At 45.3% G+C, this 142,199-nt stretch overlaps 5 protein-coding genes and 1 non-coding gene across 22 annotated transcripts in view; 4 read left to right on the forward strand and 2 right to left on the reverse strand.

Annotated features, from left to right (window-relative positions):
* Positions 1-8,521: 8,521 nt before the first annotated feature.
* Positions 8,522-8,630, reverse strand: LOC118661182. Its single transcript, XR_004969185.1, has one exon. It is a non-coding gene; the product is annotated as a U6 spliceosomal RNA (small nuclear RNA).
* A 19,077-nt stretch (positions 8,631-27,707) lies between these two features.
* Positions 27,708-78,454, forward strand: SLC7A8 (solute carrier family 7 member 8). Of its 3 annotated transcripts, XM_036355523.1 has the most exons (12): positions 27,708-28,183; positions 28,424-28,602; positions 43,315-43,519; positions 44,782-44,933; positions 63,522-63,647; positions 65,145-65,298; positions 65,917-66,040; positions 67,469-67,572; positions 72,034-72,130; positions 73,801-73,950; positions 75,767-75,944; positions 76,425-78,454. In XM_036355523.1, the coding sequence occupies exons 2-12, from the start codon at positions 28,464-28,466 to the stop codon at positions 76,577-76,579; spliced, it is 1,584 nt and encodes a 527-aa protein (XP_036211416.1). In that variant the 5' UTR covers positions 27,708-28,183; positions 28,424-28,463; the 3' UTR covers positions 76,580-78,454. The 3 variants fall into 3 exon arrangements, with proteins under 3 accessions (XP_036211416.1, XP_036211423.1, XP_036211429.1); XM_036355530.1 differs by lacking the exons at positions 27,708-28,183; positions 28,424-28,602; positions 43,315-43,519; positions 44,782-44,933 and adding an exon at positions 56,644-56,776; XM_036355536.1 differs by lacking the exons at positions 27,708-28,183; positions 28,424-28,602; positions 43,315-43,519; positions 44,782-44,933; positions 65,145-65,298 and having other exon boundaries at positions 63,532-63,647.
* Positions 78,455-89,982: 11,528 nt separating this feature from the next.
* CEBPE (CCAAT enhancer binding protein epsilon) lies at positions 89,983-92,349 on the forward strand. The gene is made up of 2 exons (XM_036323930.1): positions 89,983-91,216; positions 91,808-92,349. The coding sequence occupies exons 1-2, from the start codon at positions 90,707-90,709 to the stop codon at positions 92,141-92,143; spliced, it is 846 nt and encodes a 281-aa protein (XP_036179823.1). The 5' UTR covers positions 89,983-90,706; the 3' UTR covers positions 92,144-92,349.
* A 10,838-nt stretch (positions 92,350-103,187) lies between these two features.
* On the forward strand, positions 103,188-108,073 carry LMLN2 (leishmanolysin like peptidase 2). Its single transcript, XM_036341978.1, has 14 exons — positions 103,188-103,482; positions 103,606-103,699; positions 103,790-103,841; positions 104,165-104,308; positions 104,574-104,699; positions 105,092-105,176; positions 105,309-105,454; positions 105,531-105,702; positions 105,885-105,954; positions 106,031-106,127; positions 106,229-106,501; positions 106,703-106,929; positions 107,111-107,290; positions 107,811-108,073. Exons 1-14 carry the CDS (start codon positions 103,188-103,190, stop codon positions 108,016-108,018), a joined length of 2,169 nt encoding a protein of 722 aa, XP_036197871.1. The 3' UTR covers positions 108,019-108,073.
* Positions 108,074-108,170: 97 nt separating this feature from the next.
* CUNH14orf119 (chromosome unknown C14orf119 homolog) lies at positions 108,171-112,968 on the reverse strand. Of its 4 annotated transcripts, none has more exons than XM_036355661.1 (3): positions 112,833-112,968; positions 110,886-110,962; positions 108,171-109,328 (listed from the first exon to the last, which is right to left on the reverse strand). In XM_036355661.1, the coding sequence occupies exon 3, from the start codon at positions 109,325-109,327 to the stop codon at positions 108,902-108,904; it is 426 nt and encodes a 141-aa protein (XP_036211554.1). In that variant the 5' UTR covers position 109,328; positions 110,886-110,962; positions 112,833-112,968; the 3' UTR covers positions 108,171-108,901. The 4 variants fall into 4 exon arrangements, with proteins under 4 accessions (XP_036211554.1, XP_036211545.1, XP_036211563.1 ...); XM_036355652.1 differs by lacking the exon at positions 112,833-112,968 and adding an exon at positions 112,370-112,806; XM_036355670.1 differs by lacking the exon at positions 110,886-110,962.
* The window catches only part of ACIN1 (apoptotic chromatin condensation inducer 1), a 36,169-nt gene continuing 6,654 nt past the window's right edge, over positions 112,685-142,199 (forward strand). For 4 of the 12 annotated variants that reach the window (XM_036355540.1, XM_036355543.1, XM_036355559.1 and 1 more), the window contains exons 1-9: positions 112,685-113,017; positions 114,432-114,497; positions 116,592-116,703; positions 117,113-117,232; positions 127,586-127,674; positions 129,094-130,332; positions 130,860-131,075; positions 131,556-131,671; positions 139,709-139,850. In XM_036355540.1, coding sequence (XP_036211433.1) covers positions 112,706-113,017; positions 114,432-114,497; positions 116,592-116,703; positions 117,113-117,232; positions 127,586-127,674; positions 129,094-130,332; positions 130,860-131,075; positions 131,556-131,671; positions 139,709-139,850 — 2,412 coding nt within the window. In that variant the 5' untranslated portion in view covers positions 112,685-112,705. The other 8 variants (XM_036355584.1, XM_036355578.1, XM_036355569.1 and 5 more) reach the window with 8 other exon arrangements.

The raw sequence follows: 142,199 nt of genomic DNA on the forward strand, positions 1-142,199 counted from the left end.
CCTTTAGACCACTTCACCACCAGACATTCCCTTTTGCTTAGACCGCATTTCACTTACTAAGACTACACTCTACTAGGGGAGGCCTGGGGAATGTCAAGGTTGGGGGGGGGGGGGGCGGGAAGGAGACATATGTAATACTCTTTGTAATACTTTAAGCAATAAAACAAAATTAAAAAAAAAAAAAGACCACACTCTACTAGCTAAAATCATTATCTTTCCCCTCAGGACTCGCCCAGAGAATTCTCTGCTCAGAAAAAGCCTGCCTAGAGTCCTTTAAAATCTCTGACTCCCTGTTCCTAAGTGCTGGCGCCATTTTGGGGGTTTTCCAGATGACCTAATAAATTCATAATCCTTTATCCCTTTTGGTCTCGTGCATTCCTCCTTCGGTGACCCTAACAGAACCCAAATACCGAGGTTGCTGAACCCAGGTTTGGTCTGACCCCATGGGTCATACACCTAGCGCTGTCCCTGCTGCCTACAAAAAACGCAGTTATGGTGGGTAGTCACGTCCTAGGCTGGTATCTTCCCTGACACAGGCCAATCTTTACCTTAATTAAGCCTATCTACAGTCTTTTGCATCTACGATAACATTCCCTTGGAAAGTCAGGGTAACTCCCCTTTTTCCAGACCCTACAAGGCACAACCAGGGCAGAGATCATAAATCCTCTCATTGTTTTATCATGTTAATTCTTGACTGTTAACTATCCTGTATCCACCTTCGTAAAAGATATATGATTTTATCATTTTACTTTTTATCCAATCCCAAAGGTTTCCTTGCTTTGCTTTCTCCTGCCTCTCTAATGAGTTTCATGTAACCCACTTACATCTCCTTTTTTTTATTATAATGTATAAAATAAGGTGCAAAAAAACTGACATTTTCTGGAGCATTATCTCAGTCCATTGAGATTCTGCTTCCCGGCACTTGTCAACAGTTTGGCTCAAACTCACAAAAATTCTCTACAGGTTTGAATGTTTCTTACATTAACAAAAGTAACAGGACAATGATGTGATTTTAAGTGTGTGTGTGTGTGTGTGTGATCCTCGCCCCGCCCGCTCTGCCCCCCAAGTCCTGATAGATTCTGCGGTGGGTTTTCCTGTAAGTGATCATGGGCTGGCACCAGGACGGGTCCTTCCAGAGACCCAGTCGTCATAGGCGCTTCTGCATAATTAATGTGTGTGTGTTCTCTTTACACTTTCTTATTTTTCAAGTTTTCTGGATTAATTCATAATTAATCTTTTAATTTAAAAACCCTATCAATTTCTTTCCTAATAGTTTCCTATGACATTGTAAGATGGAACCAAATAAAAATCACAAAGTGGCCACTTGGGACACATTTTAACTAAGGGAAACACGGTTTATGAGTGATGTTTTCTCAGCTTGTACTTGTTAGTTCTGATCAAATAATCAAATTTATACACACATACCCAGGAAACTGACCTTTAGACCATTTTCCCTTTTGTTTAGACCAAATTTGCTAAGACCATTAACTTTCCCCTCCAGACTTGCCTAGAATCTGGACCCGCCAAGATGATTTATGGACAAAAAAGCCCGCCTAGAGTCCTTTAAAATCTCTAACTCCCTGGTCCCTGGGTGCCGATGCCGCTTTGGGGCTCAGCCCATCTGGCTTCCAGATAAACTAATCTATAATAATAAAAGCAGAATATGCTAATTAGACAGGACAGCAGAATGCCCTTCCGGAGTCATTCGGGACGTCCTTCTGGACGAAGCCGTGGCGGCAGGGGCTGAGGCAGAAGTGGGTAGGGGTGATCAGGCAGGCAGGCAGTAGTTAGGAGCCAGCAGTCCCAGATTGCGAGAGGGGTCCCGGATTGCAAGAGGGGTCCCAGATTGCGAGATGTGCAGGCCAGGCTGAGGGACGCCTCCATTCCCCCCCCCCCCATGCACAAATTTCATGCACCGGGTCTCTAGTAAATTCATAATTCTTTATCTCTTTTGGCCTCCTGCATACCTCCTTTGGCGATCCTCACAGTACTCTTTCCCTTCTACTCTACAGAAACTCAGAATCATAGATCTGAGTGAATATTTAGAGTGAATAGATATGAGAAAATATTTACATTTTGTCTAATTCCATCATCTTTCTTTTTTAAAAAAAATATATATTTATTGATTTCAGAGAGGAAGAGAGAGGGAGAGAGCGATAGAAACATCAATGTTGAGAGAGAATCATTGATTGACTGCCTCCTGCACACCCCACACTGGGGATCGAGCCCGCAACCCAGGCATGTGCCCTTGACTGGAATCGATCCTGGGACCCTTCAGTCCGCAGGCCGATGCTCTATCCACCAAGCCAAACCAGCTAGGTCCATCATCTTTCTTTTTAAACAAATATATTTTTATTTATTTCAGAGAGGAAGGGAGAGGGAGACAGAAACATCAATGATGAGAATCATTGATCTGCTGCCCCCTGCACGCCCCCTACGGGGGATGCGGCCTGCAACCCTGGCATGTACCCTGGAGGGCAATCAAACCCGGACCTTTTAGTCTGCAGGTGGACACTCTATTCACTGAGCCAGACTGGCTAGGGCCAATTCCATCATTTTTCAAAAGCTGTAGCTGATAGTCACTAAAATTCAATGACTTGTCCAAAGTTCCATTTTATTTAGTGGCAGCTCTGGGATTAGAACCCAAGTCTTCTTATTCCCTGTGTCAAGCTTTTGCTATCACATTAAGTCTCTGTGTTTCTGTGTTAGAAATGCAACCATATTTTCTGTCAATACTAATTCCATATAATTAGCTAAGTATGTAACTATGTAAATGTGACTTTGTAAGATTTTTATTTTTATTTATTTTTAAAAATATGTTTTTATTGATTTCAGAGAGGAAGGGAGAGGGAGAGAGAGATAGAAACATCAATGATGAGAGAGAATCATTGCTCGGCTGTCTCCTGCACGCCCACGACGAGGGATCGAGCCTGCAACCCCGGCATGTGCCCTTGACCGGAATCGAACCCAGGACCCTTCAGTCCGCAGGCCCATGCTCTATCTATTGAGCCAAACTGGGTAGGGCTGTAAGATTTTTAAATTTAGAAATTGACATGTCAAAAATACAGGACTGTGCTAATACATACTCAGCTGTAATTACTTTATATGTTTAATGAATTCATACACTTAATTTCATGAATATGCTATTTAAGAATATAATATCGGCCCACGTAGCCCGCAAGTCCTCCCAGCCCAGGCCGCCCTGCCCCGCCCCGCCCTGGGGTGTCGACCCCGTAGCCGTAGCTGCAGCGCCGCCCAGCGGCTGCGACCAGCACCACCTGCGGTGCGCTCTCCAGCCCCGTGGGGCCCAGCCCGCCCAGGCGCCAGAAAGACCTGCGCCTGCCACGCCGTCTGCGGAGAATTCCACAAGAATGGGTCAGTGTGTCTTCAGAGGCACGGAAGAAAACAAGAAAAGGCCTAAATGACAGCAACAAAACAACTTGCCCACGTGTCCGTCTCCTGGCGCCTGGCATTTCAGAGGGCGGAAACGGAAGCGGAGCGCCCACGATGAAGATGCTGTTAGCTTTTGTAGGCTGGATGTACGTGGAGGACGGACGGCAAGGAGCCAGGATGCTGACCAACTTGGCCCTCAGCTCTGAATTTTATAATTATCATGAATCTTCAAAAGCAGTATGATCTGTAAGATCTGGTAATTCTATACCTGCCTGTAAATGGTTCAAAGGCCTAGCTTTTAAGCAAATCTGGGTTTGAATCATAGGTCCTGCCATTGCGACTTCAAAGAAGTTGTGGAGCCTGTCGGAGCCTCAGGTTGCTCGGCTATAAAGGGCGTCATGAGTAGATCTGAGCTCACAGGGCTATCATGAGGATTAAAGGAGATGATGCTTAAAACAAAAAAAAAATTTTTTAAAATAGATCTACTAGTTTGATTTCCTTTGAAATAAAATTGGGAAAATAATAATAATAAAAAAAAGGTTTCGTTCCCGCCTACCGAAGTCTTTTCTCTAAAAAAAGTTTTAAAATAGTTCATGGAGAGCTTTGCCAAAAGAATGACGGCTAGTTTGCACCACACTAGATTTGTTTCACATAAGGTAAAGTTCACGATAAAACCTTACTGAGTCAGTGCCACGGGGTGGCAGCCGAAGCCGTGAGCGTCAGGTTTCCAGGTGTCGCTCAGGGTACGCGAACTCCTCTCAGGGAGTGCGTCCACAGAGCCCCTGAAAAAGGCCCCGCCACATATGCCCTGGTTTGTTTCGAGGCAGTCACAACAATTTCAGTCAAGGAAGTTGAACCAGATGAACCCCTATAGGAAGGCCGGTTAACAGGGTTTGTGAGGGCAAGGCCTGCCTGGCTTCTGGGGGTGACAGGAACTTGGCAGAGTCTTCCATTTACCAGTAGTTCTTTCACAGCTACCTACGTACCCAACCGGCCGAGGCCGCCGTGTCCCCGAAGACTGCGGATCTCACCGAAACGCCGTCCAGCTCTCTTCACAAAGTGCAGCAAATGGCGGGAAATTTTACACCGAGCTTCTTCACACCAGGCACGAGGCTGAGCCGGGAGGGGGCGGGGCGGGGGGGGGGGCGGACGCGATGGCGTGCGCGGCGGGGGCGGGGCCGTGTGCTCAGTGAGTGGGCGGGGCCTGGGAGTGTGCACAATGAGTGGGCGGGGCCCAAGGCAGTGTGCTCTATGGGCAGGGCCTCGGGGAGTAGTGAGAGCGAGGGCGGAGCTCCCCGTGGCTGGCCAGAGGCAGGGCTGCTTTTCATTGCCCCTGAAAATCTGCATTTAAGGTTGGTAACAAATAAGGAATATGAACTAATCCCATACATATTACTGTGGAAACAATGAGGTAAAAATATCGTGAACCTTATAATGTTCCAGAGACAATAACACACTAGAAAGTTGTAGTTACAAAGCAGATGAAAACTTCAACCTAATATTTTTATATATTTACTTTTTTTCAGGCCTGTTAATATTTTTTAAAAAAATATATTTTAATTGATTTTATAGGAAGAGGTTGGATGAGAGAGCGAAACATCCATGAGAGAATATCATGGAGCCCTGCAACCCGGGTGGGAATCCAAATGACGACCTCTTGGTGCATGAGACTATGCTCAACCAACTGAGTCACACTGGTGGGCTGGGGCTGCTAATTTTTTTGGAAGAAAGCGCTTAGGCCCCACAGGTTCAATATAATATTTTTAGATGAAATAAAATAATAGATGTTTTGAAAGAGCAGCATAACTCAGAATTAGAAAAGCTAAAAAGTGATATGGATAGAAAACAGTCAGGTATTAAATGAGAACTAAGAAATCTCAGGAAAAAAATTTAAACTTTTTTTCAGAAATAAAAAATGAAGATAAAAGCACAATTAAGGGCTGAAAGAATTTTTTAAAAATTTTGTTTTATTGCTTAAAGTATTACAAAGAGTATTATATATGTCTCCTTTTTTTTTCTCCCCTTGACCTTCCCCTGGCCTCCCATACCCTCCAGTGTCTTGTGTCCATTGGTTATGCTTATATGCATGCGTACAAGTCCTTCGGTTGATCTCTTACTGCCCCCCTACCCCAACCCTCCCTGGCCTTCCCGTTGTAGTTTGACAGTCTGTTCGATGTTGCTCTGCCTCTGTATCTATTTTTGTTCATCAGTTTATAATGGTCTTAATTATCCATAAATGAGTGAGATTATGTGGTATTTTTCTTTCATTGACTGGCTTATTTCATTTAGCATAATGCTCTCCAGTTCCATCCATGCTGTTGCAAATGGTAAGAATTCCTTCTTTTACAGCAGCATAGTATTCCATCGTGTATGTACCACAGTTTTCTAATCCATTCATCTGCTGATGGGCACTTAGGCTGTTTCCAGGTCTTAGCTATTGTAAATTGTGCTGCTATGAACATAGGGGTGCATATATCCTTTCTGATTGGTGTTTCTGTTTTCTTGGGATATATTCCCAGAAGTGGGATCACTGGGTCAAATGGGAGTTCCATTTTTAACTTTTTGAGGAAGGGCTGAAAGAATTTTTTAAAAGAAAAGGTTTTAAGAGAAAGTGATAAAGAAAACAACCAAGAGATTTTACAAACACACATGCAAACATATTTATTCCCCCAAGGAAAACCAGAGTGATATATCAGAACAAATATTTAAAACAAATTTTTGAGCCCTAACCAGTTTGGCTCAGTGGATGGAGCATTGGCCTGCAGACTGAAGAGTCCCAGGTTCGATTCCGGTCAAGGGCATGTACCTTGGTTGTGGGCACATCCCCAGTAGGGGGTGTGCAGGAGGCAGCTGATCGATGTTTCTCTCTCATCGATGTTTCTAACTCTCTATACCTCTCCCTTCCTCTCTGTAAAAAAATCAATAAAATATATTAAAAAACAAACAAACAAACAAAAATTTTGAGAAATTTTTCCTGAAATAAAATAAGACATAAATTGAAAGGACATATTGTATAATAGGAGAAAACTGATCCAGGATAGTTAAAACAATAACAACAACAAAAAACTTCTTTGAGCATCCAGGCAAAAGGTACTAGTCACTTATAAGGAAAAGAAAATTAGATTGGCCCTAGCCCAGTGGTCGGCAAACTCATTAGTCAACAGAGCCAAATATCAGCAGTACAACGATTGAAATTTCTCTTGAGAGCCAAAGTTTTTAAACTTAAACTATATAGGTAGGTACATTGTTATTAACTTAATTAGGGTACTCCTAAGCTGACCTTTGCTAAAAACGTCCTCAATCTGATTGAGGTACGTTCGCTGAGGTCGACCACTTCCAACTCTCCCATCCACATGCGTCTTGTATACTTGTTTCAGATAGAGAGTGTGGATGGGAGAGTTGGAAGGGGTCGACCTCAGCAACGTACCTCAAAACAACGTACCTCCCCCACGCTGCGCATCCTGCGGCCTGCCTGCACCTCATCTCCTGTCACCCGACCGACATCCCCCACTTTTTCTAACTCCACTTCTTCAAAATATACTCGCTCAGGCCAAAAACCGACTTCTGCGCATGGGCCACGAAGTTTCAATTGCACTGTACGTGCGCGCCCGCATGTGGTATTTTGTGGAAGAACTACACTCAAGGGGCCAAAGAGCCGCATGTGGCTTGCGAGCCGAGGTTTGCCGACCACTGCCCTAGCCGGTTTGGCTCAGTGGATAGAGTGTTGGCCTGCGGACTGAAGTACTTGGGTTCCATTCCAGGCAAGGGCATGAACCTCGGTTTTAGGCTCCTGGCCCTGGTCAGGGGCATATGGGAGGCAATCAATCGATGTGTCTCTCTCACATTCGTGTTTCTGTTTGTCTCTCCCTCTCCCTTTCACTCTCTCTAAAAATCAATGGGAAAAATATCCTCAGGTGAGGATTAAAATATAAAAGAAAAAGAAAGAGAGAGAGAGAGAGAGAGAGAGAGAGAGAGAGGAAGAGAGGGAGGGAGGAAGGAAGGAAGAAAATTAGATTGGCATCAGACTTCCCTACAGCAGCATTTTATGCTAGAAACAATGAAACAGCATTTTTAAGATTTTAAAAAAGAAAATATGATTCAGGAATTTTATATCTCCTTACATTGTTTTTAGGTATAAAGGCCACTTAAAAATGTCAACATGGCCCAGCCGGTGTGGCTCCATGGTTGAGTGGCTACCTATGAACCAGGAGGTCACGGTTTTGATTCCTGGTCAGGGCACATGTCCGGGGTTGTGGACTCAATCCCCAGTGTGGGCATGCAGGAGGCAACCACTCAATGATTCTCTCTCATCATTGATGTTTCTATCCCTCTCTCCTTCTCCCTTCCTCTCTAAAGTCAATAAAAGTATCTTTTTTTAAAATCCCAATTAGATACCATTTCCCATCTATTAGGATGGCTATAATTTTTTTAAAGGAAATCTACAAGTGTTGGGAAAGATGTGAGGAAATTGAAACTCTTATATATTGCTGGTGGGAATGTACAGTGGTGCCTTTGATGGATAACAGTTTGGTGGTGCCTCAGAAAGTTAAACAGAGAACTACACTACCATAGGACCCAACAATTCCACTGCTAGTTCTCTATCCAGAAGTATTGAAACAGGACTCAAGCAGATACTTGTATACCAAAACTCACAATATTGATGCAACACTACTCACAATAGCCAATAGGTGGCAACAACCCAAGTGCCCATCAATAGATAAATGGATAAACAATGGATACACACATGGAGTATTATTCAGCCATTAAAAGGAATGAAGTTCTGATACATGCCACAGAGAACTAAGCCAGACACAAAGCAACAAATATTGTATGATTCCACTTATGTGAAGTCTCTAGAGTAGTCAAATTCTTAGAGACAGAATGTAGATTAGAAGTTAGCAGGGACTGGGAGAAGGAGAGAATGGGGAGTTATTGCTTAATGGGTACCGAGTTTCTGTGAGGTGATAAAAAAAAAATGTTGGAACTAGAGGTGATGGTTGAACAACATTGTGATGCCACAATTTAAAAAAATATACCACAGAGGTAAAATGCCCTTCTTATCACATCACATCAGGAGGTTTATGATATCCACATGACAACCTGGTGAGGTTAATCTTTTTTAAAAAAAAAATATATGGAACGCTTCACGAATTTGCCTGTCATCCTTGCGCAGGGGCCATGCTAATCTTCTCTGTATCGTTCCAATTTTTTAGTATATGTGCTGCCGAAGCGAGCACGTGAGGTTAATCTTGATCACTTGGTTAAGGTAGTGTTTGCTAGCTTTCTCCATTTTATTTTTTAAAAAATATTTTTATTGATTTCAGAGAGAGGGAGAGAGAGATAGATACATCAATGATGAGAGAGAATCATTGATAAGCTGCTTCCTGCATGCCCCCCACTAGGGATCCAGCCCACAACCTGGGCATGTACCCTGACTGGAAATCGAACCATGACCTCCTGGTTCATAAGTCGATGTTCAACTGCTGAGCCACGCTGCCCGGCTCTATTTTAAAGTTAATGTTTTCTTCTTTCTTTATTCTTTGGAAGCAGAATTACAAATCCAGCCCTTCCTCAAAGTAAGGAAGAAGTGTTTAAGCACCATCTCCTATAAGGAAGAGTATATACATACATTTGGAATTTTTCTGTTAAGAAGATTTGTTTCTACTCCACCATTCAGTTTATTTATTCAATCATTTATTTATATCAGTATGGATGCATGCATATTTATTTTATACTTTGGATTATAATTTAATACTACAATATTTATTTTGTTGCTCAGATTTTGTTTCTTTGTTTCATTTTGTTAATCTTCACTCGAGAATATTTTTCCATTGAATTTTTAGAAAAAATGGAAAGGAAGGGGGGAGACACAAAGAGGAAAACTTTTTTTTGCAGTTTTATAATTTAATTCATAGTCATGTTAGCTACAATGGTTAACATGCTTAAGAGAGACAATATTTTCCTGGTACTGCACAAGAACAGGCATATAGATCAATGGAACAGAACAGAGACCCCAGAAATCGACCCAAGCCATTATGCTCAATTAATATTTGACAAAGGAGGCCAGAACATACAATGGAGTCAAGACAGTCTCCTCAATAAATGGTGTTGGGAAAATTGGGCAGATACATGCAAAAAAATAAAACTAGACCACCAACTTACACCATATATAAGAATAAACTCAAAACGGATAAGAGACAATATTCTGAATATTTCTTAATAAGATTGGCATTTTAAATAAGGTTATTTTGGTTGAAATAAAACATATACCAACATCTTTCTAAGTTACTAATTCAGGGTGGGGGGGGCGGGGCTGCAAACGAAATGCTTTGTATACAAATACCTTAGGGCACTTGAAGAGAATAATTTCCTCACTAGTTGTCTTTGGATGGCCCTTTCTTTGGAGGCATTTATGTTGTCATCACGGCTGAGGAAGCAGCTTGGAAACAGGTGCGTTGCAGGTGATGCTGCTCCTGAACTTGCTCAGCAGCTCTTCCAGTAACTTTTTATTTCCTCTGTTGGAAAGCTGGGGCAGCACTTCCACAGCCGCTTAACACTGGACCGGCAATGCCCCATTTTTGCTGAAAGATGACACACACTGCATGAGTCGACCGAGCAAGAGAGAAACATTAATGTGAGAGGGACACATTGGTTGGTTGCCTTTCATATGCCACACCAGGGCGGGGCGAGAATAGAGCCTGCTACCAAGGTATGTGCCTGTAATTGAACCTGGGAGCTTCAGTCCACGGGCCAACACTCTATCCACTGACTCAAACCTGCTAGGTTTTGTTGCTCAAATCAATCCGTTTGACTATTGGGAAATTCTTTCAGGTTGATGCCTCCTTCCCTTTGAAATTTTAAACACTCCCTTTCTGCTATTTCAAGATGCCCCAGACTTAGTTTATATTTTCTTTGCCCCAGCTCTAAAATCAGGCATTTCTCCAAGGATCCTTGGTTGCTTTTACTAGAGAATGCTATTTTAAAACTAAAATCTGGGCACAAGGTGTGCTCAATGCTACAGAGACATCATTGTTTCTAGGCCCTCTCAGTGGACAACACTAGGTAATATATGTATGTATAATAATTTATGCGAATACACATATCTACCATTGTTTCTGTCTCTTTATCTGTATATATATTAAGCTAATTGAGCTCATATTGATGTCTCCAACTCTATTCTAGAATCTCAGGATGCATTCTAGGCTTCCTTTCTTGCTTCCTTACCTTCTTCTCTTTCTGACAGTGAGAATTCTAACTCCCAGTATTTACTATACATTTCCTCAGTATACATGTAAAGCAGTTTCAGAATTGTTAACTCGTACCCCCATGAGAAATAAATTTACCAGCTAGAGTGCAGTGCTCATATACTGGTATAGTATGTGGACCTTTTTTGACACTTGAAGGAATTTGATTTTGTATTGAACATCAGTTGATACCAAAGAATTATTGTTAATTTTATTAGGTATGATAATCACCCTTTTGTTATATAAGAAAACATCCATATTTTAAAGAAGTGCTTACTAAATATGTAAATTTGTAGGGATAAATGATGTCAGGAATTTTCTTTAAAATACTTCAACAAAGAAAACAAAAGAAATGGGGTATAAAGCAATGTGGCAAAATCTTGATAATTGTAGGCTCTGGATAAAGATTCTGGGATGTGAGTTCATTGTACATTTTCTCTGCTTTTGAGTATGTTTGACATTCTTCATTATACAGAATGTTTTATTGCTTTAAATTATATCTACATTTTAAATATATATTTTTATTGACTTTAGAGAGGAAGGGAGAGGCAGAGAGAGATAGAAACATCAATGATAGAGAATCATTGATTGGATGCCTCCTGCATGCCCCCTACTGGGAATTAAGCCCGAAACCCAGGCATGTGCCCTTGACCGGAATCAAACCCCATACCCTTCAGTCTGCAGGCTTAGTGAAAATTAAAAGGTATCAAAGGACATACAATGAAAAATTTGTCTTCCTTTTTCCTGTTTCCAGCCACCAAATTCTCATTTCCAAAGGCTATTAATAGTGCTAGTCCTTGTGTGTCTTTTCACAGATCATTTGTATATTTACAAATATATGCACATATATCTATGTACACACACACTTATATTCCATTGCCACACACACACACAAATGGCAGCATACTTTATATTTTGTTCTATGCCTTTAAAAAAACATTTAATTTTGCCCTGGCTGGTGTGACTCATTTGGTTGAGTGTCATCCCATGCATTGAAGGGTCACTGGTTTTATTCTTGGTCAGGGCATATGCCCAGGTTGTAGGTTTGATCCTCATCGATGTTTCTCTCCCATCCCCTCACTCTAAATAAAAAAAAAAATACATTTAAAAAAATACTTAATTCTATAATTTCAGACTTACAGAAAAGTGCAAAGGTAGAATAATTCCTGCTTATTTTACACTGGATTCCCCAAATGTTAACATTTTACTACATTTGCTTTGTTATTCTCAATTATTTTTTTCTGTTCCATTTGAGAATGTCTCAGATATAATGCCACATTACTCCTCAATATCCACTGTGTATTTCCCATAAAAAGTACCTTCTCTTGCATAAGCTTAGTACCATTATCAAAATTAAAAAAGTATCATTGATATGATACTATTATCTAATCTAGAAACCTTATTCAAATTTCATCAATTGTCCCACAAATGACCTTTATAGAAAGAGAGAAAACATGTTTTTCTACCTAGGATTACTTGTTGCATTTAGTTATTTTTAAAAAATTAAAATACAAGTTTATAATTTGGAAAGTGAAAGCCCATTACTCTTGATCTTATTCCCCAAAGACAAGCATGGTTGACTGTATTTATATAAATTTTTTCCAGAATTTTTCCTTCAATCCATACACCAACAAACAACACAAATATATGTTATACACATTTAAACAAAAATGTGATATTATTCACAATTCTACAATTTGTTTTTGTTAATATTTCTTTGTTAACTTTATACATGATTCTTGTAAAAGATGATTTAATCATAATTAAATTATACTTAATTTATTTATACATTAATTAAATTGTTAATAGATCCCATATTGATGGATGTATAGTGTTTTCAATTTTTAACTATTGCAAAAATATGCTGTAATAAACATCTTTATCCATTTACCTTTGAGCAGCCATGCAATTATTTCTAAAAGTAATTTTTAGACATACAAGTGTTCATCGATTGTATACATTTTATAAATATATCTTAAGTCCATCATGTTTTCATTTTTATCATTCTTGCTTTCTTTTTGTCCTTTTTTTTTTAAATCCTCACCCGAAGATATGTTTTTCATTGATTTTAGAGAGAAGCACTGATGTGAGAGAAAATACCCGGACCAGGGATCCAATCTCTCTTTATTCCTTACTTGGAGTACTCTAATTGCTTCCTAACTGCTCCCTAACTCTAAATTTGCTCAACTCTATTGCATCCTACCCCTGCTACCAGATCCAATCACTGTTCTGTCTAAAACTGCCCAACACTTTCAAGACAATTTACTGAGCATGGTACTCAAAATCTTCATGACCTACATTCTCTTTTGCATTTCTCAATGTTTAGTCAAAAGCACCGTGCACTTCAGTCACATTGAATTTAAATCATGCTCTTTCACCTGTGTGCCTTTGTGCAAACTGTTTCCTTTGCTTGGCATATCATCCTGATTAACTTTTATTTGTCCTTCCACACTCAGCTCAGAAATCACTTTCTCCATATGCCTACTCTGCCCTGCCCACTAAGGGCGCTCCCAGGACATACATCCTTTGCATATCTCTATCCAGGTCTTTGTCCCACCGAGTTATGATTGTTCACTTCTCTCTCTCTCTAACCAGATGGGAACTGTATCTTCATTTTTGGATTACAGTCCTTCCACAGTGTTTGATATGCAGTGGGTGCTCAGTAAGTATTTGATAAATGATGGAGTAATAAAAGAAATAATGGAATAGCAAAGTAACAGAGGATCTGACTTGCTTCCACACCCACGTTGGCACACTCAAACAGGAAATTCATCTCAATGGGAAAAGATAAATTTCAGGATAAAATGAAGATTGGTGGTTCTATAAAGTTGCCAACACTGCCCTAGCCGGTTTGGCTCAATGGATAGAGCATCAGCCTGCTGACTGAAGGGTCCTAGGTTCGATTCTGGTCAAGGGTACATGCCCAGGTTGCAAGCTCGATCCCCAGTAAGGGGCATGCAGGAGGCAGCTGATCAATGATACTCTCTCATCATTGATGTTTCTATCTCTCTCCCTTACTCTCTGCAATCAATAAAAATATTTTTAAAAATATATTTTATTGATTTTTTACAGAGAAGAAGGGAGAGGGACAGAGTTAGAAACATCGATGAGAGAGATCGATCAGCTGCCTCCTGCACACCCCCGACTGGGGATGTGCCTGCAATCGAGGTACATGCCCTTGACCGGAATCGAACCTGGGACCCTTGAGTCCGCAGGCCGACGCTCTATCCACTGAGCCAAACCGGTCAGGGCGGCAACTTTATTTTTTTTTAAATATTTTTATTGCCGAACCGGTTTGGCTCAGTGGATAGAGCGTCGGCCTGCGGACTCAAGAGTCCCAGGTTCAATTCCGGTCAAGGGCATGTACCTTGGTTGCAGGCACATCCCCAGTGGGGGGTGTGCAGGAGGCCACTGATCGATCTCTCTCATCGATGTTTCTAACTCCGTCCTCTCCCTTCCTCTCTGTAAAAAATCAATAAAATATATTTTAAAAATAAATAAATAAATAAAGTTGCCAACACTAAGTACTATAGGAAAAGGATCAATCTGGCAATTAAATAATTCATTCAACAGACATTTTCTGAAAAAAAAAGTCACAGATCAAGCACTATTGTAGCAAGGAAGAAGAAAAAGTCTTGGCTCTCATGGCTGTATTGGGGCAATTTTATCTGAGCTCCTACTATCTCCCAGGCACCGAGTTAGGTGGAAATAAGGGTGAGGTACAAAGACATAAGAAATATCTATCCCTCCAAAAAACCTGTGACCTAACAGGGAATTCAAATGTATAACACAATTTCACACACTACAAAGCAGAATATGTGCTCATTTCAGAAACATTAATTCACCTAGTCAATAAATAGTATTGAGCTGCTATATTATGTAGCAACTGTACATGGTAACCAATATGGCTATTGCCTCCAACGCACTTGAGTGTAGGAGAAAAAATACACTTCTTTAAAAATCTCACAAATAAATATATAACCATTGATTACATTAAGCACTGTCATATAAGACAAAAAGACCAGGTGCTATGAGAGCATATAACTTGGGAAGGCTTCCCCGAGGAAGCATGAAATGCTGCGAGAACACAGAGAAAAGAGATCAGGTTAATCTAGGCAGGTTTCCTAGAGGAATGGGTATTTGGATGAGCCTTAAACAATGCAGAGGTGAAAGGGAGGGACATTCCAGACAGAGGAAGAGCATCAGTAAAAGGAAAGTACAGCGCGGTCCAGTGTGACTGAATGAGACATCAAGAGGAATGGTGAGGAAAAGATGTTATGGGTGAAAGCAGAGAGATGGATTAAAGCCTCTATGCATGAGTGTAGACTTTATTTTCTAAGCTGGTTTCCCCAAGCAATATGCAGATCCACTGAATGAATTAGAAATTTTGTGGGTAAAATGAAGATGGGCCATTACTTGAAGTTGCCACCAGAGGGTACCATAAGGGAAGATCAACCTGCGAAATTACTAAGCACTTCCCCTGTGCCAAGCAGATATTTTAAAAATTCCCCAGGTCATTGTGATTCTCACTCAGCCAGCCTTAGGGACCACTGCTCTATACAATGGAGAACCATCCGAGGCTTTTGAGTAGGATAGAAACATGACCAACCCCATATGTTATTTTATGTTTTTATTTTTTGTTAATCCTCACCCGAGTATATTTTTTCCATTGATTTTTAGGGAGAGTGGAAGAGAGAAGGAAAGACATCGAGAAACATCGATGTGAGAGAAACACATTGATTGATTGCCTCTTGCATGAGCCCCAACCAGGGCCTGGGCCGGCGAAGAGCCTGCAACCAAGGTACATGCCCTTGACCAGAATTGAACCTGGGTCCTTTTGGTCCGCAGGCCGACGCTCTATCCACTGAGCCAAACTGGCTAGGGAAATCCCATATTTTATAAAACATAACTCTGAGGACAGAATGAAGAGATGGAAGGTCACATGCAGACAGGGAGATTAGTTGGTAGTCTATTGCAATAGGAGAGATATGGGTAGTTCTAGAATAGGGTAGCAGTTATGGGATAAGAAGACAGCTGTGAGACAATTTTCAGAACAGAGCTCATAGGACTTGGTGACCTATGGATATGGGGCTACAAAGGGAAAGGGAGGGAAAATGGTGAAGTTCTCAGGCCTGGGTGGCTAATAGCGTGGCTTGGAATGGGGAACAGAAAAAAGAACAACCTTTTCTGGAGAACTGAGAGGGATTTGGTTTAGAACCCAATGATTGGTATGACCTAATGGGGCTAATACCAGGACTCAGAGCTGGGTTCTGTATTGTTCTTATCCTAAGCATCCTTTCTGTATATGAATTGTAATTTCTTCTTGCATCATCTCTGTTTGTTATTGTCTATGGCTTTCATGTTGGAGTTCTCCTCAAAGGTCCAAGGGTCATTTGTTGGGCAGTCCAGGTAACTAAGCTGAATCTGGACTTTAGGAGGAGAGAGAGGCAGAGACAAAGACTGATTTATTGTGACAAATTGGGTCATGCAATTATGGAGGCTGAGAAGTCCTGCAATCTGCCATCTGCAAGCTAAAGACTCAGGCAAGCTGGTGGTACAATTCAGTCCCAGTCTAAAGGCCTGAGAACCAGGGGAACCAATAGTTTAAATCCTAATCCCAGGGCTAGAGAAGAGAAGCTGAAATGTCCCAACTCAAGCAGGCATACAGGAAGCAAAAAATTGCTTCTTCCTTCTTCCTCTGCCTTTTGTCCCATTCAGGCCCTCAACAGATTGGATGATGCCCACTTACAATGGGGAAGGCAATTGAGTTCCCCAAATCAAATGCTAACTCATCCAGAAACAACTTCACAGACACACCCAGAAATAATGTTTAATCAGGGCATCTTGTGGCCAGTCAAGTTGACACATAAAATTAATCACCAAGCTCTGAGGCCTTGAGGTCCTTGAAAGCAGATAGACTTGGTTCACCATTATATTCCCAGTATCTAGCACAGCAAACAATTGGTCAATATTAGCTGAACATGTTAATAAAGTTAACTGAGCACACCCAGTTATAAATAATTCAATTTCTATTAGAAATTCTCTGTTAATCTAATAAATTGTGTAGTATTGGGAATTTCCTTAAAGACTACATTCTCTTACTGTGGGTTTTATTTTTTAATATATTTTTATTGATTTTCAGAGAGGGAGAGATAGAAACATCAATGATGAAAGAGAATCATTGATCAGCTGCCTCCTGCATGCCTCACACTGGAGATCGAGCCCCCACAATCTGGGTATATGCCCTGACTGGGAATCAAACTGTGACCTCCTGGTTCATAGGTTGATGCCCAATCACTGAGCCACGCTGGCTGGGCTTACTATGGGTTTTATACTCTACTAGAGGCCTGGTGCACGGATTCGTGTACTGGCAGGGTCTCTCAGCCTGGCCTGCAGGGACCAGGCTGAAACTGGCTCTCCAATGTCCCCTGAGAGGTCCTGGATTGCAAGAGGGCACAGGCCAGGCCTAGGGACACCACTGGTGCACGATCAGGGTTGGGGAGGGACCGCAGATGGGCTCCAGGGCATGTCCCATCAACCTATGAACCATCTCCCCCAGTCCCAATTGGCTGGACCCCAGCAGCAAGCTAACCTACCCGTCAGAGTGTCTGCCCCTGGTGGTCAGTGCACATCATAGTGACTAGTTGAATGGTTGAATGAATGGTTGGACACTTAGCATATTAGGCTTTTATTATATTGGATTTCAGTGAGCTCTATACTACAGCCTGGCAAAAGTTTCAAGTGATTGGGTCCACACATTTTCACGTAATTAGACTTTTGTATTTCCTTCCCAATTTAACTACATATTTCTGGTATAGAAGATACCAGTTAATAATGATTTGATGAGAAAGAGGTAAGAAGAAATAAATATGTCTTTATTAAAAATTGGCCTTAAGAAGACAATTAAAGGCATAGCTTTCACCAAATTAGTCACTCTAGTTTTCAGCATTCCTATAATTAAGACATTCTCGGACACAAGGCCTGGAAAGAGATATTCTTTGAAAAATCCTCCTTTGAAATTCAGAGTCTAGATTTTCAATAATTGGCAGTAAATGATTAAAATTTATCTTGAAAATATCGCTTTACTTTTCTAATTCAATACTCAATAATTATTGACTAAATATGTATTTATTTATTTATTTTTATATCTATATTTTATTGATTCTTCACAGAGAGGAAGGGAGAGGGACAGAGAGTCAGAAACATCGATGAGAGAGAAACATTGATCAGCTGCCTCCTGCACACCCCCCAACCGGGGATGTGCCCACAACCAAGGTACATGCCCTTGACTGGAATCGAACCTGGGACCCTTGAGTCTGCACGCTGACACTCCATCCACTGAGCCAAACTGGTTAGGGCTAAATATGTATTTATTAAATTCCTTATATATGCCAAGCCCTGATATAAGCATTAAGGGGATAACAGTGGCCCTAACTGGTTTGGCTCAGTGGATAGAGCATCGGCCTGTGGACTCAAGGGTCCTGGGTTCGATTCCAGTCAAGGGCATGTACCTTGGTTGCGGACACATCCCCAGTGGGGAGTGTGCAGGAGGCAGCTGATCGATGTTTCTCTCTCATCGATGTTTCTAACTCTCTATCCCTCTCCCTTCCTCTCTGTAAAAAATCAATAAAATATATTTTTTTTAAAAAAGGGATAACAGTGAAGAAACAAGCCAAGGTTTTGTTTGTTTGTTTGTATGGAAAATTTTAATACATACAAAACTAGATGCCCTAACCGATTTGGCACAGTGGATAGAGCGTTGGCCTACAGACTGAAAGGTCCTAGGTTCGATTCCGGTCAAGGGCATGTACCTTGGTTGCAGGCACATGCCCAGTAGGGGGTGTGCAAGAGGCAGCTGATCAATGTTTCTCTCTCATCGATGTTCCTAACTCTCCCTCTCCCTTCCTCTCTGTAAAAAATCAATTAAAAAAAACAAAACTAGAGAAGGTAGTGTAAGGGACTTCTATCATCATCCAGTTTATTTATTTATTTATTTTAAATATATTTTTATTGATTTCAGAGAGGAAGGGAGAGGGAGAGTGAGAGAGAGATAGAAACATCAATGATGAGAGAGAACCACCGAACAGCTGCCTCCTGCACATCCCCCACTGGGGACCGAGCCTGTAACCTGGGCATGTGCCCTTGACTGGAATCGAACCCGGGACCCTTCAGTCCACAGGCCGATGCTCTATCCACTGAGCCAAACTGGCTAGGGTTTCACCATCCAGTTTAAACATTATCAACTCATAGTTGGTATTCTTTCATTAATAATCTATTTCTCCATCCCTCTTCCTATATTATTTTGAAATAAACCCAAGATATATTATTTCATCCATAAATATATTGGAAAATATCTCTAAAATATAAGTACTCTTTAACCATAGCCATAATATCATTACACCACCTTAACAACACAACAACAAAAAGTCAAATAATCTGGAGCTTACATGCTAATAGGAGAAACATGTAAACAAACAAATAATATTAGGTAATGATAATAAAAAAAAAAACCAACCAAGTCCAATTGATGAAACAGAGATTGATTTTCTATTGGGTGGTCAAATAAATTCTCTGAGTAGAGATATTTGCTGAGGGACATGTATAAAATGAGAGAGGCCCTAGCTGGTTTGGCTCAGTGAATAGAGCGTCCACCTGCAGACTAAAAGGTCCGGTTTAGATTGCCCTCAAGGGCACATGCCCGGGTTGCAGGCTCAATCCCCAGTAGGAGGCATGCAGGAGGCAGCTGATCAATGATACTCTCTCATCACTGATGTTTCTATCTCTCTCTCACTCTCCCTCTCCCTCTCCCTTCCTCTCTGAAATCAATAAAAATATTTTTTTTTAAATATATTTTATTGATTTTTTACAGAGAGGAAGGGAGAGGGATAGAGAGTTAGAAACATTGATGAGAAAGAAACATCGACCAGCTGCCTCCTGCACACCCCCTACTGGCGATGTGCCTGCAACCAAGGTACATGCCCTTGACCGGAATCGAACCCGGGACTCTTCAGTCCGCAGGCTGACGCTCTATCCACTGAGCCAAACCGGCCTGGGCAATAAAAATATTTTTTAAAAAATAAAAAATATAATGAGAGAGAAGCCCAGCTGACGTGGCTCAGTGGTTGAGCATCAACTTATGAACCAGGAGGTCACGGTTTGATTCTTGGTCAGGGCACATGTCCAGGTTGCGGGCTTGATCCCCAGTGTGGGACATGCGTGAGGTAGCCAATCAATGATTCTCTCTCATCACTGATGTTTCTCTCTTTCTCCCTCTCCCTTCCTCTCTGAAATCAAAAATAAATAAATAAATAAATAAATAAATAAATAAATAAAACGAGAGAGCGAGGCATGTGACTGGAGAAAGAATGTTCCTGACAGAGGCTCCAGCTAGTGCAAAGTCCTGAGGCAGAGCTCAGTGTTCAAAGAATAGTAAGGACTCCTATGAGTCCAGGGGGACTAAGTGGAAGGGAGAGCAGCAGGATATGATTTGGGAATGGTCACTGGGGCCATGATAGAGATGCTTTTAGATTCAACTCTAATTAGGTGTGATGGGCATCCATGGGAGGTTTTTGAGCAGAGGAGTAACATGACCTGATTTACGATTATAAAAGGTTATTCTGGCTGCTGTGTTGACAATAGTGTATAGGAGGCCATTTGTAGGAGAATAAGTATGGAAACAGGAAGACCAATTAGCAGGCTATTGAAATAGTCTTTATTTCAATAAATAAAGATGGTGAGGTGGTGATGAACTAAGGTGGCAGCAGTAGTGATGGTAAGAAGTGATTCATTTCTAGATAAATTTAAATATACAGCTAATAGGACTGGTTGACAACCCAAATGTAAGGTTTATGACAGGTAAGTTCAAGGCCGACTTCAAGATATTTAGCCTGACCACTTAGTGCCATTTACTAAAGTGGGGAATACTGGAGGAAGAGCAGGTTTGGAGGGGTTTGCAAGCACTGGACATGTTAAGTTTGAAATGTCTAGTAAATATCCAAACAGAGATCAAATAGACAGATAGATAGCTGACTCTAGAATTTATGAGAAATATGAGAGTTGGATCTATGTATCTGGGATATATCAGTGTACAGATGCTACTGGAAGTCATAGGACTGGGTGAGACCACCCAGTTAGTGAGGGAGGACAGAGAAGGGGAGAGGTGGGGCAGAGAAAAGGGTCCAGCTGACGAGTCTAAGGAAAGACCAGTGAGAAAGGGGAAAGTCAGGAGAGTGGATGCCCAGGAATCATGCTGCTGTGAGATCAGTAAGATGAAGACTGACAAATGCCCACAGATTGTGTTGAGTGTTTCCTTCCACGTCCTGCGTGGAGTAGGGTTCGGTATCTGAAAGAGGAGCCGCACACAAATGAGAGAAAAATAACACGAGATAATTTTGAAATATTGGGGGACCAGGCGGGCAAGTCCAGAAGGACCTCCACTGATGCTCAGGCCGATTCAACTTTTTATTGATCTGGAGTAGCCTTTAGGGTAAGGAGGTTTCAATGACACACATACTAGGTCATAGCATGACCCTTAGGCAGGCAAATTCCAGTAACAGGCAGAATATCTAATCAACAATAATCAACAAGGATTTACATAAGTATTTAAGGAATTAAGTGAACTAAGGTGGGGATGATGCTTCAGCTACCATTACCTAAATTAACTGGGTGGTTCCTAGATTAACTGGGTGGTATACAGCCCTGACCTTTGCTAGGACTTCAAAGGGTACTAGCTTTTGGGGGTCTCTGTCTATACTCAGCTAGTGAAGACAATGAATGGACTCCGGCAGATTGGACTATGTGGTGGCTATTGGTGACTTTGGCAAGAATTGGTTCAGCGGAGTGATGGGGATGAAAGCTTAAATGTCATGGATTCAGGCATGAATGGAGGTGAAGGAGTGAAAACAGGGGAGCAAAGAAGCTGGATGGCAACTGAAAAGAAATATTGAGTCAAGGCAAGTTCTGTTAGGGTTTTTGTTGTCGTTTAATGGGAACTATTGATGGGCTGACAGGAATAATCCCCTAAAGAGTGAAAAGCGGATAATGCAGGAGAGAGAGGGATAACTAAAGTCCCTAAGTAGGTGAGAGAGGACAAGGAAGCTCTGGTACAAGTCAGGGAGATACACAGGAGCACAGACAGCACATCCATTTTTATGGGAGGGAAATCAGAGTATGTGGGTAAAGCTACAGGCAGATTGGCAGAATCTGTGGTTGGAGGATATGGAAATTATCTTTCTGCTATTTCCATTTTCTCCATGAAACAACAGGCAAGGGGGTCAAGAGGAAGTGAGGATTTGGGAGATGGTGTTTGTTTGCAGAGAGGAGAATGTAAATGGAAAGTCGGTTACAGGACAATGGTAGTGTGGAAAGCCTGCTTGAGGTTTGCACTCTACATGAAAATAATCTTCAAGGTCAAGCCTTTGACCATGTTTTTCTCCTCTTTCCACAACCCAGTCTCTCTTCAGGCCCTGAGAACTATATCTCACTATAATTAGTTAGCACATCAGCCAATTCATTATTATTTATTTATTTATTATGCATTAATGCAATCACCATTCATTCATTCAGTCATTTATTCATATTTATTGAGTGCCAGGACCATTTTAGTTACTGGGGTTACAGAAGTGAATCTCTGACCTCAGGGAACTTATCTTCCATTATCCTAAAAGATATGAACCCTCCTGTTGCATCAAGCTTTGTTAAGAAACAAAATTCCGCCGAAGCCGGTTTGGCTCAGTGGATGGAGCGTCGGCCTGCGGACTGGAGGGTCCCAGGTTCGATTCCGGTCAAGGGCATGTGCCTGGGTTGCGGGCACATCCCTGGTGGGGGATGTGTGGGAAGCGGCTAATCGATGTTTCTCTCTCATCGATGTTTCTGACTCTCTATCTCTCTCCCTTCCTCTCTGTAAAAAATCAATAAAATATATTTTTTAAAAAAAAGAAACAAAGAAACAAAATTCCATGGAGATTTAGATATATTATTATTTTGTAGACCCCCAAAGCAAAAAGGTTTCATTAACTATAGGGACAATTTATTATTTTTTAGTATATTAGCCACAGTCCAGAGGAGAAAGGCATATATCTTTACAATGTTTATTTTTGTAGTTGATTACTATAAAAAAGCATTTGTTGTGTGCCTAGCTGCTTTTGAATTGTGTTAGATTTAAAAGCAGCTGTGGCCCTAACTGGTTTGGCTCAGTGGATAGAGCATCGGCCTGCAGACTCAAGGGTCCCAGGTTCGATTCCAGTCAAGGGCATGTACCTTGGTTGCGGGCACATCCCCAGTGGGGAGTGTGCAGGAGGCAGCTGATCAATGTTTCTCTCTCATCGATGTTTCTAACTCTCTATCCTTCTCCCTTCCTCTCTGTAAAAAATCAATAAAGTATATTTTTTTAAAAAGGGAATTAATTAGCAGAGATATTTAAAAAAAATAAAAATAAAATAAAAGCAGCTGTGCTTTCTCAATATGTATTGCAATGTCAGAAGCATCAGCATATTATTTTTTGAGCTATAAATAAGGTTTTTCATTTTGCACTTTCTACTATAAGTTTTTGAAATTAAATAAATAAATAAATAGATAAATAGATATGAGCCCTTCTTTAGACTTCCAATGGGCAGATGGAAGGGTAAGTCACATTGTGTCATGATGCCCAATATTTTCATTAGATAGCTAGGAGCCCTCATTGTTTTTAAAAAATGTTTTTATTGATTTAGAGAGAGGAAGGGAGAGGGAGGGAGGGGTAGAAACATCAATGATGACAGAGAATCATTGATCAGCTGCCTCCTGCACGTCCCCTACTGGGGATGGAGCCCAACCCAAGTATGTGCCCTGACCAAGAATGGAATCGTGATCTCTGGGTTCATGGGTCAATGCTCAACCACTGAGCCACACCAGCCGGCTGGGTTGAGCACTTATCTTTGAGAGAGAGTAATCCTCAGTGAAAACCAATTAAGCCCTGGCTGGTTTGGCTCAGTGATTAGAGCATCAGCCCTCAGACTAAAGGGTCTTGGGTTCAATTCCAAGTCAAGGGCATGTACCTGGGTTGCAGGTTCAATCCCCAACCCCATCAGGGCGTGTGCAGGAGGCAACCAATTGATGTGTCTCTCACATCAATGTTTCTCTCTCTGTCTCCTGCTCCCTCCCTTTCACTGTCTCTAAAAAACAATGGGGAAAATATCCTGGAGTGAGGATTAAAAAGGAAGAAAGAGAGAGAGAGAGAGAGAGAGAGAGAAATGAAGGAAAGAAAACCAATTAAGACATAGAAGTTTCCATAGTCGAACACTCAGAACTGGAGTCACCTAAATCCTTAGAATACCAAGACCCCGTGACAGATTGGGTCCAGCCAAGGAGTTAAGGATGTGCAGCCTGCCTCAGAGAATGCATCTTTATTTCTTTCCCACTAGTGCTTGGAATCCAGCCAAGGGCAGCAAACAGAAGAGTAATTTGCTGGAATTTTTATTTCTAGTGTAAGAGCAAGGATTCATCATTATCTCCAGAAGAGCACGAATTAAATAACCATCATAACAAAACAGGGTCACTTCATCCAGATTCTCAGGACTGCATAAACCCTAGAAGATGCAACGTCCTTTGCCCTTAGAAATATGTCTGACAGGCAGACAGAGCACACACTAAAAAAGGATTATTAACTGATTGCATCGCCACATTTTCTCTTCTTTTCTTTCTTTCTGACCTGTACTGGCATTTTCTTTTTTCTATTTCCTTCTTCTTTGCTCACTAATTTTCATCTGCTTTCCATTTTTAATGAAATAAAGGCTCCTAGAACTACTAGCTCAGGAAGCCACTGTCTGACCATAGGCAGTGGTCACTGGACTTTAGGAAGAAAGCTGGCTTTAACTGAAATCAGGGTTTCCTTCTGACTCTGGGCATGTAGATGCAAGAAGAGAGTGGAGTGGGAGCATGGACTGTGAGTTTCCTCCAGGAAGAGATTTGGATCCTCCTTTAGTGACCTCAGACTTCACAGCTCTGTTACAAAGAATAAGAATAGGATAATTATGTATTGGGTCCAGGAAAAATAACATTAAGAATGGAGTGAATGAGCTTTGTGCTCTATTTCTTTGGAATAACAGATATTTCTTACCTGTTATTTCAAAAAGGGAATATTTTGGAACATGACAGTGTTTCTGTTTAACTGTTATGCAAGTAGCATGTCCCCATGCCATGTTCCTCTTTGCACAGCAGGTGTCAGCCTCACACAGCCTTTCTCTTCGTAAATCCATATTCATAAGAAAAATGGCCCTCTTACTTACCCTTTCCTTGGTTAAAAGAATCAATTTCTTTCCTTTTTAAGCCTGCAAAAACAACAGGAAACAGTCACCCAGATATTGGAAACAGAGTCGTGCTAAAGTACTTGAAAAATGGCCAAACCAAGGACCATGTGAAGGAGTGACAAATGTTGAGGTGGGAGAGTGGGGAGAGCAGCTTAAGTCCTGTGGGTCACACTAAATAGATGTTAAGTGTTGGATTCAAGTTGGGTCTCTAAAAGACACAGTTATGACACCAACTCAGGAAGCGGTGGACGTGGCCCTCTCAAAGGGTCTTTTCTTTCCTCCAGGCAAAGGAAGTTGAGGCATCAGCAAGCAGCTATAGTGTCCTGGGAAAAGTTCTCAATGTAAACCACTGATATCCACCTTGTCCACTAATAGGTTAAGTGTCTTGTTTTTTACCTCAGGAAAGACACTTCTCTGAGCCTTGGCTTTCTCATTTTTTTTTTTAAATATATTTTATTGAGTTTTTACAGAGAGGAAAGGAGAGAGATAGAGAGTTAGAAACATCAATGAGAGAGAAACATCAATCAGCTGCCTCCTGCACATCTCCCCACTGCGGATGTGCCCGCACCCAAGGTACATGCCCTTGACCGGAATCGAACCTGGGACCTTTCAGTCCACAGGCCGACGCTCTATCCACTGAGCCAAACCGGTTTTGGCGGCTTTCTCATTTTTATGATAGAAAAAAATAACCGCCTTGTCTACCCAAAGTATTCAATGAGGACGAAAAAATTATGTTGTACATAAAACAGTTTGTAGACAGTAAAGCACTATTTAAATGTAGACTGTAGAATAAAATACATAAAGGCAAATGTAGAATAGAGTTATAAATAAAAAAGAATCCAGTGCTCAAAATTTAAGAAACTTCAATGAATCATTTCTATAGATTTTTCTCAATATACTACACCAAGGTTTTTTTCTCTCCTGTGTTCAATGTTAGTCATGTGGAATAGTAACACACTTAGGGTTTATTTCACAAAAACTTCCCAACCTGAAGAGAGAACCATATAATAAGGTCCTGTTGAAGGAGGGGGAGAGAGTCCTTTCCTAGCTTTTACATTGTACCATTAGTAGACAGATATAAGCCACTTGCAAGCTCCAGGTGCTAAACAAATAGACATATTAATCTTCAACCACCCTTCCTGTCCAATTTAGTGTGCTTAGTACCACTATGTCCCAAGAATGTATTTGATTCCATAACCTCGCCCCTTCTTTAGCCTCTTAGTTCATAAATTGAGATGGCTAAAGCTTACCATGTTGTGGACAGTTTGCACTGGTTTGGGCCAGACACATAAAATTCATTGCATTTATGTTTTATCTCATACTAAATTTACATAATTTAAATTAGAAATGCAAACATTACTGCAAGAACTTATGTTTGAAAAGCAGAAAGATTATTTTATATCTTGATGTTGAAATTTGATCAGAAGTCTTCAAATACGATTGTTTAAGAATAAATCCATTCATTTTTCCCTCTGTGCTTTCTAATATCAGGAAAGACCAGAGGTATTCAACATTTTTATTTTTCCATGACTCATCCCCACCCGTGGAGTTTTGTGCTATATATTCCCTGCCTTGTCTGTTCTTTTTGTTAAAAATTCTCATCACCCCCTACATTTTTTTCGCTGAGGCTTTCAATTTGCAATATCTTAAACTGGCAGAGAAGTAGAAGGGGTTGAACTCTCAACCTTTGAAATCTTTTGATACTTGCTGAGTAGTCAAGGAGCAAAGTAGAAAAGACTGCTGATTGAACTTTACCCCATTTGGAAAAGCCTTTGCTACTATAGCTCAAACATCCATGTTTTAAAGAAGTATTTATTTTCCTAAAAAGTAAAAAATATTTTGGAACATATTCCAAAAAAGTGAGGCCAAATTTCTATACTTAGTGGTTAGCTTGGGGAACTTTTTAGACCTGTTTTAAAATCAAGTACTTTTGCATAATGTATTTAATACAGATGAAAAATAATTTTATTTTAGATTTATTGTGTTGTCTATTGTATTGCTTCTTGCTGTTTTTCAAAGTACTTTACAGTTATAAATAGACATCATTGCTCTCACTCTTAAGGCAGCAATTTCTGGGTGAAATTATTCAGGGAAGCCAAGACACAATCTTAATTTGGTCATAAATTAGTCATCCCTTAAGATCAACAATCTGTTCATGAACAGAGAGGTGCTGATAACTCCCCACAACCTTCCGGGTCTGCCTTTCAAATAATTTATAGATGCAAAAAAATATTGGGAGCTGTGAAAGGCCCCATTCTACCAGATTTTGTGTCATTCTTTCCTGGGACCAAAGTGGGAGTCATTTTATTCCTGTCTTGTCTAACGTTAAATAAAAACTGTGAACAGTGAGGCCATTACCTCTTCTTGGTGAGCTTGTTTCCACTGTACTCTTCACAGTTCGCAATCATACTAAATGAACTCCTTTTCCATTATTTTTAATTCTTTCCATTTCCCACCCCCACTGGTGGATTTCCTCCTACTTGCAGAAACTTGAAGATGATGTCCTTACAACCTTCTCTCCAGTATCCTCAAATGATCCAGATATAAATATTTTAGTGCCTTCGCCAGTGACTTTCAGAGGGCATGAAAGTGTCTGCACTAGTCCCTTATTTATAAAGCTGTCTGATCTATAGCGCAATACTAGCTCGTGGACTCTCCCATAACAGTTGACACGGAGAAAAAGAGACGATTACAAAGAGAACTATTTAAATTGAAAAGGAGGGAGGAGACGGAGGATGGAGAGGAATGGAAGGGCGAGGGCGGAGCTAGCTCGGCACATAAAATCGCACTAGAGGAGGAAGCACGTTTGTGTGTGCCTGAGCCACTCTCCTGCGACCAAGAGAGATGGGGCCGTCTGTGCCGTGAGCACGGAGATCAGAAGAGGGAAAACAAGGACAAGAAGACAAGCGAGACAGGAGAGGACATCTGGGCAGATCGGAAAGCAGAAGCCCAGGAGAGGAAAAGAAACCCACAGCAGGTGGAAACAAGATCCAGAGCAAACCAGTCGGATCCACAGTTGTTTTCCTTCAAGAGAAGTGGCGGAGGATCGCCCTTTTCCCCTTCAGTTAATGAAAAGTACTTTTATCCTCCTAAAAGAAAAGGCTAGGGGAGGCAGGAATCTGTTTTCTTGAGGGGAGAGCTGAGGGAAATCCAGACTGTCTCTTTTTGAAGCGTCTGAAATAAGCCTGGTACACATTGCAGAACCATCCTGTTTTCCGAAGAGCTACATCCCTCCCAGGAGCATTCCAGCCGGAGTCGCTGGTACAGTTTTACGTTTGTATTTAAATATCTATGTCTCTTCTTTCTCCTCCCTTTTAACACTTTCCTTGTTCATAAGCACGAGTGACAAGAAAGTGTCAGTGTAGAGTAGAAATATTTTCAATTTTCTCTTTTATCTGCCTGTGTCTTTTTAAGAGGGAAGGGGTGGTTCTTATACTGGAAAGGGACACTTTAATTTGAAAGGCTCGCTCTATAAATATATTTACACCCATTCGCATTTAGAAAGAGATATCTTTCGGAGGTTGAAATCCTACTGAGAAAGATGGAAAAAGGAGCCAGGCACCGAACCAACGCCGAAAAGAACCACCCAGCGGGGAGCGAGTCTAAGACTGGGTCCGGAGAGGGCGGAGTATCCCTGAAGAAGGAGATTGGATTGGTCAGTGCTTGCGGTATCATTGTAGGTGAGTGCAATTCCCGCTCCCACCACCCGCCTCCCTCCCCGTCCAGGTGGTCCTCCTGCGGAAACTTAACCCCTCTAAAATACTATTTACGCTTCCTGTTCTCTTAAAAAATGATTGTCAGTCACCTGTGCTGTAACCTACCCCTTGCTAGTCAAGGTTTGTCCAAACCAAGCTGAATAGTTTTGTCCAGTGCTCATAGAATAGGCAGATAGGGATCACACACCTGGCCGATGGTCAGCATTGCCTGGGAGCGTTTTTTTTTTAAAAAAAACACAGGCTTTTGGGCTCCCCACCTGAAGGTTCTCATTCAGTAGGCTTCAGGTAGGGATAGGGCACCTGAATTTTAACAAGCTTTATGCAGCCATCTCCTCAGCAGACTCTGGACTCGCTTTTGAGGCATGTTAGTAGATATTTGGTTATTTTATGTTATATGAAACTATGGGTCTATGGGATGTGTAATAATAAAGATAGTTACAAAGACCATGATAATACTTTGCCTTTCTATAGCTTTTCCACTTTACGCACTTTGCGAAGTAAATGTGACAGGGCTCTTATTCCCATTTCACAGATGAGGAAATAAATTATGCAGGAAGAGACAGCTCATGTCTTTTTGTAAATGTATAGTTTACACTTTCTCTAGTTGCCTAGTGAAGTCCCCTGTCTCCTAACCCTGTGGGTTCTTGAATTGGGAGGAACTAGAACAGTGGTTCTCAACCTTCCTAATGCCTCGACCCTTTAATATAGTTCCTCATGTTGTGGTGACCCCGAATTTCATTGTTACAAATTGAACATAATTAAAGCGTAGTGATTAATCACAAAAACAATATGTAATTATATATGTGTTTTCCGATGGTGTTAGGCGACCCCTGTGAAAGGGTCGTTCGACCCCCAAAGGGGTCGCGACCCACAGGTTGAGAACCGCTGAACTAGAATGTGGAGTCAGGGAGGAACTGATGGATAAAATGCACCCCAGCTTAGAGGCTTTGAAGATGGAGAGCCTGGGTGCCCCAGAGAGTGCAGTGCAGGCCACTTCAACCCCCTAACTGTACTCAGCAGGGGGTTCCAAGTACAGCTTCATTTCTAGAAAACACATCCTTCTCTTTCCAGAGAGGCTCTGGATTTGGATGGGCAATGGCACATTACTGTCGTCACTTCAGAGGGTGAGAGTTCCTCCTGCTGTCTTTGGCAGAGGGCTTCACCTTCTCCCCATGGGAAGGGGTGCGAGACAGACAAGCTGGGTATATTGCATCATCTTGTTGTTAATCCCCGCTCCCATTTAGAGAGAGTAGAAGGGAGGGAGGGGGAGAAAGAGAGAAACATCAATGTGTTTCCCACCCCCCCACACCCCAACAAGTACGTGCCCTCCACTGGGATTCAAACCTGAGACCATTTGGTGCACGGGACCCATGCTCCAACCACTGGGCAACCTGCCAGGGCTCTCCAGAGTTCTTTTTGATGCCTCATTGTGTCATGGTGCCCACGAACCAATTCCTCTGGATGACCCAATGGTCCATTTATTAGCACAGAGACATTTTTGGCACCTGTGCAATAGTGACACTGGAGAACACCCTTGAAATAAAATAAAATCAGTGCAGTATTCAGATAATCCTCTTCACTTCTACACCCAGACTTCAGTGATACTGTTATTATCACCCTGCTTTTAAAATAGAATTCCACTTTATCTAATTCTCTGTCTCTGGGAGGTACAGTGTAAGAAAAGCAATGTTATTTAAAAAATTATAGTCATGATCTGAATCTCTCATTACCCTTTCTTTGCCTCTCCTTAATCCCAATTGCTCTAAAAAATGAGATCAGCAAAGTACTCCATTTGTACAGCACATGCCAATTTATGTTATATAAATAGCAGAGCCTGTTACCTCTTTCACCAGCTTGACTGATAGGATTAAGCATTTTCCTCCCTTTGGGAAGGTTCTGATTCATAGACAGATGTGCACACCCACACGCACACAAGCACAACTGCCTTCTTGCTGCCTCAGCTTTGCTCACCCACACCTACGTATGTGGAGATTTTCAAGGGCAGAGGATATTTTCCTGTAGACTCAGATTGGTTTATCTCTTTAACATTTTTCTAAGACTATGAAGAAATGTGAGTGTTCAGGTTAGAAAGTACAACTTGAGTGAACGTTACTACTGACTTATCCACAACCTCATGGATGGCAGTATGGTGAAAAGAGATGCCAGATATGTGATTTCAGAGAAAACTGGATAGTTTTCCAAAGTGAGAGAATCCTTTTAGTTACTAGGCACTATTCTACATCTAAGCTAGGATAAGATGCAAATTTTCCTTTTAGGATGATATGGGGGAAAAATCCTTTCGGTTGTTGAGCTATTAGTACAAGTGTGCTGAACAGCTGCCTTATCCTTTTCTAGAGGAGTTTCTGAGTGGATGATAGTTATTCAAGTTTTATCAAGACCAAATGCAAAAAATAAATGCATTTTCTACACAGAATTCAGTGTTCAACATCAACACTATGGAAGAAATAGAATTAGAAGGCAAAAAGAGAAAGGAAATTTCCTAAGTGAATCAGATAAAGCGGTATGTGAAAGTAGCAATTTGGCCTCAAGTCTATCTATCTCAATTGACTTAGAGGGATAAGTGAAAGTATATTTCATACAAGCTCATAAAACTTCATTCACAATCATCACTGATGATCTAAAGTACAGGGTGCCCCCCCCCCAAATGTATACACACTTTGAGTGATTATATAAAGTCAGTGTTTATTAACATACAGTTCATTTTCAAAATTGAGTTATCAATTGTTAAAATGTGTATATATTTTTGGGACACCCTATAGAAATAACAGAATGGCAGATGCTATAGGAATATATAATGAACTAATAGAAGACTCATGCCCTAGAGTCTCTTAGGGAGATGAAATTCATATGCATTAAACAGAGAACATTGAACATGCATTATATGATAGAGTTGTGTAAGAGATGAAGGAAGGCAAAGTTAGGTGAATGGTGGAAGCACAAAGAGAGAGAGAGAGAGGTTCTCACCTAGAACTAGATTAAAAAGCATCTTGAAGGATGTGAAAAGATGGAGTAGAGAAGATGATTTGGGAAGATTTTGTAGGCAAAGGGGCAATAACTAAACTGTTGTTTTCTGGAGAGAAAAAACAACTAAACTGTTATTTCTTATTCATCTCTGAGTCTTTAGTGTTTAGCAGAGTGCTTGACATAGAACAATTACTTAAATAGTTATTGAATTTAATTGACTTGGACAAAAGTCTGAAGACAGTAGTAATAAAAAGTATTTATCTGAGGGACTTTTATTTATTTTTTTTTTATTGATTTTTTTATTGATTTTTTACAGAGAGAAAGGGAGAGGGACAGAGAGTCAGAAACATCGATGAGAGAGAAACATCGATCAGCTGCCTCCTGCACACCTCCCACCGGGGATGCGCCCGCAACCAAGGCACATGCCCCTAACCGGAATCGAACCCGGGACCCTTCAGTCTGCAGGCCGACGGTCTATCCACTGAGCCAAACCGGTTTGGCCTGAGGGGCTTTTAAGATAGGAATGATTTCATCAACCTGGACAATTAGGTTGTCCCATTTTCTTTCTTTTTAATTCTCACCTGAGGCGATTCCCCCCCCCCCCCCCCCCCCCCCGCATTGATTCTGGAGAGAGAGGAAAGGAAGAAACATCTATGTGAGAGAAACATACGCACCTTGACTGGGTATGTGCTCTGACCTGGAATCAAACTCACAACCTTTTGTTGCACTGGATGATGCTCTAACCAGGGCAGGTTGTACCATTTTCATTCTTTAACATCACTTTTACCCTAAGCTAAACAAGCAATTGCTCTCCATGTAGGTTAAGAAAACCTGTTGGCAATAGATGAACTTAGATTTCTCCATGAATGTAAAGAGCATGTGAAGGAGCCGCAAAATCCATTTATTAATTGTACCAAAGCTACTGTTAATAGCTTCCATTATGAAACACTTATTATATGCCAGGTACTCATCCAATTACCTAACATACATTATCTTATTTATCCCTCACAATAACCCTGAGGTAGACACTTATTAACCCTTCTTCCCGATAAGAGAATAGAGGTTCAGAGGGAGAAAGTCACAAGGTGGTGAAGGTCACACAGCTGAAAAGTATGGAAGCCAAGGTTCAAACCTAAAGCTTGTCTGAATCCTGAATCAAGCTCTTAAGCATTATTCTCTGCTATTTCTGTTTTTATGTCCTGAAAAGTGTGTTTTCCTTTAGACTCTGGGCAGAAGTCCTTATCATTTTTATAGATGAAGCAGTTAGTGTTGTATTCCCTGTGAGGAAGTGTCCCAGTGTAAAGGGATGTTGGGCAATCAGCTGGGGTGGAAGAAGGTAAGATTCCTGGTGCAATCACAGGAAGACTTGGAGGGAGGTGTGTCGCTCAGCTACTACAGGATCTGGCCGGCACAGAACACATTCCGTGAACTCTCCCACAGGCTCATCATTCCTCTCAGAACCAGCAGTCTTCCCAACCATCAAAGAGGGGCCCAGAGTTCCTGGCTGTTTACATCATTTTATCCCAGTTACATATTTAGGTACATGCCTAGAATCTAGGTCTCAAGGCCACCAGGCCAGTTGCAGAGCCTAAAGAAAAATATTCATACTATGTTCGACCGTTTTGTTTTTAGTACAGTGTGTGTTTATGGGGGAACTTGATCCATTTGCTGCAGAGCAATACTGGATGTGGTTCTAGCTACTAGACGGCTGTCTCCCAACTAACAAGATGTTTAAAAACAGTATTTATTGAGCTCTAACTAAATGCTGCTTCCTGTGCTTTAAACTCTGTATGTATATTACCTTATTTAATCCTGACCACAATCTACTTCCATGGATATTACAACTATCTCTATTTTAAATATGGGGAAGAGCTGGTAATTTGCCCAAGATCACACAACTGATTACTGTGATGGCCTAACTCCATGGCCAAAGCTCTTAGCCATTCCCCATTTCTCACTGGTAACCAAGAGGGGAGGGAGAGAGGCTGCTGTGTATTGTGTGGTGGAAGAATGGACAATGGAGGACCATCACCTAGAGGTTGGAGTCTGGAAAGAGCATGGATCTTTCTGATACTGAAAAATTGGGGGGAAAAACTTTTTTTAGGGCTATTTGTCAACAAAAAAAGTTTGGCTAAAATTATAACCATACTGCAATGGCACTGGGCTAATTTGGAAAATTTTCAAGCCCAAAAGATTTTCAGACTCATGTGTTTTACACCACTTTAGAAGATTTTACATTTTAGAGCCTAATATGCTATATTAGCTTTCTAATCCCCAAAATGTCTATTGGATGTTAACGAGGGGGATGGAGTGTGAAAACTGCTTCTTGAGTTTTTACTCCAATTATTTTTTTACACATGGAGACATTAGGATTTGGTTCATTCAGGATGAAAACATGTTTAAAAATCTGATTGTTCTTAAGGGAAAGTCTGAGACAGAAGCCAAGGAGGAGGCTTGTTAAAACAAACACATCTTGGCGGATAGAGAAAGGCTACACCCAACAGCGTATAATAAGTAGCTACCATTCGCTGAGCACTACCATGCATCAGACATGTAGTACCTGACCAGTGCTTTAAGCGAGTCTCATCTAATTCCATGAAATAAGTAGTGTTATTAAAAGGAAGGGTTTGAGTGAATAAGTAATTGGGCGAAGGCAGAATCAGGATTCTCACCCAGGTCATTGAACTCTGAGGCTACTGGGCTTAATCAAAATGCTTCACAACATGGAACTCAGGGTGGCTGGAGCCAGGAATCCTGTTACATGCTTCTTGCCCCCAGCAACCAGGGCACTCAAGATCAGTCTGTGGCCTACTACTGGCAGCACCACAATATGTTCTCTCAGAAAGCAGAGTTATACAGATGAGTGACTAGCAGGAGATGATAAGGGTTGGGAAAGAAAGTAGGAATCCAGCAGATAAAAAATTGTGTCTACCTTCATCCTGCTAAAAGCAAGATATAAATCTGCCATGTGAAAGGCTACTTCCCTGCAGCAGAGGGGGGAAAGACATTCTACTCAGCAGAGACAAGGAATTTGGGGCTGAGAAATTTGTGCAAACCAACCCTTATCTTCCTAGTCACCTCTTTAGCATTTACTATGCCTAGCCCATACCCCTAGGTCTGGTCAGTTCTTCACAAATTTATTGTCCAAAAGGTATACAAGCTCCCTGCTCTGGTCATTTCTTCAGGTCATTATTCTCTTGTCAAGGCTACCACGTACATATAAAAATTAATACAATTTGTGTGTTTTTCTCCTGTTTTAAAAAAAATGTGTCTAAGAAGCAGAACTAAACAACCCATTTTATTTAGAAAAACAACAAAAACACCCATACTCAGATCAGATGACCTTCTTGGAGAGGCTGGCCTCGTATAGCATATTACTTTTCTGAATGGGCTCCTTGAAGCAGCATAGAGGTATAGGGAGGCTAGTTGGGGCTGCTCGGGTTGCCTGGCTACTAAGGTTTTCTGCTTTCCTCTGAGGGTTAATCCACAACATGGCTGCCTACTAAGAAATGCCTCAGGAATTTCTGTTATTTTGTTGTTATTGTTTGGAGTGGTGATGGGGTGTTTAAAAAAAAAAATAGGCAGGCATGAGCAAATAATCCAAAGAATATATTCTGAGCTACTTAAAACAACAATGACTCAGGAGCAGGGCCCTAGAAACTGTTCCATTCCAATTTTTTAAAAAATATATTTTATTGATTTTTTTACAGAGAGGAAGGGAGAGGGATAGAGAGTTAGAAACATCAATGAGAAAGAAACATCGATCTGCTGCCTCCTGCACACCCCCCACTGGGGATGTGCCCGCAACCAAGGTTAATGCCCCTGACCGGAATCAAACCCGGGACCCTTCAGTCCGCAGGCTGACGCTCTATCCACTGAGCCAAACTGATTAGGGCCCATTCCAATTTTTAACTCCTGGTTGAGCATACAGAGCAAGAAGGACCATCCTTGTTCCTCTCCCAGAACGTACCTATAGAGAAGTCACCCCCACCCTCTGGTGATCTGGAAATGGCTAGTTGCAGCCTGTTCCCTGGCACAGGGATGGGAGCTTCTGGTCATAGGATTCAAGATCTGTCCATAGTTTCACATTCAACAAACCCTTATTGAGCACATTATATGCAAGGCTCTGGGCTGCTAGGTTCAATTCCTGGTCAGGGCACTGCCCAGTGTAGGGGCTCAATTCCCAGTGCAGGGTGTGCTGGGAAGCAGCCTATCAATGATTCTGATCGATGTTTCTATCTCTTCCTCTCCCTCTCTGAAATCAATAATATATATATGTAACTTATGCTCTAACCTGGTGTTGTGTACATGTCTTCACTTCTCCACACAATTCCTTGATGACAGGGACTGAGTCTTACTCACTTTCACATCCCCACATATTCAGCCTGGCACAGGGTAAGTGCTTAGGAAGTATTTGTTGAATAATAGCAGTCAGTCAAAAACAAATCACCCACTGGGATATGTTTCCCAACAATGTGAATATACTTAATGCTATATATATATATATATATTTTAAAAGAAGTGAAATTATCCTTCAAATCTATTTTATGCTGTTTTATTTATAGAAGAAATAAAATGTGAGCCAAAAAGCTTTATCGATTATATTTCATCCCTCATTCTTTGTCACAGTCACAAGTCTTCCCATTGGTTTGCTCCCTGCTTTAAATATTCTCAGCAGTAGCAGTGACTTCCAGGGAGAGGGTTTTACAATATGCGTTAAAGTGTTCAGGGCAACCTCACACTGAACTGTGAAGGCAGATTACCCAGAGAGAGTACCACAGATGCAGAATTATTACTGTACTTTTCTCAACTATATATAGATTTTAAAGGTGCCTTTTTGTACGTCTTTGAAATACATAAATGCTTTAGCTACTTCTTTAGAGTATAATTCTGCCTGGGGTGTTTAGTAAGCAACTGATATAGGCAGATCAGGTTGCCTTAGGGAAAAGGAAGCTTTTGTTAAGAGGGACCTGATGCTGGAAGTAGAAAGCGTATAATTATTTTTTCCATGACTTGTGTCAGTGTGTTGTGGAAAGGGAGGAACCATCCATAGTACAGCAGAGGAGGAAGGACTTTGGAGATAGTATTGGGTTTGTAAACTGCTTCCTTATTTACAAGCTTTTAACCTGGGACAAGTTGATTATCAATTTACTTACCTGTAAAATGGAAGTTTCTCGTGGAATATTAAAATAAAGCTGGTGTCCTATGGTATATGTTCAATATATATTAGGGTTTTTTTCTCTCCTTAAGCTCATTCTCTACCCCCCCCCCCCCCCGCCCCTTCTTCTGGTTCAGAAATTTCTGTTAAACTGACCAGGTGATGAAAATTGGCCAGTTCAGGCCGAGTCCGACCTGCTTATCAACCAGCCAATGCTTTTCCTTTTCTCCCTGTTGATTTGAGTCAACCTACTAATCAGCATTCGTCTTGTGCTTCTCCTTTTCCAGGAAGCTTTTTTTGAATAGCCCACGCCAGAGACCTTTTCCATTCCTAATACAATGTCTTGTCATATCTTGCAATTGACCTCATGTAACTTATGCTCTAACCTGGTGTTGTGTCCATGTCTTCACTTCTCCACACAATTCCTTGATGACAGAGACTGAGTCTTACTCACTTTCACATCCCCACATATTCAGCCTGGCACAGGGTAAGTGCTTAGGAAGTATTTGTTGAATAATAGCAGTCAGTCAAAAACAAATCACCCACTGGGATATGTTTCCCAACAATGTGAATATACTTAATGCTACTGAACTGTATACTTAAAAATGATGAAGATGGTAAATTTAATGTTATATATTTTACCATAGTAAAAAAAAAAGTTTTAGCTTAAAAATGAGTTATTCCTATGAACAATACATTTTTGTGCTTGGTTTAAAAAACAAACACCCACATTAGTGAAATTTAAATTTGAAAAGCACTATAGTGATTTTCCAGATGATGATGTTGAGGCACGAAGGTGGAGCGGAGTTTCTCAACCTTGGCACTAGTACCTTTTGGGGCAGATACTTCTTTGTCATGGAGGGCCGTCCTGTGCATTGTAGGATGTTTAGCAGCATTCCTTGCCTCTACCCATTAGATTCCAGTAGGGACAACCAAAGTGTCTCCAGACATTGCCAACTGTCCCGTAGGGGTGGGAGAAAGATGCAGAATTGCCCCCGGATGTGAACCACCGAGGTAGACAAAGCCTTCACAGTTGGCGCCTGGTTCCCCAACCAGACAGGGAGACGCTAGGGGCCAGATGTAAATCTTTAATGGACATATTTGAGGACTCAGCACTCTTAGCCCCGCAGGCCAGGATGCCTGTCTTTCAGTGGCTGGTGGGTAGTGGTTGGCTCCCTCTATTTTGTTAAAAGTCCATGTGTGAACAAGTGCTTCCCAATTACCTTTTAAAGCAAGCATGTACAGAGTGGGTGCACAATAAATGCTGCTCGAGATGCAATTACATGTTGGCCGCCCACCTGAGGCATCTAAAAATTATACCTAGACAAGCAGACAAATGACTCAGCGGGTACTTCATGGTCCTGGCTCTACAGTGCTATTTGGGAGCCAAACCTCAGATTCTTCTAGGGATGGTCTCTATTCCTATTGCTATAAATCGTAGCATTTCATAGACCATGAAGTGTTCCCACACAAATGTAATCTTTGATCCCCACAACAACCATGTGAGGTAGGCAGGGCAGAAACAATTTTTCCCCATTCAGCAGATAAAGGAAGGGACTCTCAGAAAAAGTCAGGTCACATGGCATAAGAGTGGCAAAGCAAGGATTCAATGGCTTCCCTGACTCTAAGTCTAGTGTCCTTTTCACTGTTCAGTAAGAAATTTCAGATAGCAGAGTCCTGCAGCACATTCCACATCTGTGTTCTGTAGTAGATGGCAACTCCTAGGGCATATGTCAGTCTTGACCTGCTCTCACCAGGGAGAGAGGCATGGTGAGCTACCAGGCCTGCTGTCAGGATCAAAGCCCGGCTTCAACCTACTAGACCCTCCTTCCACACTGCTCCCCGAGTCCCGGAAGTCCTCAGATCCTCCCAGCCACTTTAAGGGAGAAGTGGAACCTTTAAGAAGGTTCACCTCAGCTTTCTCTGGACATGGTGAAAATGCATGGAACCTCCAGACCCTAGGAGGAGCTCTGGTTAGATTTCAAGATTAGCATGATTTTGTAAGGAAGGCCAAAGCCTTTTGGATCTGAGGGTCTGTTGGGCATTAGAAGTCTGTAATTCCATGTCCTAGGAAATTATTTCATGGCTATAGCATTCCAGTGTGGACAGGCCTGGATGTGAGTAATGCCTTTAATAGGAGTCACAGGTGGAGAAGTTAGTGGTTCTTCATAGCAAATGTAGATTTTCTCAATTCCGGCAATTTTTCTAGTGAAGACTTGCCCACTGATACAAATTGGCCCCATTTTAATGGAGTGGTTTGCTTGGTTTTTCTTTCCCAGAACAAGCCCAAACAGGCCTCATTGTCTAGGCATCCTAGGGCTCATTTTTCACTAAAGAAGATCTGTGTGATAAGATGATTATTTTATTAATTGGTGTGGATGAAAAAGAGGCTTGAAACCTGATCTCCAGTACCTTGGCTATACCAAATGGGTGGCCATCTCATTCTTGAATGGTTTTGTAGACACTGAGTCTAAGAGTAAAACAATGGAGGGGAAAAAAATCCCATCTTCATAAACTTACTTCCCACCTTTCGTCAAGCAAGTTTCCGAGTCTAGGTGGAAGCCCTTTCCCAGTTTTCCTTTTTCAAAGCCACTCCAGAAAAATCTCCTTTAGATAGTGTCCAAGCTTAAAAGCCCTGCAGCTAAAGTGTGTGTTGTGCAATTTCTAGAGGAGAGGCAACATGGGATAGTTGAGGAGATCCTGGGCCAGGAGTCCAAGGCCTTGGCCTCTCACCAGGCTTTGCTACATATGCAATATGTGACTTAGATCAAGTCTCCTCACCTCTCTGAACCTCAGTCTTTGAAAAGGAAGATAAGAATAATAGTACCTGACCTATGCACCTAAGAAAATAGTTATGAGAGTCAAGTAAGGTAATGGATGTGAATGTTTTGTAAATCACCACTAAAGGTGGTATTGCAATAGAAGAAAGGAATCAGATCTGTGTTCCAATTTTGGGGTTTTTTTTGTTGTTAATTCTAACTGGAGGATATTTTTCCATTGATTTTTAGAGAGAGTAGAAGGGAGGGGGAGAGACAGAAAGAAACATTGATGTGAGAGCGACACATCAATTGGTTGCCTCCCACACACTCCCTGACCAGAACCGGGGATCTAGCTAGCGACTGAGGTGTGTGCCCTTGACCAGAATTGAACCGAGGGTCCTTCAGTCTGCAGGCTGACACTCTATACACTGAGCCAAACCAGCTAGAGCATGTGTTCCATTTTTTAAATAAGCATTTCCTGTGAACCATTCTCATTGCCTATAGAGTGGAGCACGTAAAACTATTTTCAGGAAAGAGCTTGAAGCTGTGACAGATTCAGGCCCTAATCCAGTTGTTACTAACTCACTCTATGAGGTAGGCAAATAACTACCTGAGTCTATTTCTTCATCCATAAAATAGGGATAATAATATCTCCCTCATTTTCCCCATTTGGAAAATGGGAATATAGTTGCCCTACTTTCTTCCCCTACATATTGGAGGTAGTAGTAATAGCCAGTCTAGTCTGCTCAGCAGTGAAATAACTGGGTTGCTTTACTCATTTGCCTGCAGTATACCTTGACATAGTTCATGAGATTTGGAGGTTCCAAAGAAACAGGTATATTAAATTGCTCTGTGCAGATAAGTTCTAGATCTTCCATTTGGTAAATATTTATGGAGTGTCTACTAAGTGACACTTCACAGGTGAGGGGAAGCAATATAGTTCCTTTTCTCGTGGAGCTTACAGTTTAGTGGGGGAGATAATATTAAGTAATTACACTAAAAATTGATATAGTAGGCATTGCTCTTGAGTAAAAGTAATATGGATATTCTTGCAGCTCCAGAACATAGCTGTGCTGTGAATGACATTCCGCCCCTTGCAGAAGCTCCAGAGGCCACTAATGTAGAGGAAATGTTACCTGATTCTGGTTTTGTAGGTAGCAGCTTCATAGAATCTGGGAGAGGCATTCTTTTCCTTCCTGTTCCTTAGAATAAATAAAATATTTTAAGCATTTATCATTGTAATTTTCATTTGGTCAAAATTAATATTGTTGGAGGGAGGAGAGAACCCAATTTTTATAAAATGAAGATTCTTGTCTCAATGCTAACCTATTGCAACTCTCACCATCATTCCAGCAACTCCATGGAAAGACATGTTTGTCACCCAAGAAGACTGTAAGAGGAGGCAAGCAGTGGTCACACGCTGCAATGGGCTGCTAGTGTTGCACATCCCACCTTCCAGTGGCTCCCTCCACATGGGAGCACACACTCTAGAAATGTCAGTGTGATAATCTAGAACAGAAGTGCTTCTGATTCCCACTGCAAAATGTGTTTTCCAAGAGCCCTTAGTGGAACATTAACATTCTTTATTCTTGAGAAGATGGGGTCTTTTCAATAACATCCATTCCCACTTCCTCCTTGCGACAGCCATTCCCGGCTCTGAGAACCGCCTAGCTGTTCCCTAACCTCCCTTTCAGCACTTTCAAGACCAAAGTCAAACCTAGGTTTTCTCTTATAATGATTGCTTTTTTAACCTCTTGAGCTAGTTTTTTAATCCTAGTTGTATTGCTCTCTTCTTGGCTGGCTTTGAAATGACCTACAGATCACTCTTCTGATAAATACCTGCTAGGCAAGGAATTTACTATCATCTTTCAGCACTTGTTCTCAGTTCCCAGCAGCATATTTAGTTCTGCATTTGATGGGTCACTTGACAGGGTGACTGAGTCTTGAGTCCCGGGATACTAGTGCCTTTTAGTCTCCATTAACCCAACATTCATGCAAAGCACAAATGAGGACTGTTTAGAACCACCTCCCCCCCTTACCATTACTCATTTCATGATGCAATTTTTTAGTTTGTAAAGGGACAGCTTCTTTTGCATCCTAGAGGAATAGGACACAATTGTTTTTAGAATGTAAATATTCTCTTCTCTTTCCCTTTGGCTGAAATAACTGGATGTATGACCTGGGATTAAAAATCGAATTTTGGTTTAGAAGTGAGTTTCAGGACTGGATTGAGATTGAGTTATAGCTGAGGTCTGAAAGACTGTTTTTGAAAACTGAGCATAATATTCTATACTCTGCATCTGGTTCAGCTAAGCACTAGTTCCAAATCATTAGAAGGATATGGTGGGGAGCTGAGATGTCCTCAGAACACTGTCAAATCCAACTGGCCTCATAATTACTATGCATTTCTACCTGGATCCACTTAGCTTCTGCTTCCTTCTTCAGGCCTTTCATGGTGCAGCTGGGGTGGGGTTCGAAGGTAGCTTTCAAAGCATCTGTTCAATAGACCCTGATCCCATCTTAAATCGTAAGAAGTAGACAAAGAAAGCTTAGGAAGAGCATGTCGTTGCTTCCTCCACACTCCTACTCCTCCCCTGCCCAATATACACATTCAGTGCTTGCTGCTGGCCTCCCCTCTCTGGAGAAGCCCAGCCTCGGGTACAGACACAGAAGTGGATTAATGGAAAAAGTGCTGGGTTAAGCATCAGAAGACTGACTTCTATATCCAGTGTTACTTGTTGGCAGCTGTGGAATTTGGAGAAAGCCACTTAACCCCTCATGGTTTCTTAGTTTGTAAAAATAGACAAATACCTAGGTCCTGGGCAGGTAACTCAGTTGGTTAGAGCATCTTCCTCATAAACCAAGGTTTTGGGTTCAATCCCCAGTCAGGGCACAAACAAGAAGCAACCAATGAATGCATAAATAAATAGAACAACAAACCAATCTTTCTCTCTCTCCCCCTTCCTCTCTCTCTCTCAAATCAATAAATTAAAAAATATTTAAACAACAAAATCCTGTTCACTTTATAAATAAATAAAATAAATAAAATTTCTTCCTCTTCCTGAATTTCATAATGTTGTTGTGAGGGTGACATGAAACAGTGGAGGAGAACGACCTTTGGAAGAATATAGTGCTGAGGCTTTGCACTGATTGCACGCCTATAAACCACTTCCAAATGACTAGGACTTTTTATAGGGTTTATTTCTGTTTCTCACCAAGGGTGGAGCTGTCATGTTTAGGGTAGAGGCTAGCCTCCAGGAGTGCTATGCATGCCATGTGTCTAGAAAAACCCCAGTCATGGGGTGTGACCACACTCTGTCTCTTTGGCTCACTTCTTTTTTTTTCTTAATCCTCACCCAAGGAGTGAGGATATTCCACTGATATTTAAAGAAAGTGAGAGAAGGGAACAGAGAGAACAAGAGAGGAGAAGGAGAGAGAGGAACATCAATGTGAGAGAGGTACATCGATTGGTTGCCTCCCACACGTGCCTCCTATGTAATGTGGGAGAAATGATATCTGACTCCATAGGTTTATCCTAAGGATTAAAGAAGAAATGTAGAGCACCTGACCACGTTCCTGGTCTCTAAGTGCCTGTTGTCTGCTCCTCCTCCTCTGCTTCTAAGAAGAATTATTGCTAGACACATCTCCCTGAATCACACAACCCAACAGTCAGTATTTTAGAATCAGCTCAGAGATGAGATCACCCCGCAAATGCTGGTCCTGCCACCTGTGCTGATGCTCCTGTCTCCCTGTTACTTTTGGTGCCTCATGCAGGGAACATCATTGGCTCTGGAATCTTCGTCTCGCCAAAGGGTGTGCTGGAGAATGCGGGCTCCGTGGGCCTTGCTCTTATCATCTGGATCGTGACGGGTCTCATTACAGCTGTGGGAGCCCTTTGCTATGCTGAGCTTGGGGTCACCATCCCCAAATCTGGAGGTGACTACTCCTACGTCAAGGACATCTTTGGAGGACTGGCTGGGTAAGAGGCTCTGTGGAGACCTAAGTGGTCTAGGAAGCCAAGGCCAGGGGTTTCCAATGTGCTGAGGAGAGCTAGAGAATGGGATTCCTCTTTTGCCTCCATGCTTGCTAGCAAAGCCTTGTGTCCCCTTGATGCCCCTGAGAGTGACAGAGGAACCAGGTTGTAGTTTTAATCTGTTGACCTTAGTGGTCAAGAGTCTATGAGTGAGAGCAAATATGATAACTCTGGAGATTTCAAGGAAAAGCACTTCATAAAACAAAGCTCTTTTATCTTGACAAATGAGAGGGCCCACCTAAGAGACAGAGGTGCTCTCTTCTCACATTACCTAGGATAATGGCCTCCCTCCGAGCCAAGCTCTGATCTTGAATTTCCTCAGTTTCTGCATCCCTGCTACTGAAGCACTCAACCCGCACCTGATGAGCCCAAGGATGTGGAGGACACTACTCCCGCAACACCTGCTTAGTACCTCCCCTGGCAGTTGCATGTCCTGGCTTTTAAAATTCTGAGGTTGCAAATTTTATTTTCCACCATTGGATGCTGGGGGCCAAAATGGTAAAGAAGAGATAATGAAAGAAGAGGGAAGAGTTAAATAAAGCCAAGATGTGTGTTAGCACTAGTTAAAACTTAACTTTTTATCATTAAATCACTAGAGGCCCAGTACACAAAATTTGTGCACCCAGAGGGCCCCTCAGCCCAGCCTGCGCCCTCTCGCAGTCCGGGAGCCCTCGGGGGATGTCTGACTGACAGCTTAGGCCCACTACCCATGGGGAGCAGGCCTAAGCTGTCAGTTGGACATCCTTAGTGCTGCCACGGAGGCGGGAGAGCTCCCACCACTGCTGCTGTACTCTCCAGCCGTGAGCCTGGCTTCTGGCTGAGCAATGCTCCCCCTGTGGGAGCACACTGACCACTAGGGGGCAGCTCCTGCGTTGAGTGTCTGTCCCCTGGTGGTCAGTGCACGTCATAGCAACTGGTCGTTCTGCTGTTTGGTCGATTTGCATTTTAGCCTTTTATTATATAGAATTTTATTGTCAGTGCCGAGGGCTGGGTCTACCATTTCAGGGTGGGGGTTGGGCGGGACTGGGCTCTTCAGCATCTGGAAAACAAAAGGGAAATGCATCTCTTTAGCCCACCTGCCCTCCTTATGCTGCCCTGTGACTTGCCCAGGCTTTCCCTGATGACTTCTAAATACCTGCCATGCCTTTGGTGGGGGTGGGGGTCTCCATTGCTATCTTGGGTCAAATCTTGTCCTGTTCCCTCTTCAGGTTCCTGAGGCTATGGATTGCTGTGCTGGTGATTTACCCCACCAACCAAGCTGTCATCGCCCTCACCTTCTCTAACTACGTGCTACAGCCGTTCTTCCCCACCTGCTTTCCCCCAGAGTTTGGCCTCCGACTCCTGGCTGCCATCTGCCTATGTAAGTACAATCTGGGCCATGCTCTCAGGGGGGTCTCTTTTAGCCTTCCTGGTGGTCTCCATACTCGCTTCTTCCTCTCCCTCTTTCTTTTCTTCCCTTTTTTATCTGTCCACCCCCCCCCCCCCCCCCATTTCCTACATGTGTGCTTTAGATGAATGAATTTTGCATACGATTACCTGGTGTTAAAAAAAGAAGATACTTAAGTAGCTGCTCACAGGCATAGTAATTTTCATTGGCAGGGCTCTTTATACAAAGCACTTTCACTTATATGATCTGATAGGAGCAAATGACAAGTCCAGGAGCTAAGCTGGGCAGTGTTATAATTTTCCTAGTACCAATAAGGAAATGGAACCAAGCAGTGACTCACCCAAATGACAGGCCCTAAGTAGAGCCCTGGTCTCCTGATTCCTTCTCTTTCTAGCACACACATTGTCCTGGAGCAGCAATTCTCAACCTGTGGGTCGCGAACAATGAAAATACATCCTACATATCAAATATTTACATTACGATTCATAACAGTAGCAAAATTACAGTTATGAAGTAGCAACGAAAGTAATTTTATGATTGGGGGTCACCACAACATGAGGAACTGTATTAAAAGGTCGTGGCATTAGGAAGGTTGAGAACCACTGTCCTGGAGGCTTCTGCTGATTGTAAGATTTTTCTGACATTGTCCACCTCTACCTCAACCTGCCAGCTCACATCATTTTTTTAAATTGATTTCAGAGAGGAAGGGAGAGGGAGAGAGAGATAGAAATATTAATGAGGTGAGAGTATCACTGATGGGCTGCCTCCTGCTTGCTCCCACACTGGGGATCAAGCCCACAACCTGAGCATGTGCCCTGACAGGGAATGAACCATGACCTCCTGGTTCATAGGTCGATGCTCAAATACTGAGCCATGCCAGCCAGGACCCACTCACATCTTAGAACTCTTTGGAAGGAGAGTTTAGATGTGTGAGTTGGGGCAAAATAAATGAATTATCAGTGGTCCCTTGATAAATTTTATATCTAACTGGGAAGAAAAGCTAATAGACAGATTCTGTGGTTAGGATTCAAGAACAGTAAAAGTTCAAAGAATGGGAAGGATTTCTGTGAGCTGGAATAGGTTAGAGAGGCTTTATAAAGAAGTTCTGCAACTTATATTTCTAGGAAGTTTCAACATTTAATCTCTGATATCAGAAATCTCCGAGCCAGGCTGCTGGAGACTGCATCTCTCTACCACTTTTCTATGGCTGTGAGTGCTTGGCAAAGTAACCTGCCTCACCCTACACAGGAGTGTGTAGTTGCAAGGATTGCATGAGACACTTGGGCACCTTGTAGCCCAACCATTAGTCAATGAAGGTGGTCAATGAGGGTAGTTACTTGGTGGTTGCTTGCTAGCTAGATCTAGAGATAGAGAAGGTGGGGGAGGGGGAAGAGGATGTGAGAATGCAGGAAGAGTGCTATTTCTGCCACCAGACAGGCTAATGGGGCTTAGAAGGGACCACATGAGTGCTGGCCACTGCTATTTCAGTGTCTCATGCACACAGACACGGCTTCCTTTTTCCTGCTGATGCTGCTAGTGTCTGAGACAAGAACTACCCTTACATTCCAACTAGAAATCAAGAATCTTGAGGCTGTTCAGTCTGTCCCTTCAGAGAGAAACCAGGCCACAGGGGGTAGTTCTCTGGGCAGCTGGATGCTACAGGTCCCTTTGCATTCCCCAAACCCACTGAGGGTAGGCGACATCTTAGGCAAAGACCTTCTGGAGTAGTATAGCTTCTGGAGGAGTATAGCAGATCCCCTCAGGCCAGATAGGTACAAACCCTCCCAAGATATGAAAATTGCTCCTGCCTGTAGCCCTGTTCCAGAAAGACAGGTTGTACACAGTCCCTTTGGCAGCCCACACCTCCCCTGGACACTGCCAGCACCAAGCTAGGAGGACTTTAGAAACTCTAATGACAAAAATTATAAGATCCTCCCTTTTCCCAATTCCTGACATCAAAGGTTCAAGAAAGCTTATCTGGCCGGTCCTCTGCCTTCTAAGTAGAACTGCAAAGACATTCTGACCAACTTAACAGTGGTCAGTCTTGCCCGCCCGAGATAGGAATTTTCCAGTGTTCTCCAGATATGTGTTCAAATAATTTTCCACCTGCATACACAGAAAAATGTCCTTAAACCCAAACTTATTCCTCCTTATTTCCTTGGGGGAAATGCAAAACAGCTCCTCGCTTCACCTTGTGTGTCCCCCGCTTCTACCCAGATGTGAAGGCCATGTGGAGTCCCCAACTCCTCTCTCCACAGGGGTACACAGGTGGACATAGCCGCACACCCATACTTCCTCATCAGACACTCCCAGATGCTTTGAGTCTGTGTGCAAAGATTTTGTTTTCTGGTTCATCAAGTGCTTTTTTTTTTTTTTTGGTAGCCCACTTTTACAGGCCCCTCAAATCCTCCCTTAAAGTATCCAGTAAAATAAATCAGAACCAGGCTGTTAGAAAGGCTTGGTGGATGCTACCTTTTATTAAATGCTGCTATCTTTTATTCCAGCACCCCTCCCACCATCCTACAGCCTCACCCCATCCTCTCAGCAAGTGCCAGGCATGTCAGCCGTGTAGAATAGGCCCAGTGTTCCTTGGCAGTAGAGCCGAAATTGGCCCAGTCCAGCTGTATTCTTAAGAGAAGCAGTAGAGAGTTTGGGGATGGTCTGTATGTACTGATATAAGAAGCGCTGCTTTCTGCTGTGTCATTTTGGCGTGCTGGTGTGTAACGGAGGGCATCAGGTTGAGGGAGCTGGAGGACAGGGCAGGAGCCCAGCAGGGAGAACCGGTGTGGCAAAGCCCCTGGCTGGGGTTTGCTGTGGAAGGGAGGAGATGAGGTCAAATCTGGTTCCATGGAGCGTTTTTAAAATAGATCAGATGAAAAATGATGGTAGACGAACCAGATGGGGGTGGAGAGACAGAAAGAACCTGCTGTAACTGGCTTGCCTGCTCCAAGTCTGGAGGGGGAGGGGAGGAGAGGAGAGGGAGAGAGAGAGAAGGAACTGCGGATTTGTATCATGCTTATGCAACTGCAGCTGCCACTTTGAGTTATTTTATGATTTAGGTCAAAGCTGATTATTCACTGCTGAGTCAGCAGAATGTTCCTAGCCACCAGCCAGTAAAAAAAAAAAAGAAAGTATTTTACGTTTTAATTAAATGAAAAGCCTTTCTCCTTTCTCCAGAGCATGCATATTAGTGGGAGGAGTTAGGAAGGAGGGGAACAGGAGGTATTAAAACTTGGTTTTGGTACCTTCTTTTGTAATCTGTTTGAGTTTTTTTTTTCTTTTTCTTTCTGTTTTACTTTTTAGTATTCCTAAGTAAATAACTGTATTCTCTAGGTGAAAGAGACAGTGGTCCTCTTATCTTCACCCTCTCCCCTGTCCAGCAGTCCTGGTAACAATGGATAGTTATCCTTACAGTTCTAAATAAAATGCATCTATCAATGTACCTATCTGGGTATATAGACATCCATATTGATTGGTTATTTCTGCAGCTTGATCTTTCATCAACAGTTCTTTTGGTTATTACCTGAGTTTCTGGTTATAAACAAAGTTGTCCCAGTGCCACAGAGGAGCACCGGTGTTCTGGGGTCCCCCGTTTGAGCTTCTCGCTTCCTAACACTGGGTTTTCCTTTGGGATCTGTTTGTCTCCCCTCCACCCCCCCACCCCCCTCCCAGGGACCAGACCGCCTTACACTCAGGCAGCTTCCTGGCCTCCTTTCTCTCTTTTGGAGCTGGAGTCATGTCCAGTATCTGAAGTAGATTTGTTTTCTTCTTGTTCAAGTTCCCCTCTTCTCCCTTCATGCCTTGTACTAACGAAACTCCTTTTCCTTTCTCACCCTGAGAACAGAGTACCCTTCATGGGTTTCACAAGTAAAAATGCTGCTTATCTTGTTTTCTATCTCTCTACTGAGATTCCTGATAGATTAGTTTTCCAGGAGCAGATTTTTTCTTCTTACGTTACTTTCAGCCCTGAGTTGCTCTGCAATTCCTCTATAGAAAGGGTAGGTGACTCTCCAAGAAAGTTTCCTGGTGCTTGATGCAAGATATTGTTATAGATAAACTGTGTGTGTTGGTTTGCATGTCTCTTACAAATTCACCCCTTGACATCAGAGGATTCAACAGTCTTTCTTAGCGTCTAAATCCCTTAATCTCCTTTCATTTTCCTTTGAGGCTTTATATTCTTGAGCCTCAAACTTCTCATCCCTGAGCACTACACATACTGCCTCAGATGCCTGGGCAGCACTGCCTTCTTGCCCTTCTCTCATCCCCAGAAAGTTCTTTGGGTGTCTCATCAGCCTTGTATACGTATATGAATCCAGACAAATACAGAGTGAACTAGATTCGATTCCCATATAGCTTAGCCCCATTTTTTCTGTACATCTGCTAACTAGCCAACATTTAAAATATAAATCTCTTAGGTTTTCAACTCTCTTGATTTTTACACAATGATCAATTTGACTGAAATCCTATTTTTATTATTATAATGTATTAAGATGAAAATTACTTTGTAAATGGACTTTCTAGAAGAAAAAAGAAAAGAAACTGCAAATCCATCATTTAATTATCATATTGAATTCCTACACTGAGTAGAGCTGTGGCATTATTTATATAGTCTTAGGAGAAATTAAAGGCTAGTGAAGAGATTGGTTTACAAACAAATAATTACAATACACTGTGATGACAAAAGCTGCTTCCAAGTTGGGAAAGACCTCTAGCCGGTTTTGCTCAGTGGATGGAACATCGGCCCACAGACTGAAGGGTCCCAGGTTTGATTCTGGTCAAGAGCCCATACCTGGGTTGCAGGCTCAATCCCCGGCCTTGGTTGGGGTGTGTGTGGGAGGCAACCAATCGATATGTCTCTCTCACATTGATGTTTCTCTCTGCCTTTTCCCCTCCCTTCCACTCGTTCTAAAACATCAATGGAAAAATATCCTTGGGTAAGGATTAACAACAAAAAACGTTGGGAGCGAATCCTTAGGGAAGGCTCCCAGGTTGAGCTAAATCTTGAAAGGCAAGTAGGTAGGCTGCAGATGGGCATAAAATAGAACAGGCAGGTAGAGGGAAGGACACAGGCAAGACTTGGGGTCAAGCCCTAGCCAGTTTGGCTCAGTGGATAGAGTGTTGGCCTGTGGACCAAAATGACCCAGGTTCAATTCGGACCAGGTTCGATTCCGATCAAGGACATGTATTTTGGTTGCATGCTCCTCCCTGGCCCGGGCCCTGGTCAGGGCTCATGCAGGAGGCAACCAATGGATGTGTTTCTTTCACATCAATATTTCTCTCTGTCTTTTCCTCTCTCTTCCACTCTCTCTAAAAATCAATGGAAAGACCTAACTGGTTTGGCTCAGTGGATAGAGCGTTGGTCTGTGGACTGAAGGGTCCCAGGTTCGATTCCAGTCAAGGGCCTGTACCTTGGTTGCGGGCACATCCTCAGTAGGGGGTGTGCAGGAGGCAGCTGATTGATGTTTCTCTCTCATCAATGTTTCTAACTCTCCCTTCCTCTCTGTAAAAAATAAATAACATATATTAAAAAAATAAAAGTAAATAAAATAAAATAAAAATCAATGGAAAAATATCCTCAGGTGAGGATTAAAAAAACAAAACAAAAACTCTTGTATTTCCTAAGTAAGAAGAGCGTAAAGGTGTCTTAGGGAAAAAAAAAAAAAAAAAAAGACTTGGGGTCAAGAAAGAAATGGCCTGTTGGAGAGAAGCAAGTACTTTTGAGTCGGTGGAGCCCAGGAGAGTGGCAGGAAATGAGGCTGAACAGGTGAGCAGGAACCAAACCTGGAAGGATCCTGTACATCATGTAGAAAAGAGCAGACTTCACTCAAGGGATGGGGAACCACTGAAGGATCTTGATCAGTAACATGCTTAGGTTCACATCTGAGTGAAGAAAAGACCATGACCCTTGAAGCAGGGAGATGCGTTAGCAGACTAAGCATTTGTTTAGGTTAGAGAGGCAGTTGGCCTAAAATAAAAACAAAGTTACAGGGGGGAAAAATGAAAAAGATTCAAGGGTAGAATCAGCTGGCCATGTTGATTGATTGATACTCAAAGGAGGGAAACTATTTTATCTACAAATCAAAATGAAATACGTTTCAACTAACTGTCTCCTGCATTTGTGATGAGCAGTTACGCATTCTCTGTGTTTCTGCCTCCCATGTCCTCTCCAAAGCCCAGAGGAGCACTGAATAGTCTTTTGTTGGAGTCTTCCTCAGGGTGATTGAGGAAGGATGCTGCTCAAAAGCCTGCTCTAGAGTAATATAACTTAACAGGGGTTGGGACTCTCGGGAAGTGTTACATAAATGAAAATCACAATACTTTGTTCATTCAACAAATATTTATCAAAGGTCCAGGATGTGCTAGATACTCTTCTTGGCACAGGGGATACAGCGATGAACCAGAAAATCTTCATTCTCATTTGCTGCAGCAGCAGAAAATTAAACCTTTTCTCTTAAGTGTTTATTGAGTCCACTTGTGTGTCTTCTATAGGTACTGCAGGGTAGTCATTATCAAATATTCAAATGTCTCTTCTGCTCCAGGCACTGTGTTAGGCAGGAGAATACTTAGGCACGCTCAGTCCAATGGATGATTATGACAAGTACATAGGGAATTTCAGTTCCAAGTAGTAAGTTCCTCCAAGAGGACAACATTCAGGGAGCTGGATGTAACAGAAATGGGGGTTCTCTGGGGGAGCTCCAGGTAGTTCTGGATAGCCACAGCATAGACGAGGAGGTAAGAACTGTAGATAGGAGTGAAGAGCCGGACATAAAGGACCTCATGGGCTATGCTAGTGAGATTTACTCTAAGAGCAATGGGAAGGGATTCAAGGGCTTCAAACAGAGAATTAACATTATCATATTTATATTTTAAAAGAATCAAAGCTGAAAGAGTAAAGGATGAATTGGAGAGGGGAAAGAGATCAAAGGCAAGGAACCTGGCTGGTGTGGCTCAGTGGTTGAGCATTGACCCAGAAAGTAACTATTAAATTCCCAGTCTGGGCACATGCTGGGGTTTTGGGCTCAATCCTCAGTAGGAGGAGTGCAGGAGGCAGATGATCAATGATCCTCTCTCATCACTGGTGTTTCTCTCTCTCCCTTTCCCTTCCTCTCTCTGAAATCAATTTAAAAATTTTTAAAAACATATTTTTATTGATTTCAGAGAGGAAGGGAAAGGGAGAGAGAGATGAAACATCAATGATGAGAGAGAATCATTGATCGGCTGCCTCCTGCATGTCCCCCACTGAGAATTGAGCCCATAACCCCGGCATATACCCGAACCAGGAATGGTTCATAGATTGACACTCAACTACTGAGCCACACCAGCCGGGCAATAAAATAAAAATTTTTTTTAAAGATCAAAGGCAAGGAGACCAGTTACAATGTGGTTACAGGAATACATGTTAGAGATGACAATGATGTGAATTAGGGATGGAGCAGTGGAAGTGGAGAGTAGATGTACAGTTGACCTTTGAACAACACAGGTTTGTACTACACAGGTCTACTTATACATTGATTTTTTTTCCTAATAAATATAGAGTTGGCCCCCCATACCTCCCTGTTTCACATTCATGTATTCAATTAACCTTGGGTCAAAAACAGTATCTTCATTTTGTGGTTATGAATCTGTGGATGCAGAGAGCTGACTGTGTGCATTGTTCTACACTATTTTTCATAAGGGACTTGATTATTCAGGATTTTGGTATGGGAGGTGGGGTCCTGAAACCAACCCCCCTTGGATACCCAAGGAGGATTGCAGTTAAGTTTCTGGGGAGACAAAAGTAGTATGCACATTTTCAACTGCACAGGGATGGGGGATGGGGTTGGCACCCCTAACCCCCATGTTGTTCAAGAATCAACTGTATTTAGCATTTACAAAATAGCATTAGCAGGATTTGGTGGTTAATGGTGAGAGAGTCAAGGATGGTACATTCCTGTTGGAATACAGGTGAAATAGATCAAGAAAAACACTGGCTCATTTTTGTTGTTGTTAATCCTCAACCAAAGATATTTTTTCCATTGATTTTTTGAGAGAGTGGAAGGGGGGGAGAGAGAGGAAAGAAGGGAAGGGGAGAGAGAGAGAGAGAGAGAGAGAGAGAGAGAGAGAGAGAGAGAGAGAGAGAGAGAGAAACATTGATATGAGAGAGACACATGGATTGGTTGCCGCCCGCACGCACCTCAACTGGGGCTGGGATTGAGCCTGCAACCCAGGTATGTGCCCGTGACTGAGAATTGAATCTGCAGCCCAGTGCTTGGGCTGGTGTTCTAACCACTGAGCACAATGGCCAGGGCAGGATCCTATTTTAATGTCTTCTCATTGGTGTGGTTCAGACTGGGTTGAGTTGGCTCCTCAGTCTTTGTCACCCTTTCTATTCACTCTCTAATACTTAAGATTCATTGCTAACCCTTGAGGAAGACATCCCCTATGCTTTTGGACTCCATGCCTCTAATGGCAGAGTAAATACCCATTCAGTGCTATTTCATCTCCTCCCTGACCTGTTCGGCCTCTGGAGTATTCCTAGTGCCTATAGCCCTGGGAATGAAGATATCTCAGTTGCCCTCATTTTACATTTCTGTCAGAGTAATTCAATATTTGAACAACTATTGGTATAGTGCTTTTAAGTTTCTATACTGTAGTTAGCAATTACAAAGAGTTCTCCTTCCTGAGAAAGCCATTGGTGTTGAACACTTCTGCCCATTAGTCAAAATCCAATCTATTCTCAGATCAGGATGTAGCCACTGGCTACCTGAGAAGTCGGGGCCTTCTTGTTAGTTTCTTTTCTTTTTTTTTTTTTCCCAGTCACCCTTGACATTTATTGACAATAAATATTTCTGTGCATTTAATATTTTCATGAGAACCATATTACACTATCAATCAAGATGAAGGCCATGTGTGCTCACTGAATATGGCACATAGTAGACTCTTCTTGTTTGTTAAATGGGCAGATATACTAGTATACACAAATAACAACATCAACTACATCTCTATTCCTTTTTTTTTTATTGCTTAAAGTAATACAAAGGGTATTACATATGTGTCCATTTTTTTTCCCCCTGCCCTAGACAGTCCCCTAGCCTCCCCTATCCCCCAGTGTCTTATGTCCACTGGTTATGCTTATATGCATGCATACAAGTCCTTTGGTTGATCTCTTACCCCCCTCCCTCCTGCCCCCCAACCCTCCCCGGCCTTCCCGCTGCAGTTTGACAATCTGTGTTAGTTTCAATATGCTTCAGTTCTGGTCCAGATCATCTCCTCTTTCCTGGCTTCCCATAGTGTCTCTCCTGGTCTCCAGTTCTTGCTCTCAAACTGGAATTCTTCTGTTCAAAGGGTGTACATAGCCCAAGTCCTGGAAATTGAGGAACGAGGAGCTTATTCCTGAGAATGGGTCCACACCCTGCTTGGAAAAATAACAGAATGAGACTGAGGTTCCCTGAAACAGTTTTCCTGGCGTTCAGCTTTCACCAGTATGGAAACAACTTGCTGCCTTTTTGAAACCAGCCTAGCCGCTTAAATTCTCCACTGGCCTTTTGCTGCTGACTCTCAAGGATCACTCCTCTCCTCCCCTCCCCCCAGAGGAGCCGGCACCTATGGTGTATGAACTCACCCATTAATTGTGTCTGATAAACTTTTAAGGGCTAACGTGACACACCACATTTATATCCTATGCCCAAGAACATAAAATCAGACCACTCACAGAGTGAAGCCTAGTGGTACTGGGAGCTTTGGGAACAGGAGAGAGGGCAAGATTTGTTCTGAGAGCTTAGCAAACTTGAGCACAAGCTGTCCTTGGAATTGGGTTATAACTGGTGTTGACATAAGAACCTGTAGAGAACTTTTATTAAAATTTATTTGAGTTAAACAGAAGATGCACCTGGAAGCAAGATCTCAGAAGACTGAGATAAATGCTTCTGAGAATAACAGTTTGCTATTTCTTTTATGCATTTCAGATTAAGGAGGGAATGTAAGGAAGATTGCATGAAGGCGGGAGAAAGCAAGGCACGGATTGGATTACAGGATAGTTAAGATTATGTTCTCATGCTTTAGAAGCAGGGGTCTGAAAGGGTGGTCAGGTATTAGAAGGAAGAGTCTAAAAGGGGACATTTCAAAAGTGTGTTAACCTAGATGCACAGAAACAGTGCACAGGGCTTGCGTAAGGCAAAGCTAAGCCTTTTACTAAAGAAGTTACATGCCTGGGGCATGACTACTTACCATGACCTGCCCAGTTAGGAATTTATGGTCAGACCACCCTGTGCGGTTACTTTCCCCAGAATCCCTTTTTTCATCCACACTGTCCAGTCTTGGGAATTCTGCAGCCTGCGTTCAGGTTTATAGACCATTTGACATAAGAGACTTGAGCATCTGCAGATTTTGGTGGATACTATCTGAGGATGAGAGAGTCGGACTAGCCCTCCCAAGCTCCGTGCAGACGCCCTCAGAACTCTTCCCATCCCCCTTGCTCCGAGTCTGGGAGGCATCAGCCCTGAGAATTGGGGTGTGAGATAACAGGAGTTACCTTTAGGCCTGGGCTGGAACAGTAATGAACAGGATTAAAATGGGGCTCCCCGAGGTGGCATGGTGCCCTCTGTCTGTCTCCCTGCTTTTTGAGTGTCCCGTTTTTCTCTCCTCCTCTCAGCTCAGGAGCCTTGCTAAGCTCATGCTGGAGAGAGAACTATTCAGCTCTTGGAAAATGCTGAGCAGGGTGTTTGGGCTTCTTGGCTGAACTCAGTACTGGATGGTGATTCAGCAAAAGCTCCAGGTCCAGCAACTGGCACTTGCCATTGGAGGGATTAGGATAAAAAGGAAGGGGAAGGGAGAGCCATCAGAGGAAGGGGTAGAAGTAGGAGCTTAGCTGGAAGCTCCAGGAACAGCTGTGATTCAGGGCCTCCAAAAGCTCACAGCGCCTCTGCGCCACTCCTCCTCTGCTTGTTTGTCATTGGAGGGGAGAGGCCCTTCCAGAAGGCCCAGCACAACCCCTCTCCTCAGGGGGGCTTCTGAGACTTCTCGATGTTTCAAGAAGAAAGGGGCTGGGTGAGCAGGGCAAAATGTTACTGTGGTGTGGGTGACGGGCTAGGTCTATTTCAAAGCCTGTTTATGGACCTAACAGGAGCTGGGAGCAAAGCTTAGTTTATAAGTACCGGCTACTTTGATATTTGGGGTTGCTGTTGCTTTGTTCTGATAGATTTGTCTTTCACCAATCAAATTATTTACGTGTACAATAATACTAACGTTTGTTTTTAGAGACCTGAGACTTTATAAGGAGGCTCCTCACCCCATATGAAACCGCCTTGGCCCCAGGCGAGCAGGGAAGGATTAGGACGCTGGCTCTGTAGTCACAGTCCTACCACAATTGTCCTCCAGCCTTTTTGAGGAACGAGCTCGGGCTGGTCTGCACGGGCGGAACGGGGACCTTATCTGAGCCTTGGGTTGTGTGCCTTAGAACTCAAACAGGGCTCCGTGTTTTCTTTGCCTATCAGTGCCTTTTGGCAGCCGGCACTAGTTACCTCCTAGATCTGGAAACGGTTAGGCAAACCAGCCCAGAGCAGCCTTTCCACAATTAGAAACACGTGCCCAGCTCCTTCCAAGAGCAAAGGGAGACGGCCAAGGAGCCCGTCCAGCCTATCACGGAGCGGAGCGTCGCCACACCCCTTCCCCTCCCGTCCCCTCCGCTGGCTGGGTGCTCTCCGCGCTCGGCTTGGGCACAGGAGGGCTGCTCTGAGGGGCGTCAGCTCGCCCCTTTTGCTCCAGGTCCAGAGGGAGGGAGTCAGGGGAAGCTGGCCAGAGCGTGGCAGAAGGCAGAGAAGGGCACACCACAGCCAAAGGTGAGACAGACCTGCACTCTGCCAGGCACATAACCAGGTGAAACGTGCGCTGCTTGGGAGGGCTGAGGAGCTCCTTCCCAGAAAGGTGCTTACTTTGAAGTTATGGAAAGGAACAGGCTGTTCTATTTCTACAAAGTGGTGTCACTAGCTTCCCTGTTCAGTAACTGCCTGCTTAGTACATTCCATCTTTCTTTTTTCTGTCCTGGCCCCTTCTCTCTCTCTTCTGCACCTCAAGATCTCCCCACCCCCCTTGATGTCCTTCTCCCCCTCTCTATTTCCCCCTCCCTCCTTCCTCCCTTCTATTGTTTCTCATGCTCACTCTTCTCTCTTCTTCACCATCTGTCTTCACCCTCCCTACTGTCTGCTTTTTCTGAAAAGACAAGGAGAGGCCTGGTTTTGGAAATTCTAAAGGAAAACAAGGCTTTCCAAGTTCCCTCCAGCCCAGTCCTGAGAAAGGGGCAAGCCAGCAAGACCAAGAAATCCAAATGGAGTTCCCTGAGTTCCAGGAACGTGTGATGATGACATTGACAAGGGCCCAGGGGAGAGGACACAAGGCAGAGAAACAAGTCTGCCTGTGAACAGTTACGTTCTAAATCCCTGAGGATAATGGACATGACTCTCTTGGTTTCTGAGGAGCAGTCATCTTAATCTTCACCTTTTTGCCACATCTTATGTCCAGCTGCCCAGAAAGCAACCTGGTCAGTGTCTTCAGGTAACAGACTCAGAGCCCAGTGGCACTGTCAGCAATGCCCATGGTACCACTGACAAGAGCAGGGTGTGGAAGAGCTGGGATGCTCGTGTGGCGTGAAAATTTGCCAACTAGATCAGCACATGGCTGATCTCCCTTTCACTGCCCACTTACAGAGATCAACACCACTTCCCTCCACTTGGTGTCTTGCAAGGCAAGAGAGGAACTCCTTTGGGGTCCTGGTATATGCTGCCTGGTTGCTCTTTAAAAGCTTTTCTCTTTAAGGATATGTAGTCATCCTGCTTCCTGGTCTATCTGTATGGTGTTTGGCCCTGAATTAGTTTCCTGTTGCTGCTGGAACAACTTACCACCAACTTAGTGGCTTAAAACTACACAGATTTATTCTTTTTTTAAAAAATATATTTTATTGATTTTTTTACAGAGAGGAAGGGAGAGGGATAGAGAGTTAGAAACATCGATGAGAAAGAAACATCACCCTAGCTTGTTTGCCTCAATGGATAGAGTGTCGGCCTTCGGACTGAAGGGTCCCGGGTTCTATTCCGGCCAGGGGCATGTACCGTGGTTGCGGGCACATCCCCAGTAGGGGGTGTGCAGGAGGCAGCTGATCGATGCTTCTCTCTCGTCGATGTTTCTGGCTCTCTGTCCCTCTCCCTTCCTCTCTGTAAAAAATCAATAAAATATTTAAAAAAAAAAAGAGAGAGAAACATGGATCAGCTGCCTCCTGCACACCCCCTATTGGGGATGTGCCCGCAACCAAGGTACATGCCTCTGACCAGAATTGAACCCGGGACCCCACAGTCCGCAGGCCAACACTCTATCCACTGAGCCAAACCAGTCAGGGCCCACAGATTTATTCTTATAGTTTTGGACGCCAGAAGTCCTAAATTCAAGGTCAGGAAAGCTGTGTTCCTTCTGGAGGCTCTGCAGAGAATTGTTTCCTTGACTTTTCCAGCTTCTAGAGGCCCCCTACATTCTTTGGCTCATGGCCCCTTCTTCCATCTTCAAAGTCAGCAGGATGGCATCTTCAAAGCTTTCTTTCTCCTTCTTTGATCTCTGTTTTGGTCATCATATCTCCTTTTCTAACTCTGACCCTCCTGCCTCCTTCTTAAAGGATTCATAATTACATTGGGGGGGGAAATAATTACATTGGACCAAGTCAGATAATCCAAAATAGTCTCCCCATCTGAAGATCCTCAACTTAGTCACATTTGCAGAATTTCTTACATTATGTAAGGTAACATATTCACAAGATTAAGATATTGACATTTCTGGGATTCGATTCTTCTGCCTGTCCCATGAGTTCTGATGCTATTGTCAGAGGGAAGAAGTAAATTAGAGGCTTTTGTGACTCCCCAGGGAGCAGAGTCTGAGGCTCAGAGCTGAGATGGGGCCAGAAACGCCTTCTCTGCAGGAAACTTGGAGCCCACCCCTCCTACTTGGCAGTTGAGAGGCCCTGGGCTCTGGGCAGGGCATGAGATTACTGGGGTTACTCTTGCCTGACTCATTTTTTTTATCCCTCCTGTCACCTTGACATTAGGCTTTTCAAACTGGGCTAATTAAAACCAACCCCTGACTTAAGCATCTTCTTGATAGTCTTTTCACCTTTATTTTTTTAAGCCAGGAAACAAAGAAGAAAAAGCCCAAGAAATACAGACAAGCCTGGGCCTCCATGGGGACTTTTAGAGAAGCAGCACCTGCCCTAACAGGCAGATTACAATGAACAAGAACCAGAGTTTTATGCCTTTTTATTATCTTGTCCAGCTGGGCCAAAATTATAAAATTCTCCCTGTTGCTCAGGTCTCCTCCTCATATAGGAAGCATCTCTGATTCCCCCGGGCTGAGTTAGGGACTCCTCATGGACACCCGCTGGCTTCCACGAGAGCTCTACCATTACCACATTGTTTTGTGATTGTCTTTTAGCTCGCCCATCTCCCCTCTTATGATGTCAACTTCCTAAGGTCAGGGACTTGAATCTTATTTATAACTCCCCCACTTACTAGAGTGCCTAGCATGTGTAGGCCCTTTATAGATGACAGCTGCATGGATAGATGGATGCATGGCTGGCTGACCGGATGGATGGATGGATGGATGGATGAAAACCCTCACATTGCAAGCTGCAGTGGCCACTGGTCCCCATCTACATGTGGCTTCCCTGAGATCACTGTATATCTCAAGCATACAGAATTCAGGATCTGGCTGAGAAGAGAGAGAAAACATAGCCGTCAGCAACAGAAAAGGATGCTGGATAGCAGACCGGCAGAGTCAGGAAGCCTGAGCAGGGCAGAGATTTGGCAAGCACCTGGCAAGTGTTGCCTTCACTCACTGACCTTTCCTCTCTGGATGGAGGCTCAGGTTTCAGCTGCTGTGAGGGAAGCTGTCCTTTGGTACCAGGAGACTGAAAGTACCCTCTTTTCCTTTGGTCACATGCTGTGGTGGCCTAACTTCGGGTGAAAGATCATCCAAGGCCTGCAGCCATTGTTCCAAGGAGATTAGTGTCATAGGCAGCCTGTCTCCCCACCTCATTCTCAGGAATTTTCTTTTTATTTCTGAAAGATCCCTGTAAAGGGGAAAAGTTAAGTATTAGCCAAGGACTGGGTTCTCGTGAAGTTGTGGCGATAAGCAGGACAGAAGACACATACCTCAAGTTTGTTTGACAAGTGTCACTTCTTTGAAACATCTCTGATCCTCCCAGGCTACTGTGGGGCTGACCTTTTGAAGGAGTCTTCCTGGCTGCCTTAACAAGGAGATGATTTTGTGTTTTCTGTCCCAGCACATGGAAAAACGGCCACATTCCCCTCCTGCTTAGTTGTCCTTCTCTGTCCTTATTTCCTTCCATGAACTTTCTTGGCACATCCTTGCCTCCCGCTCCTCCCATTGGTGGAGAATAATTTTCTTCTCTGCCCCTTGTTCTATAACCCTTACCTATCCCTGAGCCACATGCATAGCTTTTATGTTCTAAACTTCCTTTCTTTCATAAATCAATCTCCTTTATTTTTTAGTCATTATTACTTATATCTGCTGAACTCCTGGGACCCAGGGCCCAGCCTCATCCCTAGCATGCCTCAGAGCCCTAGGAAGAAACCCAGTTGCTTAGAGTGATTTGGGTTGGATTGTCATGTGGCATGTGATCCTGAAATCCTTATTGAATTGAGTAAGATAAACCAAATGTGTATTTATCAAGGACATCCCAGTCCATCTGGAACATTCGAGTATTTACTAAATGCTCTCCCTGTTCAGGCGCTTAATATCCTTCCTCCCGCAACGTGTGTTGGTTCTCCTGGTATGACATTATCTTGGATAACAGCCCCACGACAAGTTCAGAGCTTCTACTCTTGAAGTCAAGTTTCCTCTTGCTCTTTGGCTCTGTGAAACCAACTGAGGATTGTGTCTCCTTTTGATGAGTTTCCTGGAGAGCAGGGGGATTAGTGTGCATTGTGACATGTGTAGACTCTTGAGATTGGAGGGCTAATGAACTAAGACATTTTCTTTATTCAAGTATCAAATATTTGCTGAGCACCTAGCAGCTGCAGGCATCAGTAATATGCTCTGGGATTAAAAACATGAAAAAGTCACAGTCCCCGCCCTCCTAGTCTACAAGGAGACAGAGAAATAGAAACATCATTATAATATAAAGAAATAAATGCCAAAATTAGATATAATCAGAGTGGTCTGGGAAGACAGCGGAGGGACAAACTTTGGTCCTTGTCTATAAAATGCAGCTGATAAATCTTACCTAATAGGCACATTGTCAGGAATAAGTAAAGTAATAACGACTCATGGAACAGGTGACATTTGAGCTGGTCTTGAAAGATGAGGAGTTTGCCAGGTAGAGATGGCACAGGGAAGAAGGTTATAGAAGAATAATGTCAGGTCCTTACTCTGCCAAAATGTTCTCAGAATCAAGGTTGGAAAATATTTGGAAAGTAAATGCACACTTTCAGGATAAGCTATTGATAGAACTTGATCAGCTGTATACTAGTATGTGAAATCAGGCCTGGTTAGTGGCTTGAGGGAAGAGAACGAGTCTTGTGCTTTTTTATGCATATGAATTGTACCCTTGGAGAACTAAGGGGCATCCTGGTCACTGTTTCAGAGGGAGAGGAAGAGGATTTTAACTTTCCCCCCTTTATTCTCAAGCACTTCATAACCACCAGGAAGTTGACTGAGACTCCTGTTCCTGTATCACAGAGCTCCCGTGGCTTACTTAGGGACTGTGATGGTAAAGCAGTGGGCCCCTCCATCGTAGCACTCAGCCTGCGCTCTCCTGCAGCCCTGGAGGTTACACATTCTTGGTATCTCTGTGAGAGCCTATGACTCCTAGGAAAAGAGGCAGATTAAAAGTTCCCCAATCCCCTCCAAGAAAATATAGGGATAGTGGGAAGAAATACAGGAAAACATGCTCAACATCATTAATCACTAGGGAAAGGCAAATCAAAACTATAACAAATAAGTGCCCATCAGCAGATGAGTGGATTAAAAAACTGTGGTACATCTACACAATGGAATAGTACGCCGCTATAAAAAAGAAGGAACTTTTACCTTTTGCAACAACATGGATGGAGAGCATTATGCTAAGCAAAATAAGCCAGTTGGAGAAAGATAAATATCATATGATCTCACTCATATGTGAGATATAATGATCAACATAAACTGATAAACAAAAATAGATCCAGAGACAAATGGCAGGGGAGGTGGGGGGGGGGGCGGGGGCGGGGTTAGAGATCAACCAAAGGACTTGTATGCATGCATATTAGCATAACTAATGGACACAGACACTGGGGCAGTGGGGGCTTGCCCTGGGGGGCGAGGGGTGGGAATGGCTAGGGGGGGAGTCAGTTGGGGAGGGGGGAGGAGACATATGTAAAACTTTAGACAATAAAAAAAAACTATAACAAAATGCCACTTAACACCTATTAGAATAGCCAGACTTTTAAAGCCGATAGTAGTAAGTGCTGGCAATGATGTACAGCAATAGGAACTTGCACACATTGCTGTTGGAAATGCAAAATGATGCAGCCACTTTAGAAAAAACAGTTTGGCAGTTTCTTACAAAGTTTGATATACATTTACCATATAGCCCAGAATCCCACTACTGTGTATTTACTTGAGAGAAATGAAAAACCCATTCAAAGACCTCTACAATCTACTTAAAGATTTCTGTGCAAGCGTTCATAGCAGCTTTGTTAATAATAACCAAAAGTGGGAGCAACCCTAATGTCCACCAGCTGCCAAATGGAAAAATCAAACTGATTCATTTATACAACAGAATACTACTTGACAATAGGAAGGAACAAACTAATATATATAGATAGCAACATGAATGGATCTCAGAAGCATGATGATAAGTGAAAGGAGCCAGACACGAGGCTACACATTGTATGATCCCATTTATGTGACATTCTGGAAAAAGCAAAACTGTAGGGTCAGAAATCAAATTAGTGATTGCCAGTAGGGGAAGGGACTGACGTCAAAGAAACGCAACATACAAGAGTGTTGGAAATAGAAAGTGTGGTAGTGATTAAACAACTGAATACATTTGTCAACTCTCAACAAATTGCACACTTAAAAAACAAATTGTATTCTATATGTATAATGCCTTGATAAACCTAAGTAACTAACAATTCCCCTAAACCTCTGTTGCCCCAAAACCAGGCTCAGAAAGATGAAATCAAGAATCCCACCAGCTGCTCAGAACGCTCCTTGAATATACAATGGCTTGAAAACAAAACCTACAATGGTGCCCTGATCAGCTACTGATTTCCCCTCCAAAGCCAGGGTCCACACTTCCATGCCTACTTCTGGCTTCCAGCCCTGGGCAGGGCATATTCTGACCAAGCTCTAATTTGTGGCATGTAATCCCCATTCATAACCCACTAACTGAGCCAAAGTTTCTGGACACTGGGGCTGAGCTTGCAGATTTGGCTGGTCTACTACCATTCCATCATTAAGAGCAAAGAGCATTTCTGCTTCTGTGCAGAGAGTGTCCTGCAGCTTCATTATGGCCCCTGATGGTATGTTTGGGGTCTTTCATTTCAGTGCTGCTCACATGGGTCAACTGCTCCAGTGTGCGGTGGGCCACCAGGGTTCAAGATATTTTCACAGCTGGGAAGCTCCTGGCCCTGGCCCTGATCATCATCATGGGGGTTGTACAGATCGGCAAAGGTGAGTGTCATTGAAACCACGGGACCCCGCCCCTTGAATGTACACCCACCCACCCCTCATACTGTCTTTGGGTGAATGCCCACCCTGAGATTTCCCAATTCTGGCCTTAAATGACTTCTCTTCCTCACTTGCTTGACAAAGGGGAAGAGAAACCATTTTCCACAGGAAGTAGAATGTGCCTTGCCTATTAGCAGATTCAGTCTTTCCATGCTGACCTCATGACTCTGAAGACCCCTGATCTCTGGACTCCTATGGCCCTCTCACCCCAACCCCAGGGAAGCTACCTGCATCTTATATCATACCTTGTCCATATCTTCAAATGGGGGGACAGAGGAGGAGATTTTATATGTTTTTAAATTCCTCATAATCTCTGCAGAGAGAGCTCTACGTTCCTGGGGCCCTTGCCAACATTCCCCACTGGACTTGGCCCTTTTCAAGCCTCAGTCTGTATTTGGTTTCCATGGGATCCGAAGCACCACAAGGCTCTGCCCAGTGTCACTGCCTCCTGGGGAAAGTCAGATGACAAGCCCGCAGGCAGTGTGGGTGCCTGGATTTTCACTCCAGGAAACATAATTAAGGTTCTGCTATATAAAATGTCTGCAGTTATTTTAATCAGTTGGATTAAGTTCTTTAGCAGGTTATATTGTTTTCAGGAATTTAGACTGAAGGAAATCACTGCGCTGTGTTTTCAAAATAGAGTCCCTCCTAATCTGGCCCCAGTGCTGCCTCCTGATCATTCTAATCTCCTTATTACTGTCCCAGTGCCAGATCACAAATGAATAAGTAAAGTGTGAGCAGTTACTCTGTGTCTCACTACAACCTCAGTCAGCAACCTTTCTGGAGGGACCTCTGTGTGCAGGGCACTGTGCTACAGGATGGGAAGGAAACGTATAAACTCTTGGCTGAAGGTCCCTGTCCTCAGCAAATCTATGCCATGAAAAGGGAGACCAAACACACCCCTTAGAGACCGTTGGAGCTTGTCATAGAAAGCAGGGCAGGTTTGAGCTAATATAGCATTATGGAAGCTTATGTTTTGAATGTTTGTTGTTCTTGACACTTTCTTTATGAAAATGTACAAATTTAAATATCAGGGAAAGTGCTCAGGAGACTGCCAAGGGCTCTAATCCTGCCTCTCCAAATCCCAGCAGGCCCGCTCCGATTTACCCTGCTAGTCCCTCAAGTTACTTTGCCCTCCTGGTGACCTTCCCTTGACCTTTCCTTCCAAGTCCCTTTGCTTTGTAAAAAAAGAACATTCAGAGCTGCACTTTGAATCTGAGCCCCCATTGAACTAATGGTTAACAGGTTTGGGAGGTCCTCAAGTCGTATTTCCCTCCTCCTATATGGGTCCCACTTCTCCAATCCTTGAGGCTGACTGGAGACAAGACAAAGAGCTGGATCATCACTGCAGGGAGTGGTGGAAACCAGACCAGGGAGGCCAGTGGCTGCCAGGCCTCTGACTGGTCTCGCTGAGCAGCCTCCTGCCTCTTGTGTCCACAGGAGAATACTTCTGGCTGGAGCCAAAGAATGCATTTGCGACTTTCCAAGAACCGAGCATCGGCCTCATTGCACTGGCTTTCCTTCAGGGCTCCTTTGCCTACGGAGGCTGGAACTTTCTCAATTACGTGACTGAGGAGCTTGTTGATCCCTACAAGTGAGTTGAAATAGCCCAGCTCTTCCTCTCTCCCTGGAAAGGCCGAGGCACCTGCTACTGGAAAGAGGGAACCAGGTGTCCACTGCCCAATTCTCCTCCTCCCATCCCCGATTCTGACTATGACCTGGTCTATCCTGAAGAAACCGTTATTTCCCAGGAACTTAGACCACTTGCCATTCAATCTGCCAGGAGAAGAAAAATGACCTGGTGACTCTACCAGAGTAGGTTAAAGGCTGAAAATGGTGCTGAGATAACACTACTGCCTTAGAGAATGAAATGTGCCCTGAATGGTTTCCAGGCATCTTACTCACCTGTTTTGGGACAGGTGGGTCTTTATGTCTTGAGGCAGGGGAAGGGGTGCATTGTGGAGATTCTGGTCAATAAAAAAATCAATAGGCGTGGAATGTATTTCCAGCCTAAGCTGTTTCATTTCCTTTAAATTATTGTGCCCATATTGAGATAAATTCCTCCCCCCACCCCTTCAGGAGGAGGAAACATCACAGAAGGCTGCAAGGTCAGCTTCATGCAGCAAAACAGAAGGCACTCCCTGGACCTCATGATGAGGCAGATGGTCCCAGGTGCCAGCCCTTCCCCCTCTCACCTCCTCTCCCTCTACAGGAACCTTCCCAGAGCCATCTTCATCTCCATCCCACTGGTCACATTTGTGTATGTCTTTGCCAATGTCGCTTATGTCACTGCAATGTCCCCCCAGGAGCTGCTGGCATCAAACGCAGTCGCTGTGGTAAGAAATCAAACTCACAGTCCCTCAAACCAGGAAGGTTGACATAGATTTGCCTGCTGAGCTACCCCCACTTTCCCCTGGTCCATGGATTTGTGGAATGGGAAGTCATCCCAAGTCCTTAGGGCAGAAACCACACCTTCAGGTGCCCAGAAGCAAGCTGATGGCCACGCTGAACCTAGAAGAGCCACAGTGGCAGAGCTGAGTAGTTACCACAGAGACTGTATGGCCTACAGAGCCGAATTATTTATTATCCGACCTTTCACAGAAAAAGTTAGCTGACTTCTGATCTAGGGCACTTTAAACTCTAAATGTGATGATTGTATAAAGGAGACAGGCTTCTCCCCAGAAAGATGCAGTCTTGCACAAGACATGCCATTTCTCTCTGCCTCCATTTGCACCTCGGGAAAGCATGCAATCTAACTCCTTCACTCATCAGGGAAAAGTGTATGCCAGTAAACAATTAGGAAGTAGGATGGATTGTGCTCTTGGGGAAAGAGATCATGCAGGTCCAAAGCTTTGGGGTCCTTGATATCCAGGAAAGACCTAGGAGACATGCTGCGCCCTCACCTGGCTTCACCTGGGCCATGACCTCTCCCTGCCAAACAACGTCATCATTTGTCTCATTGAAGACTAAAGGAAGAGGCCCCCCAGTGACCCATGGCAGCGTGTTCCAGACTAGCCTTCCCCAGCAGAATAGCTATTTTAAACAACCACTCCCCATAATATGCTATAGATCAAGTGTGTACTTGGTTCAGAGAATATAGAAACACTGGTCCCCTGATATTTTATATTCCTTCCATACATGAAGACTAGTCTATAATTTTACCACCTTTTCTTTCTCAGTCTACCTAATAGCCTCTTCTTATCATTCCCCCCAATATAATTTGTTCTATGAATTTAGAAATTCTTACCCTATGAATTACAGATGGGAAAACTGAGGCTCAAAAATTAAGAACCTTGCTCCAGGTCTTACAGCTCCTAAATCTTGGGCTGAGATTGGAGCCCTAACCAGCCTGCCTCACCAATGTACAATGTAGTGAGGCCTGGATTCATATGGCTGGTGTCCAGTCCTGGGTGTATAATCTTAGGCATTCTACTGAATTGCTTTGTGCCTCAATTTCTTCATCCATAAATCAAGGATAACAAGTATTAGCTCATTATTAGCAGTATTAGTATTGGTATTATTACCAAACACTACTTCTTTCAGTTAGCTAGCCCAAACCAATTATTGATTCCCTGCTGTGTAGTGGTCTCTGTGGGAAGTGGTGGTGTAGGATGGTGGACAGGGCATGAACACCATCTCTCCTCTCAGGGGCTTAGTTAGAGACTCAGTAAGGGTGGACCTGGGAGGGAGCATTCCTAGCAGTGATGCACAGGTGCAGAGATATAACCTCTCCTTTTCTGCTCATCCCTTGTTTTCTCTCCTAGACGTTTGGAGAGAAGCTCCTGGGGGTCATGTCCTGGATCATGCCCATTTCTGTTGCCCTGTCCACATTTGGAGGAGTCAATGGGTCTCTCTTCACCTCCTCCCGGTGAGTGTTGTCCAGGTCCATTCAGGGCCAGGGGCCACACTGCTGTGCATATTGCTCTGTGTATATGTAGGGGGCTTGTCTCCGTCAGCAGGGTCTGTGTGGACACCTGGGTAGTGACCTTGCAGAGGGTGATTGCTCACATGAGGGCATGTGTGTATCAGTGTAGACGTGGAAAGGTGTATGCTGCTTATGTGGTTACTTATGATGTATGTGCCTTCACATGTAGTGGTAAAAAGCCCCATTCCACCTCATTTCAGTAGGAGCAGGAGGCTGAGGAGGCCCAGGCTGCCTGACGCAGTCCCAGGTCAGGGACTGCAATTGGTAGCAGGACTGTCTCCAGAGCCCCTTTTCCACCCTTCTGGAAACAGGCTGTGCTGGCTAGAAAGGAACCCCACTCTGAAAGGGATCAGAAGGGACCTGTGCCTGGGGCCTCTGGGCTGGCCTCCCAGGAAAGTTCTGGGACCAGTCTACAGGTGGGATAGGATCATCTTTGAATGCCCTGTGGGCGCAGGCTCCTCTCTGCTCCACAGACAGGCAGCTGTGGGAGGTCTTCGAGTGGCCACCCCTGAAACCCAAGTGGACTCACTCATGTGAAACGAGAGGGCTGGGAAAGAGTGAAAAGAAAGCATTTGTCTAAAGCTATGTCCCTCATCCCTCTTAGGGAAGCCAGAAACTCAAGTGGGCCCAGGAGTCCCCATCTCCCGCCTCCATATATCTGCTGAGAACAGCAGATGCTGGATAAATTCCATTAGTGTAGTTCAAGGGGTCTTCCCAGGGTTCTTAGAAAGCCCCTCTGCACCCGGGGCACAGTCCTACTCAAAAGATACAGCCAAAGGAGTAAGTCCCTGAGTTCAGCTACTTCTAAAGCCACCCATCACATCAGAGAGGAGTTCCTGTGGAATGACAAAGGAGTGCCTGTTTTCAGGATCCAGGCAGGAAAAAGGGAGTGTGGATATCCCTGTTCCCCAGGACCCTATGACACACCCAAAGCAACCTCGTGTTACACAGGAGCAGTGGCCACCTGGAGGCCCCAGCCAAGGTCGAGCGGTGGAAGAGCAATGACCCATGAGGCTCTCTGGGATCTATTGGAGGAGAGGGACTGGCTACAGTCACTTTAGAGTGGGGTTTGTCCCTCAGGCAGGCCAAGCAGTGGTCTGCGTGCATGTGGTACAGCTGTGTGTGCATGCAGGAGATGTGGCCTGGTGTGATCAGCCTCTGATTCAGAGGCACGGCTCACCCACCAGGCCTCCTCTGCTCATCTTCCAGTTCCTTCTTTCCTTTTTCCTCTTTCCCTCCTTCTCTTTCTCTTACTCTTTCGTGCTTTGGAGTATGGAGAAGATGATCCTTCCTGAGGAGTAGGAGTGTGTGTGGGTGTGTGTCATGCTTACTGTCGTCGTCTCCTCCGTTGTCAGCTAGCTGGGCAAGGATTGCTACTTGTGAACTTGACACCACCACTTGCAAATGCTATTGGATCTGGACAACCCCACTTGGTCCTGGCTGCCTATGGAGGAGGGATCTGAATGTGGGACCCTGGCTATGTGCATGATGAGGCCCGAAGAGCACCTGGGGCTCAGATGGGTGCATGAGGCTGCATTGTAGAGGGCCAGTGCCATGTGGTTGCATGAAACTAGTGGCACTGGCCTAGGCATTTGATGATGGCAACTGATGGCACTCAAAGGAAATATATTCCCTATAGTATGTCTCCAAACCATGACATTATGAAAAGGTCCTAATGCCATTTGCAGAGAATGACCAAACAAAATCAGTTCTCAGCAGTCTTTGATTCTAAATATCCAAAATTCGACTTTAAAATAAATAAGCTATTTAGTGACTGTCAAGTACTCACTTAGCATTCATCAGATGTGAACACAGATTCAACCCTAAAATAAACCGAAAGAATAAGAAAATTTTCACTCAGAGAAGAAAATTTGGGTATTTGGGACCATAATCAACTCCCACATGTCTGATGAACTACTGCTTTTAGCTTCACTCTCCCCATGCACAAATTACAAAGTAAATGACAGTTCTCTTTAGAACACCCAGTGTGCTGGTTCTATGCATTTCTGTCTCCATCACATCCTCCCCTTCCTCTTAGCCCTTAAGCACTTCTTTCCCTACAAAATCTTAGAAAAAAAGGAAAAGTTTGGCTCAGTGGACAGAGTGTCGACCTGCAGAGTGAAGGGTCCTGGGTTCGATTCCGCTCAATGGCACATGCCCGGGTTGCGGGCTCAATCCTTAGTGTGGGATATGCAGGAGGCAGCCAATCAATGATTCTCTCTCATCACTGATGTTTCTATCTCTCTCTCCTTCTCTCTTCCTCTCTGAAATCAATTTTTTTTTAAAAAGTGGTATAATTCACACTAATATATAAATGACTCCTAATAGTTTATAGTATTCTCTTTTATTTCTGGAGAGGAAAGGGGAAGAAGGCCTGCTTTTTATGTTAAAATTCTTCTTTTTATAAATAACTCTAATACATCAATATCTTGATCTTAATATTATACTATAGTTTTACAATATGTTATTAATGAGAGAAACTGGGTAAAGGATATGTAAGATTGCTCTATATTATTTCTTACAATTGCATGAGAATCTATAATTATCTTAAAATAAAAAGTTTAATTTTTTAAAGTTAAAATATAATATTTATTTTGATTGCAAATTTTTTTTCTATTTTAGAATTTTAAAATTGCTTCTATAACACCTAAGGAAGAAAATTTAAATAACTCCTAATCCCACTACCTAGAAATAATTAGTTGGCATAATAATGTATCTTTGTACATGCCCCATAAATAATTTTTCAATTAGTTGGAATCATAAAGTATGGAATCATCTGCTTTTTTCATTTACCATTATAGTGTGAGCATGTTTCATGTAACCAGTTTTGTTTGCTTATTTGTTTGTTTTGGTTAATCCTCACCTGAGGATATTTTTCCACTGATTTTTAGAGAGAGTGTAAGAGAGAGGGAAAGACAGAGAGAAACATCTATGTGAGAGAAACACATCAATTGGTTGCCTCCTGCACAAGCCCCTACCAGGGCCAGGGCAGGGGAGGAGCCTGCAACCAAGGTACATGCCCTTGACCAGAATCGAACCTGGGACCCATTGGTCTGCAGGCAGACGCTCTATCTGCTCAGCCTAACTGGCTTTGGGTGTAATCAGTTTCGTTTCTATAACATTGTTATGACTGCACAATATTCCATAGAATGAATATACCATAATGTTATCAATCTCCTACTTTTAGGCATTTCGGATATTTCCCTTTTTTTTATTATCAGAATATCTTTGTATATACACCTTTCACTAACTCTCTATTCATTTCATTAGGATGGCTTTTTGGGAAAAGTTAAGTAAGTTAAAGATATAAATTTTTAGGTACAATTTACATACAAAAAAATACACAGACCATAGATGTTCAAATGGATGAGTTTCAACAATTGTAGACAGACTTGTAACCACCATCCACAAGCTCTAGGACAGTGGTTCTCAACCTTCTGGCCCTTTAAATACAGTTCCTCATGTTGTGACCCAACCATAAAATTATTTTCGTTGCTACTTCATAACTGTAATGTTGCTACTGTTATGGATCGTAATGTAAATATCTGATCTGCAGGATGGTCTTAGGCGACCCCTGTGAAAGGGTTGTTCGACCGCCAAAGGGGTCGCGACCCACAGGCTGAGAACCGCTGCTCTAGGACATCTCCACATATCCCAAAGTGCCCATGTGTCCCTTTCTGGTCCACCAAGCATTCCCGCCCCAGAGATAACTACTTTCTGACTAGGATATGAATGTTTTTAAGGCCTTCCTTGTACAGTTCAATCCCCATGTATTTATTGAGGATGCAGAAGGTACATTTTTTTATGGGATTAAGGCAGTGGTTCTCAACCTTCTGGCCCTTTAAATACAGTTCCTCATGTTGTGACCCAACCATAAAATTATTTTCGTTGCTACTTCAAAACTGTAATGTTGCTACTGTTATGAATTGTAATGTAAATATCTGATATGCAGGATGGTCTTATACGACCCCTGTGAAAGGGTCGTTCGACCGCCAAAGGGGTCGTGACCCACAGGTTGAGAACCACTGGATTAAGGCCTTCGGCAAAGGAGAGAAGCACTCCCACAACAGCACTCTAGCATTAAGAGAGACCCACAGAGTGACAGCACAATCATCAGTAACCCCAAGCCACTCAGGCCACACTCAGGGTCTCCACACACCCAGGATCCATCCACTTACCTACGGCTGCTTCCAGTTTGCCTGCATCTGCATTTGGGATTGTGGGTCCTGTGACTAGTGGGCTGAGAGATGTGCATGGGAAGGCGGTTATCTGTTTGGAGGGGTGATGCTCCTGCGTGGGCAGAGGCGGGGATGGGGGCATGGATGAGGGAGCCTGGTCTGGGGAGGGAGCTTCCTTTTGTCGTCTGAGGGCCATCCCAGGCTGATCTGCTTTTCTCTCTGCCAGGCTGTTCTTTGCTGGAGCCAGGGAGGGCCACCTTCCCAGCGTGCTGGCCATGATCCATGTGAAGCGCTGCACCCCCATCCCAGCCTTGCTCTTTACAGTAAGGGCCCCTCCTTCTGCCAGTCCTACACACACCCTTCCCCTTGAGCTTGCTCTGAGCTGGGAGTTCACACTCCCATACACACCCCTGTAACCCTTCCTCTGTTCCTGGGTTTCACTGGCCCTAGATAGTCTGGCAATGGTATGCAGAGGCTTTACTAATATCAAGAGATAAAGCAAGGAAAGAACCTGAGTTGTGAAAGACTTTAAGGCTCTCAGGCCAGGTCATTTCCATTCTCCCATCTTTTGGGGTAAGAATGAAGTGATTTCCTCAAGATTTTATAACCTCCCAAAGAAACATCTTTTTTGGCTCTCCTCTGCACCTGTTGCCCACAGGGTTGCCACTTTGTGTCTCTGCTCCCAGCCGATCACCACACACTCCTACCCCTCCCCATTGATCTTCATGCCCTAGGAGGCTCTGCTAGTCTCTTGGGAAATATCACTGAAACAAATTCAGTGTTAAGAGTACACCAATAAGGAAAATAAAGAAAGGAAGACTGGTACACTGAAAATGGAGGAAAGGAAACTTGGGATCGGGGGGGGGGGGGGGGCGGGGGGGGAATGGGAGTAAAATGACCCCAGAGTAGAATCCTTTAGAGAGAGCAAAAAAGAAGGAACAAAGATTTATCCCCATGAGCCTTATAAGTTCTTGTTTTTCCTTCTGGATCCTGAATAAAATATTGGAAATTACTGTGGTCCACCAGAGAAGCTGTAAGACTAGGATAGTAGAGCTTCTGGTAGTCAAGGGCATTCGTTGTATAACATTGAGGGAATTTCGGAATGTTGGGCACAGAAAGGTCATCATGATTGGTTAGTTGTGAAAGGTGGCTGGAGAAAACTCAGTATTCCCAGTGGGCCACAGACTTTTTTCAGTTTGAGCTACTGGTGCAGCACCATAACTACAAGGCAAGTACAGTAAGAATCTGGCTTATTTATTCATTAAAATCTTCTCAATTATTTTCACCTCAGATCTCACAGGAAAACTGAACCTTCTATTGGCCTTAACATATTAAGGGGCAGCTGAAGAACATTGTTCCGAGAGCCACTGAGATGATTTTGAAGTTGGAAAGTAGATTCTATCAAGAAAACTCCACAGGGATGTTATGAGGGTTAAACAAGTTACTATTTGTAGAATGTGAAGAATGGAGCCTGGCACCTAATAAGTGCTGTAACTGTTTATCATGTTTAAAAAAGAAAGAAAAGGAAGGAAAAAATAAATTCGATGACTCAGACAGGAGAGGAGGATGATAAAGGCAAGATAAAGCCTTAATCTGCAGTCAACAATCTTCCCTAAAATGATAAAATGAAATTAATTAGAGCTATACCCAAGGAAGAAATATAAATCAGACTAGGGTGGACATGGAACCGGGTGCCATCCGTGTGGCCAATCCAGTTATTTTTGGCCAAATTCTATTCTGGCTGGTTAATGCCCATGCCACACCAATGATTAAATATTTTGAATATCCCCCCTGCAGTCAAAAAGAACTTCCTGGCAATGAAGGTGTTAGCAATGACCTGGGTTTCTAGGGGAGGTTATACACTTTCTGTTTTGAGACCTCCTTTATGAAATGGCACCATCTGCCTGAAGCAAGGGCACAGTCCTGACCTATGAACAGCTCCAGTCTCCAAATACCCTTTCTATCACTGACATGCTTCTCCCACTCCCCACAGTGCATCTCCACCCTGCTGATGCTGGTCACCGGCGACATATACACACTCATCAACTATGTGGGTTTCATCAACTATCTCTTCTACGGGGTCACAGTTGCTGGACAGATAGTTCTTCGCTGGAAGAAGCCCGACATCCCCCGCCCCATCAAGGTGGGAAAACCTCCCGGTGAAGGTCCCCCCTCCCCCGCCCCTTCTGGTTCTAGCTGCAGCACAGATTTGTCAATCACCCTGTTCTCAGCTGCTGATCATAGATCATCTCTATGATGGAAACAGACCCTTTGGGAAGCAAAGCCATGTGTGAATGGGACAGCCATTTCTTTCCTTTCTCTGCTGGGGATAGGACCAGAGCAAACTGTAGCTGAAAAGATGAGTTAGCTTAAATTCTGTTTTCATCGCATCATTCCTTCGTTTCCTATGGCTGTCTTAAACTCCACCTGATTGTTCAAGGCTCCTTTATCTCTCCAACATTTCCCTGGACCCCCTAGTCTGGCTAGTCTCCTCCTTGTCCCTCCAGATAGCTAGATCCACTTGTGCAATGTTTCTATCCCAGAACAAGTTTCCTCCTCCCATCTGCCTATCCAAATTCTAACCATTTTCCACATAAGCTTCAAGCACCTCCTCCTCTTTGAAGCTTCCCAGTTCGCTCCAGCCATCCATGAGTGAGCCTTCCTTTTTAAACTACTGTGGCTCTACACATAGTAGGGTACCCACTGAGCCTATTCATACAAGAAATAACTTGTATGGAAATGACAAGATTGCTCAGAATGAAATATGCAATCGTGCTGTGGTATTCCTGCAAATTGGAAGAATAGAGTATAATCCTGAATTATTTGAACAATTCCATTTTGGAAACAGAGGGAGATTAGATGCTTCTAGAAGATTCTTCCAGTTGAGAATCAAGGGCTCTCCAAATCTCTGTTTCCACTACCACTTTCTACCACTCTTAGGAAGCCTGCTAGAGGAAGAGGTGGTAGAAGAAGCCCATCTCCCCACCGCATGCACTATCCCTGGGAGGAGAGGACATGGAGGAGAAAGGCAGTCGAATCTAGATCAGCGGTTCTCAACCTTGGCTGCACATTAGAATCACCTGGGGATCTTTTTAAAATCCTGATTTCTGGGCCTCATCCTCCGGAAATTCTGTTTCTTTGTTATGGGGTGGGGCCACAACATTAGTAACAAAGAAACAGAATTTCTGGAGGATGGGGCCCAGAAATCAGGATTTTAAAAAGATTCCCAGGTGATTCTAATGTGCAGCCAAGGTTGAGAACCGCTGATCTGGAGGCTTGATGAGGACTCCACTGGGAACTCCCACCTGTGGTTAACAAGAAGGAATGAAGCCCAGAGAGCAGTGCTTCTTTCTGAATAAAGTCAAGGCCCCAGACTGCCTTATACTATGCTAGGTTTCCTGATTTCTTGGGTCTTGGAAGATTTTTCATATTGCTTGAGAGAAAAAAATTGGAACTGATCCTGGAGAGGGATGGTTATTTGCCATGTGCCCAGATGAAGGCCCTGCCTAGATGTGGGTGAGGGGCAAGGAGCCTGACTGACCCAGGTCGTTTCCTCCTCACCCCTCATTCATTTCCCCACCTCTCCTCCACCTTAGGGTCTCAGCAAGCATATACCATACCAATGTACCAGCAAGCTTCCCAGTCCCCTTGGGCTGCTCAGGCTGCCACAGGCACATGGCCTGGGTGGCAAGGCCTTGATTGATCCTACCCAGGAGGGAGGAGATGGGCAGTGAGGATTGTTCCTTCCTTAGATTCCCCCTCCTCTTCTTGTCCCACGGCCCAAGTTCACCAACATCTGCTGACACAGCATTGCCCTATCAGCCCTCAGGGCGTGGGAGCCTTGGAGCTGAGTGAAGCCAGCCTTTGCACTCAGGGGCTCCCGAGGGTGAAGAGGAGGGAGGTTGCCCTGATCCTGGCGCCATGGGATCCACACAGCTAACCACGCCTCTGCTCCACAGATCAGCCTGCTGTTCCCCATCATCTACTTGCTGTTCTGGGCCTTCCTGCTGGTCTTCAGCCTGTGGTCGGAGCCCGTAGTGTGTGGCATTGGCCTGGCCATCATGCTGACAGGAGTGCCTGTCTATTTCCTGGGTGTTTATTGGCAACACAAGCCCATCTGTGTCCATAACTGCATCAGTGAGTTGAAGGCTCTGGGTGGCAGGAGAGCCTCCTGGTCTGGGACAGAGTGGTCAGCAGCCTGGCAGGAGAGCCCCACCGGAATCAGGAGGCCAAGGCTGGGCCACAGAACTCTGGGGAAGGAGTTGTGGGCAGGAAAGGGCAGGTGCCTTCCCAGGTACCTCTGAGGAAAGAACAACTGCCATTTCCACACAGACGTTAGGCCTGCACGAATAGGCAACTTGATCGCTATCAAGAGCTGCCCTGGGCTGGGTGGAGACCAGTGGAGACCCTGGAATTGGTAGTCAGTGGGCAAGGGGATGGTGGAAAACTGGGATCTTGCCCAGAGATATAGGAGGTGGGTGAGGGTCATCCCCTGGAGGGAGAATTCTCTGAAGGCAGGCGTGGCTCTGCTAAGGCAAAAGCCAGGACAGGAGAGCAGGGAAGAGCATGGTGGGACACTTGGCACTGACCTAGTTTTTGTGTTACCTCTTCCCACAGAGTTGATAACCCTGGTGAGCCAGAAGATGTGTGTGGTTGTGTACCCCAATGTCGGAGAGAGCTCGGAGACAGAGATGATAAATGAGAACACGGAGGAGCAGTGGCAGCCCATCAACCAGCCCATTGCCTCCAAAGACAAGAACTCAGTGAAATAGCCCCAGCCTTGAGTACCCTCTCAGTTGCCTCTGCCCTCCTTCACCCCCTTTCTGCCCTCCTTCCTTGCCTGGGGCCCCCCAGTCCCCCCCCCCCCCCTGCTTCTGTCAAGCAGAGGCAGGACCTGGGGGTGAGTGGTGAGAAACTATAAACAAAGACACTGACATTTGTACCCAAAGAACCAGCCCTTCACCCCCAGGACCTGTGCCCCAAACCAGGGCTGCCATGTGCAGAGCTGTGAGAGGAGAGTGGAGCTGCAGGAGCGCCCTACGGGCCTTCCTCCCCGGCCCACACCTGGTTGCCTCCTCAGGAGCCTGAGTTCAGTTCTGCCTTCTCTTTCCATTCCTGAGCCAACGGCCTCAGCTCTGAGAAAAGTGGCAGCAACAAGCAACAGTGAGTAGGTTGGGGAGGGACAGACTCGAGCAAATCTGTCACCATTAAAAGTCATCTGGAGAGACCTGTATTCCCTCCCTTCACTAGGGACCCAAGAAATCCTCTGCCCTCTTCCCCACTCCTCCCCGTAAGCCTCTACCCACCCCAGTGTGGGCTCCCTGTACAGAGTAAGATTCCTTAGGACACTACCCCCACTCCTACAACCCCCTACTCAACCTTCCCCCACACCTCCTCTGAGCTAAGGACCAATGAGGCAGGGGAACTATCCCTCCCATGACCCCCAGCCAGGCCTGTAGAACAGATTGGGAAAGGCTCAGATTGCAGAAACCCAGCCCTGTCCCTGTCCCCTGCATCCTGCCCCCAACTGGGTGCCAAAGCTTCCTGAAGCCAGAAAGTTCTCTCCTAATGACAAAGCGGCTCAGCTCCTCCTCCCTCCCCACCCCCCTGAAGGAACAGTCACCTGTCACCCAGCAGCTATGCTCCCAGCACATACCACGCAGCCAGCACTGCCTGCGCCCCCATCGTGCCCTTTTCCTCCTCTCTGGACCTTGGCTCCTGAACCTAGGACTGGATGTGAAGGTTCCCCAAGCCCTTCAGGCCTGAAACCTGAGCCAAATCTGCCTTAAGTCACCTCCCATCCAAGAACTGGACCTAAAAATACTCCCTTATTTCTAACCTTCAGGGCAGACCTGGTATGAAAAGTTTTCCCAGGAGAGAGGGTGCTTTCCCCGTCTCCCCAGAGGTGCCATCTGGGGCGAAAGTGTGTTCTGAAGGCCAGTTCCTCCCTCCTCCCCCAACTCAAACAACCCTTCCCTCTTTCGGGTCTCACCACTGTCCTGCCTTTGGAGGTCCTCAGGAAAGCCTGTGTCCATGGTATGAGGACTGACCGAGGCGGCCTTTCCCTGTGCTCCAAAGGAAGGAGGTAGTGTTTGCCCTAGTCCTTGAGCCTTCCCACCACACCTGTTGTGCTAAGAACTAGGATCCTTTTATCCCAAAGCAGGAGTTCCCCCAATTCCCTATCCCATCTGATTACACTGGAACACCCAGGGAGCCCCTCTGGTCCACTCCTGTCTCCTAGCTTCCTGCCCAGCCTGCCTGCCCCTGCCCTGGTGAGATGCCAGGTTTGGTCTGAGTTATGGTCCCTCTGACTGGACTCCAGGCAGACTGGGGCTGGCCCCTGGAGGGTCAGGGGACCATCCTCTTATTCCTTCTTCTCATTCCTCCAACCTCCTTCCCACCTTCAATTTATTGTTTTGTGTGTTTTTTTTTAGTGGATGCCTTACTTTTTGGATAAATATTTTTGAAGCTGGCATATCTATTTCTTTTGGATTTTTTAATGTAAGGTTGTTTGGGGGAGCAGGGAGTTAGTTATATCTGGGTAATAACTTGTCTTTGAGTTGGTTTAGGTTTTAGAGGGTTGGTTGGTTGGTTTTGTGGAGGGCTTGGGATTTTTCCTTTTGATGTAATAAAATTTTTAATGGAAATGAGGTTGGTGGTGTTGATAATTCAGTGACCTTCTGAGACAGAGTCTCCAGGCATTTCCTATCTTCTTCAGGAGGTTGCCAGTTTCCTTCCAAGATGGCACTCCTGAAGGCCCTCGCTCTGTCCCAGGGACCCAATGTTAGCACTTTCAAATAGCCACCTCTCGTTTTGAACCAAAAACCTTCTCTCGTTTCTTCTGTGAAGTCACGAAGTGTTATTAAGCTCCTGCTCTGCACACTGTGCTGAGAACCTGCAGACTAGCAGGCTGGGAAGAACCTCATCGTTACCCAAGGTGGCAATGTGGGCACCAAGCTGAGTGGAGGGAGGTGAAGGCAGAAGTGGTCCCCACAGCCTAGTCATCAAAGGCTTCTGGTGCCAGGACAGCCAGAGCCAAATGAAAAAGGGACAGCCTGACCCTGTGGGGAGACACAGAGGGCGACTTAGGAGAGCACCCAGCTGAGTCCTAGGGGCTTGATGGGAGAGGCTGGGAGATGAAGTGGGGTCTACTTAGCTGTACAGAGCCCCTGAAGGAGATTTCTAGGTGAAAGACTAGGAGGGCTGAAACTAAGCCTAGTTAGACTAGAACAAAGGAAGAGGTGCTTACGGAAGGGACAAGGACCTTCTCCTGATGCTTTGGGTTAATCGCTAGAGGAAGTTGATGGGATTAGACCCTGTCCTTGTTTGGAGTCACTCCTTTGTGGGCAGCCCTCCCACTGCTTGTCCTGGGACGGCATTATTCCAGAGCCAGCACTGCTGACAGACATGGGCAGGAGGGGAAGTGGGGGTGGGAGGGTGTTAAGACATCACCTTCCACCACCTTGGCCACTGTGAGGACACAGGCAGGCAAGATGCCTCCACCCCCTGTCCTGGCTGGTCCTAACACTCTGGCTTTATGGCTGATGGTCATCTAGACCAGTGGTTCTCAACCTTCTGGCCCTTTAAATACAGTTCCTCAAGGTGTGACCCAACCATAAAATTATTTTCGTGGCTACTTCATAACTGTAATGTTGCTACTGTTATGAATCGTAATGTAAATATCTGATATGCAGGATGGTCTTAGGCGACCCCTGTGAAAGGGTCGTTCGACCGCCAAAGGGGTCACGACCCACAGGTTGAGAACCGCTGATCTAGACTGAGGTTGGAAGCTTGCCATTAACAGGGGCACAAACACTTGGCTCTGAGTCCCAGGTCAGCCACCAAACAGCTGTGTGTCCTTGGGCAAGTCAGTTAACATACTTAGCACTTTTAGGGGGTGGGGAGAAAAGAGCATGGAATCTAATCTCACAGTGTTCCTCAATCTCCCAGCCCAAGGCTGTCCCGAAAGAGTGAGGGACAACTGGACAGAGGCCAGTCTTCTGCAAGAAGCCCTTCTCCAAGCTTCACAGCCCCCCCTTGATACCCCCTTATACCCCACAACACACTTTGCCTTTCCCTGAGTGGCCCAAGGTCTCCTCCATGTTGCCCCATTCTGGCAAGTCTAGACCTCGCCAACCCCCTCTTGCTCCATGGAGACACTTGTCCCTGGGGGCCCTCTGTCTCGCTGTAAGATGACACTTGCTGATCTGTTCAACCTGGTCAAATGAGTGAATGTGGGTCCCCTCCTGAGCAACATGCATTTATTTTTAACCTGGGCCTTTCACCTGTCTTAATCCTGTCAGTCACTTTAATGCTAGGAACTCAGATGCTCAGACCTTAGGGAACTTGGGGGACTTTTGGAGGTCACTGAAATCGTAGCTGCGTAAGCATTCATTTATTAATATAAATGAATATATATATATATATTAATATAGTCACAAACCAATTTTTGTGTGAGTATATTAATTGTGTACAAGAATTTTGTTATATGCTGTGGAATAGCCAACTTATTCCTAAATTTTTCAAATCAGCACAGACTTCACATATTTTGTTCTGTTTTCCTCATAAGAATATTCATACATGTCAATCCACCTGTTCTTATTTAATTCAAGCAACATGGTCATTACAGCTGAAGAGGTCCAAAAGATGTATCTGACCCTACCCTCAAAGAGCAGATAGTCTATGGGGAGGAGAAGGCAAGAACACACATGGCAGCCCTGGCCAGGTAGCCCAATTGGGTAGAGCATCATCCCAATACCCTAAGGTTGCAGGTTTGATCCCCAGGGTACATACAAGAACCAACCAATGACCTAGCTGGTGTAGCTCGATTGGTTGAGTGGTGTGGCTCAGTTGGCTGAATGTCATCCATGCACCAAAAGGTCGATGGTTCAATTCCTGGTCAGGGCACATGCCTGGCTTGTGGGCTCTATCCCCAGTGGGAGGCATGCAGGAAGCAGCTGATTGATCGAAGTTTCTCTCTCTCTCTCTCTCTCTAAAAATCAATAGAAACATATTTTAAAAAGAATCAACCAACGAATGCATAAATAAGTAGAACAACAAATTGATGTTTCTCTCTCCCTCCCTTCTCTAAAATCAATAAATTAAGTAATTAAAATCAAAGAAAGGCACACACATGGCACAGATGTGTGCCCTTCACAGCATCACTGACTACCCACTCTGACTGGACTCCAGCTGCTACAGGCAGGGGCTGATCCTGCCAGGCCCCCAGAGCCCATGCAGTGCCTGGTACCTAAGTGTTCAAAAGCGCTTGTCAAATTGAAGGATCAGATGAGGCTGCAGACTGTATCCCTTTATCTGACACAGATAAACTGCAATGGGTGGTCAAAGGAAGGGCAGAAAGAGACTGAACATTACTTTCCTTGTGTTATCTTATTCAAAGTTTAATTAAACAATCTGATCAAGTAAGCACGACTACTGCCATTTTACAAGATTAAGTAACTTGTCCAAGGTCACGGAGCTGGTGACAAAGGCAGGATTTGAGTCCAGTTATCTCTGACACTTCCCCGCCGTGCTCAACTGCCTCCCTGTTCGAAAGACTTGGTAAAAGAGGTGGCCTTTGAACTGAGCCAGGTTAGAGTCAGTAAGATAATACACATGCATTGCTTCAGTTAATGCAAACAGGTAGCAACTGCAGGAGCTGGGAGAAAAGGATCCTGCTGACCAGGGAGGGTTTCTTTCGGCTTCTGAACAATTATGCTGAACCCAGGTATACCCGACCCCGGGATTGGCTCCGCCCTCCCCACCCTCCTTCCAGCCCAGCACCCACGCCTCCCCTGCCCAAACATCCAGAACAGCTCTACCCTGGCCAAACCCCTCGGTTACTGGGAAACACTGATGTCAGTGAGCCAGCAACGTCAGCCACCAGCCTGGAAGGTGAGAGACCTGAGATCACTTATCTTCCCACCAGAGCTGTGCGACTTTCTCATTTCCTGCCGGCTTTATTTGCACACCTCCCTGCTTCTTCCAGCGCCTGTTCGCTCACTGCTGATTCTCCCCCCCTCCCCCAGGGTGCCTGACTGAGCCAAAGAAGGCTCTCTGAGCCACAGGGTTCCCCCATTTCCCTGTCCCTTCTTGCTGAGGATATCAAGAACTAACCCATTGCCCTTTCCCCCAAGATCAACGCAGCATGCTTGAATGACCTTGGGCAGCTCTGCTTGTTTTCCTCGTTTATAAGGCAACAATAAAAATATAATCTGTCTTGCTTACCTTCCTACTTAACTCACAAGGAAACTGTCAGCATGAAAAAGTGTATGTTTCAATGATTGAAAAAGCCTAACACCAGAAAATGCCAGGTCTTCACTGCCGTCGCTAGTATTTTCAAAGTTGGGGAGAGATAGAATTTCTCCTCATTGAGACAAGGCCCTATGAGCCTTTCCACTCTCCCAGTAACTGCACCATAAGTCTTCATCCCAGCTGTGCTCCCTCTTCCTCCTTCCCTACAGACCCCCGGCTGTCTCCCGGGGTCAGGACTGTGGGAGACTGCCCTCTGTCGGTCACCTGATTCCTGACCACAGCTGCCCCTCAAGTCCAGATTTTGGGCCAACATTGCCACCTAATGGTCCACAGAGGCACTGCTGCCAAACTGAATTGGCTCACCTGTGGTACCTGTTTGCCGCAGGGTCTTGAGAAACGGGGAGAAGGTGGAACAAATCTCCCCATTTGGTTCCTGAGATCTGTCTCTGGGATGCACACAGATCTTCCCGTGCCAGGTCAGGGCTTTTATTAATTTATTTTTTAAAATATATTTTTATTGATTTCAGAGAGAAAGGGAGAGGGAGAGAGATAAAAACATCAATGATGAGAGGGAATCGTTGATTGGCTGCCTCCTGCACACCCCCTACTGGGGATTGAGCATTCAACCCTAGCATGTGCCCTTGACCAGAATCGAACCTGGGACCCTTCAGTCCACAAGCCGGCACTCTCCATTCAGCCAAACCAGCTAGGGCCAGGTCAGGGCTTTTATTTACTAGAGGCCTGGCACATAAAAATTCGTGCACTCGGGGGTGGGGGTGTCCCTCAGCCCGGCCTGTGCCCTCTCGCAGTCTGGGACCCCTCGGGGATGACCACCTGCTGGCTTAGGCCTGCTCCCCAGGGGATTGGGCCTAAGCTGGCAATCAGACATCCCTCTGGAAGCCCGGCAGCCATCAGGGGATGTCCACGTGCCAGCGGGGAGCAGACCTAAGCTGCAGTCAGACATCCTTAGTGCTGCTGAGGAGGTAGGAGAGGCTCCCACCACCACCGTTGTACTGGCAGCCATCAGCCTGACTTGTGGCTGAGCAGAGCTCCTCCATGTGGGAGCTAACTGACCACCAGAGGGCAGCTCCTGCATTGAGCGTCTGCCCTCTGGTGGTCAGTGTGTGTCATAGTGACCAGTCATTCCCAGTCTTTCTGCTGTTAGGGTCAATTTGCATATTACCCTTTTACTCTATAGGATAGAGGCCTAGTGCACAGGTGGGGGCTGGCTGGTTTGCCCTGAATGGTGTCCCGGATCAGGGTGGGGGTCCCGCTTGGGTGCCTGGCCAGCCTGGGTGAGGGGCTGATGGCTGTTTTCAGGCTGCCTGCACCCCCTTCAGAGTGGGGGTCCCCACTGGGGTGCCTGGCCAGCCTGGATGAGGGGCTGAGGGCTGTTTTCAGGCGGGCCAAGCCTGCAACTGAAGCTCCCAGCCTCTCCTTTTTTTCTTTTTTTTCTTTTTTATTCTGGGATTTATTTACCTTCTGTAATTGAAACTTTGTTGCAGGCCAGCTGGCTGAAAGCAGGTACCTGGGGATTGTTTAGCTTCTATAATTGCAACATTGTTGCTTAGAGTGCAGCTCAGAGCTGGGCTGCGGCAGGCGGGGAACCTTGGCTTCCTCCATCACTGGAGCAAGCAAACCTTATGTTCGTTTCAGCTGCCTGGTTGCCGGCCGCCATCTTGGTTGGCAGTTAATTTGCATATCCTGCTGATTAGCCAATGGGAAGCGTAGCGGAGGTATGGTTAATTACCATGTTTGTCTATTATTAGATAGGACTAGAGGCCCGGTGCACAAAAATTTGTGCACTCGGGGGGGAGGGAGGTCCCTCAGCCCGGCCTGTGCCCTCTCGCAGTCTGGGACCCCTCGGGAGATAACGACCTGCTGGCTTAGGCCTGCTCCTGGGTGGCAGAGGGCAGGCCCAATCCCTAGGTGCAGCCCCTGGTCGGGCTCAGAGCAGGGCCGATTGGGGTGTTGGGGCGCCACCCCCTGTCATGCACAGAGCAGGGCGATCGGGAGGTTGTGATGCCACCCTCAGTCACGCTCAGGGTAGGGCCGATTGGGGGGTTGGGGCACCGTCCCCTGTCACACTCAAGGCAGGGTCGATGGGGAGGTTGCAGCGCCACCCCCTGTCACGCACAGAGCAGGGCCAATCAGGGGGTTGGGGCACTGCCCCCTGTCACTCACAGAGCAGGGCCCATCAAGGGGGTTGGGGCTCTGTACCCTGTCACGCACAGAGCAGGGCCAATCAGGGGGTTGGGGCACCGCCCTCTATCACCCATAGAGCAGGGCCAATCTGGGGGTTGGGGCGCCGCCACTCTCACACTCAAGGCAGGGTCGATGGGGAGGTTGCAGCGCCACCCCCTGTCACGCACAGAGCAGGGCCAATCAGGGGGTTGGGGCACTGCCCCCTGTCACTCACAGAGCAGGGCCCATCAAGGGGGTTGGGGCTCTGTACCCTGTCACGCACAGAGCAGGGCCAATCAGGGGGTTGGGCACCGCCCTCTATCACCCATAGAGCAGGGCCGATCTGGGGGTTGGGGCGCCGCCACTCTCACACTCAAGGCAGGGTCGATGGAGAGGTTGCAGCGCCACCCCCTGTCACTCACAGAGCAGGGCCCATCAGGGGGGTTGGGGCTCTGTACCCTGTCACACACAGAGCAGGGCCGATCAGGGGGTTGGGGCGCCGTACCCTGTCACACACAGAGCCGCAGGGCGATCAGGGGGTTTGGACGCTGCCCCCTGTCACGCTGATCCCAGTGCTGGGAGGCATATTACCCTTTTACTATATAGAGTAGAGGCCTGGTGCACGGGTGGGTGCCGGCTGGTTTGCCCTGAAGAGTGTCCTGGATCAGGGTGGGGGTCCCCACTAGGGTGCCTGGCCAGCCTGGGTTAGGGGATGATGGCTGTTTGCAGCTGGTCACACACCCTTCAGGGTGGGGGTCCCCACTGGGGTGCCTGGCCAGTCTGGGTGAGGGGCTGAGGGCTGTTTTCAGACTGGGGGTGACTGAAGCTCCCAACCACTCCTTTTTTTCTTTTTCTTTTTTTATTCTGGGCCAGCTTTAGCTTTGAGGCTTGGCTCCAGCTCTTAGGCCTCTGCTGCTGAAAGTAGGTTTCTGGCCTTTGCTTACAATGTTGCGATCCTGCTGGCTGAAGCCCGGTGGATTCTGGCCTTTGCTTACAATGTTGTGATCCTGCTGGCTGAAGCCCGCGGACTAAAGCAGGTTTCTGGGGTTTTGTTTAGCTTCTATATTGTTACATAGTTGCTTAGAGTTGCAGCTCAGAGGCCTGCAGCGGCAGGCGGGGAACGTTGGAGCCCTCCGTCACTGAAGCAAGCAAGCCTCATGTTAGTTTCAAGCTGCCTGGCTGCCGGCTGCCATCTTGGCTGGCAGTTAATTTGCATATTGCCCTGATTAGCCAATGGGAAGGGTAGCAGTCGTATGCTAATTACCATGTTTCTCTTTTATTAGATAGGATTTTCTTGTATTTTATTGGTTTCAGAGAGAAAGGGAGAGGGAGAGAGAGATAAAAACATCAATGATTGCCGGGACCGGTTTGGCTCGCTGGATAGAGCGTTGGCCTGCGGACTGAGGGGTCCCAGGTTCGATTCCGGTCGGGGGCATGTGCCTGGGTTGCGGGCATATCCCCGGTGGGAGATGTGCGGGAGGCAGCTGATCGATGTTTCTCTCTCGTCGATGTTTCTAACTCTCTGTCTCTCTCCCTTCCTCTCTGTAAAAAATCAATAAAATATATTTTAAAAAAACATCAATGATGAGAGGGAATCATTGATTGGCTGCCTCCTGCACACCCCCTACTGGGGATTGAGCCTGCAACCCAGGCATGTGCCCTTGGCCGGAATCAAACCTGAGACCCTTCAGTCCGCAGACTGACACTCTATCCATTGAGCCAAACCAGCTAGGGCAGGGTTTTTATTTATTTATTTTTTTAATATATAAATATATTTTTAAAATATATTTTATTGATTTTTTTACAAAGAGGGAGAGGGATAAAGAATTAGAAACAGGAGGAACTAAGATGGCGGCGTAGGAAGTAGACGTGTGAGTGCTGCCTCCCACAACATCATTGAAACTACCAACTATAAGACAAACAACCACCATTCAGAACTATGGGGAAGTTGGCCCAGTGGAAGCTCTACAACTGGAAGGAAAGAAAGAAGCGCAGCGAGACTGAGTAGGAGCTACAGAGGCACCAAAAACAGAGGTACACAGTCACGCGCCAGGCGGGCTGCAACTGGATGCGCGGTTTTTTTCATTCGGAAGCGGTTACGAACCCTCAAATCCTCTGGGCTTGCTCGGGGCAGGTCTCTGAGGCCCCAGGCCCATGGGGAGAGGCGGCACAGCCCTGCAGCGGTCAGAAAGCAGGGGAGGCTCTGGCGCGCGCGGCTGCTTGCTGGCACTGGGGGACACGAAGTCCCAGTGTCCCGGAGAGCCGAGGAGCCGCGGAAATTCTGCCATTGCTGTTTGCCCCACCCTGGCGGCTTCCTGAGACCCTGCCCTACCCAATTTACATCTCCATCCAGGCTGTGCCAGAGGCACAAGTGGAAACGCCTGCGCTTTTATAAACTCTCGAATCCACTGAGCTGGTTCGGGCGGGATCATGAGCCACCAGACCCTACGGGGAGTGGCGGCACAGCCTTGCAGCAGTCAGAAAGGGAGGGAGGCTCTGTCGCGCAGCTGCTCACCGGCACTGGGGAACACGAAGCCCTGGTGTCCCAGAGAGGCGAGGAGCCGCAGAGACGCTGCCATTGCTATTTGCTCCACCCTGGCGATTCCCTGAGTCCCAGCCCTAATCAATTTACATCCCCATCCAAGCTGTGCCAGGTGCATAAAAAGACCCACCTGCGCTTTTGCAGCCTAGCCCAACAAATTGCAGACTTCAACTCCTCACACCCATGGGAGACGCGCTCAAGAAGCAGACCCAGGAGAACCAAGATGGCGGTGTAAGGAAGAAACCTGTGCGTGCTGCCTCCCACAACATCATCGAGGCTACCAACTGTGGGACAAACAGCTATCATACGGAACCATGGGAAAGCTGGCCCAGTGGAGGCTCTACAAAAGGAAAGAAAGAAGAGCGATGAGACTGAGTAGGATGTGCAGAGGCACCAAGTACAGAGCCCAACCCAGCAGGCTGCAGATTTCAGCTCCTCACATCCGGGAGGGACACTCTCGGGGGGCGGAGTCGGGTTTGGGGCAGGCCGGGGCTGGGCCCGGCTGGACCCGGCTGGACCAGCGATGTGGAACCCTGTACCAGCAGGCGCACAAGCACGCCCACCGGTTCCAGTCTCGCGTGGGACGCTGGGGGACAGCAGATAGGCAGTCTGTGCACTTGGTGGAGGGCGAAGTCCAAGCAGGCATACTGGATGTTCAGCCACCAGGAAAGCCTGGAGATTTTGTCTGGTGGGGAGCCACCCGGCAGGGGACAGAGTGCCAAACTTCATATTTCCCCGGTGAGGCTGGGACGGCCCCGGTGAGGCCAATATAGCCCCGGTGAGGTTGGGACGGCCCTAGTGAGGTCGGGACGGCCCTGGTGAGGCCAAAACGGCCCCAGTGAGGCCGAGACGGCCCCAGTGAGGCCGAGACGGCCCCGGTGAGGTCGGGATGCTCCCGGAAAGGTCGGGACGGCCCCGGTGAGGTCAAGACTGCCCCGGTGAGGTCGGAACGGCCCCAGTGAGGTTGAGATGGCATCTGGGGCTGGAATGGCCCCGGTGAGGTCGAGACAGCACTGCTGAGGTTGAAACAGCCCCGGTGAGGTTGGGACGGCCCTGGTGAGGTTGAAATGGCCCCGGCGAGGTCAGGATGGCCCCGATGAGGTTGAAACGGCCTCTGTGAGGTTGGGACAGCCCTGGTGAGGTCGGGCCCTGGTGAGGGCGAGACGGCCCCAGTGAGGTCGAGACGGCCCCAGTGAGGTCGGGACAGCCCTGGTGAGGTTGAAACGGCCCCGGAGAGGTCAGGACAGCCCCAGTGAGGTTGAAATGGCCCTGGTGAGGTTGAAACAGCCCCAGTGAGGCCAAGACGGCCCCGGTGAGGTTGAAACGGCCCCAGTGAGATTGGGACAGCCCTGGTGAGGTTGAAACGGCCCCAGTGAGGTTGAAACAGCCCCGGTGAGGCCAAGACGGCCCCAGTGAGGTTGGAACAGCCCCAGTGAGGTTGAAACGGCCCTGGTGAGGCCAGGATGGCCCCGGTGAGGTAGGGATGGCCCCAGCGAGGTCGGGACGGCCCCAGTGAGGTCAAGACGGCCCTGGTGAGGACAAAACGGCCCTGGTGAGGTTGGGACAGATAATGGGGACCAGTATAGACTGATGAACAGGGGTAGATGCAGAGGCAGAGCAGCATTGAACAGACTGTCAAACTACAGTGGGAAGCCTGGAGAGGGTTTGGGGGGTGGGGGGGGGGGGGCTTAAGAGATCAACCGAAGGACTTATATGCATGCATATAAGAATAACCAATGGACACAAGACACTAGGGGGTAGGGGCCGGGGGAATGTCAAGGGGGGAGGGGGGGGAAGGAGACATATGTAATACTCTTTGTAATACTTCAAGAAATAAAAATTATTTTTTATTTATTTTTTTTTTTTTGCATGCATCTGGGCCTCTTTTTATTTATTTATTTTTTTCACCTTGATTTTTTTTTCTTTTTTATTTTTATTTTTTTATTTTTATTTTTTAATTGCTTAAAGTATTACAAAGGGTATTACATATGTGTCTTTTTTTTTTTTTTCCCCGCCCTTGACTATCCCCTGGCCTCTCCCACCCAATAAAAATTATTTAAAAAAAAAAAAAAGAATTGGGCCACACTGTAAAAAAAAAGTTAGAAACATTGATCAGCTGCTTCCTGCAGACCCTCCACTGGAGATGCACCCACAACCAAGGTACATGGCCTTGACCAGGATCGAACCTGGGACCCTTCAGTCTGCAGGCTGACACTCTATCCACTGAGCCAAACCGGTTAGAGCCAGGTCAGGGCTTTTAGAGAAAGCACCTCAAACCCTGAATGGAAAGCTCCTGGCGTATTGTGGTGTTGGGAGGGAGAACGAGGACACTAACTGGAGGGGTAACTTTTCTGACCTTTAGGCAGCTCTATTTGCATACTTCATTTTAGTGTTTAATGACACGCCTATCGCTTCTGCATTTTCCCCACTGTGGCCTGGCCCTTGGTGTGCCTGACCTAGACTAGTAAAACCTTCTAGCTCGCCACAAGGCACTCCCAGCATTTGCTGGTGATAAAAGAGCCAGTAACACACTTCTGTGTGTCCTTCCTTTTCACTGAGCTATATAGTCCCTTTTATAGATATAATTCAACAGGTGAAAAAAGGGACACAGCTGGTGCCTCTGCCAGAAAGGAGTGGGGAGTTCCCAGAGAAAAAGAAAAGGGAAGGAAGAAGGGACCTCCCATGAGACCAAAAGTACAGAGAGCAAGCCCTGAGCTTCTCCTGAAGACCCTGAAACAGAGCCCCAGGAAGAGGTGATGACAAAAGACACGGCTTCTCAAGCCTCACAAGAGGAAGTGGACCCAAGAGACGTGCATCGAGGTCAGAAAATGGCTATGCAGAAGGAAAGACAGCAAACCGAGCTGTAGAGAGTGCCCGAGCCCTGCAGCCAGGGCACAGGGAACGGGCAGAGCCCCAGGACCAGAGCAGGGCAGAGCTCCAGCCTGAGGCTCTGGCAGCACAGGCAGCAGGAAAAGAGGCTCTGGAGCCACCAGAAGAGTGTGACAGTCCATCCTTAGGGCAGCAACTTGCCTGTGCCTGAGGCACAGGGTCCAAGACCTGATCAGGAGCCTCAGCCAAGGCGGGGCACTCAGGGCCAGTGCCAAGCTGCTAAAGCTAGCCACAGCTGGAAACATATGAGGGATTGGGCTATTGCACAGACCTTGTGCAAAAACCTAGCAAATGAGCGGGCTCTGTGACTCGGTCCCAGAACCTATCACTGTTTCCTAAACCCCTCAAACACCCCCTGGCCTGCACCAGGAGAATGCCCTGGGAGGTGGGGCTACAAAAGGAACTGACTGCCCCTGGGAGTGGGTGGAGCCCAGCCTTTTGGGGGACTGAGCGAGAGGTGTGTTGAGGGAGGAGCTCAGCCAAAGCTGGGGGTCGGCACTGGAAGAGGGTGTTCTCTGTTCATTCTGACTTGGCACCTCATTCTGCACAGAACTTTTTGGAAGTTGGAGGGAAGAGAGCACTCAGAGGGAGGTGTTGCCCTCAGCAAGGACGCTGGCATGCCCTGGACTCAACGGGAACAGGGGAGGTGTTCCCAGAAGCACCAGCTCCTGGACAGCTCAGAACTCTGACTTGGATCCTGACCAAAGAGTGCCCAACCGCTAAATAGGCTGAGGGCCCATTTCTCTAAGGCCCGCATCCCTCCCTCGGGGTGCGCCCTGCCCCTCCCTGAGTCACCCCAGGGAGAGAGGGGGAAAAAAGGGAAGAGAAAAGCTGCATTGACTACAGAGGAAGGAAAAGGAAACAGAGGAGGGAGGAGAGAGGCCAGGCAGGAGTGGGTGACAGAGAAGCCCGAGAGGGCAGATCTAGGGCAAATCTAGGGCAGGGGGAGGTCGAGGAAGGGCAGACCGAGCATCCCAAGGTGCCCCAAGAGCAGGGCCCGGGGGCGGGGAACCCAGGGGGCGGACCGGCCATGTCCCACGGGACCTACTACGAGTGTGAGCCCCGGGCTGGCCAGCAGCCACTCGAATTCTCAGGGGCCCGAGCGGGGCCTGGGGAGCTGGGGGACATGTGTGAGCATGAGGCCTCCATCGACCTCTCTGCCTACATCGAGTCTGGGGAGGAGCAGCTTCTCTCGGACCTCTTCGCTGTGAAGCCGTCACCGGAGGCCCGAGGCCTCAAGGGCCCCGGAACCCCTTCTTTCCCCCACTACCTGCCACCTGACCCTCGGCCCTTCGCCTACCCCCCACATACCTTCGGCCCCGACAGGAAGGCGCTGGGACCCGGCATCTACAGCAGCCCGGGGAGCTACGACCCCAGGGCTGTGGCTGTGAAGGAGGAGCCTCGGGGCCCCGAGGGCAGCCGCGGGGCCAGCCGCAGCGGCTACAATCCTCTGCAGTACCAAGTGGCACACTGTGGGCAGACGGCCATGCACCTGCCCCCGGCTCTAGCAGCGCCCAGCCAGCCCCTGCGTGTCCTCAAGGTAAGAGCAGGTCAGCTCTCCTCCGTGCCTTCCAGGGGCTGGAGAGAGGCCCCTGTGGATGGGGGAACTCTGAGCTTCCTGCTTATTCTTAGCGAGTCTGTGTTTGGTGTTGCTTTGTGAAATTGGCTCACCCCAAAGCTCTCTGCACCCACCACCCAACCACGACCCCGCTTCCTTCTCAGTGGATCCACTCCCACCTTGAAGCCCGTGTGCTGCAGTCCCTGTGGCCAGCTGGCCTGCCTGACCCCAGGCCCCCCAGCTTCTCTGCCGCCCACCTCTTGTGTCTCTGCCGCCTGCTTCTAGAAGAGGAAATGCCGGCTGATCACAGAATTGGAGACTCAATATAGACTGAAGGAAAGTGTCCTCAGAGAGTGTGGAGCATGGAAAGGAATTTTAGTCAGAGCAGGGACCCTGTGCACCCAGCAGGCAAAGGCTGCTCTGACTGGGACCCAGGAGCTGGCTCTGGAATCCCTTGTCTCTCTGAGGCCCAAGGGTGCTCTGGCTGCCGGCATTCCTGCCCTGCCTCCACTCTGCTTCACTCTGCTTCCTGGCCAGCCCTCACCTCTTGTCCCTCTGTGCCTTCCCCTCCAGGCCCCTATGGCTGCTGCCGCGGCCCCCTGCAGCCCCCTCCTAAAGGCTCCCTCTCCAGCTGGCCCCTCGCACAAGGGCAAGAAGGCAGTCAACAAAGACAGCCTGGAGTACCGGCTGCGGCGGGAACGGAACAACATTGCCGTGCGCAAGAGCCGGGACAAGGCCAAGAGGCGCATCCTGGAGACGCAGCAGAAGGTACTGGAGTACATGGCGGAGAACGAGCGCCTCCGCAGCCGCGTGGAGCAGCTGACCCAGGAGCTGGACACCCTTCGGAACCTCTTCCGCCAGATCCCCGAGGCCGCCAACCTCATCAAGGGTGTGGGGGGTTGCAGTTGAGTCCAGCCGGCAGACTGTGGGCACCTTACCCCCCCGGCCTGCCCCTGGGGACCCCTGCTCTGCTGGGGTTCTAGAGCTCCTCACAGGCCAAGCCTAAGACATACATCCTGGACAAATGGCAGCAGGTGGCAAGGGAGGAGGGCGGGCCTCAGCATTGTGATTCTGAAGCTGAATAAAATTGCACTGTGACTTGGTACTGGGGCTGTACACCGGGCCTGGGCCTGTGTGAGTGTGTGTTTGTGTGTGTGTGCCTTGGCCATGCAGAGGAAAGACAGCAAATGCAGCTGTAGCAAGCGCCTGGGAATGCATGTGGCTAGTTCTGCATGCCTCTTGCTTCCTTGCCCAAGGGAATATTTGGGAATATTTCCAAATGTTCAGCAGATACGCTGCCCACAGCTCTCCCCCAAAACACCACCTGGACAGTCAGTGTGTCTGTCACTCTGTCTTCTCTCCTTCCCCCTCCCCCCCGCCCCCACTCTGTCCTCTGAACACTGAAGGCACCCTCCTGTCACCCCACGGGACCTAGAGCGGCCTCTGATTACTGTCCTAACAGAGCTCTGTGGCTTAGAGGAAGACCTAGCACCACCCAGACCCTGCTGACCCACGCCCTGCTCTCTGTCCCCTTGAGGTATCACCTGGGAGCTCCTGCCCCAGGTGACCAAGGGAAAAATTCCAGACGACTCTGCCATGCTTGCGGACCCTTAGCTCTTGATCCAGGACTCAATCCCTTCTCTCCAGATCCACAGCTTCAGGCTACCACGTGCGGGCGCGCACGTACAGCGCAATTGAAACTTCGTGGCCCATGCGCAGAAGTCGGTATTTTGTGGAAGAGCCACACTCTAGGAGCCAAAGAGCCGCATGTGGCTCGCGAGCTGCAGTTTGCCGACCACTGGTCTACCCAATTGACACGTCCCCATGGCTCCCTCCCACCTGCTCCCATCTTTGTCCCTCATCCCCGTGGGCCCTAACACATGAGCATCTGAGTGCTTAGGGGATGAATCTGTTGGGAAAGGTCCTGAGGCCTGTTTGTATATGAGAAAATGGATCATGAGGAGGACGACAGTGAAACCCCATGTTCAAAGTGTTTTCTTTTTCACAGAACTCTCATGTAAGACGCACGGTAGTCCAGTGCTTGAGGGCCTCCATTTGAATTTCCCTCTGCTGCTTACTAGCTGTGTGACCTGGAGCCAGCTACTTCTCTCTGTGCTGCAGTTTCCTTATCTGCAAAATGGGAGTAGGGCTAGCCCCCACCTCATAGTGCTGTTATGTTCATAGATAAACAGGGCCTGGACCAGGGTCAGGGTGAATAGTTATTATTCCATTTTGCTAGAACTGACAGGACCTCAGAGATCTCATGTAAACTTCACATTTTTTCAGGTAAGAAAACTGAGGCCTCAGAGAGGGGAAGGGACTTAGAATCACACGATTGGTTAGAGACAGAACCAAAATTAGCTCCATAAAATTATACATCAAAAGAGGAGCTAGAAAAGACCTCAAGAGATCATCCAGTGGTCTTGGCCCTCAGAGAAGCAAGATAATGTGAGCCACATTTTATAGATAACGCAATTGAGGGCATAAGAGACATTGTCCTAAAGCTCACTCAGTCCCTTTGCTGTCTCAGCACAGGCACCTGTCTCTCTACTCTGAGCTCACACCTCCCTTCAGAGGTATGCAGCACATGGCTGGGCAACTAAATTCATTCATAAGTGATCAGGAGTGCCTGACAGACACAGGAAGAGAGACACAATACAGGCTAGAGTCTCCCCTAGACCACCAATGACTTGCAAGCCACTGCTGAGAAAGCCTGCGTCAGACATCAAGGAAACACTCTGTGAGACACAGAAACACTGGGGTCCAGATCCTCCCTGTTCTCTCTTTCTCCACATCCCCAGGGTCAGAGCCTTCCCACATCTTGGGCATTCGTGGGCACCATGCCTGCCTTACCCAGGACTCATCCCTCTCCTGCCTTTGCCTCGGTGTCTCTCGAGCACCATCTCTCCTACATCTGTGCCCTGGATCCCCTGCCCCAGGTCTGGTTTGGGCCCACAGATCTGAGCCTCACCCACTGGAGCCGCCTGAGTTTGGAAGGGGGAGGTGCCAGTTTCTGTGAATGCCTGGGAGAATCCTGCACCTTCCTTTCAGCCCAAGGGGATGGGTTGCATAAGGGGGGTTTGTACAGAACACACTGAGTGACTCAACCTCCGGATTTCCTCCTCCCACCTCAAGACCACTGTCCCTTGACTTATTTTCAGGGTTCTGGGTAATGGGACCTGGGTTGCTTAACCATTAACCCCGCGCTTCTTTCCCACAGCTCTGAATTGTGTCTCCTCCCAGCCCCCACCACCCCAGGGGCTCCTGAGGGCCGGGCGGCTGGCACCAGGACTGGAGAAGCCCCACTGGGAGAGAAGGGAACACCCGGCCCAGTGAGACACAGAGTGTCGAGCACATCCCATCCTCTGTGGCACATCATATTCCAGGGGGAGATGACAGATAGCCAGATGTCACACCTTTTAAATTTTTCTTTTATTTTTTAAAATATATTTTTATTGATTTCAGAGGGAAAGGGAGAGGGAGAGATAGAAACATCATTGATGAGAGAGAATCATTGATCAGCTGCGTCCTGCATGCCCCCTACGGGATATTGAACCCATAATCCAGGCATGTGCCCTGACCAGGAATCGAACAATGACCTCCTGATTCATAGGTGGATGCTCAACCACTGAGACACATCGGCCAGGCTGTTTATTTATTTTTAGAGAGAGAGAGAGAGAGAGAGAGAGAGAGAGAGAGAGAGAGAAACACCGATCGATTGGTTGCCTCCCATATGCATCCCAATGGGGTATTGAACCGGCAACTTAGGTATATCCCCCTACCAGGGACCAAACCCAAAACCTTTTGGTGTACAGGGATGATGCTCCAACCAACTGAGCCACTGGCCGGCGCCAGAAGTCACACTTTTTGAATGAGGTTTTTAAGCCGACCTCAACTAGTTTGGGCCAAAGTAACACTTGACAAGTATTTGTTGAGCATCTTTCCTGTGCCAGGCCTTTGCAAGATGTCCAGAACACTGTGGTGAATAAGACAACCAGCTCCTAGCTGAAGGGGTAGAAAGAAAAAGGCAACAAAAAATGTGCTGAGTGTCTTCCTCTGCCCCTCCTTGTCCATCTTGCCACATACCAGGTAAGACAGGAGAGTGAAGTGAGGTGCTTGTCCCCAACCCTTCCTAGGACAAGACAGGTACTCTTCACAGCTCCTTTTCACTGGATTCCTGCCCAAATGGCCTGTGGGGTGATGCCCCTCCTGCTGCCACCAGGCCTACTTTACCACTCCTTGCTGCCTTCCCTTAATCCTGTTTGTTCTCACTTCTGCAGAGCACCTTCATTAAGTTCATTAATTACTCCATTTGCATATGCCCATTGGGGAAACCAAATAAACCAATAGGTGGAGAAGCTATTTTAGCTGGAATGGTCAAGAAATGTCTCTCTTGTCCAGCCGACATGGCTCAGTGGTTGAGCGTCAACCTATAAATCAGGAGGTCAGGGTTCGATTCCTGGTCAGGGCACATGCCTGGGTTGCAGACTTGAACCTCAGTGTGGGGCCTGTAGGAGGCAGCTGATCAATGATTCTCTCTCCTCATTGATGTTTCTGTCTTTCTCTTCCTCTCCCTTCCTCTCTGAAATCAATAAAAAATATATTATCTACACTAATAAAAGAGAAACATGCAAATTGGTGTCACTCCACTATGCCCACCAGCCGATCGGATGAGTATACAAATTAACCCAACAAAGATGGTGGTTAATTTGCATACGCAGGTGCAGAGCGAAGACTGGGTGGAGCGGAGACTGAGGGCTCCGGAAGGCTCTGGCAGAGCAGAGACTGAGGGCTCCGGCGGAGCAGAGACTTAGGGTTCCAGAAGGCTCCGGCGGAGCAGAGACTGAGGGCTCCGGAAGGCTCCGGTGGAGCAGAGACTGAGGGCTCCAGAAGGCTCTGGTGGAGCAGAGACTGAGGGCTCCGGAAGGCTCCGGCGGAGCAGAGACTGAGGGCTCTGGCGGAGCAGAGACTGGGGGCTCCAGAAGGCTCTGGCGGAGCAGAGACTGAGGGCTCCGGCGGAGCAGAGACTGGGGACTCCAGAAGGCTCCGGCGGAGCAGAGACTGAGGGCTCCGGCGGAGCAGAGACTGAGGGCTCCGGCGGAGCAGAGACTGAGGGCTCCGGCGGAGCAGAGACTGAGGGCTCCAGAAGGCTCCGGTGGAGCAGAGACTGAGGGCTCCAGCGGAGCAGAGACTGAGGGCTCCGGAAGGCTCCGGTGGAGCAGAGACTGAGGGCTCCGGAAGGCTCCGGTGGAGCAGAGACTGAGGGCTCCAGAAGGCTCCGGTGGAGCAGAGACTGAGGGCTCCGGAAGGCTCCGGCAGAGCAGAGACTGGGGGCTCCAGAAGGCTCCGGCGGAGCAGAGACTGAGGGCTCCGGCGGAGCAGAGACTGAGGGCTCCAGAAGGCTCCGGTGGAGCGGAGACTGAGGGCTCCAGCAGAGCGGAGACTGAGGGCTGAAGAGGCTTGGATTCTCTGCTGTGGCCGGAATGAAGGCCTGGGTCCTGGGTGCCAGAGGAAAAACAGTGCCGGCAGCCAGGGTAAGGGAAGGCCTATTGCACGAATCTCTTCGTGCATTGACCATATATATAAAGGTCTCTCTTGGGGAGGAGATAAGAGGGGGTGAGGGGTGTTAAGAGGTGGGGGGAAAGGAGGGACATCTAAAACATTCCTATCGCTTTAGAATCCACAGCCTGGACCCACTTTCCTTCATGAGCATAGCTGGGGAGCAGGATGAAAGTCCTGAGCTGAGAGATAGGATGTCAGGCCCCAGGGAAGCCACAAGGAGGAAGGCTGTTTGGAGATACCTCTGAGAGGGGGAAGCTGCCCAAGGTGAGCCTGCCAAGGTCAGTCGGTGGAGGCTGCTTGTGAAAGCCTTTCCCCCTGCTCCGTGCACACCTCCCCACCCCACCCCACCCCCCATGGATTGCCACATGCCTGGGCCCCCAGGGCCCCCATCCCAGTGTTGCAAGATCCCGGTTGGGGTTGTGGAGGTAGAAAGGGGCCTCTTCATCTCCACCCCCTACCCTGTCCCAAGCCAGTGAGGGGACTATGGGATGGAGGGGGCTGCAGAGGAGATGCTGAGGCAAAAGGAGCCAGGGCTGGCTGAGGGCCTGTGCATCTCCTTTTCCACAGGCCAGTCACTTCCCGTCACTCTCACCAGCCCCCAGCAGGCAGACCTCTCTCTCCTCTCAGTACTCAGCCTGGGCTGCTCCAAAGTAGGAATGGTCCACCTGGGCGGGACTCCTGGTGGCCACTCTCAGCTGCTCCTATAAGCAGGCCTGGCCTGGCCTCAGAAAAAACTTCAATGGCACATAAAAAATTCCCCAGGGCTAACCCATGGAGAGATGGCAGGTATTTTCAGAGGAAAATGCTTGCAACTGGCCACCAATTCTGGCTCCAGGGAGCAGCAGAAGTATCCTAGGACTTGGGGAAAGGAAGGCTTCCTAATGAGGAGAGACCCACCTACAGAGCCTCCCCCTTCTCTTTTATAAACAGAGATCTGGGGTAGGTAGAGGCAAGCCATACATAGATTGGGTCCATTCCCCACGCCCCTCAAGCCAAGCTTTGCCCCCAACCCAGCCTCAAACTGTCCAACCCACTGCCCCCACACCTAGCACTGTCACCGCCGGCCAGGCCATCCAACCCTGCTGCAATCGGGACGGTTTGCAAAACGTCTGCGAGCTCCCGCTTTGTCACCATCTGAGGTTAGGACTGTACTCAGGAGATAAGCCCAGGCCCCACCCGCCTGTCCCGAGTGAGACTGCTGGCCTGCTGCAATCGGGACGGTTTGCAAAACCCCTGCTGGCTCCAGCTCTGTCACCATCTGAGGTTAGGGCTGCACCCCAAGATAAAGTCTAGCCCCGCCCACCAGCTCTGCCTTCCAACCTCCCAAGCAGCCTTTCTCAGACCCAGAGGTCCTCTCCTCACCTCTTCTTCCCTCCATCCCTAGCCTCACCTTTGCTCATTTTCCTCATCACCATCTTCTCTCCTCCCATCTCCCATCCTCATCCTTTCCTCCTCCCTCAGCTCCCTCCCTGCCTTCCCACTACAGTCACCTGTTTGCCCCCAAAATACTTAATAACATCTACTCCATGCCAGGCACTTTGCTTGTTGTGGGAGCTACGGGATAAACAAGGAGGACGGTCCTTGTCCTTGTGGGGCTTACAGATTCGTGAGGGGGGCAGACGAACGGAATCTCACAAGTAAATGTATAACTCTAAATTGTGGACAGTGCAATGTGGCAAAAGTAAAAAGGTGACTGTGACAGATAAATATAAGGCTCTCGATTTGAAAGTGTCAGAAAAGGCTTCTTTGAGGAAGTAATATATAAGTGGGTATCTAAAAGGTAAGTAGGTGTTAGTCTGCAAAAAAGTGGGGTTCCTAGCAGAAAGAGTATGCAAAGGTCCTGAGCTGCAGGATCTTCCCAGTCACTGACAGAGACTGGGGGGGCAGGCAGACTAGACAGGGGGGGGGGGGGGGGGAAGGGGAGGTCAGAGAGGGGCCGAGGCCACATCCTGCTCCAATAGATGGGATCCAGAGCACCAGAGGGAGGAAACACCTTCCAAAGGAAGAAGATTTTTTTCCTCCTAATGGGAAAAAAGGGATGGCAGCAGAAACAGGTGGGTTAGTAGCCGGCAGAGGCTGACTTCTGTCTCCCGGGGGAAGAAGAGGTGACTGCATGCGACTGACCAGGAGGCTCAGAGGAGGCTTGAAGACATAAAATCCTAATTGCTGAGGGTGGAAGAGGAAGTTGATTGCTGGTATTTCTGACTTGGAAGCACACAGCTAAAGTGGATGAGGACAAATTTGGAGTGACAGCTGCCTGTTCTGGGCTCGAATTCCTTCAGTTGTCCTTAGCGGCTCGGCAACAAATGGATCTTATCCAGGGAGGTGGGATGGACAGGACAGACTGGGAAGGGAACCTAAACAGGGGTTTAGTGGTGAACCTGGAAGCTAAGGTGGACAGGAGAGATGAAAAGACAGGAAGGGCCAGTGGTTCCTCAATGAGCTCGTAAAACAGCTGCAATGAGCTGACTTGAGCAAACAGACCATAAGGAAAGGAGATCATATCAGAGTGGGATGACTGATTCGGTTATTTCATAGGTGCTACAGTTTCTGGTGATGATAAAGCTCTGGGCATGACTCTGGGAGTGGCTTGCTAAGGTGGAATTGAGAAGAGTGTTTGAGATAAAAGGGTGAAAGAACTGAGAGATCAGCATCCTAGGTGGATCAGCCCTGTGGTTGATACACCATGTAGGACAACTGCTCTGCTCAGCCCCATTCACTCTCTGCCTCTCACATTGTCCAACATCCCACATCATCTCTTTCACCTCTGCCCCTTCCTCAACATCCCCTCTCCTTATACCTATCTAACTTCCTATCTCCATGCCCTTCCTCACCTTCATCCCCATCACTCTAACTTCCATTCTCCTAACTCCATCCTCTCTTATCATAGCCTTCACCTTCTCCTTGCCCATGAGCTCTCCTCATCTCCACCTTTTCTCTTCCTCATCTTTCTCATCCTGTTCCTCTCATCACAGCTTTATTTCTCCTCCACGCTGGGCCCTTGAGGAGCACTACTGCATGATGGGTTAAAGCTTGTGCTCAGGAGCCTTCCTATGTGGGTTCAAATCTCACATTTTACCACCTACCTATGTTGACTAATTTCACTGTGCCTCAGTTGTAAAACTGGGACTATAATGATACCTACATTGTATAGTTGCGGAAAGTTTAACATGAGTCTAAAGTGCTTGGAACAATGGGCACAAAGGAAGTGCTCAATAAAATTATTATCCTCACCCTCTCTCCTTATCTCCTTGCTCTAGCCTCACTTTCATCTCTCACCTCCACTACCTCTCTGCACCTACTTCATACCTCTTCAAAGAAGCAGAGATGAATCAGCTTCAGCACCCTCCCCCCCACCCCCCGAGTCTAGCAAGGAAACAATCACAAAAATAAGTGTCAGGAGACTATAATAAGAGCTACTTCAAATATGTGGGAAAAAATGCTATTAGTGACCAGAGGATGTGCAAACTAACTCAGCTCAGGGAATAAAGTCTCCACAGGCAGATACCCTCTCTGCTGGATCTTTAAAGATGAGGAAGAATTTGCCAGGCACATTCAGCAGAGAGGTATTCCAGCAGAAGGCTTTCCTTGGGCTTCCTCTGAGAGAAGGTAGGGAGTTCTGTGAGTGTGTGCGAAGTTAGGGTGAACCCCTACCCTGGCAGGGCATACCCTCCTCAGTCTGACCACAAGGGGGCAGCAAAGCACAGGCGGGGCTCCAGGTGGGAGCCAGAAAACCTGAAGAGAGCCACACAAACCTTGAGTCCATCACCTGGAAGTTTTGTTCACAGTTGCCCCGTCCCAGTCAGGAGAGAAAAAGGCTTCTTCCAACACTTGGAGAAAAAGACTAGGTTTGTCTTAGAGAAAAAACACGAATCAATTTTTTAAAAATATTGCAAAAAACCAGACAAAAAACAAGAGTCCCCTAAAGATTTTTACACAGAATGATAAGAATGGAATATTTCTCCACTGAGTTAAAATGTCAATAGAATATGCATGCTTTACTTGACTTCGTTACCATAAACCAGACATTGTTCTCAGCACTTTACAAATCTTACTCCTCATAAAAACACTATCAGGCAAGTGCAATCATCCCCATGTCTTAAATGGAAAAACTGAGGCATTTGACTAAGTTACATAGATAGAGTGGGCCAGAGCTGGTTTGGCTCTAGAGTTTGGATACCTCCCTTGTAATGGATAGTGCCAGCCACAGCTCTGGAATGTAAGAGTGTAACATTCAGTCTCCCCAGCCTTCTCTATCAGGAATTAGCTATTCTGTCTTATGTCACTGCACCCTGGACCTGCCTCTTCAAAAGTTAAATAATAGGGTTAGGTTCTGTTCCTTGTCCACAAACTGAAGCCTAAGCCCTCTGAGCTATGCCGAGAGCTGTGGATACAAAGCCAGCCAGGAAGCAGGCCCACCTTGAAAGCGTGCAGGATGTGCAGGGAGAGCCACTAAGCCAACAATTATAAAAGATGACAAGTGTTCTGTTGGGAGCAGGAAGGAGAGGCTGCCTCCCCCTCTGGCAGGTGTGGAATTTTGGCTGGAGGTGTTAAGAAAGGCTTCCCAGAGTAATTACAGGGAAGGTAGGAATTAGCCAGGCAGGCGGGGAAGGAGGGGTATCCAGGCAGAGTCAACAGGATGTGAAAGGACAGAATGAGCAAAGAAAACAAAGGGAGTGCCAAGAGTTAGGTGAGGACATCTTTGAATGTTTTCCATCACTGTCCATTTTTTTTATTTTTTTTATTTTATTGATTTTTACAGAGAGGAAGGGAGAGGGGTAGAGAGTCAGAAATATCGATGAGAGAGAAACATCGACCAGCTGCCTCCTGCACAACCCCCACTGGGTATGTACCTGCAACCAAGGTACATGCCCTTGACCGGAATCGAACCTGGGACCCTTCAGTCAGCAGGCCTATGCTCTATTCACTGAGCCAAACCGGTTACGGCGCACTGTCCATTTTAAAAGTCTCCTTTCCCTCCCCACATGCCCATAAATGGCTTCTATGAATACAACAGCCTCTCCTTGGAGCTGTCAGTCAACCAACATGTATTTGTTTTTAAATATGTTTTATTTCAGAGACGAAGAGAGAGATAGAAGCATCAGTGATGAGAGAGAATCATTGATGGGCTGCCTCCTACACACCCCAACTGGGGATAAAGCCTGCAACCCGGGCATGTGCCCTTGACTGGAATCAAACCCAGGACCCTTCAGTCCGCAGGCCGACACTCTATCCACTGAGCCAAACCAGCTAGGGCATATTTGGTTTTTTTAAATCCTCACCCGAGGATATTTTTCCATTGATTTTTAGAGATAGTGGAAGGGAGGAAAGAGGGGGGAAGAAAAAGAGAAACATCAGTGTGGAGAGAGAGACACAATTGGCTGCTTCCCACATGCACCCCCACCTGGGCCTGGGATCAAATTGCAACCAAGGTAAGTGCCCTTGACCAGGAATCCAACCTGTGCCCCTTAGGTGCCTAGGCCAATGCTCTAACCACTTAGTCAAACCAGCCAGGGCCCAACATGTATTTGTTAAGCACCTACTAAGTCTCCTGCACAGATGGAAGAGATGCACTAACCTCTGGCAGTTTAGAGTCCACCGGCTCTGATATGGGGCTGGTGAAGTGCAGGTGCCTTGTTTGCCCATCTCCATGGACTAGGCAGATACTTATGAAGCAAAGAATGTCCCACTACACACACACACACACACACACACACACACACACACACACACACCATTATGTTAAAACCCACGTTTTAGTTCTGGGAAGGTTCTGAGGTTGCCCACTCAGAATGGCAGGGGAGCCCTGGCAGGTTTGGCTCAGTAGATAGAGCGTTGGCCTGGAGACTGAAGGGTCCCAGGTTCGATTCTGGTCAAGGGCACAAGCCTGGATTGCGGGCTTGATCCCCAGTAGGGGGTGTGCAGGAGACAGCCAATCAATGATTCTCATCATTGATGTTTCAATCTCTCTCCCTCTCCCTTCCTCTCTGAAATCAATAAAAATATATTAATAGAAGGAGGAGGAGGAGGAGGAGGAGGGGGGGGGGGGGAGGAGGAGTGCTGCAGGGGAGTTAGGATGAGAGAAGGAAGCTGGTCAGGTGAATTCCTTAGCAGGTGGGCCAGGCCTTGGGAATAACACTGCCCCTCACCCAGCTCTCCACCTCTGGCACCTCTGGGAAGAGACAACTTCGGCTCTTGTGGTTCACATCCGACCTCCTGGCAGGAATTGTAGATTTAGTCAACAACACTCAAATCTTGAAAAAATAAGCAAAAGTGGTGGGAGGAGATATGCAGAGAGATGGTAAAGAAAGGAAAGCCAGAAGTCAGTGAGGCAGGGAAGAAGGGGCAGGAAGAGAGCCTCAGGGCAGGCTCTGGAAGACACCGACGGAAGATGCTGCTGCTGCTGCTGCTGGGGGCTGCCACGCGCAGGTGTCTACATGACGAGACACAGAAGTCTGTGAGCCTTCTCAGGCCACCTTCCTCCCAACTTCCCTCGAACATCCGCTCTTCCCCTCTCACCTTCCCTGGCTCTCGTGATCCTCAGCCCCTCCGAATCCAAACCTGCCATATAAGAGACCCTGTGTCAGGTGGAGCTTGGGATCCTGAGGGAGATGGGATGGGTGGGGAATCCCGAGCCCTGGCCGCAGTGAGAGAGGCTGCTCAGCGACTCCAGGGTGTCCTAGCAGGTGAGTGGATGAACTGGAGTCAGGGAAGGCTGAGGAACAGAGGGAGCTGAGGCAGAAAACCACCACAGAAGAGGACTGGAACTCCAAGATACTGAGGTGAAATGGACCTTTCATCTTGTTTAGTGCCTCCGGTGCAAGGACCCCTGCTTTTGAGCCGAGACCCTGCACAGTACTGCCATGCTGTCTGGGGAGACCCAGATACTCCAAACTACCATAGGTGAGTTCATGTCATTGTGAATGTATACAATGCCTCTTCAGGGTACCCAGAAATGTCTCCAGCTTACCTACAGATATTCATTCTTTGCAGATGCAGCCTCTTGAACCCAGGGTACAAAGGAGAAAGTTGCCTGGGTGCAAAGGTGAGATTACATTCTCAGCTTTGGAGATCTGAAGATCTAGAGCCTGCTTAGATCTCTCCAAGACCAACAGCATCAGAATTACTTAATGTGCTCCCTAGCAATACAGGTTCCTGAGCCCCGTGTCCCTTTGGCAATTTATTAAATCAGAGATTTGGGGTAGGCTGGGTGATGGTAGAATTCCTCATTCTAACCAGCCGCCTAGATGACACTAAGACACACTGGACATAGAAACTCTTTGCCCCTCACTCCTAGTACCCAGTTTCCTATTGTCATATCTTCCAGCCCATCTGCTAATTTAGATGTCACATTTCACTCCCTGCCAGATCCCTGATGCCCATCTCCGTGGTTATGCTTTGTGGCCAGAGCAGGGTCCCCCGCAACTGATCCAGCCAGATGGGCCTGGGGTCCAAAATACCGATTTTCTCCTGTATGTGCGGGTTGCCCACACTTCCAAGTGCCACCGAGAGGTGAGGTTCAAATCAAATCCCTTTTCCCTACTCTGCTTCTTTTAATCTTAAACAAGGGGCAAGGAGCATAAAAGCAGTTTTTATTAAATTGTGCTTATTTGGTGTAACTTTGGACATGCTGATGAAGTTTAGGTGAGGGTTAAAAACCCTCTAAAGTTTAAACCATCCCTTGGTAACACTGAACCTCCATTTTCAGGAAGATTTCTTCTGTTACCCCACTTCTCCCCTTTCTGCCCATACATTGTCCTGACTCATCCATCCACAGCCCTCTATCATTGCCTATGCTGCCTGCTGCCAACTGGACTCAGAAGACAGGCCCCTTGCTGGTACCATTGTCTACTGTGCCCAACATCTCACCAGCCCCAGCCTCAACCATAGTGACATCGTCATGGTGACTGCTGTATAGTGACAGGTTGGGTGAGGTGGGGCAGGTCACTCAGCTTCCCATGAAGTGGAAGAACCTATTAAGGATGGAATAGGCTCTCTCCCTCCCCAGAGCACACCTGCCCACGCCTTTCCCTTCCCTTCCCTTGTCTTCCCTTCCCTTCCTTTCCCTTGTCTTCCTTTCTGTTCCTTTCCCTTCTCTTTTCTTCCTTGTCTCCTCCACCTCCCCACCCAAGGCAAGTTGCCATTAGCTTCCTCATTCCCAAGCTCCAAGGACCCTTTCATTATCTCAATAAAAGGTGTCTCAAGTTCTAAGAAGTGATGGGGCAGAGGAGCTATAGAGTGGCTGGCTAATCCTGTTGCAAATCCAGTTCCCTCTCTGCTGTCATTTGTCCTTAGGCCACACTACACGAATTGCTCCATGCCCTGGGTTTCTCTGGACAACTCTTCAAGAAGTGGCGGGATTGCCCCTCAGGACCCAGTGGTAAATGAGAGGAATGAGGAAGAGGCCTTCCCACAATGTCAACTACAAGGAATCACTACTATCTCATGAACTTCTTCCTTCCAATTCCACCTCACCTTTCCTCATATTGCCTTCTCCCCTTTCTGTACTCAGTTGGAGAGAACTGTTCTACAAGGCAACAGGTGACAAGGCGAGATGAGTGGGGACAGCTGCTTCTCACCACCCCAACTGTTAGCCACAGCCTGGCCAAACACTTGGGAGTGCTCGGGGTTTCACTGGGTGCCCCCTTGGAAGAAGAGGTGAGAATAAGAACACCTCGGGGTGATGGAAGGAAGAGGGAGTAGCCAGGTAGCAACCAGCTAACTCCTCCACTAGGGCCCTTTGTCTTCACACTGGGAGGCCCGACTACTCCAAGGCTCTATAATGACCGCTGTCTTCGATGGTGCCCAGCGCACTCGACTCGACCCAATCACTCTTGCTGCTTTCAAAGACTCAGGCTGGTACCAAGTCAACCACAGTGCTGCCGAGGAGCTGTTGTGGGGCCATGGTGAGAAATACGGGAGCATGACAGAGGGCACACATGACCGAAGTCAGCTTGGGGGAAGTGAGAGAGGCTGGAAAGAATATCTGCTGCTAAGATGTAATGGAGGCTGTAAGCATTGCTAGCACTGGAGGAATGTTTGGGGCTTCATTTGTTTTGAATGTTCTTCCTCCCTATCTCTCAAAAAGGATCTGGCCTGGAATTTGGCCTGGTGACCACATGTGGGAGTGGCTCCTCAGACTTCTTTTGTACTGGCAGGTATGTGTGCTGAGTGGTTGAGGGGCTGTGCAGCTGTCAGTGATCCGAGTGTCACTCTACCATTCCTCCCGTACAGTGGACTGGGCTGCCACTACCTGCACTTGGACAAGGGAAGCTGCTCTTCAGACCCTGTGCTGGAAGGCTGCCGCATGTACAAGCCCTTGGCCAACCGGGTGAGTAGATTAGAAAACAGTGAAACTGAATGGACAAAGAGAGGAGTCAACTTCAAAGACATCGAGACAAACACTATTCTATCTTCTGCCCTGCTCTTCAGAGTGAATGCTGGAAAAAGGAAAATGGATTCCCACCTGGGGCAGAGAATCCCCATGGGGAGATCTACCATTCCCAGAGTCGTTGCTTCCTTTCCAACCTCACATCACAACTGCTCCCCGGGGACAAGGTCAGACATCCCTCTCAGATCCCACACCTGAAGGAAGAGGAACTCACTGGCCACTGCTACTTACATCAATGCACAGAGAGGGGAGCCTACAAGGTGCAGTTGGAGGGATCCCCCTGGGTTTCATGCCCTCCAGGAAAGGCTATTCAGGTGGGTGTCATAGGTGAAAAAGCTGTAGCACACTGGCTAAAAGAAATTTGGAAATGTTTGTACAGTGGTCCTAACCAAACTATTTTCTGTTCATTTTTTACCAAGTAACCTCTGAGCCCAAGACTCTGATCTAGACTGTACATTTTCTTAGGAGGACTTGAGCAAGTAACTGACTATAACCTGCTACATGTTTCCTTGTAGATACCTGGGTACTATGGTCTTCTCTTCTGTCCCCGGGGTCGGCTGTGTCAGACTAATGAAGATACAGATGTTACTTCCCCATCTATGAGTCTTTCAACCCAAGACCTGTTATTCAGGCTGTCTTTCGGATTAGCTGGGCCCCCAGGCCATTCCCTAGGGAAGGAAGAAGGACAAGAGTTGACTGAAGCAATCCTGCAGTCTCTGGTGCGCAGAGGAGGCGCTAGAAGGTAAAAAGGGACAATTCAGACTGAGGCTTTTTATGATGGGCCATAGAGAATGCTTAAGTCCTTTACTTCACAATTGTCTTCTGGAGATTTTCTGTTCATCCCACTCCTAAGCCTACATGTTTCATGAGATATGGCCTTCCAGGGACTATCGCTCCATTAATAGATCCAAATGTCTATTTAGGTGCTATTTCCACAGCCCTTCAATTACCACTAGTCTGGTGTTCACTGTACATATGTGGAAGCCCCCTGGTTGCCAAGGGCCTTCGGTTGGTATGCTGCACAGGGCCCTGACCCTGACTCTCCAGAAGAAGCCTCTAGAAGTATATTATGGAGGAGCCAACTTTACCACAGAATACAGCAAGTAAGATAACATTGCATGTAGATTTTTTTTTCCAATTCCTAGTCCAGATGTTTGAAATTGTATTTATTAAGCACCTACTCATGTGTATACATGAGTTTATACAGGGTTATTTCAGGAAATAAGGATCCTTGACATGATTATCTCTGGCCTATCATTACAGGACACCCCTCCCACCATGATAGTGGAGTTCCCCCATCTCTAGGACATAGGGATCCCACCATCCCTTCTTTTTTTAAGCACTATCCAGGCACCAGGTCTAACTACCTAAACACCAGTTTAGCCAACCTTCCCCTTAAGCCACTTCCCTGTCAAGTTAAGTCTCCTTCCAACAATCTAAGATGCTGAAGACTTGGATACTGGTCATATTCCTATTTTCAGGTTCTGTAGTCACTCTTATTTTCTGTTTAGTTTACTGTTTGCATAAAGCGGGGTTTTATGAGCTCTATGTATAATAAAGGTAAAGCCCTTCACCTCCTAAGCCTAGGCATTATTCCAAGCCAAATATTACTTTTGTTCCTAGGTTCCTGGTTACCTCGGGTCATAATTCCTCCATGACCCACCTAGGTTTGTCAGTAGTGCTCTGCCTAATGCTGCTTATCCTGGTGGGTGCACTGGGAACCGTGGCCTATCAGAAACGAGCTACTCTTCAGGTGGGACCATCTGCCCCTTACCATTCATCAGAGCTCCAAAGCCCAAGGGGCTCATTTGGAGGAATAAGGGAGGTGTGATGTTACCCAGAGCATGATGGGGGCAGGACAGATTATTTCTTGGAAGACAACTGGATGGGAGTCAATCTGCTAGCTACACTTACGTTCTACTTTTCTCAGAATGCCTCTTTTCATACTGGGTTTGCAATGAAAAAACAGGTAGAGACTTATGATTCCAAAGATTCATTCTTTATTTTGATACAAAAAAATAAACCCTTCAACCTCTAAAGAATGTCACTTTTTTTTTCATATTGTTATAGAGCAATCTTACAGAATATCTTCTAACAGCTCCAAGGATATCACATATGCTTTTGGAAAAAGTCATTACTATTTGGATTCAAACACACATCAGTGTGGAGGAAGGAATAATTATCTCCCTCTTCTGATTTTTCCATAATTTTTTCTAAATCATCACAGGAAAAGCTAGTGGTTAGGATGTCACATAATTATGCCTGAATCTGCTAAGGGAGGTGAAACCAGACATCTGAATCCAGCTAAATATAAAAACGTGACCTTTTATTGCTCTTCTCTCCTGCTTCTGGAGTAGGAAGGTTCTACTTTATATCCCCATGGGCCAGCAGTAGGCTTGAGTTATGTGTAGGTGCCTTTTGGTTATAGTTGCAAAAGAAGCCATTAAATTCTTGAGGGTTTGACATCTCCTGGAAAGAAGTAAGCTAGAGGCAGACTGCTACTCTGGATTTGCTTAGATGGAACACATTTACACTAGTAGTCCAGCGGATGTGCTGTAAACATTGAAATAACCAGGCCTGTACTAGTCAGCAAGCTCAGTCAGTGAATCAGGATACCATCCCCAGACCTTTAAGTGGCACATCTGAAGTTCTCACTGTAGAGTTGTGCCTTTGGCTCCATCAACTATGGTTGTCTTCTCTGACTTTAATGCCTATCAGTCTTTACCAGCTGTAGCAGCCACTGCTTGGTAAAACTTTGCCACGAAGTCTGGCTCACTGACCTCCAGCTGCCTGACAAATTCATTGCGCTCCTCCTCAGCCCAACCTCGAAACCACTGATCCCAAAGACGTAGTTGGCACTCAAAGATACAAGGTGGTCGGTTGGCTCCAGACACACTAAGCTGCTCCAGACCTTCTAGCAATGGCTGTAATTTTCCTGGCACTGCTTTAGTTACCAGGTCTTGTAGGAAACGTTCACGCTGGGGACCTGACCAACTGGCAAACCAGTGAAGAATACACTTCATTTCCTGGGAAGTGATGTAAGACATTGGGGGAAGGGAAGAGTTAATAGAATTGCCTGGCACTGAGGGTAAGAGAGAAGAGAAGGATAGCTGCATCGAAGATGATGATTCCAGTGGCATCCTGAAACATAAAAGCAGTTATATACTCTTTAGAGAGATCAACCAAAATATAACTTCCCAACAACAAGGAATCTTATCACATCCCATCAGCATTTAAAAGAAAATTACTTTGCCTGGCCGGCATAGCTCAATGGTTGAGCATTGACCTATGAATCAGGAGGTTATGGTTTGATTCCTGGTCAGGGCACATGCCCAGGTTGCGGGCTCAATCCCCAGTATGGGGGGTGCAGGAGGCAGCCAATCAGTGATTCTCTCTCACCATTGATGTTTCTATCTCTCCCGCTCCTTTTCTCTCTGAAATCAGTAAAAATATATTTTTAAAAAAATTACTTTTCACCAATTCAATTTACCGGGAAACAGGGTCCTTTATTTCAGTTGTTATCCAACAACTTTAGAGAAATTTTCCAAGAATAACTTCATTTTATATTTGCCAACCTTCCTCTCTTTTTCAAACCTATTACCCTCCCTAACCACTGTTTCCCTCCATCATCCTTACAATCTAAAAATAACCAACACTTTTTCAAATGACCAAAAAAAATTTTTTAAATATATATATTTTTTATTTCAGAGAGGAAGGGAGAATGAACTCACAATCCAGGCATATGCCCTGACCGGGAATCAAACCATGACCTCCTGATTCATAGGTCAATGCTCAACCACTGAGCCACACTGGCTGGGCAAGTGACCAAAATTTTTGGACTAATTCTATTTCATGCATAAGCATGTCTCCCGTTTATTAGACTATAGCAATGAAGAAAAAAAAAACAGAACAGCCTTGTACAGAACTGTGAAAATGCCAAGGGTGAGGGTAGTTTACAGTTTTACTGTAGGATAAACATATATTTTCTCAAAAAAACTTCTTTCCCTTTGGCCATATCAACTCTCAGTTTAGATAATTAAAAATCACTTCTTCATTTCTCCAAGATGTTTGATGCTATCATGACCAACATCTGGCCATTTTTCCTGAATGACATCAATTATGTCATCTGTAAAGTCTCCTTGAATGATGATTTCATCCTCTTGTTACTTTGGCACCACAGGAGAATTTTTGAGGGAAAATAAGATATTTGTGCTTCTTTAAGATCAATTTCAAAAGCTGCAAGGCCAAATCCTCTTGTTACATATATCTTCTTTGCTCTGGGAATTGTGGCTATGGTAACCTTGAGTTATGTGTAGGTGCCTTTTGGTTTTGTTTGACCCCTTCCACCTCTCTGTTTTTTCTTCTCTTCCTCTTTCCCTGCTGTTCCTTGACCCTCAATAATTCCAGCTTCTCCAATACATTTCTTGCTCATTTTCTCCTGCCTATTCCTATGTTTCAGACTGAGTAAAGGCAAAAAAAACCAATTATTAATGTTGGTCTATCACATCTTCCCTAAGTGAAAAAAAAGGAACCCATTTTTTAATCAAGTACATGCAGCTGGTCAGGGAGGATCTAGATACTAATCATTCCAGCAATCTCAACAGAGAAGGGGAAAAAAAAACATTATATAACATTTATCTATTTATATAAAGGGCTGAGCGACCATCCGACTGGCCACTAGGTATGACGTGCACTGACCTCCAGGGGGCAGATGCTCAACTCAGGAGCTGCCGAGCTGTGGTCACTTGGCAGTGGCAGTTGTGGGGTTATGCACCCTGGAACCAGAGAGGAGAGAGCCTGATTCTGGGAGTGTCACCTGAGAACTGCCTTCTTGCAATTCCGGGACCCCTTGGGCCAAGGGACTCCACCTGCCAGAGGGACCCCGCTCACTCCACAGATGCCCTTCGAATCGAGGTGCTGCCCTAGGTGTGGCCAGCTGGGGAGGGACCGAGGGAGGTTGGCTCCAGGGCGTGTTCAGCCCGTCCCACCCAGCCAGACAGCTTCTAATTAATTTCCTTTCAATGTGCACAAATCCGTGCACATGGGGCACTAATACACACACACACACACACACACACACACGCACGCACGCACGCACACACCTCCTTTGCAATATGCATATAACTTCTAAAATATGCCAAGAATTTCATAACATCCATTACTTCCTTATACTTTCTGTAAAGCACCAGGAAAAAATTAAAGAGCAGAATAAGTGATGGGCGCCTGGCCCAAAATAAGATAAAAGAGTAAGATAAACAAGAGAATAACCTGTTTATATAAGGCTGAAAAAAGTCTAATTGGTTTGGTGGCTTAAGGATTGAACAGTGTTACTACACTGCTGTAGATGACAATTCATGTCTTTGAAAATTTGTCCTTAATGTTTAATATAATACCTATTGAGCCCAGGGGAGGTGGCTCAGTTGGTTGCAGCATCCTCCCATGGCGGATCCGATTCCTGGTCACCGCACAGGTTACAGGTTCAATCCCTGGTCAGAACACGTTTGGGAAGCAACCGATCGATGTTTCTGTTTCTCTTTCTCTCCCTTCCTCTCTCTAAAATCAAATTTTAAAAAGTTAATATAATACCTATTGATGCCCTGACACTGATTTGTATCACTAATGCAACTAGGTCAGCCAACCTGAATAGTTTCCAAGGCCCATAATTGAATCTCCAACAATGAAAACCTTAAACTACTATTGTATATGAGCTATTTTACTGTTTGTATTTCTTCTACTGCAAATTGGATTCTTTGCAGTGAGAAAGAAAGGAACCCCCGAGCAATAACATCAGTTCAGTACCAAAACAGTCCTGAGAAAGGCTGTCTTTTTTCAGCGGCCTTAACAGGAAGCAATTCCTCAGAAAGGAACTTTACTCTCCTTTCCGGGGAAAGGGAGAACTTTTCCCAAGTCTTGGCTTCCATGGCAAACTCAAGTTCAGTGATCATGAATTACTTCAATCTGAGTCCGAAGACACGGTGCTGCCACTTGCCCACTTTGGGGGCCACCAAGCCTGGCATTTCGAAGTATGAAAGAACAACGTATCCTTAGATGGGAGTGGTGGGGATTTAATAGGATGGGAGGCGGCAACTGTTTCCGTAGAAGAGCGGGAGACTTGCCCTACGAGGGTGACCCGCAAGCACCGAGTCTCACCCAGCCCAGGGAGGGGCTTCTACCCCGCTTACCTCCCCTTTCCTCTCACAGGGCACCGAGAGACCATCAGAGTACTTAGGCTCCAACTATCGCCACCGCTTCCATGTTTCCTGAAAACCCTAAGCAAGGCCAGCCAGGCAGCCCACGCACTTCCGGTCCCGGACCAGCTCCAAACACCCAAGCACCTCAGCGCCTCAGCTTTAGGTCCGAAGAGAGCCGAATGACTCCGATCATGGTTATGCCAAAGTCGAGGGTTTCCGAATAGATTCGATTCAAAGCCTCGGTGAAACGGAGATAACCGAGTTCTAAAAGCAGGGCGAGGGAGGGGGGGGAGCACCTAGGAGGATGGAGAGAACCGATTGGTGCCGATGTGGAGACGGAAACACCCGAGCAGTTCCGGAGGAACCCGGAGAGTTCTGAGTGGTAATCGAGGGGTTGACTACGGCAGTGGGCGGGGTCAGATCGGTACGTTCGAAGGGCGTTGGCGGAAATTACCGAAGATGCCCGAAGCCGTCGGGACGGACCCGAGTACCTCACGCAAGATGGCGGATCTGGAGGAGGTGACTCTGGACGGGAAGCCTCTTCAGGCGCTACGGGTGACCGACCTGAAGGCCGCACTGGAACAACGAGGCCTAGCCAAGAGTGGGCAGAAGAGTGCCCTGGTCAAGCGGCTCAAAGGGGTGAGGAGACGGCTTTGCCGGGGTGTCGGAGGGGAGCGGACCCGGTAGAGACGAGTCTCTGCCGCGGCGCAGGCGCAGTGTCCGGGCTCGGCGCGAGCTCGCTCAGGCCGCCAGCGCGAACCTCCGGAGCCGCGCGCACGGTGGTTGGCGAGGCTCGCATTGAAATTGAGATAGCGCCGGTTCCCGCCTTAACGGCAGCGGCGCGAGCCCAAAATGGGAGGGTGCGCGCTACTCTCCCGGAGTGTCTTAAGCTCCTTCCTCCTTCCCCCACCCGCTCCTTGTTTGTGTCTGTGGTTTCGGCGCATGCGCTGCAGAAGGAGTTAAATCCCACTACAACCACCGGCGTTGCTGGCTTGAGGGGGGGGCGGGTTGGGCTGGGTCGGAGTTAGGGGTATAGTTGGGCGGAGGGGTTGATGGGCTTGGTATCGGTATCCAAATAATAGGATTGGAGTAGAGTAAAAGTGTCTGATTATATTAGGTGAGGTGAAGAGAATCCTTAATTTGAAGGGACATGGTTAGAGAGGGGTGTATAATTAATAGGGCATTCAAAAGCAATTTGAGTAGATTGGAGTTCGGTGAATGTTGGTAAGAGGTGAGGCAGGTTGGTATATGTTGGGGATTTTGAATCGGTTTGAGTAAGTTGGGGTGGGATCATCATGCGGTGGATGGGTGGATTGGTGTGAATAGGTTTGTGTGAATGGAGGGAAGGTGAGGATGTCTTGGTTTTAATTAGGGTTAATTAGGATATGTGGTGGGCAGTATTGGGGCAGGGTTGGCCCAAGGGTTAAGTTGGCAGACCGTTGCTTATACACAAGCTGACATTTCTTGTGCGCGCGGGGGGGTGTGTGTTGGGTTAGAGCTCAGTTTACAGAGCCTGAGCTCATTCTGTTCTGTAGCCTCCTTTTTGAAAATGTTTAAATTTGATAAATCTACGTGTCACTCTTTTGAAAAGAATCTCGATTAGATCTAGTCCTGGGTAACTGTTTGACGTAGTAATTCAGTCAGCCCACAGCCAGTAGCCCCATGTTGGTTTCATGTATTTGAAGCTGATTTGAGTATTTGAAGTAATTTTACCAGATTTAGAAGGAGCCCTAGTCAGAAGTGCAGAAGGTAATAGGGATTATAGCACTGGTTCTGTCACTGATTTTATTACTTATAGCCAAGTCCCTGGTTGTCTCTTGTGTGCCTACATTTTACCTCTGTACTTTTGGGAGCAGTAACCATGGCTACCTTTAAGGGTCTTCTGAAGATAAATGAGAACAGTATTAGTGAAGGGCTTTTAGGTCCCTGGAAAAGGAATACAGTTTAAGTGTGTATGGTTAGTCGTTGCACTTAATGAAGAGATTGAGGGAGGGGTGGGTTTTTGTTTTTTCTTCTTCTCTGTTTTCTGACTTTTTGCCCTTTTCTATACCAGGCTCTAATGCTAGAAAATTTACAGAAACACTCAACGCCCCATGCTGCATTTCAGCCAAATTCCCAGGTAAGGAAGAAGGTTCATTAGATGGGGTAGGCTCGTTGGATGCACAGATACATGGAAGGACACGATGTATATTTGATGTTTAATTCCTTACCAATATTTCCTAAGTTCCCTGGGTCGGAAATGTTCTCGTACCAGGGCAGTTGAATTCTAATAAAGAATTCAAGAACAGAATCAGAGGAGCTGTTAGTTGATTTCTGATACTTGAAATGGTGTGTGCAGAAAAAATGTGGCTCCAACTGATTAAGTGTTGTGCTGGGATCTGTAGTCATTTATTTGCTATTGATTTGGGGGAAATAGTGGTCTTTGAATGTAGATATAATGTAAGGAAAATGCTTGACTAAGATTTTCCAAGAATTCAATCTTTTGGAAATCATCCACCATTAAAAGTGTTAATACTAACCATAAAGTTACTCCTAAACATTATTAATTGCTCTGTTATTTAGGGCAAGGTAATTAACCTTTGAAAGCCTTGGATCCTCAACTTCCCTGTGTATAAGATAAAGAGGTTGAACTAGATCCATAGCACTGTAGCTGCTCTGCTGGGGTTTTGGGGAGCTGCTTTTTGAGGGCTTCCGAGGGAAGATACCTTTTTCCCAAGAAAGGAGAGATTCACACTCCCCTCTTAAACTAGATTAGATCTATTTTTATCTGGTTTGTATATTGAGTTTTTACATAAGGTTTTTTTTAGAAGAAATCATCCCACAGTTTAAAAAAACAACAACCTTGAAAGCTAACATTTTAGCTCTATCTTAGACTGTATGACCTCTTAAGATTCTTTTCCATTTTAAAATCTCATCATTGTAGTGTGTCATGCACTTAAAGGAAAAAATCCAGATCTTTGTTATTGCAGTGGTGTGCAGCTCCAGTACTAGATGAAGTCCCAAGATACTCTGGAAAAATTCTTACTCCCTTGTTATCACCTCATTAAGCTGTCTTATAATATAGCTTGTTCACAGAGATTTAGTTAAACATAAGACACTGCATAAGTTAATCAGTTTATGGTTATATTCCTTTTGCGTTTTAGTCTTTGAAGCTTTGCTTTTATTAACAGAATTTTTGCAGTAAATACATATATTCTCTAATACATGCAACCCACACTTCATCAGTGTCCATTGAGTACCAAGAAACTCATCTTACTTTAGGTGAAAGCCAACATTTACTATGCTTAGGAAAGATGACTAGTAACATAGAACATATTTAGTTTTTTTTTTTCCTTTTCCTGGAGTTCTAATAGCATTTGTCAAGCAAGAAGGCTCTTGGGTGGAGGACTTATGGAGAGAAAGCTGAAGGGCAGAAGAGTGATGTGGGAGTCTGTGTTGCAAAAAAAAGTATGGGAAGGATTAAGCGACTGCATTTTAAATATTGTTACCAAGTATTACCACCCAAAGAAAGTGGAGTTAGAACTCTGTCTAAAGCTGAATGGATATCCCTTTATGTAGTCTCTTGCTTTCATATTTTTTAAGTACTGTACTTGAATTTTGGAGATGTTTGTTAAACTGTTCCCTAGATAGGTAGAGATTGGTCTTTTGTTAACAATAAAAGATGAAATAGTATGACCTAGTATTTTCCCCTTTTATTTCTTGATATTACTAAAAAATTTAGATTATTTTTAGATAATATTTCCTATTAGGCTCAGTGGATAGAGTGACGGCCTACAGACTCAAGGGTCCCGGGTTCGATTCCGGTCAAGGGCAGGTACCTTGGTTGCGGGCACATCCCCAGTGGGGAGTGTACAGGAGGCAGCTGATTGATGTTTCTCTCTCATTGATGTTTCTAACTCTCTATCTCTCTCCCTTCCTCTCTGTAAAAAATCAATAAAATATATTATTTAAAATATATATATATATACTTAAAAAAATAAAATAAGAAAGTATGTGCACTTCCTCTTTTTGCTATTTTTTGTGAATCATAGAACCATTTATTTTGATCTTCAACATAAAAGTCGCTTAAAAAGGAAGCCGTCCAACATTTTAATCATCTTTCTTGAGTCCAGATATAAGGGGTAGGTCTTTGCTCCATGGAATTTTCTTCCTTGCATTTTCCTAGTTTGCTTTCCTAGACTTTTTTTTTTTTTTTTTCATGTCCTCAACACAGATTGGCGAGGAAATGAGCCAGAACAGTTTCATAAAGCAGTATCTGGAAAAGCAGCAGGAGCTACTTAGGCAGCGTCTGGAACGTGAAGCTCGAGAAGCTGCAGAACTTGAAGGTAAGCCCAGACTGTCACTTCTTACAAGGAGTTCTTCATTCTTGTTCCTGTAACTGAGTAGATGGGCCTGTTTAACTAGGCAATTTCAGGAATAAGTCAGCCTAAGACTATTTTATTTGCTTTGGTAGTTTATGCCAAGTGAGTTACTATTTACCTTTTGTCAGGAAAGAAGACAATTTGACTATCTTATTAGAAAAGGATTCCTGCCAACAGGAAGAGTAATAAGTAAATTAAGGCACCCTTTTAGATGAGGAAGAGCTTAATCCTAGGGAGTTTTTCTCTATGTAAAGCACTCTTTTTAGTATATACTCTATCCATGACTTTGCCTGATCTCCTTCACTCCTCTACATATTCCCACATGCTGAGCCCTTCACTCCCTCCCTGCCCCGACCCAATCTGTACTTTGCAGAAGCTTCAGCTGAGTCGGAGGACGAGATGATCCATCCTGAGGGAGTGGCTTCCCTGCTGCCTCCTGACTTTCAGAGCAGCCTGGAGAGACCAGAGCTGGAGCTCAGCAGACATTCGCCCAGTACGTATCTCCCTCCCCACTGCGCAATTTTGTCAATCCTGCGTAGTTGGTGGGGGGAGGTAGTTACACCTCCTTTCATACTAAGCCTCCATTAAAGTCCCAGGGAAACTCTGTGACTTGATAGTTGACATGTTTTTCATGGAAATTATGTCCTTTTTGAAGTCTGCTTTCACCTCTGTTGTGTTAACCTCTCAGAATGTTTTGTATGGTGGTATGATTTTTCTTCTCATCTCTACCTCGTTAACCTCTTCTACCTCTGAATTTAGCAACAGTCACGACTTTCTTTTACCTCTTTATCAATTATATATATTTTGAGTTGCACATCCAGTCATCCCCTCAAAGGGCATCTGCTGCAGTTTATTAATTCATAATTGTTATTGAACACCTGTTTACACCAGGCATGTACAAGGCACCAGGAATATAGTAGAGAAATATAAGTCTCTTCCCTAATGAAATCTATAGTCTAGTGAGAAGATGGACATAACCAAATTATTACATAATTAATTACAATTGTGCTTTGTGCTGTGAAAGCCAGTGCAGAGTATTACGTGAGCCCTAACCCACTGTGTGGACTAGGTTCAGGCAAGATTAAATTTTTCACATTATTAAGCACTTAGTTTTGCATAGTATCTCAAGCAAAAGTCTGTAAATTCAGCCTTTGTTTGCTAGGAACTACCTATCTAAAACAGTATCCTTTTATTTTTTTATTTTTTATTTATTTAAATGTATTTTTTATTGATTTCAGAGAGGAAGGGAGAGGGAGAGAGATAAAAACATCAATGAGAAAGAATCATTGATCACTGCCTCCTGCACGCCCCCTACTGGTGATCGAGCCCACAACTTGGGCATGTGTCCTAACCAGGAATCAAACCTGGTTCGTAGGTTGACACTCAACCTCTGAGCCACACTGATTGGGCTAAGACAGTGGTCGACAAACTCATTAGTCAACAGAGCCAAATATCAACAGTACTTCTTCAAAATAGACTCACCCAGGCCAAAAACCGACTTCTGCGCATGGGCCACGAAGTTTCAATCGCACTGTATATGCGCTCCTGCACGTGGTATTTTGTGGAAGAGCCACACTCAAGGGGCCAAAGAGCCGCATGTGGCTCACGAGCCGCAGTTTGCCCACCACTGGGCTAAGACAATATCCTTTTAGGAGAATATGTATATAAGATGTGTGTACAGTAGATAGCTATATTAAACCAATGTGTAAATTAACAAGTATTTTGAATCATTATTGTTATTGTTTTGAATCATTAACCATATCAGTGGTCTTGGGGAAGGTGATAATTTCATATTTAACATTTTTGAAATGTTTGAAAGTTGCTGGCTCTTCTGATTAATATAGAATTTCTTCCTGAAAATAGATTTTTAGGAGGTATTTAATGATTGGAGAAAAATACATTTTTTAAGAGACTTCTTTTCTCCTCATATATAAAAGTAGCAGACCCTCAATTGATCCATTTCACTCTTAGCACTCTTTTTTTCTTAATTGTAAAGCCAAGAGGAAGAGGAAAACTTATAAGTTAGTTGTCAGTGTTTCTTAAATAAAAGTCACTCAAAATATTTACTGAATTTCTGCTACATACATATCTCCATATGTATATGGGGAGTTAGCACATTTGTAAAATCTAGGGAGAGAAAAGATAATTGCACATAAAATTAACACTAGAATATGATATGTCAGGTTTTTAAGTGACATATAAGTAGTACAAACACATATACCATACGAATTCGAGAGTTAAAAGCATTCTGAGGACTGGATTAGAGAGAGTCTCATGAAGGTGTAGGATTTGAGCTAAGCCTTAAAAATGGGTAAGATTTGAATTGGCACAGAGGAGATTAGGGTATTTTTAGGAGGGAACAAAGGTATAGAGATAGGGATGATTGTGATATCTTTAAAAGAGAAGTATCAAACGAATTTAGCCAATGTAAAGTATTCTTTCATATTCAAGAATAGAGAAACTATTTTTTTTAATATATTTTATTGATTTTTTACAGAGAGGAAGGGAGAGAGATAGAGAGTTAGAAACATCGATGAGAGAGAAACATCGATCAGCTGCCTCCTGCACATCTCCCAACTGGGGATGTGCCCGCAACCAAGGTACATGCCCTTGACCGGAATCGAACCCGGGATCCTTCAGTCCTCAGGCCGATGCTCTATCCACTGAGACAAACCGGTTTCGGCAAGAATAGAGAAACAATTTAAATGGTAGATTGGGATGATATTGCAGAAGGCTTTGAATATCAAGCGAATGTGTATGAGCTTTTTTATTCTAAAGGTAATGGGGGAACCATTGAAAATTCTTGATAGGAATATGATTTGATAAGGAACTCTTTTTTTTTAAATATATTTTATTGATTTTTTATAGAGAGGAAGAGAGAGAGATAGAGAGTTAGAAACATCGATGAGAGAGAAACATCGATCAGCTGCCTCCTGCACATCCCCCACTGGGGAAGTGCCCACAACCCAGGTACATGCCCTTGACCGGAATCGAACCCAGGACCTTTCAGTCTGCAGGCCGATGCTCTATCCACTGAGCCAAACCGGTTTCGGCAGGAACTCATTTTTTTAAAAATATATTTTTATTGATTTTCAGAGAGGAAGTGAGAGGAAGAAAGAGATAGAAACATCAATGATGAAAGAGAATCATGGATTGGCTACCTCCTGCACGCCCCCACTGGGGATCAAGCCTGCAACCCGGGCATATGCCCTTGACTGGAATCAAACCCGGGACCCTTCAGTCCACAGGCTGATGCTCTATGACATAGAGTCTATGCACTGATCAATGTTTCTCTCTCTCTGAAACCAATTAAAACAAAGCAAAACAACCTGGCTGGTGTAGCTTAGCAGTTGAGCCTCGATCCAAGAACCAAGAGGTCACGGGTTTGATCCCTGGTCAGGGCACTTCCCTAGAAGGGGGTGCGTAGAGTTTATGCACTGAGCCAAACCAGCTAGGGTAGGAACTCATTTTAAGAAAAAAACTGTCTCAGTTTGAATGTAATTTGAGCCCTAGCTGGTTTTGTTACGTGGTTAAAGTATCAGCCTGTGAACTGAAGGGTCTTGGATTCTATTCTGCTCAAGGGCACATACCTCAGTTGCAAACTCCATCCCTGGTTCCCGTCGGGGTACAAGTGGGAGGCAACCAATCAATGTGTCTGGTGTGTGTCTCTCTCATCGATGTTTCTATCTCTCCCACTCCCTTCCACTGTCTCTTAAAAAAAAAATTCAGTGGCCCAGCTGGCGTGACTCAGTGTTTGAGCGTCATCCTATGAACCAGGAGGTCATGGTTCAATTCCCTGTCAGGGTACATACCTGGATTGCAGGCTCAATCCCCAGTATGGGGTATGCAGGAGGCAGCCAGTCAATGATTCTCTCTCATCATTAATGTTTCTATCTCTCTCTCCCTCTCCCTCTCTAAAATCAATTTTTTTTGTAATATATTTTATTGGTTTTTACAGAGAGGAATGGAAAGGGATAGAGAGTTAGAAACATCGATGAGAGAGAAACATCGATCAGCTGCCTCCTGCACACCCCCTACTGGGGATGTGCCCACAACCAAGGTACATGCCCTTGACCGGAATCGAACCTGGGACCCTTGAGTCCACAGGCTGACGCTCTATCCACTGAGCCAAACCGGTTAGGGCTCTAAAATCAATTTTAAAAAAATTTTTTAGGCGAAACCGGTTTGGCTCAGTGGATAGAGCGTCAGCTTGCGGACTGGGGGGTCCCAGGTTTGATTCCGGTCGGGGGCATGTACCTGGGTTGCGGGCACATCCCCAGTAGGAGATGTGCAGGAGGCGGCTGATCGATGTTTCTCTCTCATCGATGTTCTAACTCTCTATCTCTCTCCCTTCCTCTCTGTAAAAAATCAATAAAATATATTAAAAAAACAAATTATTTTAACCAATGAAAAAAAATACCCTCAAGTGAGGATTAACAAAAACAACTGGAATTTGAAATGAATGTATCCTGACATAGAAATAAAGTTTCAAAAGCAAAGATATAGAGTGAATGTAGTTAGTCTCTTCAGTGCTTTATGTCATCAGCAGGACCGTGCCTGTGGCTGTCATTAATGGAGGGAGGAGTAAGGGACAGGTAAAAGAAAAGGCAAGAGAGAGGTGAGAAATAAAAGAGATGAAAGTAGTAATTGTAATAGAGTAAGGGGGAGGGATAGAGAGATAGAAACACCGATGAGAGAGGAATATCATTGATCAGCTGCCTCCCATATGCACCCCCTTCTAGGGAAGTGCCCTGACCAGGGATCAAACCCGTGACCTCTTGGTTCTTGGATCGAGGCTCAACTGCTAAGCTACACCAGCCAGGTTGTTTTGCTTTGTTTTAATTGGTTTCAGAGAGAGAGAAACATTGATCAGTTGCCTCCCTATGCACCCTGACTGAACATGCCCCCTATTGGTGCTCACAATGACACTCCAACTAACTGAACCACACTGGCCAGGGCTAGTTTACTATTTTTAAGAATATGGATTCCTGCCCTGGCCAGTTTGGCTCACTGGATAGAGCGTCAGCCTGTAAACTGGAGGGTTCCGGGTTCGATTCCAGTCAAGGGCACATGCCTGGGTTATGGGCTCTATCCCCGGTGGGGGACTTGCAGGAGGCAGCCGATCCATGATTCTCTCTCATCATGGATGTTTCTCTCTCTCTCTCCCTCCCTCTTCCTTCCTCTCTGAGGTCAATAAAAAAATATTAAAAAAAAAAAAAAAAAGAAGAATATGAATTCCTTGGCCCTACCCTGAGAAACTCAGGGAATGTGACTTCTGGGACTCTACATTTTTTAAAGTCCTCTTATAGTTCTGTTGATTAATTTATGAATGACTAACTGAAAGAATAGTTTTTCAGTATTATATTTCATCAGGATCCTTGACTTATATTATGGCAACCTCCAGTTTATGTGCTGTAGACAAAATTCCAAATAGGAAGGAAGAATCTATATATATAAAAGCCTAAGCAACTGGTCGACCAGTCACTATGATGTGCACTGACCACCAGGGAGCAGGCACTCAACACAGGAGCTGCCCCCTGGTGGTCAGTTCACTCCCATAGCGGGAGCGCCGCTCAGCTAACAGATGGGCCCCAGACTCAGCGCCCATGGCTGGTGAGTGCCGCTGTGGCAGCATGAGCCTCTCCTGATCTGGTCTGTTTAGGCACGAGCCCACCGCAGGCGCAGTGGGGCCAGGATGAGCAAGAGCAGCGGGTGGCATTGGACTGCCGGTTTCAGCCCAATCCCCACAGGCCACACCAAGGAACCCCACCTGTGCACGAATTCGTGCACTAGGTCTCTAGTTCAGTGGTCGCCATCCTTTCGGACCTCACAGACCACCAGTGGTTCACAGACCACCGGTTGGCGACCACTGCTCCAAAAGTTTCCTTAAACCAGCGGTCGTCAACCTTTCAGACTTCACGGACCACCAGTGGTCCACCAGTGGTCCGCGGGCCACTGGTTGGCAACCGCTGCTCTAGTTGGTTTATAAAATCCTCCCTGGCTCTCCTTGACTTTGTTTTTTGTTTTTTAATTTTATTGATTTTAGAGGGGAAAGGAGAGGGAGAGAGATAGAAACATCAATGATGAGAAAGAATCATTGATTGGCCGCCTCCTGCACATCCCACACTGGCGATCGAGTCCACAACCGGGCATGTGCCCTGATGTGGAATCAAGCCATGACCTCCTGGTTCATAGGTCGATGCTCAACCACTGAGCCATGCCAGCCAGGCGTCCTTCTTGACTTCTTAACTCTCCATCACTTTTATCAGATTTTCTAAGGTGTGGCAAGTCACTCTCCACCCTCCAATAGTCAGAATTTGTCTGGATTTCCTTAAAGATCATAACTGGGTATACAAAAATCCTTGTTAATTTCTTCAAAAAGAGCTTGATGTAGGAAAAGTAGGAAGAAAAATTCCAAAATATTTTAAAATGAATATTTAGAATACAGGTTCTTTAACAAAGGGATAGCCCCAGGGGATTGTAGCCAGCCTTTGGCTTACAAAGCATGTGGTACTTACTCTTTTTCTCATATTAAATCTGGATACTGCGGTTCTAGAGGAATGCTAGATAATGTTACTTATATAGCTACCATTACTCAGATTTAGGTTTGGCATCATTGCCTGGTCTCCATTCTCTTAATTCCTGCATTTTATTCCAAACTAAAGATACCCTTTGACCACAGGTTTTGCTGTGATCTTTAGCTACCTTACTTGGGTCCTGCAAATACTGCCCAGGGATTTGTTTTCTAGGATGAAGAAACTACTTTCCAATATGACTCTTATATTCTTCACCTTAATACATTCTACACTGACTAGCAGCTAGCAGCCATATTTTCCTTTCTCCTGAAAGCTTCTGGCTTTGGAATCTTGGAGATCTTATAATTTACCCTGACTTGCTTTTCAGTTCCTGAAATACATTTATTAATCTGTTACCACTATTTTTAAAAAATATATTTTATTGATTTTTTTACAGAGAGGAAAGGAGAGGTATAGAGAGTTAGAAACATTGATCAGCTGCCTCCTGCACACCTCCTACTGGGGATGTGCCCGCAACCAAGGTACATGCCCTTGACCAGAATCGAACCTGGGACCCTTCAGTCCACAGGCCAACGCTCTATCCACTGAGCCAAACCGGTTAGGGCAACCTGTTACCACTATTAGCCCCACCTTTTGCTAAAGATGCTCAGTTTCTACACATTATTCACATCCGGTTTAGGACACTTATGTGGCCATGTACTCATAATAGAAGATGGCAGCTTTCCCAGAAGCTTGTCTTCATCCTATCAGCTTTGTACAAAGTGATTCCTCATCTCTTCCTTACATTTTGTATTGCTTATTGAGCTCTTGTTGCTTGTCACATTTTTTACAACACAGTGATGACCAAAACTTTCTGAACAGCCCTGCCCATTTTATCCTCATCTTTTTTTTTCTTCTATATTTATATTGATTTCAGAGAGGAAGGGACAGGAAAAGAGAGAGAGAAACATCAATGATGAGAGAGAATCACTGATCAGCTACCTCCTGCACGCCCACACTGGGGATTGAGCCCTCAACCCAGGCATGTTCGATTCTGACTGGGAATTGAACTGTGACCTCCTGGTTCATAGGTCACACTCAACCACTGAGCCAGGCTGGCTGGGCTACCCTCATCTTTTTTTTTTTTCTTTTATATATTTTATTGATTTTTTACAGAGAGGAAGGGAGAGAGATAGAGAGTTAGAAACATCGATGAGAAAGGAACATCAATCAGCTGCCTCCTGCACATCTCCCACCGGGGATGTGCCCGCAACCCAGGTACATGCCCTTGACCGGAATCGAACCTGGGACCTTTCAGTCCGCAAGCCGACGCTCTATCCACTGAGCCAAACCGGTTTCGGCTACCCTCATCTTTTTGATGACTTACTACTCAAGTGCTTCCCAAGGGGTAATCATCTAGAATCCTGTTGCTGCCATTTTACAGTATCAAAATAATATGATCCAATAGAATAGTATGCAGCTTACAATAGATGGAGAAAGAAGCTATTTGCTTGTATATACCTCCTAACTTTAATACATTTATGTCTGGCCAACTTTGTACATACTTTCTCCCCCCACCCCGAAAATTATGTTTATTTAATCAGAGCATATATATATCTACTGAAAGCCTATTATTAACCACAAAATATCTCTCATATGACTTCTAAGTATGTGCTTATAACTCTTGTTTATATATTGAAAATAAAAAATGTTTCTTACATAGAACTTGCAGTGATAAAAGTACTTGGGATGGCTAGGTCTATGAATTTTAGCAGTTTATTGTATTTGAGGAGTATTTGAGAATCTCTATGTAGGTTTTCTATCCAGAGTTTAGGATTTTATTCTTTTTTTTTTAATTGATTTCAGAGTGCAAGGGAGAGGGGGTGAGAGAGAGAGACATAAATGATGAGAGAGAAGCATTGACTGGCTGCCTCCTGTACACCCCCCACCAGGGACCAAGCTTGCAAACTGGGCATGTGCCCCTGACAAGAGTCAAACCGGGACCCTTCAGTCCACAGGCCAACACTCTGTCCACTGAGCCAAACCGGCCAGGGCAGGATTTTATTCTTTTAAAAATGTTTTTGCCCACTGGTGTGGCTCAATGGTTGAGCATCGACTTATGAACCATTAGGTCAATGGTTTGATTCCTGGTCAGGAAATTATCTATGTATAAGCTTAAAATATCTGCAATTTAAAATTTTTAACTTTCCCTCCAACCTGATTAACTTTTTTTCTTTTTGTTAACTCTCAAGCACCTGGGTAATGGTTTTTGTTTTTGTTTTTTAGAGTAGTATTAGGTTCACAGCAAAATCAAGAGAAAGGTACAGAGAGTTCCCATATGTCCTTTGCCCCACATATGCATAGCCTCCCCTACTATCAACATCCCCTCACCAGAGCGGTACACTTCTTAAAATTGATGCACCTATATTGACACATCATAATCACCCAAAGTCCATAGTTTATCTTCAGGTTCACTATTGATGTACATTCACTGGGTTTCGACAAATATTAATGACATGTATTCATCATTACAGTATCATACAGAATATTTTTGCTGCCCTAAAAATCCTCTGTGCTCTGCCTATTCATCTGTCCCACACCTACCTTTTTTTCCCCTTTTTATAAAACTATCAATAAATCTGTTCCTCTCCTTTATACTTGCAAAGGAGCTGTGCTTAGGGGAAATATCTTTTTGTTTTATTAATTTTATAATTTAACCTATTCTGGTCATTTAATTATGAAATTATTACTATAGCCACTACATTATTTATTGGTTTCTTAGATTATTCTTTACATGTTTACTAAAGAATCTGGCCTGTCATTGTATATCTTAACCATAGATCCTGTACACACACCCATAATGCAAGTCTTTATTCACTAACCCAGAGAAAAAATGGTGTATATGCAGAGATCTTGTTAATCAGGTGATCATGGAGTAAAGTTTTATAAAATATGTGCAGTCTTCCAGTTCATTTTAGATTGTTGAAATATAGAAATAAATCCTGCCCTTGGGTTAGAGCTCATACCATCTGCTTTATTTGCCGCCAGTTTAAATACTATTTATCCACAGTTACCATCCTTCATGAAATGTGAGAGAGTTTTTTCAGTTTTACATGGATTTATTATTTGGAATGCCCTAGATTGGTAATTTCCAAGCATTCTTTTAATATAACTTACTTTTCCTTTAAAAAAAATCTCACTTTGAGCTCCATATCTATACTAATAAACCGCAAAGATGCTAATTGACCATACCTTCTCTATGCCTATCAGCCAATCAGAAGACTATGCAAATTAACCCAACAAAGATGGGCGTTAAATTTGCATACTGGAGGCAGGGCGGGACAGCGCCATCCGCCGCCTGCCCCGCCGCCATCCGGCCCTCCCACATGTGACCTGAGGCAGCCGGGCAGGACAGCAGTGATCCGCCGGCCCATCCGGCCGCCATTCGGGCTTGCCGTGTGCAACCCGCCTCAGCGGGTTTCGCTCCCTTCTCTGCTTCACTCCAGCTGCAGGAAGCCCTATTCTTGCAGGAATCTTCCTGCAGTGGGCCTCTAATATAATACATAATTGAGAAGGGCTCATTTCTGAAGACTTGTCCTGTTTGCTTCTAGTAATTTCTAAGAACTTTAAGGCTCTGAAAACCACGCATATAAGTACTTATTTCATGAGATTGTTATTTTACAAACTGGCATATTAATCATAATATTTTAGTCAAAACTAGTGGTAGCAATAGGAAACTTAAAAAAAAAAGACATTGAACCTAGTGAAATCTTGAGTTTTAATTCAGAGTGAGAAAACATTTTATAGAAATAAATGCACTTTGGCCCTCACCAGTTCAGTTCAGTGGATAGACCGTCGGCCTGCGGACTGAAGGGTGTTCTGGGTTCGATTCCGATCAATGGCACATGCCCGGTTGCGGGCTCGATCCCCAGTGTGGGGTGTACAGGAGGCAGCCAATCAGTGATTCTCTCTCATCATTGATGTTTCTATCTATTTCCCTCTCCCTCTCTGAAATGAAAAATATATTGCACTTAGTATTTGTACATCTCTGCTAGACAGTTTGAAGCCCTTGGTAGTTATTTTACATTTGAGTTATTTGTACTAAGTGATTGGCTTTGAGATATTAAAAATATTTTAGATATACATAGCAGGAATTATTAAGATCTTGACCCTTAGGGCTTTATATAGTCTTTTCTTCTGCATAGAAGTCAAAGAAATTGATAGAAATATGTATTAACCAGTTCATATGCTATGATTGATTATGTTTTAGAAAACAGCCTTGAATGAGTATTCATGTCATGAATGTGACTTGATTTTCTTTCATTTGATAGGAAAAGGCTCCTCTATTTCTGAAGAGAAAGGTGACTCTGATGATGAGAAACCAAGGAAAGGAGAAAGACGATCATCCAGGGTCAGGCAGGTAAGTCAAGCACCTCTTAAAGCAGGGATCCTCAAACTACGGCCCACGGGCCACATGCAAATATAGATATTGTATTTGTTCCCGTTTTGTTTTTTTACTTCAAAATAAGATATGTGCAGTGTGCATAGGAATTTGTTCATAGTTTTTTTTTAAAACTATAGTCTGGCCCTCCAACGGTCTGAGGGACAGTGAACTGGCCCCCTGTTTAAAAAGTTTGAGGACCCCTGTCTTAAAGCATCTATCACCTCTTTGGGTAATGCTTTGGATATGTCCTGCTCTTCCTTCTCAAACTATTTCAGAGTTGGTGTCTCTAGATTTCTATACACTCATCTTCTTTCTCCTCCCTTTCATTTTTTTTTTTAAATTTAAATCTGCTCTGGCCTTAGATTTCTAAGTAATTATTCAGTTAAAACCTTAAAGCTATATGATATGTTAAGTGAGCAGAATACAAAAGTATATGTATAGTCATCTTATTTAAATTTTTCTAGGTGTTCCACTAATAACTTAATTTTTTCAGAAAAATATATTTTGAACTTATCCTCAAAGATTGATCTTAATGATGGCTGTTGAGGAATAAGGAATGTGAAGAGCAGAGAAAGAGGGAAGAAGATGTAGCTGCAAATTGAGAATATATAGACATGTACTTTGCTGTTAATGGGTTGAATTGCATCCCCCAAAAGATGTTGAAGTCCTAATTCCAAGTATCTGTGAATGTGACTTCATTTGTAAGCAGGATCAGGTTAAAATGAGGTTATCAAGGTGGGCCCTTATCCAATATGACTGTATTCTTATACAAAGGGGAAATTTGGACTCAGAGACAGACACATCCACAGAGAGAACACCACTCGAAGTGTTCAAGGAACTACTAGAAGGTAGGAGAGAGGCCTGGAACAGATCCTTCTAGTGCCTTGAGAGTTTTGGCTATCACCTAGATCTCAAACTTGTAGTCTCCCAAACTGTGAGACAATAAAAATCTGTTGTTAAGCCAAAAAAAAAAAAAAAACACACACACACAAAACTGTATGTATAGTGTAATTATGACTATGGAAAAGAAATAATGGGGGGGAAATAAAATATACCAAAATGACAAAAATAATCACGTTAAGTGATAATAGGTCAGTCCCCCCCCCCCCTTTCTTGATGTTCAATTTATATTTGTTTTTCAAGCTTGAAGCTAAAAAATGAACCAGAAGTTTCATTATTGTATTCCTTTTGGTCACTATTTTGCTTCTCATTAGAGTCCACATTAGTCATGCTTGTCTACTGTCACACTTATTTCTATGTTGCTGAAAGCACATGTCATTGAGTTTCTCTTTCCTGTGTGTGTTTCGTTAGATACTTTTTCTCTTCTGTTGATAGTGAGCTAATATACTTGGAATCATTGTATATCTATCTTTTTTTTTTCTTCTTTTTTTTCAGGCAAGAGCAGCTAAACTCTCTGAGTGCAGCCAGGCTGCTGAGGAAGAAGAGGATCAAGAAACACCTTCCAGAAATCTAAGGGTCAGAGCAGATCGAAATTTGAAAACAGAGGAGGAGGAAGAAGAGGAGGAGGAAGAGGAAGAAGAGGAGGAAGAGGAAGAAGATGATGAGGGGTTAAAATCGAGGGATGCACCAGTTCTGAAACAGTTTGAGGAAGAAAAAGAGGGGAAAGAGATGCCCAAAGCAAAACCAGAAGAGCTGATGGATGAGAGATCCCAAACCATAAAATCCCAGGAACAAGAGGGGTTAGAGAGAGGAGGGAGAGTTACAAGGTCCCAGGAAGAGGCTAGTAGAAAAAGTCATTTGGCCAGACATCAGCAGGAGAAAGAGATGAAAACGGCTTCTCCCCTTGAAGAAGAAAGAGAATTAAAGCCTTTAAAAGGCGTAGAGGAAAAATCAAAGTCCCCTTCCCCTCCTCGATTGACTGAAGATCTAGAGAAGGCCCCTCTTATGCTACAACCAGAGCAAACTGCCAGTGAGGAGGAGACTCCCCCACCTTTACTTACCAAGGAAGCATCTTCACCACCACCTAATACCCAACTTCAGAGTGAAGAAGTAGAGCCCATGGAAGGCCCAGCCCCCCCTGTTCTCATTCAGTTATCTCCTCCTAATACAGATGCTGAGGACAGGGAGCTATTAATATCTCAGCATACTGTCCAGTTGGCGGGAGGCTTGTCTCTCTTGTCAAGTCCTGCAGACACCAAAGCAGAATCTCCAGCAGAGAAAGTGCCAGAGGAGAGTGTCCTGCCTCTGGTCCAAAAAAGCACACCAGCTCAATCCTCAACCCAGAAGGATCTTGAAACTGAGTTAGACAAATCTGGTCAACCACTCCCTCTAAAAATTGAGGAATTAGCACCGGCCAAAGGGATCACTGAGGAACAGCCGTCTTTGGAACAGAAGGAAGGCAGAGGGGCTTCTCATACCCTTCTCCCAAGCCACAGATTGAAACGGTTAGCTGACTCATCCTCTAGCCGGTCCTCCTCATCTTCATCTTCCAGTTCTAGATCAAGATCTCGCTCTCCTGATAGTTCAGGCTCTCAGTCTCACTCACCTCCGAGATCTAAGCAGAAAGATGCATCTCATGCCAACCCTCGTGGTAGATCCAAGATGGGTTCCAGATCAACATCAGAGTCTAGGTCACGTTCCCGTTCTCGTTCAGCATCAAGCAACAGCAGAAAAGTAAGTATGGGAGTACCCAGGGTGCATTGATGTTCTGTCTGTCTGCCATCTGTATGCCGTGTTTTTCAGTCACAGGAGAACCTATCATATTTTCTGGCAGAAATAGGAAAAGCTTCCTTTAGTCCCCAGTTGAGTGATTACTTTCCCCTCATTTCAGAATCTAATTTTCAATTCATTGATCCCTAAATGGGTCCTTTTTTTGAGCTCCTTTGATTCCAAAGAAAAGAATTTGAATTTTGAACTTTTTTTTAGTTCATTTATCCATCTCCTCTACTGAACTATAAACTTCTTGAGGCTAGGGACATGCCTTTTAACATGTGTATTCCAGTACCCAGCACCTAGTGGGGCTTAATGAGTAATTTGTTGAATAATCTAAGAAGCCAGGGAGGTCACTAACTCAAACAGGAATAAACACAGGGACAAAAAGGTTTAAAGTATTAAATTGGGTCAGCAGAAGTTGGAAAACCAGTGACCTACTGAACATACACCATATAAAATAATTTGCCTTCTGTGTTTCATTTCTTCAGTCTCTGAGCCCTGGAGTCTCCAGGGACAGCAACACCAGCTACACTGAAACCAAAGATCCCTCTTCTGGTCAGGAGGTTGCAACTCCACCAGTGCTACAACCGCAGGTCATTGAGCCAAAGGAGAGGACCTCCATATCATCCTCTATTCAAGTGAGGCCTATGAGCCAACCTGAGCCAGCCGAAAAGCATGTGACTCAGAGGGTACAGCCTGAACGGGTAGGCTATTATGCCCTCTCCCTAGAGAGGGAGAGGATTAAGCATGATTTTCCCTTTTGTCTTAGCTATAAAACTGAAAGGTCAATCTGGACAAGGCTCATTAGAAATGTATAAGGTTGGGGATACCTGTTAGATTCCACTCAACTCATTTCCAATTCCCTGGTTCATGTGGCTAAATTCTCAGGTCCAGGACTCTCGGGGTCAATTCTTCCACAAAACTCATTTTTTTCTGCTCAAAAGGAAGCCTTTTCTTGGTTCTCTCGAAAAAGAATTATAATAAAATGATTGCTGGCATGGATATTCTTTAAGCAATATTCCATTCCGCTTTATAAAATGAAATAACAAAGATATATAGAGTTATGTGTAGAGTTGGTACCGTGTATATTCTGCTTTGCCTTTTACCAGCTCCAGATTAAAGAAAAGGAACCCAGCAGATTTAAGTATGTTGCTATGTGTGTTTTGCTATGTTTGTCCTGACAGGAGAGCCCAAAGAAGTGTGAAGCTGAAGAGGCAGAGCCACCAGCTGCCACACAGCCCCAAACCTCAGAGACTCCAACCTCTCACCTACCAGAATCAGAAAGGATTCATCACACTGTGTAAGTGATATATTTCGACTCGAGTATAACAAGAAACTAGGAAAGTAATTCTTTGCTCGCAAGAGTTCTTTGACTAAGCATGTCCTAGTTTCCTTTTAAAACATGAAGGCAGAGCTTTATCTGGACAAAGGCTAGACTTCAGTTACCATGTTGGGAGCTACCACCAGAAATCTTAAGATAGTCTGAAAAGTGGTGGTAAGAGCGTAAAGAAACATATCTAGGATCACTTGACCAAAATAGTTGAGAAACAGGCAGCTGAGACTTCTGTCTCCAAACTCAAGACAGTGTGAGGGACTTGATCCAAAACATCTTAACTCAATTTTTAACTCATTTACCAACTACATCTAAGCCCGGAATACAGGTTAATAAAGGATATTGAGGGTCTACAAAGAAAGACACAGAAGGGTGTTGCTTTGTTTTAGTTTCTGTATTTTTCTTGTTTATTTGCTATCATTTTATTAGACACAGTTATCTCTTATAGCATACAGCAAAATATGAAATCCATATCAAGTCCAAAGTTAATTCTTGGGTCCCTAAGACTCTTGAATTGATTTTATCATTTAGATAATTAATGTGAGTTTTTTATTTCCTTGTATTTAATTCTAGAAAAATACTCATATCAAATTAAATTTGTAATTGAACATTTATTATTCTGAGCCAAGTATTATAAATTAAAAAGCCATTGAACCAGAATTCCTGACTTCAAATTCTCATGGGAAAAGAAAAAGAAAAGCATTGTGGAAATAAGATGCTTAACTTTTAGACATCAGGAATCTGGTACTGCGTTGGTGAATGTCCTACATAGACAGTTGGCCTAAAGTTTTTTCATGATTGTTTCTATGTAATTTTAACACTATACTATCAGTATGTATAGTATAGTATTTCCCTTTATGTAAAAGTCTAATAATTAACACTTTTCTGAGAACTTTAGACTATCTTTTTACTTCTGATTTTGGAGGGTGGTGGGCAGATGACATGATTTTATTATCTCATTTTTTAATGACTTTAATAATAGTTTTTAATTATAGTAATACTCTTTACTATATAGCTTTTGCCTTGGCACTACCCTTGTTACTGTCCATTACAACATTCTTGCCTCTGCTGCCATCTTGTGGGCATTATATTTTATTTTATTTTTTTGAAAGCCAAAAGTTCATTCTACTTCCGTTGAAAAGTTTTTGTTTTTCCTTTTTGGGATGAGTACATTCTCCTTTGGAAAAGGGTTTTTCTTCTAGGACCATAAAGTGAAAACTCAGCGGATTCTGGAAGGTGTTGAGGATTTCCCCAGCTACACCATCGATGAGGAAATGGGGTGACACCTTCCCTTCCGTGTCCGTCAACCAGTGATAATACTTGCCTCCCCATCCCATGGGAGTACAGCATGGCCTTTACATAATGGCAGTTTGGAAGTAGGTGTTGACAACCTGCTACTGACTGGGCATGAGAAACTGCCTCCTATGCACTTTGAGAAGCAAGTCATTTTCTAAAAAGCTCTTTGCTTGCCCTAAAATTCTGTGGGTCTGTGAGGTTCTTTCTGGCAACAGAACAGCGCTCTATGCTGTTTTGAAGCACCTTATTTCTGGACTTCCACGTGGATTCCAGGGCAAATGAGGCTTGGAGTCATATACAGTTTTTCTCCCCAGTTAAAGGTGGCTTTGATCTTCATTTTATGACTAAAGTAATCTAATCTACATGATTCTGGCAAGGTGATAGACAAGTGGCACTTGGGGCAAATACTATGATTGTCCATTGTTGCCTAGGCACGGTTCAGTGGAACAGCCTCTAGATTAGAAATGCATGTGAGTTTAGGAGAGTTCACACACATTCCTCTTACCTGCTTTCCTTCAACCTATCTTCAAATGGTCTAGTCCAGTGGTCAGCAAACTCATTAGTCAACAGAGCCAAATATCAACAGTACAGTGATTGAAATCTTTTGAGAGCCAAATTTTTTAAACTTAAACTATATAGGTAGGTACATTGTTATTAACTTACTTAGGGTACTCTTAAGGCTTAGGAAGAGCCACATTCAAGGGGCCAAAGAGCCGCATGTGGCTCTCGAGCCGCAGTTTGCTGACCACAGGTCTAGTCAGCAACCTAATGAAAAGACATGCCCAGAGGCCTAAACCCATAGGCTGTTCTGAGAGGTCCTGATACAACTAATTCACAACACTCCTGGTCTTTCACATCCCCTACCTCCCCCACCCCAGTTCTAGTAGCCAGTGACCTTGGGAACCCTGGCCACTTTTAAAAGTGGAATCAACAGTATTAAATGGGAAAGACCTTTTGTGGCTTAACCTTGGTTTTGCTCCGTCTTAACAAGAAATCACATGACTTTAATAAAAACAGCAAAGGTCCTATTGATTCAGTAAAGTGTTAAAAAAAAAAATTAGACTGTACTTCAAGGACCTCTCACCACTTGGAAGAGATTACCTAACTTTTTTGCTGTACTTGGCTAAATCCATTCTAATTCTGATTGTGCCCTGAGGAATTCTAGATTTATGGGGTAAGGCAGGGGTCCTCAAACTACGGCCTGCGGGCCACATACAAATACAAATATTGTATTTGTTCCCATTTTGTTTTTTTACTTCAAAATAAGATATGTGCAGTGTACATAGGAATTTGTTCATAGTTTTTTTTTAAACTATAGTCTGGCCCTCCAACAGTCTGAGAGACAGTGAACTGGCCCCCTGTTTAAAAAGTTTGAGGACCCCTGGGGTAAGGTATCTTTTTCATTGCTTGGAGCAGGAATTTGTGAGCTTCAGTTCTATTTCAGTTGAGCCCTATTCCAAAATACAATCTTCTGCCTGCTATGGATATAACAAAAATGTCCTCATAAAGCAGAAAATAAGGATATTCTCTTTTTACATTTAAAAAAAAAATAGAGGGGGGAAAAAAACTTTATGGGAGCAGTTGTTGATTCAAACCTGAAATTTTCTGAAGACAGCCTTACTGTATATACAAACCTTGCAAGAGAAATTTAGGGCTTTTTGCCTGAATAGGAGGAAGGAAATGGTCCTTTAAGCCAATATGACACCGTAATTGGTACTCCTCAGGGGGGACCTTCAGTGCCAATATGCCAAATGATGCATAATAAAAAAGTAGAATTTATTGTCATCAGTAGAATTTGCTCATTGAGAAATTGGTATCTCAGGACATATTCCCCCAAAATCATACTGTCCTTCTTATCTTAGAACTAGTACCTGAGAGTATTCTGTATTAAAATCTCAGTGCCTGGTGGTAGTTAAGTTCCACTCTTTTTTATTAACTTTCACATCGTCTCATGAATTTTCTACAAAAACTAAACTTCAAACATATGCTTATAAAATTTTCTATTCCATTAGCCTCTCTGAATTTTATTCATATTCAGTTGTTAACTGTAGTGTGATGTTATTAGCCTCCAAGTAGTAATATCCTTTTCTTCTGGGTTACAAATGCTGTTTAATTATGGGTAGATAACCCCCAACCATAACCCCCATGCAATTTCACATATATCCAAAGATATCAGAAACATTTGTGTAAGAACTAAAACAAGTGGGAAGTCAGAGACTACAAGGAAAAGCTGTGTGGGACTCTGACATATAGCTAACAAGGCTTTTGGATTGGTCCTGCAGGTAAATTGAATTCCCTTTTGGGGTAATTTCAAGAATTCTTTTAAAGCCTTGGGAAGTTTTGTTTCCTACAGAATTGATTATGGGGCAGTTTCACAAACTTGCTGTGCCTTAAGAAGCCCAAGGATAACACGGTAAAATTCTTATTTTAAAAAAGAGGTTAAAAAAAGGTGAAATTTCCAGTAGAGAAAAATTTTTTTTCTCCAAGGAAACTACTTCTGGAGAAGCAAATTGGCAGCTGAAAGTATTTTAGGGCAATTGATGGACAAGGAGTATTTATTTCAGGAATTTCAAAGGTAACATTATTTGTGGGAATTCTAGCCAAAGAAATGTTTTAAGAGGAAAACTTATAGTTGAGCAAGCACTTATTAAAGTGTCCACTTGATACCCACAATGACAACCTAATTCAGAAGTATTTACTGAGCATTTCTTTGTGTTAGGCCTTGGGCTAGGGACCAAGGGCTGTAGCCTCTGACCCTGAGGAACCCTGCAGGATGGATGTGAGGGGCAAGTAAACCAGTAGTTATACAGCAGTGATGGCGAACCTATGACACACGTGTCAGAGGTGACACGCGAACTCATTTTTTTTGGTTGATTTTTCTTTGTTAAATAGCATTTAAATATATAAAATAAATATCAAAAATATAAATCTTTGTTTTACTATGGTTGCAAATATAAAAAAATTTCTATATGTGACACGGCACCAGAGTTAAGTTAGGGTTTTTCAAAATGCTGACACACCAAGCTCAAAAGGTTCGCCATCACTGTTATACAGAGTGATGAGGACATTGCTGAAAATCTGTCAGGCCAGTTACTGAAAGCCTTTGTATCAGAGACAGAGAAGTCCACTCTTTGAGGAAATAAAATTTTTTAAAAAGCTCTATAGGTGACATCAAATGAGATAATGGCCTATTAATCGGACGTGTATGTATGCACATTCTTACCTGACTTGAGGTGTCGTTCAAGCCAGACCCTTAAGTGTGAACCGTTACACTGTTCCACGAGATACGTATTGTTATTTTTCCCACTTTACAGTTTAAGAAGGAAATGCACAGAAAGAGTTAAAAACTTGCCCATATCACACAACTTGTATGGGCCCTAGCCAATTTGACTCCAAAGCTCCTAATCTTACTGAGGAGACAGGGAACTTCTACAATAATGTATAAAATAAACTGCATGACCTCTTTAGCATTCATTTGGCATGTAAGTTTAAGATTTTAAGCAGTGAGGAGGAAATTTTATTCTTGCCTGAAAGCTCTGATATTGCAGATGAGATAAACACTAAGCTTTTGCTTAGGTCAGTGGTTCTCAACCTTCCTAATGCCTCGACCCTTTAATACAGTTCCTCATTTTGTGGTGACCCTTAATTTCATTGTTACAAATTGAACGTAATTAAAGCATAGTGATTAATCACAAAAACAATATGTAATTATATATGTATTTTCCGATGGTCTTAGGCGACCCCTTCCCACAGGTTGAGAACAGCTGGGTTAGGTACTCAGAAGCTTGTCTTAGTGTTAAACCTCTACTGCTACTAGGATACAAAAGGAGCCCCTTTGTAGTCCACAAATGATTATATTGAGCATCTACTGAATGCTTTATGAATGATTAGAGTCAGTTTCCCTTCTCACATTTAGGCTGGTGAAGATGCCCATAATAATTTCCACTTAGTTCCCACTCTGCCCAGCAGATCACCCCCACCTGGTGTAACCGCTCTCTCATTTCAGTTTCTTACCCACTTCAGAGCCCTCGCCTTGGAGCCCTTGCTCCAAGAATTGCCTTCGTGCTTCCGCTATCCAAGGTCCCCTTGCCCTGTTTATCCTTTTCTTTTCTGTCTCCAGTGGACCCTGGGGCAGGGTGACCTTATTAAAGACTCTATGAAACAAAGTTGTCTGTCATATCTTCAGAGACACCTTTCCCTCACCCACCCCCACACACCTACCCCCACACTGGTCATTGGGAAAGGAACTCTTGTCTATCCACTTCCAACATCCGCGGGAAAAGGGGGGCGAGCAGCGAGTAACAGTAGTGATTGGATAGTATTAGTTCTTACCCGACCTCCCCACCTTGACCAGCTGGCTGGCTGATCTGGTTTCGAGGTTTCATGTCTGGTTTCTTAAAGAGAGGGAGGTGGGCACATAAATTGCTTGCGACCCTCCATTCTGTGTCTTTCAACTTTGACATTGTTTTCTGCCCTCTTTAATCGTTTTTTCACTCCCAGCTCTGCAGTTTTCCTTGCTTCTATTCTCTGGAATCTTCCAGGCAAGCAGCTGTAACTTTGTATGTCCTCTCTACCCAGCCCCCTCCCCGCCCCTGGGAAGAGTAGGAGAGAGCACCCTCTCCCTGCGGGGTTAGGCCTTGGTAGCTGTTGTAACCTGAGAAAAAGGAAAAAGGCCAGACGGATGGAGCCAGCAGAGAGCTCCCGGTGGCCTGCCAGGGGAGGAGAAGCTCGCTCGCTCAGCGCCGCCCTCCTTCCCCTTCTTCCCCCTCCCCTTCCCTTCCCCTCCCCTCCCCTTCCCCTCCCCTCCCCTCCCCTGCGGCAGCGGGCCCTCCCCTCGCACACGGGCTGCTGGGTAAGTGGCAAGATGGCTGCCCTGCATGTCTCCGGCTGATCGCCGCTGCTCCGCTAATACAATAGAGCCAGCCACTACCAGCAGCCTGGCCTCTTCCTCCTCCTCCTCCAGAGAGACCCGTCCAGCCGAACTCGGGGTTTGCCGTGAGGACTTAACGCTTATCTCTTAAAATCCAGATCTATTTTAACCTCCCTCACCACCACCACCACCTCCCCTTCCATTTACCATTTTTTGGATCCCCAGTTGCTCCATCTCGATTTTCTCTCTCTGGATCGGGTGGTTGGGGAGGAGGTGGTGGGATCTTGGGACAAGGAAGGTGTTTTGTTTTAATTTTTTAGGATTTTTTGTTTGGTTTTTGTTATTTCTTCCATTCCAGAAAGGGATAAACAGCACTTCCAGGGGGAGAAAAAAAATCATGTTATCAGAAAGCAAAGAAGGGTGAGAGCTTCACATTTCCATGTATCCTCTTTCCCCACTGACCTAGCCCACCGCGTCTTCCTTCTCTGCCCCCGGCTTTCATTCCGTCTTTGGTTTTGGTTTGTTTTCAGTCATTCTGCTTTCCCCCTTTGTCCTTCCTGCCTGGTTTCTAATTGGCCCCACTTGTCCTCTCTCTGTAGGAAATAGGTATTTTTTGGATAAGCCTTTTCTTTAGATTTAGGGAGTTGAGTCTTGTGTTTCTGTGGGGGCCTGTTAGCTGGGGGCACAGTTCCGATTTTCCCCTCCCCCCTTCCTGTGCATCCCTCCCTGCTTGCTCTGGGGAAGCTGCTCTGACCTCTGAGTGTCAGTCAGCCCTCGGGAATGCTGAATTTCCCGGTGGTGATTATCAGCCTAGGGAGGTTTGGTTTCCCTTCTGAGGCTTAGGCCCCTGATCATCTCGATTTGATTTTTTTTTTTTAATCCCAGTATATGGGTGATAGTGGGGATGAGATTAGAGGTAGAAGTTAGGAGTGAAGACAGAAAAAGAAGAGAGGAAAATAGTTTATCTGAAGTGAGTCTCTGGTATTCATTGCCTTAAATGAGAGAGAACGTGTGTGATTGTGGGAGAGTGGAAGTGGGTTCTGTATTTGTGGGGGAGGGTGTGCCCTGACTGGGAGGCTGCTCTCTGTCTCTTGGAAGTTGGAATGAGGGAATGGGAGAAACTGGGCGAAAGCAGAAAGTAAGAACAATTCCTACATCTCTGAGCAGGTAAAAGTGGCCTGATTTCTTCTCTGAGTTTTCATACTCTCTCCAGCAGTTTTAGCTTTTTCTTTCTGATGAGAGAGGGTTCTTGTGAGCTTGAACCCCCACCACCCCTAACTTCCCTACAGCCCCCACCCCTCCCATCTCTCCATTCCTGGTGTCTCCAGATCCTATGGGTTATAGATCTATACTTATTAAGCAGTTGATTAAACACAAGATTGGGATCATTTGCCACGGCTGTGGTCATTCTTTCTCCCAAGAATCAGGCTTCCCTTAGTTTGTATGCAATTTTGTTAAATACAGGTGCCTGTGACTAGGGGACAGCGAGGCCACAAGGTTGTAGACAAATCACAGTCACTTTTGAGGGGCTGGGGGCTGATTGTCTTCATGTAAGAGTACTTTGATTAATTACCTAAGAACAGTTGGAATCCTGGCTCAACAAATAACAGCTTTATCCCATCTGAGGTTGCTCTGATCTATGCACTTCCCCAAGGAAAACTGTTTCCCACTTTTCCTGAGGGGGGGGGAAATCTCTCGTCTGGTGTGAAAAGCAGCTCTCCCAGCCCATCCAAGTGATGAGGCATGGAGGTTTCCTGATCCAAAACCTAACATTTTGTTCTCTCTTCCCCTTGGTTCTTTCCTGCCCTTCTCTCCCACCCTCTCCCCATACTTGTCAGTGAGGAGAAGGAGGAAGTGACCATGGATACCAATGAAAACAGACCTGAAAATGAGGTGCCAGAGCCCCCCATGCCTGTTGCAGACCAAGTCAGCAATGATGACCGCCCAGAGGGCAGTGCTGAAGATGAGGAGAAGAAAGAGGTAAATCTTCAAGCTGCCCATTAGGTGGGAGGGAAGGAGTGGATCTAGGGGAAGGAGTGGACCACCCTGGTGATCCCTTGTCCACAGTTGGATAGCTAAAGAAGGAGATAAGCAGAGGCTCCCATCAGAGTAGGGCCAAGGGAGAGTTCGCTGGTTTAGCAAGGGAGACCCCTTGTGATGGGGACAGGGCTCATTATTTCCCCTTTCCTTGATGGGGAAGTAATGCAGTCCAGACTCTGGAAGTTTGTAACTAATGGGAAAGTTAGTTAATGGCCCTTTATCTAAGACTTGGGCTCAGCTTTCCCTGCCACCTTCTCCAGCTTTTCCCTGTGGGAACTCCTTTAGCTTTCCCTCCTTTTAAAAAGTCTGTTACAGCTAAACGCCATCTAGTGGGCTTTGGTGGTTCTCAGCTGACCAGCCGTGCTGAGGAATTTTTGTCATCTGCCCCCCAGTGGTCTCATGGCAGAGATGTAGCTACTTAGAACCCACAACCTGGGGTGATTCCAAAGGCCCCTTCTCCACTTCTGTGACCCCTCCACTTCCTTTTTTGTCATATATATTATCCTGCACCCAATTCAGGGGCCTCCCCCCATCAGAGCCATCGAAGTCCACCTGGCTCTTAAAGTAACAGAGAAAGAATTAGCTGGGTTTGGGAATGGGGTGACCGGGTGGGAGGGACTGTTGTGTGTGTAGCCTTTCTTTGGTGTGTGTTGCGGGGGGTGGGGCCGGTGAAAGTGATTTGATGTGCAGAATATTATTTATTACAAGGTCCTTCTTAAAACTTTGTCCAAGTACCTCATGTACGATAATCCGCCCGTAAAATATAACCCTGCCCAACTGGCCAATCGCTGATGCCGCCTCTTCCTCTGGACCCACCCGCTGCTACTGAGCTGCCCAATCAGAGCCGAGTCTGCTGTCCAGGTGTCTTGGCCAGAGGGGGGCATGTATATGGGATCCTGTGATGGGCCCCCTTTTGCCTCCCTGCCTTGCTCACATCAGGGGGCCAAGAAGAGCACTGTTCTGGAGAGACTTGTATTGAGAAAGCAAAAAGCATTTGGAAAGGGGTGGACTTGCACCATCTCCCTATTTGGGACACCCCAAGAAGAGCTTGTATCAGTGCTGGGGCGCCTGCCCACATGCCCTTACTCTTTTGAGGACTGTGGGTTACTTCCTTTGCTGCAGACTGTTGGGATCCCCGTCTAGGGCACCAAGACCTCCTACAGAGTCAATGTTTGTGATCACAGTGCCATGTTGTGAAATACCGAGTGGGGCTCTCGGCTTAAGCTGTGACGACTAGGAACCCTGCGGAGAAGTCTAGGGTCTGAGCCCAGGGATTTAATGCTGATGACAGCCCAGCCATGTATCATCACTTGCTCATCAGATGGACTTTCCTCTGGTCCCTGTTGTCCGTGATGAAGGGCAGCATGTTGGTTGCTCCAACTTCTCCTCCATCCCTGGAGGCAGGAGCTCATCCATCCACCCGACTGGAACCACTGTCTCAGCTGGAGTCCCTGAGAAGATGCCACACACAACTCTCAGAAGAAAAGCATTCTGACCTTGATGCTGAATGTGTGCCGGGTCCTGGGGCTATCACCTTCTACCCCCAGGCTGCCTTCATCAGAGGTTCCATGATCCCACTCGGTGAGAGGACCCCCTCCCCAGTTACAGGCAGAGGAGAAAGGGACTCTGGAGTCATCACCTGGATTCCAAGTATTGGGTGGTGGTATTGCTGCAGCTTGCCACTGGTGGACATAGGGTCCTGCCTGCCTCTCACGATAAAAGGCCAGGACCATTCCTGCTTCTCACAGGCCATCTCATCAGGGACTGCAAGCTGATGCCCCTACAGAGCTGGGACTGATGTCTCTGCCCCTTTTCCCCCGTGCCCCTCGCTGAGCCTGGCTACCACCAGTGAACTATATTGACATCATGGAAACTGGGCAGCGTCCCCCCACACGTTTCCCTCCCGCCCCCCCTGCGCCCCTGGGAGGACTCTGGCATTGCCGTGCTGACCACCACGCCGTGCGCCCACCTTTTTTGCCAACCCAACCCCCCACCAATTGCACAGCGCCTAGCAGGGAGGGCTCATTCTGATTGGACCGGCGGTTGACTAGATACAGTACACAGTGAGGTGCGATTGGCTGAACTGAAGATCCCAGGTGTGAGATGGTACCTGGAACATTTGTCATATTCCTAGTTTATTTTCCTCTTTATTTTCTTCTTTTTATTTTATGTTTTATTTTAATTTTTTCTTTTTCTTTATTTTCCTGATTTCTTTATTGGATTTATTTATTTGGTTCATGTTTTTCCTGTTTTAATTAAGACTTTTTTTTCTTCTCACTAACTTACCCA

The sequence above is a fragment of the Myotis myotis genome, unplaced genomic scaffold, assembly GCF_014108235.1.
Source record: "Myotis myotis isolate mMyoMyo1 unplaced genomic scaffold, mMyoMyo1.p scaffold_m19_p_1, whole genome shotgun sequence".
Classification (NCBI taxonomy): Eukaryota; Metazoa; Chordata; class Mammalia; order Chiroptera; family Vespertilionidae; genus Myotis; species Myotis myotis.

Excerpts from the sequence above, each read along its gene's own strand:
- SLC7A8 (XM_036355523.1), top strand. The coding sequence starts at position 28,464 with ATGGAAAAAGGAGCCAGGCACCGAACCAACGCCGAAAAGAACCACCCA. Across the intron at positions 73,951-75,766 it reads ACATCCCCCGCCCCATCAAG|ATCAGCCTGCTGTTCCCCAT; the intron begins GTGGGAAAACCT and ends TCTGCTCCACAG. Across the intron at positions 75,945-76,424 it reads CTGTGTCCATAACTGCATCA|AGTTGATAACCCTGGTGAGC; the intron begins GTGAGTTGAAGG and ends CTCTTCCCACAG.
- CEBPE (XM_036323930.1), top strand. The coding sequence starts at position 90,707 with ATGTCCCACGGGACCTACTACGAGTGTGAGCCCCGGGCTGGCCAGCAG. Across the intron at positions 91,217-91,807 it reads AGCCCCTGCGTGTCCTCAAG|GCCCCTATGGCTGCTGCCGC; the intron begins GTAAGAGCAGGT and ends CTTCCCCTCCAG.
- LMLN2 (XM_036341978.1), top strand. The coding sequence starts at position 103,188 with ATGCTGCTGCTGCTGCTGCTGGGGGCTGCCACGCGCAGGTGTCTACAT. Across the intron at positions 104,309-104,573 it reads CTTCCAAGTGCCACCGAGAG|CCCTCTATCATTGCCTATGC; the intron begins GTGAGGTTCAAA and ends ATCCATCCACAG. Across the intron at positions 104,700-105,091 it reads ACCATAGTGACATCGTCATG|GCCACACTACACGAATTGCT; the intron begins GTGACTGCTGTA and ends ATTTGTCCTTAG.
- CUNH14orf119 (XM_036355643.1), bottom strand. The coding sequence starts at position 112,404 with ATGGTCTCTCGGTGCCCTGTGAGAGGAAAGGGGAG. Across the intron at positions 109,329-112,369 it reads CCTGTGAGAGGAAAGGGGAG|GATGCCACTGGAATCATCAT; the intron begins GTAAGCGGGGTA and ends TTTATGTTTCAG.